Source organism: Eublepharis macularius, chromosome 1, assembly GCF_028583425.1.
Source record: "Eublepharis macularius isolate TG4126 chromosome 1, MPM_Emac_v1.0, whole genome shotgun sequence".
NCBI lineage: Eukaryota > Metazoa > Chordata > Lepidosauria > Squamata > Eublepharidae > Eublepharis > Eublepharis macularius.
Window position 1 is genome coordinate 34614894 of NC_072790.1, and position 144179 is coordinate 34759072.

The 144179-nt window shown below is 42.7% G+C and overlaps 2 protein-coding genes across 9 annotated transcripts in view; one reads left to right on the forward strand and one right to left on the reverse strand.

Annotated features, from left to right (window-relative positions):
* Positions 1–4105: 4105 nt before the first annotated feature.
* On the reverse strand, positions 4106–47888 carry SHLD1 (shieldin complex subunit 1). The gene is made up of 2 exons (XM_054984572.1): positions 47714–47888; positions 4106–6292 (listed from the first exon to the last, which is right to left on the reverse strand). The coding sequence occupies exons 1-2, from the start codon at positions 47883–47885 to the stop codon at positions 5796–5798; spliced, it is 669 nt and encodes a 222-aa protein (XP_054840547.1). The 5' UTR covers positions 47886–47888; the 3' UTR covers positions 4106–5795.
* Positions 47889–94803: 46915 nt separating this feature from the next.
* Positions 94804–144179, forward strand: part of GPCPD1 (glycerophosphocholine phosphodiesterase 1) — a 53597-nt gene continuing 4221 nt past the window's right edge. For 6 of the 8 annotated variants that reach the window (XR_008596807.1, XR_008596802.1, XR_008596808.1 and 3 more), the window contains exons 1-19: positions 94804–95012; positions 101646–101732; positions 104830–104926; positions 105963–106047; positions 115403–115478; positions 117964–118002; positions 118831–118954; positions 119304–119550; positions 120472–120634; positions 122614–122746; positions 125681–125735; positions 127448–127540; positions 128825–128902; positions 132090–132129; positions 132971–133032; positions 134256–134321; positions 136802–136938; positions 137733–137868; positions 138622–138782. Coding sequence is in view for 5 of the 8 variants with exons in the window: in XM_054975843.1 (XP_054831818.1) it covers positions 101684–101732; positions 104830–104926; positions 105963–106047; positions 115403–115478; positions 117964–118002; positions 118831–118954; positions 119304–119550; positions 120472–120634; positions 122614–122746; positions 125681–125735; positions 127448–127540; positions 128825–128902; positions 132090–132129; positions 132971–133032; positions 134256–134321; positions 136802–136938; positions 137733–137868; positions 138622–138782 (1841 nt within the window). In the remaining 3 variants the exon portion in view is untranslated. Of the gene's footprint in view, positions 95013–101645; positions 101733–104829; positions 104927–105962; positions 106048–115402; positions 115479–117963; positions 118003–118830; positions 118955–119303; positions 119551–120471; positions 120635–122613; positions 122747–125680; positions 125736–127447; positions 127541–128824; positions 128903–132089; positions 132130–132970; positions 133033–134255; positions 134322–136801; positions 136939–137732; positions 137869–138621; positions 138783–142375; positions 142723–144179 lie in introns of those variants that run through there. The other 2 variants (XM_054975811.1, XM_054975801.1) reach the window with 2 other exon arrangements.

Sequence of the window (144179 nt, forward strand, 5' to 3'; positions counted from 1 at the left end):
ATGTAGCATCTCCTAAAATGCTCTAAAGATGGTACCCCCTATCACCTACTCAAGGATACACATTCCATATAGTGGTAACTACAGTAGAGAGTGGTAACTTCAGTGCTCTAGTCAACCCCAGGCAGGGAACAGCGAGTAGGTAGAAACCTGAGGATTGCAGCCAGTGGGGACACAGAGGAAGAGCCAGTCTTTTAGACATATGGGTCCTAGGTCATGAAGGTTTAAAAGCAATAGCCAGCATTTTCTATTGAACTCATAAACGAACTGGCAGATAATATAGCTGTTTTGAAATAGGAGAGAGATGTTCTTTCAGTTAGCCTCTGACAAAAATTGAGCTGTTGCATTCTGAACTAGCAGTAGTTTCTGGGATGACTTTATGCTCAGCCCAACATTGCACTAATGGCATATTGACTGCTGACGCTGCAGTCTGGGGGCCACCGATCAAGTTTGTCTCCTTTACCCACCTCTGAGTCAGATGCTTTGGGCACCAAACAAGTCAGCAAGCGTAACTGGTCAGTAGTTCTGCCACTGAAATCAATGCCAAACTGACCCCATTTTATTGGGATGATCTGCATAGTAATAATAAGGCTTTGTTTCAGAAACGAACACTGAAGCATTCTTCCTTTTTATGACAAAGTAGAAAAGGGGCAGAGAACCCAAAGACCACATACAGCATCCATCAATCTCTCACCAGTGGCCTACATGGACTTCCATTGCCACTTACAGGTTGGTTGTTCTAAGCATATACACGTCGTGCTCTGGGCCTTCTACTAGAGCATTCTGTTCCTGTAGCAGAAGAATTTAGAAGATCTTGGCTCTCCTTTGACAACGTTGTTAAGCTAGGGCTGAAATCTGTACTCCAGGAAGATCTACAGGTAATTTAAGAGAATCTACGTAGCTGAAAGATCCGGATCCAATATGCTGGAAATTGCAATGTCTGGTGTACTGCAGCAGCAATGGGAAGATGAGCGTTCTGTGCAGGGGGCAGCAAGGATCACTGTTAAGACAGTGAGAGCAGCATCTCTCTTGTTTCCTGGGGGTCATTTCCTTGTCTTGTCTCCTATTGGGCTAAACAGGGCAATGTCCTGCTTCTTCTCTCTCCTGTTTCATTCACTCTGTCTCTAAGATGTAGTCAGATAGCAAGGACTCTATCCCTCTCTCTTCTTCACTATCAAGTATGTATTTAAAATAAACTTTTTGCCTCTTTAATCAACACAGCGTAACTTCTGCTCTGTTTACACTCAGCTAACACTATAGACCACCTAGATCTCCAAGACCACCTAGATTTCCAAGGTACTAGCTTTGACTCTCAAAAGCTCCTTGAAAAGAGTCCAGTAGCACCTTTAAGACTAACCAACTTTATTGTAGCATAAGCTTTCGAGAACCACAGTTCTCTTCGTCAGATGCAGGATGAAGAGAACTGCATCTGACGAAGAGAACTGTGATTCTCGAAAGCTTATGCTGCAATAAAGTTGGTTAGTCTTAAAGGTACTACTGGACTCTTTTTGATTTTGCTACTACAGACTAACACGGCTAACTCCTCTGCATCTAAAAGCTCCTTGGAAATCTAGTTGGTCTTTAAGGTGCAATTGGACCCAGATCTTAGACTGTAGACCAACACGGCTACCCATTTGAAACTAAGTAGCTGAAAGCAAGACTGAGAATTTGCTTGAGTCTGCGTGTAGAAAACCCCGGTTCAAACCCTTGCTTGAGCTTGGGAAATTTCTCTCTTTGGGCCAAGCTACACATGACGAATGACACTTGAACGGCAAGTGTATTTCTCCCTGTTCACTTGCCCTCCACTCAATCCACTTGCCAGGCAAGTGTCTTTCGTCATGTGTAGCTTGGCCCTTTCTCTCTCTCTCTCTCTCACAAAAAAACCAAAAAAACACCACCTTACCTCACAGAATTGTTGCAAGGAAAAACTCCACTGCTCTTTGGAGAAAAGGCCAGCTAAAACAGTAATAAATAGACACACTTGCTCTATAGCATCCAACAGTACATCACTATGTCAGGAAGACAAACCACCCACAATGAAAGGGCACATTAAGTCAAAAACCTGAAGATCCAATTTTGCCTTCCAAGGGCTGTCAGTCATTGCAAAACCCCTTGGCAATTTATCCAAGCGGCAAGCACCCCCGTATTTCCTACATTATAATTTACTCTTATTGAGACCTGGAGAAGAAACATCGAGTTTCCAATTGCAGAAGTGGCCATTTTAAATAAAAGCAATTCACACGTTCTGTAAAAAGCTGAGAATATTAATCTTTCTGTTGAACAAGCAGAGTCTGGAAGCAAAGCTAGTGTGAATTATGCAGCTGAATTAGATGCGCTGCAGATTTGGCTGCTGGGCTATTTTAAGGGTGGAGTGCTTTTTAAAACCCTTGCTTTCCAGTGGCCAAGCACTCTTACTGCTCTTTCTGCAGCTAAGCATGCACTTTGCCGATTCAATGAGGTCTTCTTGAGCTATTAAAGCACACCCCCACACTTTCATGGCCCGCTTCCTCTGGGGTATTACATACATCTCTGTCAACGTGTTTACATAATTGTAATGCAACTTATGCAAAGAGAGGAAAGGGAATAGCGACATAGCCCCGATTTATCTCCTGCCTGCTGAACCATGCCTATAACAGTAACTGTCTATATAGCATTAGCAACAAGCTTTATAATTTCCCCCAGGGAAGGACTGTGGATTACCCTATGCATAAATGGGAGCCCATTTAATTAAAGTTAACTCATTAAGGGAAGGTGTGCTGCAGGTGAAAAAGGAAGGAGGGTCATCTTTGGCCATCAGATCTCTCTATGCTGAGAATCACAGGACCTGCCCAGGCAGAAATCACAGCGGAAGGGGGCTGTAGTTAGGCCAGGGAATTGCATGAGAGCCGATGAAATAGGATCCAATCTTATGCTTTGCAGTGCTAAACCCAATTTCTGAATTCAGCTTTATACTTCTTAAAGAGCAGCCCTTTTGAGCTCTTTAAAGAAATGCAATTTGGTGCTATTGATAGCTCACTGAGAGCCAAGTCGTTTGAATCCACTTCTATTCTTAGGAGAAAGGCCATTTAAATTAAGTTTAACTAAATGCGGGTAGGAGGAGGCAGCGTCCTTCTACCTGAAGCGGGTAATTGTTTTGGCACTCTCTGGCACCAGTCAAATCTCCTCCCTCACATTTTTATTCCTCCAAGGAACTCCGGACGGCATACATAGGGCGTCTCCCCTCAATTTATCTTCTCAAGAGCCCCGCGAGATAGCGCCAGACTGACAGTGGCCCAGTGAAATGGAATGGCTGAGAAGGGATTTGAACTCTCATCTTTTCCTACAGCCTCTAGCATTCTAGTTACTGTAGTGCACTGGCTGCTCTCGTCCTCAAAGGTGCCCATCCGCCGCCAAACCATGGATAATCCTCTCCCACCTGCTCCCTGGCACACTGAGACTGCTGCTACTTTCCTGGGACACAACCTCCAATAAAAATGGAGGAATGTAAATATGTAACACATCAGTATCCACGTTTATCCTCAGATAGCCCCCCCTCACTGGTCCACCCAGGAGGAATCTGCAGGCAGCTTTGCAAAATAGTTAAACTAGCCTTGGGCATTTGCTTATTTGCACCCAAATCTCCTGTTAGCATGCAAATAAGGTGGGTCTGGAAAAAAGCTGGCTGGTCACTGTACTGGTGATGTCATAATGGCCACAGCTATGAATGACCTGAAAAGGCTGTCCAAACTCTCTCTCTTGAGACTCAAAGCCAGAGCCAGTGTGGCGTAGTTGTTAGAATGTTGGACTAGGATCTTGGAGGCCCAGGTTCGAATCCCTGCTCTGCCTATGGAAGCTTGCTGCGCGATCTTGAGCCAGTCACATATTCTTATCCTATCCTACCTCAAGGAATTGTCTTTGAGAAGACAAAACAGAGGAGAGTGAATGATGTAAGCCATCTTGGGTCTCCATTGGGGAGAAAGACATGGAATGAAGGAAATGAATAAATAAAATCTTTCCAGCAGAAATAATCGATAACCTTCTCTATGTACTTTATGCAGCAACTGCAGTTCACTTTATTCAGGAGTTACTTAGCAAGAAAGCAACGAGGTAGAGGATTTAGATCTTTTTTAAAAAAAATTATTCATTTTATTTATTTAATTATATTTATATTCCACTCTCCCTGAGAGCAGGCTCAGAGCAGAGCACAACAGTATACAAATAAAAACATAATAGCATAAAAATTTAAAATCACCAATAATACAATCAGGGCTTATTTCGAGGGGGAACGCACAGGAACACAGTTCCAGCAGTTCCCCAAAGAGGTCACATGTCAGGTCCCCCCCACCTCACTCTCGGCCATTTGGGGCCTGCTTCGGCCTGGATTGGGGCCGAAATGGCCTGGATTGGGCCTCTGACGGGTGGTGGATCACTCTCCCACTCAGCAGCGGCCCGATCCTGACCATTTTGGGCCCCTCTTCGGCCATTTTCAGCTCCTTTTTGCCATTTTGGGCCCAATTTCAGCCCTGAATGGCCAGGATTGGGTCTAAAACAGTCAGAATAGGTGGTCAGGGGGTGTGGCATATGCAAATCAGTTATGCCAATGACACTTTCGGTGATAGCAAGAGGCGTGGCATATGCTAATGAGTTATGCTAATGAGTTCCTCCAGCTCTTTTTCTACAAAATGACCCCTGAATACAATTCATTTAAAGCAGCTGTCAGTCCATTCACCCTGCCCCCCCCCTTGAGATTCTTCACCCTTTGCCTTGATATTTGCAAGATCTTGAGCTTAGGAGGCCACTGGAGCGTCAATGCCTTAGGCATGTGACCGGCACTCTGGTCCAGGCATCAGGAATGAAGCCTGGCCGCCTCAGATTCTGCCATCCGCCCCCCTTGGCTTAAATGCTTTACGTGCCTAGCCTCTAAGACGGATGGTCTTGGATACTGTTCCCACTTCCTAGTGATGTCAACCTAAAAGTATCCGCATATTATGTCAGATCTGAGTATCAGAAGTACAGTCCAAGAGCAGTTTGGTCTCAGGCTCCATGTTCACTCAAACACACAACTTTTATTTCTGCAGGACATCATAGCGGCACAGTCCCAATGTTTTTGAGTGCAGCAAAATCAAGAAATTTCCCCACACACACTTTGTCTCCTCCAGCGCCATTCAATTTCCCCCCCCAGATTTTGAGCTTCTGGAACAGAAAATCTGCTTTACAGAATGAGACACAGCGTCTCCCACAGCCAGCACTGGGCTCCGAACTCCAAACCCCAGAGCACTGTTTTATGATACAACAAAATGGTTGAAGTAATATGCTACACCTCCCTTTCCCCCCCTCTCCCTTCTGCGAGCTTTGCTGTGGCTTGGTGACAGAGCACCTCTTTTGCACACAGAAGGTTCCTGGTTCAATCCCTGGCAAGTCCAGTTAAAATGATTTCAGTATGGCAGGGAAACAATCTCTGCTTGAGACACTAGAGGGGCTGGTCCGTCCATGCAGACAACATGGACATAATCCAACTCCATCCATCCACAAGAACACGGGTTGCAAGACGCAGCAGTACCTTACTGGAAAACGTACACTTCAATCCCTAACAAGGACAGCACTGAGGATCATGGATGACGATAATTAAAATATTTTTTTTTAAAAAAACAGCAGCTTGTTCTGCAAAATACATTCTTGTGAAGTGATGCCCTGCTGGTACTCTTGTCCTTGTGTGCGCAATCTAAGAGTTCCTTCCCTATTATAAAACATTTGCAGTGGATCTCATGAAAACAAGGGGAAAAATTGTGCTTAGGAAGAGACCAATGTCAAGGCCACGTTCATTTCATTACACTCTGTTTTAAGAGAAATTGAAGGACGTCATCTGAAAGTCCTGGGATTTTCTTTCCTTTCTCTACATTAGCAGTACTTTCAGCAGTAGCGGAAAAGCAGGCACCACTGGAGTGCCGAGGAAAGACCTTATTACCGTCTCGGTTCAAAACACTCTGGGCTACCCAGAGACTCCGCAGGGCATATCGTGTTCCTTCTCTGTTACCCAGTTCTGCGATTTTGGCAGATATGCTTTGTGAAGCTGACTCGAGTGCTGGGCTGCCACCGAATTGCTTCTTTGGGCAGCAGGTACTGTAAAACGTGTCCAAAGACTTTTTAATGGTGGATTCTTCATCTTTTTGCTCAGGCGTCCAAGCTGGGAGATGTTCGTTAGCTTGGAAGGGCTCTGGATTCATCCAGTGACTGGAGTCTGTCTTTTCACAGGATTTAGGCCATACGTTTCTGTCAGGTCCAGTTGTGTGTTCTTCAAAAATCACGCTGTCAGGATCTGCTCGGTATACAAAATTGAAAACCATATTACTAATACGGAAATAGAAAAGAGTCCAGTAGCACCTTTAAGACTAACCAACTTTACTGTAGCATAAGCTTTTGAGAATCACAGTTCTCTTCGTCAGATACGGAAATAAAATTCCAATGCAGTGGATTAGTTAATATTCAAAGAAATTCAAATACAGATGAGGTAGTGATCTCCAACGTGGCAGCCGCTGAGGGATTTCCTGATACCCATTTTCTTCCTCCCCAAAGCAAAGAGCCAGTGTCCTTGCTTTCTTCCCCCTCACTGGAGCATATGCTGCTGGGGAAAAACAACTTTGTGTCTGCATGGAATATCTTTTCAGAAACAGAGTGCCTGGGCTTGGAACATCCCAGCATTTGGGACTGGCTCCCGCTCCAACGGCACCCATTTTGTGGTGGCACCCTCTCCTCCCCACCCTCAAAATTCTAAAAGAGCGCATAGATCTGAAGGAGATGGGGAGTTCCCGATGTAGGGCATCACTACATTTTAGTACCAGAGACCCAAATCTACACGCAACTCAGCGGGATAGCCTTGAATGTCACTGTCTTTGCTTCTGAAGATACGCCAGAGAATAAGTGGAAATCTAATAGTAAGAGCATTTTTATTCCTCCTTTCTTCCAAGGAACTCAGGCAGCGTACATGCTCCTCCTGACCAGTTTATCCTCACAACCTTGTAAGGTAGCTGAAACAGAGACTGGCCCTTGGGTCACCCTGTGAGTTTCTTGGTAGAATGAGGAAAGAAAAGACCGTAAACAACTTCTGGGCTACAAAAAGTACAACAGCAAAAATTAGTAAGAGTAGCAGAGCCAGCATGATAGCTCAGCAGGAACAAGCAATGCAATAGTGTGGTGTAGTGGTTAGAGTGCTGCGCTAGAGTCTGGGAGGCCCAGGTGCCACTCCCCACTCTGCCATGGAAACTCACTGGGTGACGTCAGGCCAAGCCCATACTCTCAGCCTAACCTACCTCACAAGGTTGTTGTGAGGATAAAATGGAAGAAAGGAGAGTGATGTAAGCTGCTTTGGGTTCCCCTTGGGGTGGAAGGAGGGACATAAATGAAGTAAAAAAAAAAACAAATACGCAGAAAGCAAGATGTGGGGACTGGAGTCTTGGCCCAGGGAGAGAGGCTGAAGTGACCTTCCCAGGGCAAAGCTTGCCTTTTTGCAGAGGGGCCACAGCTCAGTGGCAGGGTCTTTTTGTGTATTAGAAGACTGAGACCAGGTTCAATCCCCACTTTTAAAAGGATTTTAGATCAGAGTTCTGGGAAATTTCTGCCTGAGACCCTGTGGTGTTGGACCACAGGACCAATGACCAGTCCAAGATTCATACGCAATTGAATAGGATTCGTGGCACCAGTAATTGACCTGTGTACTCTCACCCTTTCCCATTACGGTCACTCATCGGAGGCTCGAAAACCCACACCATTACCTACAAAACAACTCCAAAATAAAATGTTGACTCAAATCTCCTAGGATTCTTTGTATTGCTTGAAAGCTTTCTGTTAAAAAGATGTCCGCTTTTTGGGATAATGAGATGTTTACTGTGCAATACTAAGCCGAGTTACCCCTTTCTAAATTCATTTACTGCCACGGACTCAGAAGGTTGTTAACATTGCTTAGGACTGAATTGTCTTTTTTTTAAAAAAGCAGCATATAGTTAGCTTAATAAAACCTGATAACAGCAAGGCTTTCCAATTTAGAGATTCCAATTTTCAATTTAAAAAAATGTGCACATTTGCACTACTCTATTGCATACATAATCACCAAGCTTGATGGATGGCATATTTGTTAATCTTTACATAAAAAAACAGTGCGTACATTAGCAAGTATGGTATGCAAGCTACCACCTCACGATGGATTTTCTGCTCCATTGAGGCTTCAGCTTTGACTGGAGTGAAAGACTGGCTTTTGCAGTAAAACACTGGCCTCTGCCAATGCCTGGAGGATCAAAGGCCAATGGGAAACTGCACCCCCTCTCCCCACAAAGAACACCACGCAAAGGCTAGAGAGTGAGCAACCCACAGGAGTGGTTGGAGTGTTACCCCAGAATCTGGGAGAGCCAGGTTTGAACCCTTGCTGGGTTACCTTGGGCCTGTCACTCTCTTACGGCGTAACCTACCTTATAGGGTAGGATGAAATGGAGGTGGGGTTTCCACTGCGGGGGAAAAGTGGGGTATAAATAAAAACGGAATTAAATTAAACAATTAATAGTGGATTGAATTTTAACTAAGGTTGCCTACTTTGGGAGACAGTATTTATCTGAAAAGCAGGAGAAAAAAATTCAATATATGAATAAATTTACATGCATTTCATTTGCCTTTATTTATATATATCCCACTTTTCTCCACAGGTGGAACTCAAAGCAGCTTAGAATATCATTCTTCCTTGCATCGTTTTTCACAACAAACCCTGTGAGGTAGATCAGGCTGAGGGTATGTGACAGGCCCCAAGGTCATCCTGTGAGCTTCCACGGTAAAAGTGGGAATTCGAACCCATGTCTCCCAGGATCCTAGTCCAACACCATATCTACCACTCCGTACTTCCTCGCAATGCTTAGTGGAGTGCAATTTTCTTTTTTAATAAAAAGCAACTGTGGAAGGCTAGAATCTTATGCAGTGTGCTAGCAGGAAAGAACTCTTTCCTCTTGAGTTTTTCCCTGATAACAATGTTGCCTCCAGCAGGAACAAAGGTACCCCGTATTCACTGCCCTTTCCATAAGTGGGAAAGCAGCTTCAGGAAAGAAGGGGGCAATTTCTCAGCAGCCAACTGAGAAGCAGGCCTGTTTCTCAGGCGTCTTCCACTCCCAATTGCAACCTCCAAGTCTGTTCCTTAGCTCCAGGAACCTGGAAGAAATGTGCCTGCAACTGAGTGCCTAAATCTCACCACGATCGTGCCATACTCCATTAGCTGAAACTTAGTTCTCTTAAAGAACAGCACCAAGAGCAATTTGCAATTCCCTGTTACTATATATAGGCATTCTCAAACAGTGATGCTGTCACGAGTCGCCCTGTGTGTTTGCTAGCAACAAAAGCGCATGCAACAAATAAGCTAGTTACTCTCTTTAGGTGCGACAGCACTGAATTTTATTTTAAGACCAAGAATAGCTTGGCCGTGTGTGTGTGTGTGTGTGTGTGTGTGTGTGTCTGTGCTATATGCGTGCATGCAGACTCACAGTGAAGTTTTTTGTCTGAATTACCAAATTAAGGGATCGATGCTGGTTCTGTCTAATCGTTGTGGAACACTATGGTATGGAATGTTAATAGAACCGGAAATATCCCCACTGTTACGAATCTGGCACAGAGTTTAAAGGGGAGGTAGCCTGCCTGCAGCCATTATGATAACCCTGGTTTGTTCAACAATTTGTAAATAACAAATCCCAATTTGTGCATAAACCCTGCCTTGTCTGGTTCTGGCCCCACTCCCATCTCCTAGCAAGGAGGACATACTTTTTATACTCCTGTTAGTTTCTTGATAGCCATGAAGGAAAGTACTGCTCAACAGACTGTGGCTTGTGAATTCAAACATCACAACAAACCACAATTAGTACAACTGATGGCTACAAACCAGGTACAATTCTAATTTGAAATACCAGGGTGCTGCAAACCAGCAAAAAAAAAAACCCCAGTGTATTGGACACGTTTTACTCAGCTGTTAAAATTTATTTGGGTTTGAGCAAACCTGGGTTTATCATGATGTCAGAATGCGGGCAGAGTGAACAAAAAGACTTCACGTGCTTTTGATTTTAAGTTTGAGTAAAGGCAGTCATGAAATATGATTCTAATAAACATAATTTGCTAACAAACATGGGAGGTATTAATAAATAAAGCTAGATTCCAGTCCAGTAGTACCTTAAAGACCAGCAAGGTTTGCAGGGTATAAGCCTTCCAGAGTCAAAGCTCCCCTCCTCAGATACTTTGACTCTCAAAAACTTATACCCTGGGAATCTTGTTGGTCTTTAAGGTGCTACCGGAATTGAATCTTGCTCTTTTATTGCAGACCAACACAATTACCCATCTAAAACTATGCTTATAGCTGTAAATTTTTTACTTTTAAAACAATGACTCATACGTTATGTCTTTGCATGAGTCACTGTTCTGGTTGTGCCTTTAACTTAGAAAGGAGCAAGCCCAAAAACAGAGAGAATGCAGAGATGCAACAGGAAGCCTCTTGTGCATGAAGTACTTCTGTATCAGGAATGAGACTGCTCCAAACACTTCCAATGCACATAAATGGGTATCCTTCTATCACCGGTAGTGGATATGAAGACAGACAGGCCAGAATAAGGAAAGAAAGAAATGCCAAAATTCTCCTGGCTTTCTCCTCCCCTCCCCCTGCACCCAACCTCAGCCAGCCTTGCCTCTCAACTCCACCAATCTTCCAGTGAATGCCCCCTCGCCCTGAGAAAGCTGATTCTTCATAGATGGGGTGGGGGGTCTGGACCACAAAAACAAGCAAGAAGCATTGGATGATGGGGGAGGGGGTTGATCAGCTGGGCTGGGCAGGGCAATGAGAGAGAGAGAGAGAGAGAAGGGAAAAAAGAGTTTTGGCTTGTGGTTCCTGTTGTCAGAGCTCTGGGCCTGCTGTCCATAGTCATGGCTCTGACACAAGTTGAGGAAATATAACCATGGTTCCTCCTCCTCCTGTCATGATTCTTGATGGCACATGACTGTGATGTCATGTGACTTTTTGACAAACGCTTATCCACAGTGATTAAAGGAACCCTCTGGATTCTGGAGCTAGGAGAAAGCATCAGGGGACGGCATTGGTTTTCCCTCGGCTTGCTGGTCCTCCAAGGCCACTGGCTGGCCAGTGTGTGAAACAGGATGCTGGATTAGATGGTCCACTGGTCTGATTCGGGAGGGCAGCTTTTCTATTCTTAAACCCAGTAGCTCCTAGGATGCCATATGGTGTTTCAAAATGGGTCTGGGTCTAGAAGGCTGAAGATAGGGTTCCCAGGTGCCTGGCAGTGGCGGGCAAATTTCCAAGATCTGCTCCCTCACCTGCCAATGATCAGTGGGAGGAAGCAAGCCCCTCAGTGGTCGCCCACCACTGACAGGCACTTCAGGAACATGTGGAGTGTGCATGCTCCTAAGGGTTGTAGCAATGACAATTCTGGAAATGACGTCATTGCGCCAACCATGGGAGTGTTCCCATGCTTCGTTTGGGGCTGATCTGGTCCCCAAAGAGGCTGAATCAGCCCCATGCAGAGCGTGGGAGAGCTCTTGTGGCCGGTGTGGTGACATCACTTCCAGAAGTGACATCATTGCACAAGTGCCAGGACACACATGCCAGGCAAGCGACACGAGGTAACTGCCAGGTCCCCCACCGGGACGGTACCGGGATCCTGGCAACCCTAGTTGAAGACCTTTTCATTAAACTGCAAGAGGGGGCATTTCTTCTTTCCAATGTAAAGTATCCTACAGTGGGGGGGGGCATAATGGACTTGGAGCCTCAGGCACATGTCCTTCATACCCAACTGCACACTCATAATACCTAGGGCTGAAGAGAAATGAGTATAACTGGCCATTTACTTCCCTTCAATCTACCTGCCAGCCTTGACCTGCTGAATGCTTGGCACTTGGGTACTTCATTCCACTGTCATCATTTGAGGCTAGCATGTGACTTATTCAGCAGAAAATTATGTTTAGGGTATACTGAATACCACATCGCCTTTTAAGAAAAGGACTAAGTACAGTGTGTAACTGCTGACACTGTAGCTTACAGGACACGTCTCTTAAGTATATGCTTTAGACATACCCAGTTATTTATTCTTTTGGGGAGGAAGGTATTACTCATATTCATTTGGTATTAGATTGATTATTGAGGATTATTGAGGATGTTCATGTACGTTTAAACTACCTACCTGTAACCTGAAACCTAATCGATAGTCAATGAAAATGGACCCGCCATGCCCTTACTGTAGTTAAAAGTCCTGTATTACAACACTGGAGAGACAAATGCCCATCTCCCATATTTTAATGGATGGAAGACTTTGCAACATTTGGCATATAGACAATAACTGTGGATTGACATATTTGGAAACCTTTTATGGATGCTTATGTGTAGATTTCTCACGATTGTTGTATCTTTATTTCTATTGTGTATGAGGTTTATTTTAATTTTCCCCCTCTTCTTTTCAAATAAAATTAAAAATCATTTGAGGGCTACAATGAGGGCCAGCTTACATACACGCAACTTGGCCCACATTGATTTGGGGAGTTTAGGGAAAGGCCAAGTAAGGGAGGCCCCTTCAAAAAGTCAGTATTTTCCCACAGGCCAAGGGGAAGGAGATTCCTCCTGACTTTACAGGCCCACTCCATACTTCTCCCTTGGCCGGTATCTGTGTCAAATGTGTCTCTAGGTGAGTGACCTGCTGTACTTGTATAGGGAGTGATCTTTGTGCTTTTCACAAGGGGAGGGAGCAGTTTATGTCCTCTTCAGAAAGTTTCAAGATCTCTGACTGCCTATTATGTAAGCCCAGGGCTTTTTTTCAGCAGGAATGCGGTGGAACGGAGTTCCGGAACCTCTTGAAAATGGTCACAGGGCTGGTGGCCCCACCCCCTGATCTCCAGACAGAGGGGAGTTGAGATTGCCCTCCACGCCAACTCCCCTCTGTCTGGAGATCAGGGGACGGGGCCACCAGCCCTGTGACCATTTTCTCCAAGGGCAGCCCACTGAGTTCCACCACCTCTTTTCCCAGAAAAAAGCCCTGTGTAAGCCATATGTTTTCCTTTAAAAAAAAAGAGCTGGGTGTTCTATAATTTACTGCATCATGATGCTTGGAACAGCAATCTGTATAAATATGAAATCCTGTTCAAATGCAACCATGTGGGCCACAAAATACGAACTAAAGACGGATTCCACTTATGATGTGGCTGATAAAAGGGAAATGACGGTGTAAGTACAGCAACACTACCTCCTCTCTTTCACATTGTGTTTATTCTAAGGGGGAGTTCTTTTATCTATCTGCTTTCATCTTCCCTTACAAGTTCTTTTTAACAGCAACTGGGAGCAAAAAATTTTAAAAAGCTTTTTCCTGACCTACAAAATGCCATTTATATTGGAGGCACAAAAGGGAGAGCTGCTTCTTAACAATGAAGAACCAAAGCAAACTAGAGTAAGAGGATTAAACATTACATAGAACACTATAAAGGCCAAGAAGCAAAGGAATGAAAAATCAAACCATTTGAGCTTTAACTTTGCCCTGATACAGGAAGCAGCTTTTTTTAAAAAAACAAACTTTGAACAGAAAACCCAAACGTAATTATGTTTCTGTAGTTTGCTCCATAGATTAACTGGATGTCACATTTAAATTTCAAAAATTAACCAATAATACATCAAGCAGGTTAGGCTTCCAATTTACCTCAACAAAATATGCATGGATTATAATTACATTTAGAATTTTTTTAAACGTTTATATTTCAGATTTTGCCTGCTTCTTTAAAAAAGTATTTTCCAGAGTATTCCTATTTCATTTATCAGTGGGGAGTTTGGTCTTCTGCAGGCAACTGAATGTCAGAATTAAGAATTTTTGCATTTCTTCGTTGTTTGAACTTGTTTGCTATAACATTGTTTGCTATAACCATGTACTGTAACTATGAATTCTAAAGCAGCCTTTCCACCATCAATACATCTTGTGTTTTTGAAGCATCAGATATTAAAGAACCCTGTGTGTAATGGCAAAGAATTGACAGGTCATGAACATTTCTGAAGAAGAGTGATGCTGCACTGGGAGCTCTGCCAATTCCTCTCTCTCCTCCCCTAATTTTCACCCTCAGTCCATCCCATTGTTCAGGGGAAGATCCCTTTACAGGTGCTCTCAGAAGATCTCTTAAATACTTTAATGCACATGTAGATCTTGATGGCAGGCAACACTCACAGCCTCTCCACTCGCCCCATCCAAAATCGAATGACATGTCACTCAGAGCCAAGCTACAAGTGACACCTTACACAGGTTGGACACTTGTCCGCTTCCCTCAAGTTTTGATGGGAAACGTAGGCGTCCTGGTTTTACAGCTTGGCTCTCCATTACAGCTGCAAGACCAGGATGCCTACATTTTCCCATCAAAACTTGAGGGAAGCTGACAAGTGTCCAACCTGTGTCAGGCATCACTTGTAGCTTGGCTCTGAGGGTCAAAGTAGACATAATACTGCAGGTTCTGTGAATGATGCTCCTAGCAGGTGCCCCCTTTAAATATAAAGAGCATTGGGGGGGGGGGTTGATTCAGATTGGGTCCATAGCACAGAGGACGGTTAAGCCTTCACCCCATGCCATTTTCCTGACCTGAAACATTCCTGGGAGCTACTATTTACTCTGTTGGGGAAACACAGATACTGATATGGGTTTGGAAAAAACAATAACAAAGGGAAGGGGGAATATATTTCCGAATGACATTTTACCTGGTGCCAGCCAAGCGCCTCAAGAAATTCAAGCAAAACCAGCTATCAAGTTTCTAACTCTCTAAAAAGCCATCAACTTTTGAGGCTCTCAACATATTAAAATTACCTCACAGAGACCACTTTATGAGGCGGCTGTAACAACAACTCAGATTGGCCCACTAACATGGAGAGTCTCCATGCCAGAGCCAATTATTCCTGATCATGGCATCATCCATTGTAACTCTTCACAAGACGATCAAGGCAGTTGATGTGGTCACACAGAAGAGAGCTGTGCAGAATTGCCAATGTTCTTTGATGGCTCCCTTTTTTGGACTCTGCTACGTGCTGTAACCACTGCTGTTGGAAACCCCAATGCAGATATAATACCAAGTGGTCTAATGCAAACTATCAAGTGACAAAGCTCCTGTCTTCAACAGATGAAAATACTGTACATCCTCTGTAATGTTTTGCCATATAAGTAGTTTGTATTTTGTTCCTACTTCTTAATATGGGGATTCTGAATATTTGTTACTGGGGTTAAAAAGACACGGCCTTCAGTTTACAAGACCTGAGCAAGGCTGACAATGATAAGGCAGTTCAGAGGTTGTTAATTCATAGGGTCACCATAAGTTGGAAGCAACTTGAGGACGCACTAACAATGCTGGATAGGTTAGTGAAGCGTGCTGTGACTGGGCGGTAACTGTACCCTGGGGGCAGAATAAACTGCAGTTTTAGTCAGAGCACTGAGGGAAAGTTTAGTCTGTCTAGTTCTGTGATATCTGTGTGGAAGTCTGTGTGGTGAGAGGAGAAACTCTGTGCGTGGAGAATTTAGGGAAGTAAGTCTGTTTCTCAGAGTGACTGAGTCTTTATTCTTTCTAGCCTAAGTGGCAATTGTGTAGAAAATAAATCTTTGTGACTGGGTCCCTTTTTTTACCTCAAAGCTACCCCCATGTACTGATCATTCTGTCACACTGCTATCTATAGCTAAGATTTCCAGTACAACAAGTCAAACCGAAGGAGAAACAAGGTCTTTGGTGGCAGCGAAAATCAAAGAAACACTAAAGAAATCAGGGAGGCAACAATATGTAGGTCACAAGGGGGGGGGCAAAAAGCCATACTGGAAACGACAATAGAGAGACTGCAGAGCCCTTAGGAGTAGACCTTCCTGTAAGGTACCCAAGTGGGACAAAGTGTGGCCTTCCAACCAGTCATGGCCACCTTAAAAGACCACAACAAAAAAACCTTGCCCCCCACAGCCAGCTGTAATATAGAAGACAGAGCCCAGCAGCACCATCAGGGGGCGATCTCCAGGCATCGCCTTTTCAGCACAGGACAGCAGGGACCAATCAGGCTTTTTCTCTAAAAGCCATAGCTTGCAGAATGACACTACATCCTGGACAATTTGTGCCAAGCTGTGAATAGACAAAATTTAAGCTTGCCCCTCTCTACGTACTGACATCCTGAAAATTGTGACTGGCCAGCTTTGGATCTTAACGGTGACCCTTGGGCTCCTGAACTAAGTTCCAGACTCCTGATTCCCATCTAATCAAGGCTATGGAGGAAGGACCATTGCTACTTCCCAAGGCTCTGTCCTTTCAAGGAGTATGAGAGTCTTGAATACGCCCATGCTAATTTTGTATAATGTACACTGCAAGGTGGCTTGCTGAAGAATCAGTCTCCGGTGTCATTCTTCCAAAATCAAAAGTGAGCACTTTCAAACAATCTCAAAAATACAGTTGGATGCAGAGACAACTATGAAAATATCCTTCATATCCGTTACAGCCAGTACAGTGAAGTGGTTAGAGTGCTTGACTAGGATATGGGAAACCCAGGTTTAGATCCCTACTCTGCAATGGAAGCTCACTGCCTTGGGCCAGAGACACTCTCCCCTTAATCTGTCTCACAGGGTTGTTGTGAGGATAAAATGGAGAAGGGCATGAATGTTGCCCTGACCACCTGCCCATGGTTTGTCGATTTTCACGGACCACGGACATTCAGGACCAGCCTCGTTCACGGACCGGTTCATCAGTCCATGGTCCATCACTTCCTGCAGCCCTGGCTCCACCCCCTTCACATCCAGAGAGCTCAAACTCACAGAGAATCTTCAGTGGCCTCTCCTCCAGCCACTCTTCAAGTTTGGTCAAGATTGCATTTTGGACGTCCGAGTTACAGACCTCAAAGCAGCTGCCCCCAGGAAACTTCTAGTAGACACTGGAGTCGCAAATGCCAACGGACTTGCATTGGCTAGCAGCACCAACAAGTTGCAATGAGGCAAAATCAAACAGAAAAGGGTGGGGGAAGAGCCCCCTCACTCACCACACAGACACCTTCCCAGTTGTGGCCTAGGGAATTAATTCTTCCTCCTTGCTCGCACAGAGCAGAAAGGGCAGCTCTCTGGTTGGCAGGCAGAGCTGCCTATCAAGGTTTTGAGGGCTAAGATTGGTGTTGCTATGGCTGCAGAACATCCACCCCTATGTTGCCTCAGGAATTCATTCTTGCTCCTTGCTCCATAGAGTAGAATGGGAGCTCTCTGGTTGGCAGGCAGAGCTGTCTATCAAGGTTTTGAGGGCTAAGATTGGTGTTGCCATGGCTGCAGAACGTCCTCTCCTCCGCTGCCTAGGAAATTAATTTTTCCTCCTTGCTTGTATAGAGCAGAATGGGAGCCCTCTGGTTGGCAGCAGAGCTGCCTATCTACCTTTTGAGGGCTAAGATTGGCTGCAGAATGTCCACCCCTCCCTTGCAGAATGAGAGCTCTCTAGTTGGCAGGCAGAGCTGCCTATCAGGGTTTTGAGGGCTAAAATTGGCTGCAGAACGTCCACTCCTCCGTTGCCTAGGGAATTCATTCTTGCTCCTTGCTCCATAGAGCAGAATGGGAGCTCTCTGCTCAGCAGGCAGAGCTGCCTAGTAAGTTTTTTAGGGCTGCAAAAGATCTGCAGACATCGTCTCCATTGCCTAGGGAATTGGTAGATTGGCACCAGGATGTCTGGACTCACGGACCACAGACCAACAGACTGGCCCAAACAGACCAAAATTCATGAAAAAGGTGAGTCCCACGAACTGTGTGTTCCTGAACCACGAACTGGGCCAGACCATGCAAAATTTTGGTCCGTTTCCAGATTGTGCTCACTTCTAAACATGTATTTCAGTCACCCAACTGTGCACACAAACTGGGTGTATAACAGCATGCTGGCATGTTTTGCCACTTTGTGATGAATGTCAGTCCATACTCAAAAAGATTCGAATGGGTATTATTGCTGCAGAGACAAAAGGCAAAAATTTCAGGGATCCATTAATCCCTGAAACAAAGTGATTGGTTTTCTGTACCTACCAACACAACCCCACCAACCTCTATGGCTTTTTGTCCATTTGCATCCTCTGACAGTGATAATGTCTTTTTGTAAATTACAGGGGTCTGCTGGGTGAAGGCAGGGAAAGAGCTCCTTCTTCCAGGGGAATGTCCATAGAGTTCATTGCAAGGCTACAAAGAAAGTGTAGCAGTTACAGAACAGGACAACAAATCCTTGATTTCAAAATAGAAAACAGAGAGTAAGAATGTTCTTCACAAGTGACGGCAAGTGAACCCATAAGTATTATAACTGGATTTAAAGTAGTTAAATACCATAGCGAAGCATGGGTATCAAGCTAGTTCATAAATAAAGCTCACTGAGTCAGTCATTCTTTCTCAACCTAACCTACCACACAGAAACTGTGGAATGGGAGGCCTACTGCATGTCCCATACTGTTGGTTGTACTTACTTACTCTGTGTAATCCATCTTTAGTCCAATGAGAAACACAGACTATAAATAATGTATATAAAATAAAATTAATAAATTGAGGAAGACCCACATATGCTGCTCTGAGGAAGATTGAAATAAAAATGTGATAAACAGACAAACAAGAAAGTCAACCGTGAGTTCTCTCATGGACTCGTTTTGGAATTAACTTTAGTAAATGATCCAGAGTCAAGAGTGAGCAGTGATATGGCCAAGTTTGCCGATAACACTACATCATTTAGGATAGTCGCTGACAAATGAACCATGAAGAGCACAAAAAGGAATGTTCTAAACTGGGTCAATGGACAACAGAATGGCAAACTGAGACAAAAAAATGTCAACTATATATCTACGGATGGGGTGTAACTTGACAGTAACCACCTTGCTCTTGGGATCATAATAAAAAGTGCACTGAAAATGTCAAGTCAGTACTCTATGATGATGAAAAAGCTGAATGCCAGGAAATATCAGAAGAGTGAGTGAAAATAAAACTGGAAGTTGTCATTCCACAATATAAAAGTAATATAGCATATTTAGGATATATTGTGAGTTCAGGTTGCTCCATCATAAATACAATATAACTGAGATGAGGAACACATGGAAAAGGGCAGCTAAAATTGTCAGTAGGTTGAAGCATCTCCCTTAATGAAAGAAAGATTTAAAAGGTAGGTTTTATAGCTTTGAAAATGTGATGACCTTAGTTTAGCTTTATTAAGCTTCTTATCACCTAAAAATTCTCAAGGCTGTGTACAAAATTGAAACCGATAACAATTCCTAAAACACGCGTATAAAAACCCCAGACTGACTAAGAACACCATAGAACAGAACTCAGGATGAAGCCATAAAGGACTCAAAATGGGTCCCAAAACAAATGCAAAAACAAGAATTTAAACAATGAGAGAAACAGAAGTATAGACACAGTGTGATACCCCAGCATCCTGAGCTGGTGCTGGGTTCATGAGTTCACCTGGGGCCACAGGCTGCAAGTCACAGGCTAAGAGCCCAAAGCCCTTTGGCTCTTGCCCATCAGTCTTGTGACTAAATACCAGCAAAGAAGAACAGAAGCCCAGCCCAAATCTCATTCGGCTGGCAAAGCAATGCCCTTAATCCTTCAAGGGCAGCCCCACCTTAGAACAACAATAAGGACATTTAAAACAATGATGAGCCGTGTTACAGAAAGCCAATAAGCAAATTTGCTCTCTAAAACATTCATTGAGGCAGTGGGAGATTCATACCAGATTCTGTTTCTCAATACTTCAGTACTATATACGTTCATAGGAACAGTGATGCAGTCGCATTCTAAGCACATCTCCATAATTCTATTGGGCAGTACTTGTTTGCGACAAACAACACGGCAATGAGAAAATGCAGTCCTCTGTGTTTACTCAGATGGTCCCTACGATGCAGGCAGGTACAACAACTTACAGTGGGTAACAGGCATGACCTGCTACTCAACTCCCATTTCTGAAAACTCTCCAATTTGTGCAATGCCGCTAGAAGGATCCACGCAGCAGCACTTGCTGTAGAAAAAGCACCAGCCCTCTGAGCTCCGCGGCTGCTGGTTCACTGTCTGAAACCATTTTAGCAGTCTAATATTTTAAAAGTAAAGAGGTGATGAGGATATGCCCTCTGCCCAAAGCACTTAAAATGTCCACAAAGCAGTTTTTGAATAATTAATCTCACTGTCAATGGAAAAGAACCAATATGTTTAAATTAAGACATACAGATGAAAGCCACTTATTCTTAATACACTGAGCCAATTACACTGAAGAGAACCAAGAGGGGGAAATTATCACAATTTGGTTCCTTTTTTTTTCTGTGAAGCATTTCTATTATACTTCATTAGTTGGTAATACCCAAAGGGCAATATTTCAGTCCTTTTCAAATATCATGCCTACCACAAGCGTACTAACCATGCATAATGGAAGTGTGTGTTACCCACAATCCTCCTGATATGGGTGACTGCCATGTTGTCTGAACAGAGGCAATACACATATGTACCATGCCTGTATAACCTTGGTCAGGGCTCATTTCGAGGGAGAACACGCAGGAACGCAGTTCCGGCAGTTCCCCAAAGAGGTCACATGTCAGGTGGCCCTGCCCACCTGATTCTCGGCCATTTTGGGCCCGATCCTGACCATTTTGGGCCCTCTTTCGGCCATTTTCAGCCCCTTTTTGCCATTTTGGGCCCAATTTCAGCCCTGAATGGCCAGGATTGGGTCCAAAACAGCCAGGATAGGTGATGTCAGGGATGTGGCATATGCAAATCAGTTATGCTAATGAGTTATGCTAATGAGTTCCTCCAGCTTTTTTTTCTACGAAATGACCCCTGAACTTGGTACATGTGAACGGGCACAATGAAAAATCCAGTCGTCAGCCTGCATATACCAGAGCTGTACATGCATAGTAAATACATGCAATGCCCTGTTCACACATCAGGGCAACCGTATGCATGGCAAGATCTATGCACTGTTGGTAGGCTCCCAGTACATGCATATGTAACATCGGTGATGCCAAGAACTATCAACAACATTCTGTTAATTTAGCACACACTATCCTGTTCTAATCTTGGATTTAAAAGATCTGCTCTAACATTAATGTACTCGTTCTCCATCTCCAAGTGCTATGCCACCTAAACTCCCATATTCTCCATTTCTCATTTTGTTCGGACCAACGTGCCCTCCCTTCCACAGATACCACTTACGACTTTAGAGAAAGTTCCTGGAATACAAGAATGAAATATCAGCCAAAATACAAAGTACCCCTGAGCACTCAGTCAAACAGCTGGGTCTTCGTTAACAGCCACACTAGATTTACACAGTTCAGACAAGCCCAGAACCTGAATCTGGCTGTTCTATTAGAAGATTGCCCACTACTACCAAAATTCTGCAGCATATTCACTCAGTTCTACACGCCAAGGGATAAAGTAAGAAGAATAATCTTCTATCCTAAGTACTTTCATTCACAGGCAAGTCTGGCTAAGTTCAACAGGACTGACCCCCTCAATATAGTCAAGCATGGTATAGTGGCTAGGCCCATCCCATACCCAGCAAAAAACAACAGCAGTAGCAAGCAAACAAACAAAGCTATTTCAACAAGGAAACATAGGCCCTACCCTTCCCTAGTGTCCCATTCACAAAAGTAAAATAAAATAGACTCACTTTTCCCCCATTAAAAGGAACAGAAACTGGACCTTAACAGAGCAGAATTGACTGCAGAGAAAACATGATGGGTGGTTGTAGTGTGATGGCTACTGTGTGAGATAGAACATAACAAACTTACACTTATCTTAGGTTTAGAAAAGAAGTAGGAGTTCTTATAGGAACTCCATACTTGGATAGGAAATTGGGGAGATAGATTCCTATCTACCTATCTAGTCTAAAGATGACTACGGATGGCAGAACAAGTCCTGCATCCATGGTACAAGAAGGAGAGAAAAGACAGGTGTGACAAAGGGAGAAAGATGTCACATGAAGGAAATCCTAAAATTAGCAATCTACACATCAAAGGAAAGATTAGGGCAATAAAGGAGTAAATAGTAAACAGATGACCTGACCGACCTGTTTATCTAGCTCTCTAGTTTGTCCCCCTCTGAAACCTGAGGGAAGGGACAGCATCAAGTCCTCCTCTTCTAACACCCCCCAAATTTAAATTTGTGCCAAGCAAGTATATTGGGCCCAATAGAGGAATTGCAGTTTGACTGTTGCTACACTGAAAGTGGGCAGAGCCAGCCTGGGTTTTAAGAACTAAACTACTTTGTGTGGGCCATAGCCACAGGTCTTTTAAGACAGTGTATAAACAGAAAAAATAAAATAAAAAGGATATCACAATTATAATTATATCAAAAGAAAAAGGAAATATTGTAAAGAGTAAAAATTGTAGACGGTAAAAATTATACAGTAATAGCAAACATTTTACTATGTCTTCTTGTAATAAAAGATTATAATTTAATCTCCATCTTCCCCTTCTGTTTTGCTACCAAGTAACTACTAACTGCAAAGGTTTTTGTTTGTATCTTTGCACTCTCTAAATTAATAACTCAGGTTTTTGATATCCAGCATATATCAATCCTTGAATATGTTTGATGTCTCTCAGAAAAGAAAGTATAGTCTCTAGGATTCAGATTTTTGATTCTCCAAGCATCGTCCAATTGTAACATTTCCATATAATTAAAAACATTTTTTGGGGGGTTGCCTTCTTTTTTCCCCCACCTATCTTTTTTTAGATCCATTACCCTACTGATGTATCCAAAGATTATTATCTCTCCTTGAAAATCTAAAATGGATTGCAAAACATTTTCATAAATTTTTTTCTCTTGCATTATTTGGGACATATATTGTTGCTACTGCGTAAATCTTGCCATCCAGGAGCCCGATTTTCAAAATCTATCTTCCTTCAGAGTCTCTTAATTCTTCTGTAACATTTATTTGTAAATTGTTTACATAAACCGCAACTCCTTTTTTACTATAAATTCTTAATAAACAAACAAATACATACTAACAAACAGGAACAAAGCCCCAAAGAATCATCAAAATTCTAATATGATACAACAGGAAAAGTGGGAAGTCCTGTGCTTCAGTTGCCATTGTATAACTGAGTCCCCCATGTGTCCCTAGTTGCCTAGGCTCACCCCCTGGCCAAATCCGGGGGGGGGGGGCGCTAGAGCCCCTCAGCTCCCCCGAAGTTGGCTAGAGGGTCAGATTAGGACCTGGACAATCAAGGCTGCTTCCCTGTTCTGCTGCCATGGAAACTTGTTGGGTGACCTTGGGCCAGTCACACACTCTTAGCCTATGTACCTCATAGAGTTGTTGTGCGGGAGGGGGGGAACGGAAGGCAATGATGTAAGCTGTTTTCGGTGCCCTTTGTGGAGAAAGGTGGGATTTCTATGAAGTAAAATTAATTTAAAATATATACTCAGGACTGCTCCATCAAAGGTTCTGCCTGGACCATCCTGAGTTGCCTGTCTCCAATTGATATAGTTGGGCATGAGACTCCTTTTCAGAAAGGTTATATTCAGACATGACTCATGCGCATGCCCTGCCCCCACTCCTGCTGCCTCCTTTCAGGAGTGGAGACTGGAGATTAATTAAAAAATTTCCTCGCTTGATCAAGTTGAGACATCCATTTGCAGGTGCCTTAGGAGAAATGGACATTGTTTAATCCCCACAAACTGGGATTCTAAACAGATTAAACTGTGGTTTAGGATACTGGTTTGTGGGAAGTATACAAACTTCAATGCATGGAGGTGCCTGCATTTAAATGTCATGGCATATTGGAGCACATACAAACGAGAAAGTTATGAATCAAGCTCCATGTGCAAAGGGAGAGAGGGATGGGAAGAATGAGGGTGGGGGGTGGGAGCAACATCACAGCATGTTATGATGTCTGATTCAAAGCAGTTAGGCATTCTCAGCAGGACGTTCAATTGCCTTGGCAAAACACATGAAATTTAATAATCCAAAAACTGACACACAAAATAAAGTCAACTTAAGAAGAAGCTATTTTAAATCTACAGTTCATGGTCTCTATTCCACTGTATTAGTGAGGCCAAAATTCCTTCTAAAATACTTAAAAACCTGTTTCAAAGTCAGGATTTACACTACTGGAAACAGACTGGAAAACACAAAAACTAGGACTATGAGCAACAGCACATACAAAGCATGGTTTTCATATGCCTCCCAAGATCAAAGAAAAGACAAAGAACAAACTTTTGGTCCCGCCATTCCCAAAACTTACTTTTGGTCCAGTTATTAACTTAATTTCAGTTTCCTGTGATACAAGCAGAGACAATTGTGGAGGCTCCTCTCCCCTGTGTGTTTTGTTTTCTGTACAAAAAAAATAACCTCTTACCCCTCTGTGTTACACTTGAAGAGGTATTGTGAATGAATATACGTGGATTCAGCTGCTTCAGCGGGGAGGGGGGGGGGACTCTACTCAACAAAGTGTTCAAACAACTGCCCGTGATGGCAACCCTAACAAGGCAATTTAATTCCAACAGCAGTGATGTGTTTGACAATCGATAGGTTCGGTGAGCGTAACCTATGGATTGTCCACTGTCCACTGGAGATTCATTGCCTCCCAAAGGTCTGGCTGACCCTCTTTTTTCCTGGTTCTTGTACATCTTAGAAGCGAACAAGAAATCAGGAACAATTCTAGGAGCAACACATGAACAGGTCTACTTCATACTACACACCTTTAATTTAAAGAAGTCCCCTTGTGTATGCCAAGGTTCATGATCTTTCTTCCCCTCACAGAAAGAAGAGAATTGCACAAACTGAGCTGGTCGTGCGACTGGCATTCACCTGGAGTTGCTGCTTCATACTGGAGATTTATTTGTATTGTAGAAATTCAGAGGAGCAACTAAGTTAATCTATTGCAGTAAAGAAAAACAGGAGTCTCCCAGCACCTTAAAGACTAGCAATTTTTTAAAAATTGTGGCATAAACTTTTGCTCCCATTTTGTCAGATACATGTGTACACACACACACACACACACACACACAAGGCAGGGCATTAGATAGATAGATAGATAGATAGATAGATAGATAGATAGATAGATAGATGTGTATGTATACACACACACACGTGTGTGTGTGTGTGTGTGTGTACACATATATGCACACAAACATATATATGTATGTGTATACACACACACACACAAATGCAGGACATACAAGCACTTGCAAGAGGAAATCTATTTTCCCCATTCCCTCTCTCTCGTTTTTCCTCTCTGCCTCCCCTTAGGAGTGTCTGCAGTTGTCCCTTTTTCTTCTCTCCCTCTCACCTACCTATCTTTTTCTGTATTTCCACCTGGTAGCTTCTGCCTTCCCCTTACTCACTCATTAACCCACCATTTTCTGTTCCCCTTTCCTGTCTTCAGATTCCCCTTTTTACCTCCTCTGCCCTCAAGATTTATCTTTCCTTCCTCAAGCCTTTTACCCTTTTATTCTGTCTTTCCCATGTTGATACTGACAGTTAGAATCCACAGCAATGTTGGTTAGGGTTGCTTAGCAACCTTCAAAATGGCCACTGAGCTCTCTCAGCATAGTCTCGTGAGATCTCAGCGACACGATTTTCTTAAAGAAGCAGACATTGCGTCTATGATTTTTGGGGTTTCCTCTCATTTTTTTAAAATATTTATTGGCAAACCTGGGGATTCCTCCACGCATACAGAACAATACCCCTGTCTGCCCTGGCCCCACGGTGTGGGTTTCTTGATCTACACTCAACTGTCCTGTTCAGACTTAGATATAATATACACTCAAACACATCATTCTGAATAACCTTGTGTATATGGACATCAGCCTAGAGAGAACACATTAATGTATCCAAAGATGTGGGCTCTAGTCCACAAGAGCTCATGTTAGAATAAAACTTGCTAGTTTTTAAGATGTCACAAGACTCCTGTTTATTTCTGCGTTCTGGAAGGGAGGGTCGATTTCATGCTTTGTTGGCATAGCTGGATTTGTGAACTACAGAACAACTTTTATTATTAAAACACACAGCATCTTAAAAATACCAAACAAAGTATCATTTTTCTTCCTTGTTTCTCCTATGCAAGAAAAAAGGCTACTTTGTTTTCAAATATAAACAGCCATGGGGTAGGAAAGAAGGTGATTGAGAGAAATTACATTCTAGAGACAAGTAAATTGTATTAGTAAGAGCAAGCTGCCCAGTAAAGAACACTTCAGGCTATGATGAACATCGAGACATATTAAATTATCCTTTAAAAAAATCAGCCTGTGTAATTTTTTTAAAATAATAAAAACAAGTACGGAGCTTTTAACTGATTTTACCATGGATGCAAACCAAAGCTACCCTATCAACATGTTTAAGAAAGGTGATCAGCGACTGGTACATGTACCTGCATATACGACATTATGGCATGGCTTGAAATTTAATCTGCTGTAACTTTAATAAAAACCATCTGCACAGTGGTATTATCGAAAATTTCAGATCCTGAGACAAGCCCTACTCAGGCAAAATGCTACATTTAATTAACTTTCCTATCAGTTGGTGTGGGGGGGGGGGAGATGAGGGTTGCTGCCGCATACCATACAGAGTACACTGCTAGGTTTTAATAACGCTTCTCTATCTGAAAACAGTTTAATTTCCTCTTCCTCATAGTTTGCTTAAAAAATATTAAAGAAAACAGATGAACAGATTGCTGCCCAAAATGAAAGAAATCAAATTAAGTGGGTTTTTGCATGTTTGAGAAGCTCTCCCAGAGTTTGCATAAAATATTCACTACACTTTCTAATTTGGCTGAGAGTAAATTTACATGGCCATGTTTTTCATGTGTTTGGTAACTTGCATGTGACAGATCATCACGTGTGCCTTTCAGGATCAATCAAGTATTGAAGGATAAGAACAGAGGCTTATTTCCAGAACTTGTTTCCAGAATCAAACTAATGGAGGAAGGGTCAGAAAAAGAAAGGGGATGTATAATTGCGATGAGCAACAGGACTTGATGCAACACACAAGAACAATTCCAGAACCACTGGTGTTATACAACAGGTTACCCTTGATCTTCAAGCAAAGACTAAAAATCATTGCCAAGGTTCCCTAACTACAATTCACAAATGGAAGGTAGTTTATTAGGAAGCCAGGATGGGAGTTGAGGAAGAGAAAGTAGACATGGGCAGTGAGAAAGGAAGGGTGAATTTATATGATGAGGTAAATTGACAGAAGGATGTCCAGCACAAAGGTTACATTGCCTCAATAGGACCCATTTTAATGTAAAAATGAGTGTAGGGGAAGCTCTCACAAAAACTAAAACCAGTTGCTACTCCTGTAAAGACTGAACACAGAGAGAGCACGTGCCACTGAGTATGGGTAAGCCACTAGAAACGAGGAGTCCACCGTTGTGATGCAGAAGCTAGACACAACGGCTACTGTGATTGGACAGGAAAGGTCGCAGCCTAATCTGGAACCCTTTATAGCCCTTCCAGGTCAGGAGGAGCTAGGGGCTGGCCTGGGTCACTCCAGAACCTAAGCACATCCACGGCTCACCGAATGGCAGCCCAGGTGGATCACCACATGGGACACCGGCATACAGATCTGCAAGTTTCCAGTCTTCCCCCAGCAACCTAGTTTAGCCTAGTAGCCATTTAGTACTGCCTCATTGGTCAGTCACTCTGCAGAAGGAAGGAAGAGACTGAAAAACTCTTCCCAAATGGCCTATTTTGACTAATTTGTATTTCTTTCTGTCATGAGTTTCTGAAGAAAAAGAAAGGCAGGATATAAGGTAGAAGAAATTGTACCAAGGGAGGAGAGAGGGTGGCATTGTTGTCATAGAGTAGACCCCTGCCATTCGTGGATTCATGGTCCAGTTCAGGGCTTTTTTTCAGCCGGAACGCAGTGGAATGGCATTCCAGTACCTCTCCAAAATGATCACATGCTTTGGGAAACCGGAGGAGAAAAAAGCCGGGGTTTAAATGCCCCTTTCTGTGCCACTCGAAGCGGCACAGAAAGGGGCACTTAAACTCTGCCGGCTCGCCTCAGCTGCCTGGCAGGGAAGTCCCAGCCAAGCAGCTGAAGCTGAGGTTTAAATGCCCTTTTCCGTGCCACTGCACAGCAGCACGGAAAGGGGCATTTAAACCCGTTGACTCGCCTCAGCCTCAGTCCCCGCCAAGTAGCTGAAGCGTGGTGGTTTAAAATATAAAGAGCCCCTTGCCGCAGAGCCCTGCACGATGACATCACTTCCCAGAAGTGACATCATCACACAGTCCTGGGAGAGCGTGCATGTAGTGGCAGGGTAGCCACCTCCTGTGAGGAGTTGCCCCAGGTGCTGGCAACCGCTACCTTGAGTTCCACCACCTGTTTCCCCAGAAAAAAAGCCCTGATCTAGTCACAACTTATGATGTGGTCTCCAGCCTGATTTTACTCTCACCACCTCATCTTAATCATTGCAAAATTAAATTTTGTGGAAAATGTGGTTGTATTGCTACTGGGAGGCAGGGCATTCCAGCTTGAAGCTCAGCCATTATTCCATGACCTTTCCCTAATGGATGCTTTTGCAGTTGCCTTCTGATTTTAGTCAAATTTCCAAGCCAAACACAGTTCCATTTTTTTAAATGCAAACCTGATGTCCTCTCCGAAAGAGCACACAATAATACCATTTTCTTCTCGCCCACCATTTCTTCATTCTAAGGGCCAAGCTACATGATCCACCCAGCATGTGGTGAGTCAAGGGTATGCAACCAAATTGGCCTTCAGATGGACACTGAGGGAACTCAACTTAAAAAGCACTTGTCCGTTCGGCACTGCAAGGCGGAAGAAGGAGCTTCTGGTTTCCCTCCCATCCCACTTTTGCCAGTGGAAAAATTGTGGGGGACTTTTTGCCCCTCTTCTCTGGCTCCATGTGGAGTCAGAGAAAAGGGGCACACATCACCCCACTCTTTCCACTAGTGAAAATGGGAGTGGGAGGGAAACCAGAAGCTCCTTCTCCCCTCCTGTAGCACTGAGAGAATGAGCGCCTTTTAAGATGAGTTCCCCTGATGTACGTCTGACTGTGAATCTGGTCATGCACCCTTAACCCAGCAGGCGTTGGGCGTATCATGTAGATATGCCCTATGTCCTTCTTTCTCAAAATGGCTCTTTCTGTTTTTTTAAAAATTGGGATTCCGTTATGCCCTTATGTGGCGGTGGTGGAGAGTGCTATCAAGTCATAGCTGACTTATGGCGACCCTTGATGGGGTTTTCACAGCAAGAGACTAACAGAGGTGGTTTGCCATTGCCTGCCTCTGCAACCCTGGTCTTCAATGGAGGTCTCCCATCCAATTACGAACCAAGGCTGACCCTGCTTAGGTTCTGAGATCTGACAAGATCAGGCTCACCTGGGCTATCCAGGTCAGGATATGCCCTTATGTACATAATGTATTATAAGGCTATCGATGCTGGATCTCGCTTCTCGAGAAACACAATCTACCAGTAATTTTGAATTACATGAAAAGGCACGTTACAACAATTCCGTCCATCTTATTACCATCTGAATGGGATATGGGCTGAATTACTATGGCTTTTCCATAGCCACTCTTGTCTCGTAGAAAAAAAAGTCTTCTGGTCTACCAGAAAAGGTGAGGAAGACATCTATTTTAGCTTTTTCAGGAAACACAATAAGATTTACAGTGAAATCCTAAGCAGAGTTACTCCAGTCTAAGTCTGTTGATTTCATTGAGTTTAGACTGGAATAACTCTGCTTAGGATTTCAGTGTAAACTATTTAAAGTAGCATTTGAGAGCTTATGAATATATTTTAGTACTGGATCTTGTCTAGCTAACTAGTGGTTGTCTATGTTGGTTACTCATGGTGATAAGTTTTGTTTACCATTTTAATATTTGTAATACTGTTTTTAACATTTCGAAATTTGTAAGCCATTTTAGCATTTCGAAATTTGTAAGCCACTTTCTTCCTGTGTAAAGGAGAAAGGTAGAATGGAAATAGTTTAAATACATAATTTAAAAAATGGATGTCAGGGTTTTGTTATCCATCTACCTCTAACACATAATAAAACTACAATTTAGCCTTTATAAAACTGATTCGCTTTAACTCTGTATGTTGTCTGACAAACGAATTGCCTTTTAATTAAGGCTATACCAGGAGATTTGTTATTAATCCTAGGGATAACCCAGTTTGGCATGCTAAAAAAAAATCAACCATAGTTATTTCACCAGGAAGGTAGCTATGAGAATTTTATAATTGGGTCTTGCTCTAATTTAATAATTCAGCATAAAGCAGCCTTCTCATTTCATGAAAATGACTACCAAATTGGGGTGGGGGGACCTTTCCACTGGAATTGCAAGTAACATAAAACAGATTGGAGTACCTCTGCTTAGGATTTTACTGAAAGGTGCTCACTGGCTGACACCTCAAAGGTATCAACTGAGGAACCTTGAGCAATACTCTACCTCTGTTTCATAGGATAAAGCAAACAGAGTTAAGTTTTCCATGCATATGCATGTATATAGAATCATGGAAGGACTGTACAAGTGCTCACTTAGGGACAAGTGAATATGAGAAGGCAGATTATGGGGGACTGGACCCGCTGACCCCCCCACTTCCATCTATTTCAGAATAGTGTTTGCACTAAGCCTGCTTTCAAACATTCAACATGTATAAGCTCAGAAAACGGAGGCTTCTGGATTGTACACATAGGGGACTGAGCATTCTTGGATGCTTGCATTATGTGCAAACAATACCCCTAATATATGGTCATCGGGGTGAAACTACAATTCGCACCCACTATGACTAAGATATTCACTTGTACCCAAATGAACACCCGGCACACTCTAGTCACATCTAAGAAAGAATGTTGGCACATAAGCAGACAAGGTCTCTTGTGTGACAGATTATCTGCTAAGCAGGGCTTTTTTTTCTAGGAAAAGAGGTGGTGGAACTCAGTGGGTTGCCAGCACAGGGGGCAACTCTTGGTGGGAGGTGGTGCCCCTGGTACCACATATGCACTTGCAAAGTGCATGCATGCTCCCAGGACCAATGACATCACTTTGGGTCAGCTAGAATAAGAGGGGAGTTTTTAAAAGTTTAAATCGCCCTCAGCAAAAATGGTCACATGGCTGGTGGCCCCACTCCCTGATCTCCAGACAGAGGGGAGTTTAGATTGCCCTCCGTGCCGTTCCAGTGGCGCAGAGGGCAATCTAAACTCACCTCTGTCTGGAGACCAGAGAGCGGGGCCACCAGCCATGTGACCATTTTCAAGAGGTTCTGGAATGCCGTTCCACCACATTCCAGCTGAGAAAAAGCCCTGCTGCTAAGTCCATCAAAGTAGCATGGCCCTCTTTCTAGTCCAACAAATGGCTGCCATCACCCAACACAAAGGAAAACAAAAATCTGACTGATAACTGAGTCAGAGGTAGAATTATTGTAGAAAATATTTAAATATCCAATGCATTTTGAGCTCTTTCTCAAGGGAAATGTTAAGACCTCTCTCTCTCTCTCTCTCTCTCTCTGTGTGCAAGCTGTAGTCTATATTGTTAATATCTGAACTCTGAACACGAGCTAAAATGTGGCTAAAAAGATTCAGCTGTATGTTCTTCCAAGTTCCTGCCACAAAAGCAACCGGTAACGTCTATCAGCTCCGGTCACAAACTAACCCCCAGGGTATGATATACTTTAAAAACAGAAGGGGGAAAGAATGCACTTAAGTACCAGGTATAAAGCAACACAAGTCATGGACACACAAACACCAGGGATCCAAAGAGACAGCAGTCCACACACTACTGAGTGGGAGAAGAACGCTAGCTGCCTGTCAAGTTTCCGACAGCAACAGAGCAATAATTAGAAGGGGGGAAAGATGAAGAGTTTGTAGATGCAGTTCCTTTGCAGGTATCAAATCTAGGAGTCATTTAAAATGTCCCCTTTTGAGGAAGGGAGAGCAGGATGTCAGACTCAGTGGCCATCCATTATGTGTGACAAGATAACCACAACGGACTAGATCGGGGCTGGATCAATAAAAGGAAGGCAGAGTCTGTGCTGCACCCTGAGATCCCAAAGGAACAGAAACAGGCATTGTTATGTATTTAAAAGGAATTCAGAGGGCAAGAAGAGCAATCATGTAACTTATGATTGCCTGTCTTAGCCTTGTCTAGCAGCGTAGCAGAAGCCGTCCATTGAATGCTGGTTTGCTTCTTGTCCTTAACGGACCTCTTTTGTTGCAGGAAAAGGTTGCCCATTCCATAGCAGAATGGACCGGCCTGAGGGGGAAATGGTACCATTCTAAAGTCTGGTCTGCTTCACAAGGAAAGAAGCTACAGACCAGAGGTGGAAACATAATTACTGCATGCGATCAAGAAATACAGTTGCCAAGGGCAACCCCATCATATTTTATTCTAAATATTTACGATCATAATAGTAACTTGTAAGTCTAAGACTGCATATAGAGACCTCTTCCTACAGGACTAGGTGTGTTTTCTCTCTGTGGGAGCAACACATGTTTCTCCTCATGTGCACTTCTCTACTGCCACACACACCCAACTCTGAGTTCAGAGAGGACACTCGAGATTTTGGTGTAGTGGTTAAGAGCAGCAGGACTCTTAATTTGGAGACCCGGGTTTGATTCCCCACTCCTGCACTTGAAGCCAGTTGGGTGACCTTGGGTTAGTCACGGCTTTTTGCAGCTCTCTCGGCCCCACCCACCTCACAGGGTGATTGTCGTGAGGATAACAACAACATACTTTGTAAACCACTCTGAGGGGGTGTTAAGTTGTCCCGAAGGGCGGTATATAAATCGAATGCTGTTGTTGTTATTGCTGCTCTACGGTTTCAGCAGGGTTTTGACTTTTTGTTTCAGGCAATGGGCATATTTATCCGCTGACATCTTTATTAAGCCAGGCAGTCTGCACAGCCAGGTGGAGAGGTGGGAAGGAAGGAGGTCAGCTAATTAGTACTTGACACAGCCACCTTCTCCTAGACACAGAAACAACCAGTTTCTTTGGAGCTCCATTAGCTTTGGAAAATTTGTACCTCCATCTTAAAAGATTGTGACTGTGGATTCACAGAATGCTGGATATGTGTGTGTAACCTAACTGCTCAGATGCCAGTATGCTACTCCAGTTTATATGCATATTTGTGTAGGTGCTACATTCAGACAAAAGAGGGTCTTAAGGATATGGTGAGGGTTGACACAGCCCTCACTCTCTCGCTTCACTAATGTTTTCACAGTACATTGATTAAAGATTACCTAAGCCGCTTATGCATTTCTGAATGACCAAGGTACTAATTCAACTGCGACATCCACCTTAAAATACCATCTTAAAGCTACAGCTCAAGACCTTCCCTATTTGGTTCTCAACAAGCTGAAAAAAAATTATCATGTGTATGTCTAATTCATTTTTCTCTTCAAACTCTACAAGACAATCCATCTGTGTAAGACCGCAATGCACAGCCGCAGGGGGCAGCACTGTTATTCAGAAAATAAATTTGACATCTTTGCAGAGGCTGACAACTGAATTCAATACTAATTGAGCAACATCAGCGAAGCGGCAAAGCCTCGTGAATAACAACACCCTGGTGTATGCCCAAGAGTGTAAAGTAGAATTTCAGTCGTGGTTTGAAAATATTTTAAAGTCCTACTTACGGGAAACCAATATTTGCTGCTTTTTGTGACAGGACACCCCAGTTTAACCTTTTTAGTGCAAACTATGCCAAAACAGAATAATCACCAAATCACCCACTACAATAGCCACATAATAGTATAGACAAAATGAACAATTACTATTATAAATTGATGTGTTTAGATACTTATACCCAGTTTTTCTCCCCAGTGGAGACTCAAAACAGTTTACAATACCATTCGCCACTCCTCCATTTGTTCTCAAAACAATAACCCTGTGAGGTAGGTGAGGCTGGGTGGGTTTAGCTGGCCCAAGGTCACCCAGCCAACTGCTATGGCAGAATATGGATCCAAACTCAGGTCTCCCAGATCCTATTCAAACACTCCAACCTAGGGCTGCCAGTTTCCCAGTGGGAGTGAGGGATACCCCACTCCCAGATTCTGCCCCCTGCTGCCACTCACCTGGCCAGAGGGAGGAAAAGACCCCAGAGAACAGGCCCCATAGGCAAGAAAACTCCCGGGCTAGCAGGCACATTCCCCAAGGGTGCATGATGTCACTTCTGGGAGTGACATCATCGAGCCAGGTTGCAGGCATGCTCCTGTCTTTCACAGGGGCTGAAAGTGATGTCATCGTGCTGTGCTGGGAGCGTGTGTACGCAAAGAGTCTAAAAAGGTAAGTGTCAGGTCTCCCGCCCTTCAACTGAGAAGGTAAGGGGACCTGGCAACTCTACTCCAACCACTACACTACACTGGCTACTAAGAAAGAATGAAAATATATGGGTGCCATTTGGAGTTCACAAGGCACCACGGTCATCAGAATGAAGTGTTTCTCTTATCCAAAACATTCCTTCAACCACACTGATACAGTAAGCCCATGTCTGGGCTGTTCCACTGCAGACAAGAGATGTCAAGTTTTTGAATTCTTTTCCACATTAAGAAAGTCCTCCCTCACAGAAAAGTAGTATGGCAAAAAGAAACATTCTAGCCTATCCTTTCCTGAAAATCTCATTTTGTTCATAAGGGAATACTCAATCATAGGAACCCAATTGCAATATAAAAGTGGTACAGCCCTGGCAGCGGGAACTAGACTTCCTCTAGATTAGGCTAACAAATTTCAAACTGGGAAGTTGTCCCAGAATCACAGCTGACCTCCAAGACTATGGAAATCAGTTCCCCTGGAGGAAATACCAGATTCGGAGGACATCCTCTACGACGTCATATCCCTGCTGGGCAACCTTCTCTTCCCAAAGTCTACCCTCCCTGGGCACCATCCCAATATATCCAGGAATTTCTCAAGCTGATGTTGGAAACACACTACTCTAAATCCGTAAGATCTCACATCAGCTGCTTCCACACACGTTGGATAATCCACTTCCAATCCTCTTTAGTGAACATTTGGAACTGATTTTCCATGTGTGGAACAAAAGATCCACTTCCAAAGGATTGCTAAAGTGCATTGAAAGTGCATTATTCAACATGTGTGGAAATGGCCAATAGCCAAGCCACTCTTTAAAACGCACAAATAGTACTTAGAAAGAGCAAGACCTCCTCCCAGCTCAGTTTTGAGAGTCAGGGTAGTACAGTAGTTCGAGTGTTGGACTAGGATTGGATTCAAATCCCCACTCAGGGAAGTATTAACATGGAATCCTTGTTTCAGATCCTAAAACAGACGTCATCCAGATCTAAACAGGCCAAAACTACACTGTACGTCATCAGGTCACCTAAAATATTTGCTCTGTGGATTCTGTACTGAAGACCGGAGGAAGCTTAGAAACTGGTATTAAAGGATGACCCTTCAGTGGTGGAAGCTTCATGAACAACCATCCCTTAAGCACAGATATATGCTTAATTTTGTAAGGCTGCATTTCCTACAGAAATTTTGTAATGGTGTATTCATTTTTCTAATGCTGCATTTCCTTCAGAAGAAAAAAAATACTTTTTGAGAATGGTCTGTTCTCTCGGCCTCTCTTCCGCCCCAAACTTTACTCACCCAACTTGCTGATATTGATCTAAAAGGAGCTTGGGAAGTGACCCAGTATGCGGGCTCGTAAAACAAGAATTAAAAATCTTATTAAATCCTATCAATCATTATAAGCACACAGATAAAAGAAGGAAGTGGGGGAGGGGGCAAGGAAGAAAGATAGTTCTTAACTATCTTGACAGTTTCAATTGATGTCACTAATAATTCATGGCAGCTGAAGGAACAAAGAAGCAAAGAGACTGTGTTCCTGGTTCAAATCTTAACTTGGCCATGAACTCATCATAACCTTTAGCAAGTCCTACCCTTTAAGCGTTTCAAGCCCCAAATGCCACCCACTCAGGTGGCCTGCATAACATTATAATATTTCAGCTTCAAGATCAGTCTGAGCGACTCATCTCACAAGGACAAGATCCAGCCAGACCAAGACCTTACTTTCCACACATCCTGTCTCTAGAACAGGGCTCCCCAACCTGGGAAAGCATGTACAGTATGGAAATGCGGACATCATCACAAAATGGTTTCCAGAAGAGTGGAGCAACCCATAAAATGGCTGCCATGAAGGCAAGCGCCAATCACAAAATACTGGGTTACCAGCCAAGGTTCCTCATATAAACAAGAACAACAACAATATGATGATAATGATGCAGCTTTTTTTGAATGGGTGCTCCCTGCAGACACAAACTTTAAGCCTGTCAGAATCTTCTGAAGCACCTCCTGCTCTAAGAAGATGGAGGAAAGCCAGGACTATTTGCTCTGGAGAAAAAAGAAGGGGACGCCAGGAAAAACATCATCATAGGGACCATGAATTCCATGTCTCAGATCACTGCTCTAGAATAAGTCATAAAAGGGAAAGCTATGCTAGTATACTACATGCATCTGATGAAGTGAGACCTTCCACATAAAAATGTATGCTATATTAAATCTTTTAGCCTTTTCAAGTTGCCACAGGACTCCGTCGTATTTTAGAATTGGGCCCTCCAGTACCCAAGGGTCTCTAGAGGTTGACTGACTGTTTTATCTCATCACATTTTTATCCCACCTCTCCTCCAAATAGTCCAAGGTATTATAAACAGTCCCCTCTATTTTATCCTCACAACAACCTTGAAAGGAAGGTTAAATCGAGAGAGAGAGTGACTATTAGCTTCATGGCTGAGCAGGGATCGTTCTCCTCCTGGATTTTCTTATCCATACAGGAAAATCTAGAGGGTTAATGATTACAAATAGGATATCCAACAGTGTGTAATATCTGTGTGTGTGTGTGTGCACGCACGCGTGCGCACACGCACACCACCAAGTTAAAGCTGATGGGCAACCCTTGACTTCCTTGATGGTGTTCCATCCAAATACTAGCCAGCACAAACTTTTTTTAACTTCAAGATCTGATGAGATTGGGTTAGTCAGAGCATAATCCTGCTACCCAATTAGGGTATGTTATTGGGGTGTACCTCTTGCAAAGAGTTGCATCATTTGATATAGGAAAGCTAATTAGATGCGTAGGGCTTCTTAAGTGTACACCTATACCTGAATCAGGTCTGACCAGATGCATCCAGAACAATACTCTCAACTTAACCTACCTCGCAGGGTTGTTATAAGGATAAAATGGAGGCAAGGAGGATAATGTAACCAGCTTTCTCCCCACGGAGAAGAAAGGCAGGGTATAAATGAAGTAAAATAAATTAAAATAATGGAAAAGAAGAAATCTTTTATTTCTTTCAGGAAAGCCTCAACATAACTCATCTAACCCGAAAAGAAAGGTCCCAATGGTTTCGAGTTTTCACATATCCCCTGAAATCTGTATTACCTACAACACTCTGAACTTATTTTGCTTTAGAAACATTACAATAAACCATAAGGCTTTTTTGTATTTATGCAGTATGACACTTGACACAGTTGAGCTTCATGGATTAGAATTTAATTTCCTGTTTTGCTTCTGTTCTCAATGTATTTCCACTCTCGCCTCCAGCAATATATAAAGTTCAGTCCTGAAGGAAAGATATCAGTCTTAGGAAAGGAATACACACAGCAATCAATAAGATTTCTTCGAAGAGTCTCCTGCAAGGGCATCCTGTGTTTCAGATTCTAATCTTATAAACTAAACTAACAAGGGATCTCAAGTTCTAACCCAGACAGGTACGTGGAGGGCCAAATTATGCTAGATTTGTCTACAAACTCAGTATGACTGGTGTTTCCAGCAAATCCACAATAATTTTAATGGAAAATGCAGAGGACTGAGGGCCAAACTACAAGTGACGAATGACACAGGTTGGACACTTGTCAGCTTCCCTCAAGTTTTGATGGGAAATGTAGGCAGCTTGGCGGAATGTTGGACAAGTGACAGTTGAAAAGTCCATTGGGCAGCAGTCAGAGAGCCAAGGTGCAAGACTAGGATGCCTACATTTCCCATCAAAACTTGAGGGAAGCTGACAAGTGTCCAACCTGTGTCATTCGTCACTTGTAGCTTGGCCCTCAGGGCCAAGCTACACATGACGAAAGACACTTGCCTGGCAAGTGGATTGAGTGGAGGGCAAGTGAACAGGGAGAAATACACTTGCCATTCAAGTGTCATTCGTCATGTGTAGCTTGGCCCTCAGTCTAGAACCTTCTACATGCAGATCAGGTATTCTACCACGGAGCTGTGGCCTATGATGCCAGCATGGCCGAGTGGTTAAAGTGTCAGACCAGGACCTGGGGGACCCAGGTATGAATCCCCCCTACTCCTCACGGGGTGGCACTGGGCCACTCAATCTTTCTATGCCGAAACTCCCTCACAAGGTTGTTGCTGTGAGGATAAAATGGAAGAGAGGAGAACAATGTTATGAACATTGTTATAAATAACCATGATATACCCTCAAAGGGAAGGTACACAAAAATCCACACTTCTCTGTCTTTTGCAAGCAGGAAACATGGAAGCACGGTGGGGAGGACACTGGCATCTCTCCCCCTGCCTTTTATCAGGGCTGGATCGAGGGAGGGCAGGGGGGGTATTCTTCCCCCAGCACTGCCAAAGAGGGAGTGCCAGGCACAGCTGCCAGCCGCCAGGAACACATGGGCAGCCTCCCAGCCCCCCCCGTGCTGCCTTTCTCAGGCCCCACAAGACAGGGGGCAGCCAGCTTGCTGCACACCCCCTGTCCTGCGGGGTAAGCAAAAGGCAGCATGGGAGGCTGGGAGGCCGTCCGCACCATTCGCCTGCCCTGCAAGACAGGAGGCAGCTGGCCGCCCCATCCTGCAGGGCAGGAGAATGGCACGGACGGCTTCCCAGCCCCCCCCCCCCCGTGCTGCCTCCGCCAACTCTGCAGCGCGCCAGGGCACCTGGCTTGGCACGCAGGCAGCATACTCTGCCCTGCGTGATGACACGCGCGAGGGGCCAGACTTGGGTTGCCCTGGGCGCCGGCAACCCTAGATCCGGCCCTGCCTTTTATTGACAGAAACCAAGCCTTGTTTGGTTGCCTACAACAGCTACATACCCTCATGTGTTTCTAAAAGCTACAGGCACTGCTTCTATCATTTGGGATGGAGTTAATCCCAGTTTTTTTCCTCAGGTTTTTCTGCAAACCTAGGACATTTTTCTGGTTTGTAGAAAGATCTGTCTTATCTACTCATGGTCATGGCTCCAGACTCCAGATTTTAAGTATCCAAAGATCTGGCCATGTTGAGAATTAAATATATTGATAGTATTTATGGAATATAGTATTTTGATTAATGTTATTTTATGTATGTATTTACATTTACTGGGAGGTTTTACTGTCTTATATATACATACAGTATCGTAGCATATGATGTTATTTATTTTTATTTTATTAGATTTATACCCCACTCTCTCAATTAATGGGCTCAGGGTGGCTAACAACAAGAAAATACATCATACATTAAAACCATATACAAATATCTTAAAACAACACAAAAATTTAAAAGCTAAATATATATACATGTATGTATGTATGTATGTATGTGTGTGTGTGTGTGTGTGTGTGTATGATATATGTATATATATAATTATAATTATATATAATTATATAATTATAATTATATATATGTATATATATAATTTTTTAAAAACTAAAACGAACAGGTTCTGCAGCTGAGCTGTCACAGGCCGGAAGCCAGATGTTCACATTTCTTTTGCAAGTTGGCCATTGGACTTTTTGGGAACTCAAATTTGTGATAAACCAGTGACACACTCAAAAAGCCTTTATCTTTAACACTGAAGGAGGGGGGAATGGCTAAATAAGTTTTCAAACAAGAGATGTATGTATGTTTTTCCCCCATCTAAAGAGTGTGATATATCTCTTGTATCAGGACTACAGGAATCATGTGCTCATTTATACCAGACGATTAAAATCCAAAATGCCAAGACATTCCCTTTGTAGACAGGCATCTAATAAATTCCAAGTGATAATGCCCTGCTTTGCTTTCCAGAATCATATACACTTTCGAGATGGTGGTTGAAATTAAATCGAGAGAATAAAATCAAATCCTATGAAGCTGAACCACAATGGAAACATCTTACTGCATAAATAAATAAAAGCATACTTGTTACTGTCAGTAATTTCTTCCCTTATCATCTGCAAGTACAGCTCATAACATCCTTCTGAATAGGCAATATTTGAACACCCCTGGCCTTTAAACAGCATTCCTCAGCATTGTGTGTTTGGCTCTAGGAGAAACTCTGGAGACGCCATTTAGAGACTACCAAACGACTCCTTTAATAAAGTTTTAATAGTACAGTTGGCTCACAATAAGACAATGTCCTGCTTTGACATGGTAAATTTATAATCCTCACTATTAGGCTATGACATTATGGCTTATTTGAAATTTGAGATAATAATTGTGTCAGGGCTTATCACAGGCGCTGCTGGGCGGGGCGCCAGCCTGCCTGCCTCTGACCTCACAGGGGTGTCAGGGATGCTGCAGGACCGTGCTCTGTGGAAGGAGGGGCGGTATACCTCACCCAGACTCCCTCTCAGTCCACTCGCTGGCCTGCTCAACCTGCTCTCGTCGCCCACCTCCATCTCCTCCATCCATTCTCCTCCTCGCCTCCTCACACTCGCTCACTCTTCTCCACTCCACCTCCACTCCATCACTCCTACATAACCCACCACAAACACTTTCCTGAGCCAGCCTTTATAGGGCTTCCTTTCCCGGCCCATGCCCTTCCTTCCAGGCTCCTTCCCTCTCCTGATGCTGCCCAGCTATGGCTGCCCTCAGGTGTTTCTCTCCCTTCACTCATCCCTCCTGGCCTCCCTTGCCTCTCCCGCAGGGTGGGGTCAAACGCAAACGTATCCCAGCTGAGGCTTCTCGCAAGGGTGTCTCCTGTCCTTTTCCTTCCCTCCTCCCTCGGTCGTCCTTGCAGGTCGGGGCTGGCAGGGCCCTTCCAGGCGGGGCGCCTTGGCCATCCCTGCCGCTGCTCGTGAGGAGCTACCTCAGCCGGCATCCGAGCTGCCTGTCCATCGGAGCTGGGTGAGGCTGCGCTTCCCCAGCCTTGCTCACAGGGTGCTGCCCTGACCAGCGACAGAGCTGCCTGTCCCTCAGAGTTGGGCATGGCAGTGCTTCTCTGGCCTTGCTCGCGAGGTGCTGCACCGGCCAGTGTCTGAGGTGTCTGTCCCCTGGGGCAGAGGATGTCTGCCCTCTCTTGGCTGGCCTCCCCCTTCCACACTCGCAGCTGGCTGTGCTCCACTTTCTGGAGCCTCTGGGCACCCTGAATCCCTGGTCAGGGTGCTGGGGCTGCCCCACCCCGCCCCACTGCCTGTTGCCGCAGCTGGCCAGTTGCCTCCCAGGGGTCTCCTGTCCTCTTCTCCAGGTAAGTCCGGGGGCTGGGATGTGTACCCCGGACAAATTGCTTAAATTCTCTAAAACCGATTATGCAGACAGAGGTACACAAAAGCACCTAACCACTTGTGAGAGGAGACTGTAAACCCTAGAACTGGATTTGTATTAATGGCTGATTCCGCACACGTTGAATAATGCACTTTCAATGCACTTTATCAATCGTCTGAGGTGGATTTTTTGTTCCGCACACAAAAAAATCCGTTCCAAATGTTCTGTAAAGAGGATTGGAAGCGCATTTTCCAACGTGTGTGGAATCACTCAATATTTATACTCCACTTTTCTCCCCAATGGAGAGCCAAGCAGCTTTCAATATTGTTCTCCCCTCTTCCAATTTATCCTCACAACCACCACCATGTGACATAGGTTAGGCTGAGAGGGCATAAATCATCTCATAAGCTTCCAGAGCACAGTAGGGATTCAAACTTTGGTTTTCTCAGATGCTAGTCTGAAATTCATGCTGGAAAACGGGCAAAGGAATTGCACTGAATAGAGCTCCAGAACCGGCTCTGGACTGTCAATGCAAATAACTAAATACAACCCAAAGACCTCCCCCTCCCCTCTACATACCTTTCCAGTCTCCGACCCACAGAAACAGGAATGTGAAATTCTACACAAACTAAAGCAATACTTCTGCTATAGTAAACAACACACGGCCTTCACCCTTTGTTCCCATAACGTTTGCTTACCTTGGAGCCAAGACCATGACATTCATCTGCACTGGGAAAAAAAAATACACAAATATGCAATAATGGATGTCTGCCAAAAATACGTCCACTACAATGACTAAACCTGAGACAGAGGGAAGATACTTTCATTCAAAAATATCTTAAACATAGAAATCAAAGTAGTATTGCAGCGAGAAAGTGGCAGCTTAGGAATCAAATCAGATTCCAGCATGCAGCTAAAATGTTGCAAGAGAGGTACAACTGGAACTTCCCTCACAAGAACCGGAGAAATGCGTAAACGTTTCTTCGACGGCCCTCTAGTGGAAGCAGCCTTGATAATACGTTCATTTTTAAAGGTAGCTAGTTGAACCAGATTCCTGCGTGAAAGAAGCCACTTTGATCAGATGAAACTAACAGCTGAGTTTTCAATACTTTACTTCCTTAATTTATAGTTCACCTTTCTCGTGAAAGCCCGAGACAGATTACGCAATTAAAACCAATGAAATCAGAGCAGAATATATACAATCAACAATGAAATAAAATGAGATTACAAATTTAGTGTGGTGCAATAAATAGTATAGTGTGGCAGAGAGTGCCCTCAAGTCAGATTTGTCTTATGGCGACCCCTGGTGGGTTTTTATGGCAAGAGCTGGAGGTCTCCCATCCAATTACCAACCAAGGCCAACTCTGCTCAGCTTCTGAGATCTGATGAGATCAGGCTCACCTGGGCTGTCCAGGTCAGGGCAAATAGTTTAGTACCTATAATAAAACAGAATAATAGATAGAAGAAGCAATGAAACAAAAGTAATTACAAAATTAGAGAGTGGAAGGAACCCACAGTCAAACCCTGGGCTGTATACCTGGACATGAACTTTAGGGCTTACTCCCAACTAAGTGTAGACAGGAATGCGGCCTTAGTTTATTTAAAAATATACAATTTTTAGGCAGGTACTAGTTTCTTTAAAAACGTATAATTTTTAGGCATAACCAAAAAAATCTGAATACATAGCTAACATCATGCTAAAAAACCAACAGTCAAACATTTTTATAACATAGCGATAAGGTGATGGTAAGATTATTAGCAGTAACAAGTAAATAACTAACAGTGCAATCCTAAACACAGTTGCATCCCACTATGTCCATTGAAGTCAATGGGCTTCGAAGGGTGTAACTTTGCCAAGGACTGCGCTGTAAAACTTACTCAGAATAAGATTAAAAAATACTGCAGCCTCATCGAAGCAAAAACAACTAAGAATAAAATCATGGATGGACTATTGAACAAATTAGTTATGAGGCCAGAAAGAGAGGCAGCTCCTAACTGCAAGAAAAAATTTACACTGCAATGAAGAAATTTACACTGGAATGAACATTCCAAGAATACACAGTCATATTTTATGGGTATGGAGTTGGATCCAATGGAAAATTATTGCACGCTCAACAGTCCCTACAAAACAAAACGAATGAATATAAGAAAGAAGGGGAAAGTATACAGTAACATACAGAATATGGGTCAAATTGATTGACTTATGCCTAAAGTATATATTTAAAGTACAGTTAAAGTGATTGATTATTTCTGACAGAGTTGCATAATGGAGAAACTAGACAATTAAAATAGTATGAAGATAAGATATATGAAGCAAAGAGTAATATATGGAGTATGGGTTAAATTGATTGACCTATATTGAAGGTATGCAATGTTTATAATGTACTTAAAGTTATGTATAATGAGGAACAAATTGTTTGTTTGATATAGAGGAGATCAGAACGAGTAAGATAGAGCACAGGTTACCAAAATGATTATTGAAGAATATATGCCAGAAATGTATTATTTAGTTGTTAAGTTAAATGGAAAGGGAAATGAGACAGCACTGTGACATAATAGATAAGCTTAGAAGAGAGTGAAAGTATATGTTTAATAGGTAAAATAAGTTTGAAATGAGTAGGGGAAAATAGATAAGGGGTTGGAAAACAGTTGGAAGTCAACAAAAGGGGGGGGGAGGGAGGGGGTTAGAATTGGAATATTTAAAGGAAATTGATTGTAATGGACATTAAAATATTTCTAATCCAATAAAAAATTTCTTAAAAAAACAAAACAAAACAAAGCAAGCGCCATCTGCTTGCTCCGAGTAAAAGTAGTTGTATCACCACAATCTTTTCCGTATGTGCAATAACATAGCACGGTATTTTATTAGGTTTAAAATTATACTAAAGCACTACATGTTGCAGCAGCCATTGTGCTACTGCTTGTGTAAACAGAACTAAGCTAAGTGCTCTCCGCTCACACTTCACTGGATCCAACCTATGAACTGCGTGATGGGTTTTATTTCCAGATAGGCATGAAGAAGACTGGACTGTGAATAACGTATTTTTTTAAAAAATCAATTGCACCCTTCTTCCAAAGAGTGGTGTGCATCGTTCTCCCCTTTCATTTTATTTTCACAACGACCCTGTGAGATAAGCTATGCTGAGAGAAAACAACTGGTCCTTGATGGGATGAACTTCAATACATCTCAATTGTTTAATGCCCACCTACTGGAAAACTACCAGCAATTTCCGCTTCACGCTGCACGCTGATACCTCCGTTTACACATGTGCAGGATTAGTGCATAACAAAACCTATGTGCACGTAGGAAGTTTCATATGGGGGGGAGGTGGGGGGGAGGGGATCTCTACTTCACACATTAACCATCTATAACCAGGGGAAATGCTAAAAGATTTTTCTTTTGACAGGCAAGGCCAGCTTGTCTAGCCTATGATAACAGATAGAATACACTGAGCCTCAGTTATGGCAGCCAGGGCGGGTAATCGTGGTCTGTTATCAGTCCTATGTCAACATGCTTCTAAGGGGAAAGACAAACCCTTAGATGACCCAGGTCATCTTTATGATCTCAGACGTCATGCCGTTTGACAGTACACCCCTCCTCGATGTCATGCAATTTTACAATCCACCCCTCCCAAAATTCTGCAGAATAAGAACGCTGGATTTGACCACCATTTTTGGAGAAAATGGTATCTTGCTGAATAACAGCCAGGTAACCAGTACAAGAATGGGGGAGAGGGGAATCAATTAGATCTGTTCTTCCTGGTTAGCTATTCCACCCCCCACCCCCCGGAAGTTTAACGAGGGAAAAATAATAATTGCAGAGAGTTTTTACATGGGGGAACAGCTGCAGCTTACTTGCTAGTCCAGGGTTTCCCAATATGGCACCTATAGGTACTTCCCCATATGCCCACCATGTGCTTCAGGAAAGTAGGTGTGGCTACAGTGAAGGCGGGATCAGTGACTGGCTGCCATCATGCCACTAAAGGGGCTCTTCACATAGATTCTCCCCACTGCTCACTGGAGGAGGAGCCAGGATCACGTAAACAAGTGAGGAGGTGGGGGCCAGGGAGCAGCAGGGGCAGCAGGGAGAGGAGCACTGGGGAGCAGTGGCAGAGGTAGGGTCAGATATCCAGAAGGGTGTGGAAGGGGGAACACAGGGCAGTGGCTCCAGCTCCCAGATCACCTGTCCGGCAAGCAAGGAGAGGAAGGAGCAGGGGGTGGCAGCAGAGCCAGAATCAGCTGTCCGGTGAAGTAGGGGTTAGGAGGGAGCACATATCAGCAACCGCAGCACCCTGATCAGCTAGCTAGTGAAATGGGGGAAGAGAAGCACTTCTCCTCAACGCTGGGGCAGGGGGTTAAGCAGAGAAGAGCTTGACCTCCTGCTGCTCCCAGGCGGCTGCTGGGTGGGAGGGGGAGATGTTGTACTCCCTGCCTCAGCATCTCTCTCTCTCCTCCTGGGCGTGTGTGTGTCACAGGCAGCCCATCAGGGGCAGCAAAAGCAAGTCAAACACTGCCCCATTTTAGTCCTTGCCCTGTCTTTGTGGAGGAGCTGGACTTCCTCATGCTTCCCCTAGGCAGCTGCAGAAACAGAAAGACACTGAGATTTAATACTCTTTCCCCAAACTCCTTGGGGTGGCTTGTGGGTGTGTTTTATACCCTCCCTGGTTTTCTTTTCTGTATGTTTCATCCCCAGTCTTCTCTCTGTCTTATCTGTCCTTGGTTGTCTTCTCTGTGTCGTCCTCCCTTTCCCCCCTTGGTGTTCTTCTGTGTGTGTTTTATCTTCCCTCTCCTTTCCTTGATCATCTTATACTGTGAGTGTATGCTGGGCCCTGACTTTTATGGCAGCCATATTGGGCTTAGCTTCATATCCTGTGGCAGCCATTTTGTAGAAGCACCCAACAGCCTGCTTCAAGCTTCCCAAGGTTGCGGGCCCCTGAGTGAGTCCCTCCCTCTTCCTCTGAGCAGTAGCAGTGATGGGAATGGTCACCACAAAGAGACGGGCCTCTTTCCCTCACACTATGTATTGCCTCATCCTCTCCCTGCTAGATAGCAGGGCTAGGCCGCAACGCTTGCTTGCTCACCTTCCCAAGCAAACCGTATTGGTTGCTATGAACAGCTGCTGCTGCCCACGAGGAAAGGAAAGGAGGTGAGCAAGTAGCATCAGCTGCTCCTAACAGCACATCCCTTGCAATGCTCTGGTGGTGGCAAAAACTGCCACTGCTTGCCTCTAATGCAGAGGAGAGGAGGAAGGAACCATCAGCGGAGGCAGAATCAGACTTGCATGACAGGAAAGGCTCCCACCTGATAACTTCATTCCCAGGGTACCCCAAAATGTGGAGTCAGCTCTGGTTGGCAGCCAAGTCTGAGGCCTTCTGCCTTGCGTATCAGGCTGGAGAGTATTTTGGTTCATGGGTCATAACCTGACTCAGGATACACCAAAATATCGACAGGTACAACCAGGCAACGAAAAAAGAGGCACCTCCACCCAAAATGCACAAAACTATGAACAGAGTAGACTGTAGGGGGAGGAAAAAGATTAAGTCAATATGAAGCAATCAGCTATGTCAAAATCCAATACTATTGTCTATTTCCACAGTGAAACCATATAAAGTATACAAGTAATCATATATTGTCAAGCAAACATCTACATAAGGCAAGCCGCTCCTAGGTTGCGATGTAAGATCAGTAAACAGTCCAACAGGTAAAGTTCAATGATGAAGACAATAAGGATACTTTGTATGAGGCTTCTTCTGCGGGTGTAGATAGTGTTGGAAGAAACGGGACGCCCAGAAGACAGTAGTACTGGATTTTGACACGATCGATTGCTTCAGGTACAACAAGACAGCAGAAGTTCCACGGTGTTATGGTGTATATTTCCATTCATGCTTAAAATCTTAGTTTTAAATTTCATACAGGTTGTAATGACTGTATCTGTTGTTTTAATGTTTGCTTTATAAAAATTGTGCTTACATAGCTGTTACCCACCTCGCGTCCGGATATGCTCAAGAGAGGCAGACACAAATAATTTAAATAAATATAATTAGGCAGAGTATACAGGATGGGGGCAGTCTGTGTCTTGAAAAATATGACAATTTGAATTAGGTGAAAAAAATATAGGAAAGAACCACGGCTGTCCCTGAAGCAGTGAATGAATGGCTCCGTATTCGCTCAGAGGAGCAGAAAACCTGACTCAAGACAGCATAGCAACCAGCGCTTGAGCCAGAAGGCAAAGAAGTCACACATGTTCATGTACAGGTGAATACATCAAACTCCTGCCCAGTCTTAAAAATCTTTTCTAGAATTGAAGAAAGACATATGCCATTTCTCCCGCTTGCCTTGTCTGAATGAAAACAAGAGTAAAAGCAACAGTGGTACTTCACCTGTGTCCAACGTGGTGGATGATGGTGAAACAAACGCATTCACCGAACTTGAAGTACTGCTTCTCCCAGGACTGAGATTCACCAGAAAACTTTTTTCAGTTATGGCACATGGTATGTCCAGCAAGCTGCTCTCTTCAGATTGGTAGCTCGATGCAATTTCACTTCGTTCCATAATGCCACTCTGTTGCAAACAGAAAAAGTCAATGAATTACCAATGTTTTTCAATGATGCTGATATCTACCGGGAAACCAACATGGCAGGGCATAACACAACATAGACCAATTCTGTTCGGTCAGGGGGTTGATGCCCTGACCCACATGGCCCAGGCTAGTCTGATCTCATCTGATATCAAAAGCTAAACAGGGTCAGTCTTGGTGAGTATTTGGATGGGAGGCCTCTGAGAAAGTCCAGGGTTGCTACACAACGGCAGGCAACAAACCACCTCTATTTATCTCTTGCCTTGAAAAACCCGTAAGTCAGCAGCAACTTGACGGCGCCTTACATGCACAGAAGGGTTATAAAACCTTGCCAATCTCTGGTATGTTAATGGAATGATTAAAAACAGAACTGTGAGTTGGGCCAACGGGCCCTTGCCGGAGCAGAAAGGGCGATTCCATTTCAGCTGCAACCTGCAGCATTGCATCCTACCGGTCCCCCAACCTTCAAGAAGATGTAGTCAAACACCTGCCAGTTTGGCTCACGTCTTGTTCGCCAGTTGCAAACAGGGAGCCAGTTTTTCAGTGGATGGTTTGGTCTATTGGTAGATCAGTTTGTGATCCTAACAGTACAGTACAGGGCCATCAGCTTTTCATAAACATGCATTCCCATTTCCCCATAGAACAATGACATTTTACTCCCCCTGCCATTTTTGCTGAAAACATACAGTTGAGAAAAAGCCCTTAATCCCATTGTTCCTTTGCAAATCGATGTACACAGAACCAAGCCCTTACCTTTTTAAGCGCTAAGTTTTTAAAAATTCAATGAATAGAAGATTGTTGGGAGTGGAATAGATCTGCACAGGAAGCTAAGCGTGAGGAGTCTTTATTTAGAAAAGAATTCGTCTTTATGCAGAAAACCATGATTAAATCTAGTCTTGCTGACTAGTGATTTAAATCGATCTGATTTAAATCAAATCCACCCTGCTGCATCCCAAAGCACTTTATGTTCAATCTGTAATTCACTCAGTTCTAACTACCTCTCTTCATATTCAAATGGAAAGAACTCCTTCCAATGCAATCTCCACAAAGGGCTATTCCATTCCAAAAGAGGCTCCAGGCAATTAAGGACCATTAAAGCCCCTCTCATTGTCCCAGATCATGCATCAAGACTGACAGGCAAAGCGCCCCCCCCCCCCACTATGGACCCATTCATATTACTCATGACAGACAAGCACAGAACACAAGCAGTCATTCCAGGAGATGCTCATAGTAATCACTTTTCATAGATCATCTCTTTGCATAAATACACATACAGGGAACACCCTGTTCCCAAGAATAAGTTATTGATCAACATCTCATGGAGATGTTTTTCTACAGGGAGAACAAGGAGGGGTGGGGCTTGTGAAGTTTCCAGCATGCAGTGCCAGCACGGTGCAGTAGTTATGGTGTCGAACTAGGATCTGAGAAAGCCAGGTTCAAATCCTCACTCTGCTATGGAAGTCTGCTGGGTGACCTTGGGCTAGTCACACACTCTCAGCCTAACCTACCTCACAGGCTCGTTGTGAAGATAAAATGGAAGAGAGTAATGTAAGCTGCTTTGGGTCCCCATGGAGCAGAAAGGCAAGAGTATAAATAAAGTAGCCAAAGCCATAATAGTATTTATTGTACAGGGCCAAAGGTCATTACAACTAGGACATAAAAGGAACTTTAGCAAACTACAACAAAACAACATTAAAGTGTTAAACCCACATAAAAACACATTAAAAACACAAAAGCACTTTGTCTATAGAAAGGGTGTTTCAACCTTTAGACACAGCACCAGTCTGAAGTAATTAAAGTATAATGTGTTGTATAAGCATTTTCTTTAGGGCAAGGATCAGGCGATCAATACACATACATACTTACTAACTTAACAGAGCCTATGAGGGGGCGTGGCTCTGTGGAAGAGCCTCGGCTTGGCATGCAAAAGGTCTCAGGTTCTATCCCCCGGCATCTCCAGTTAAAAGAATCAGGTAGGAGGCAATGTGAACGATCTCTACTTGAAACCTTGGATAGCTGCTGCTTGATAGACCAACGGCCTGATTCAGGCAGCTCCATGTGGTTCATGTGAGTAATGGAAATCATAAAAGTCACTTGCCGGGCTACAACAGCCTGGTATTGGGAACAGTCAATAAAGGATGAGAGAACTCCAGTGGCACTTTAAATACTAACTACATTTATCCCCTCATAAGCTTTCATGAGTCAGAGCTCACTTCATCAGATGCATGAAGTGTTTATCCATCAGGCAGAAGTATTTATATTTAAAGCTGCAAACAACAGAAAAGTAGTGGGGAGACGGAGAGGAAATGCATCCAAGGAAATGAGCTCTGGCTCATGAATGCATCGGCTGGAACAAATGTTAGTCTTTAAGGTGCCCCTGGACTTCTGTTTACTTTTTCTGCAGATTTGCACAGCTACTCTTCTTAAAGAGGGCACTATCACAGGTTAAAATACGGGAATAAGAGATGGATACAAAACACTACCCAATTTTTTGTTATTCCAGTTTTTCATATTTGTACAAGACCCCCAAAGTCTGAGGATAGAGAACTGTGATGCAGCAGTTGACAGGCAGCATAGTCAGAAAGGAGACAACTAGCCACAAAAGTCCCTTTCGGCATATCACTATTAGCAGGTGAGAATGGAGTAGGATCCTACCCCTATCCTCCCCCTCCACCAAGCAAAATTTGAAGTCTTCCTCCAGCATAAGTGGCTCTTCTTTTGGAAGAAGAACCAGTTAAGTTAGGGGGAAAGCTTCTTAGGCTACAGGCCCCTTGGAGAATGGTCGGATCTATCCCATTAACTCATTTAGAGCAGGGCTAGCCAGACTTATGAGTTACGAAAAATATCCTGAGCTCTTCTCTGTGCTGCTTAGCTGATTTCTTCATTTTGGTGCCCTTTCTAATCAGCTAAGCTGCACAGAGAAAAATCCTATGAAATAAAAGCTTTTCTTTAAATTAAAAAAAAAGGAAGCCTAGTGTAGAATTTCTCACAGTCCTTTCCAGGATCTTCTGAGGGTTGCATGAGTTACTCTGCAGCAGCCTGTGAGCAGCCGGCCGATCTCATGCTGCCTGCTTGAGATCTCTGCTTTAGAGAGAAGACATTACATTTGCCTGTGTTTTCTGATACAAAAGTGGTCTGTAGCGGTGCACTACTGTGAAAACCGTCCCAAACCTGCCTGTAAGACGATAGGCAGCATTTGTTTTCCAAAATATTGGTCTTCCATTACGTTTTGTTCCACGAGACTGGTGCCTCTTAAGAACAACTGCTTACGGAATGCTGACCTTGACCTATCTAGCTATTTTATTTGCTAGACAGTCCATATCAGTTTTCCCATCAAAGGCAAGGCCAATTTACCTGACCTAAAGACTAGAGGCAAGTTAAAACTCAAAGGAACATAAGGACAATAAAGCAGGTTGTTTTCTGCTAAGCAGGGGTTTCTGCATGACTGGTGAGAGACCACAGTGGAAGAGCACATGGTTGCACACAGGTTCAAAACCTGGCATCGCCAGTTCAAAGATCTCATTTTTGCAGGAAGACTTGCAAAAAAAAAATACTGTAATGCCACAGTCAGACAATACTTGGATGAACAAATAGTCTGATTCAGTATAAGGCTGCATTCACGTATCTTACTTAATCACGGTTAAACAAAAATGTGTACTAACCTGGATTAATAAGAGCTGAACATGTGAAGCTGAGTAATAGTGAGTCAGGCCACGGGTCCATCATTGTCAGTATTTTCTACTCTGATTGACAGTGGCTCTCTAGAGTCTCAGCTGGAGATTTTTCACATCACCTCCTGCCTGATTCTTTTAATTAGAGACACCAGGGATTGAACTTGGGACCTTCGGCATGCAAAGCAGAAGCTCTGCCACTGAGATATGGCCCTCCTACCCTCAGGCCCTTCTCACATGGAGAATCATAGTCAAAAACTAATTAGTTACCCATGACATGAAGTCTCTCTACATGAGACGCCTCAGTGCATATTTGTCAAGTGTAGGGAGACGCAATGTTAGCCGGGAAGCGTAGTTTTAAAAGACAGAGTTGGCAGAGATCACTCCTCAGAGGCTTTGTCAATTTCATCTTCACCTCCCCAAAGGCTCTGTCAATTTCACCTCTCCAGTCTAAAACTGTGTGGGATCGCAATCAGAGGGCAGCAAGGAATGGAAATGGGCTGGAGCTGCCTTCCAGAGCCGGGTTAGGACCTGGAGAGGTTATAACGGGCTGAAGTTTCCCTTCTAGCATTTAACAGCCCCTTCACACGGCTCTAGTGTATAGCAAAGCCTTTGCCCTGCCACTGGCTCTGGCTTTTTAAACTACCCTTCCCTGCTAACAGTGCATCTCCCGACACGTGTGCTTCATGTGTCAGATGTCTCATGTAGAGAGACTCACATTAATGCAGGTGCTTGGGGTAACCAGCGGGGCCGTGGCTCAGTGGTAAAGCATCTGCTTGGCATGCAGAATTTACTTGATTATATATTTATTGAGAATATTTCTATGCTGCCTCTTCAAAGCCCTGTTTGAGGTAGCCTATAATTAAAAAACACAGTATTTTAAAAACCCAAGCCTTTAAAAAGCAAGCTGCCGGACATAAGCAGTGTAAAAGCCACCCATAAACCAGAAGCAGACCATTTAAAAGCTGATAAAACTTTTAATTAAAAGCCTGGGTAAAAAGATGTATTCTAGCCTGGCTTCTAAAGGAAAGGAAATTAGCAGCCAGACAAGCCTCAAGGAGAAGGGTGTTCCAAAGGCGAGGTGCCACCACAAAAAATACCCTGTCTCTAGCTGCCACCCATCTCATCTCTCAAGTGGGACACAGAAAGCAGGCCTTGAGAGGCTTAATCGCCAGCATCTCCATTTAAAACTATCAGACAGCAGGTGATGTGAAAGATCTACATTTGGGACCCCGGAGAGCTGCTGCCAGTCTAAGCAGGCAATTGATGGAACAAAGGTCTGATTAAGTATAAGGCAGCTTCATGCCTGGGCCTGGAAGGAGATTACTTTTGAGACAGGTGCTATTTAATATGTACAGAAGCGAATTGGAATCAGGGGTAAGTAGCGAAGTAGCCGAGTTCATAATTGATACCAAATTGTTCAGGATGCTGAGAACCAAAGTGGAGTATTAGAAGCTCCCAAGAACATCTCTCTAAACTGTGTGAGCAGACATGATTCCGCACACGTCGGATAATGCACTTCCAATCCTCTTTATAGATCATTTGGAACAGATTTTTTCGTGTGCGGAACAAAAAATCCACCTCAAACGATTGATAAAGTGCATTGGAAGTGCATTATCCAACGTGTGCGGAATCACTCAATGAAGCAAATGAAATCCAGTGTAAATTAAGCGTTAAAAGTGGTGTATGCTGGAACAAAATGACCCTAGCATTATAGCCAGTGATGTGGGTCTGAACTGCAGCGACGAACTAGGAAAGAGATCTTGTAACATGCACCGCAGTGGGAAGGGCAACTTCTATAACAGGAAAAGGAATGAAAGCAAACCAGCTGGTAGATTTATGGTACAGGTGTACTTGGAATAAAGTGTGTTGTTCTGGTCGCTAGATCTCAGAAAAGATACTAAAGCATTGAAAAAAAACAGGAGGGCAATTAAGATGATTCAGGGGTTAGACACTTTTTCCATAAGCAGCCTGGAGCATTGCAATTTAAAGAAAAGCCAACTTGGCTGGCGGTGGGTGGGGAGAATACTACAGAGACACATAATAATAATAGTATAATAATAATATTCGACTTATATACTGCACTGCCACAAACCCTTCCTAGATTATTCAAGACACACAACAACAACATTTGATTTATATACCACCTTTTAGGACAACTTAATGCCACACTCAGAGCAGTTTACAAAGTATGTTATTATTATCCCCACATCAAACACCCTGTGAGGTGGGTGGGGCTGAGAGAGCTCTGAGAGAGCTGTGATTGACCCAAGGTCACCCAGCTAGCTTCAAGCACAGGAGAGGGGAATCAAACCCGGTTCTCCAGATTAGAGTCCCGCGCTCTTAACCACTACACCAAACTGGCTTAACCACTTCACCAAGTTATGCATGGGGTAAAGAAAGCAGATAGAATTTTTTCTTCCTCATCTCAAATCTCAGAACTTAGGGGCATCAAGTTGATGAGTAATAGATTCAGGAGGAAAAAAGAACAAATGTTCTTCCAATGAGTAATTAACTTGCAGATCTTAGTGTCACAAGATGTGAAGGATAGTCCACCAACAGCCTGACCCGGATAGTCCAGAGAAGGCCAATCTCATCAGATAGATAAGCAAGGTTGGTGCTGGTTAATAATTGGATGAGAGACCTCCAAAAAAGAGCTGGGTCGCTGAGCAGGGAACTACAAACTACTTCTGTTCGTCTCTTGCCTTGGAAACTACAGCTGGGGTCGCTACAACTTAATGGCACTTTCTACCATGTACCTCTGAATGCCAGTTGCTTGGTGGAAGGCTTGAGACTAGGGGAATATGCTTGCAGGTCTTCTGAGGTTGTCTGGCTGGCCACTGGAAAACAGGTCACTGAACTAAATGGACCATTGTTCTGATCCAGCACCGCTGCTTTTATGTTACTATGGTGTTTCATCTCTGATTTTATTTTTTATAGGTTTTAACTGGCCATAATCTCTATTGTTTTATTGTGTTATACTGCTGGTGGGTTTTGATATATTTTTAGAGCTTTCTGTAAGCTGTCTTCACTGTCATCTTAAAGGGAGAAAGGCAGATCACAAGTCTCCACAATAAACAACTAATCCACCACCCAGAAGAAATCCGTTTTTCATACCTTAAATTCGAATCCTGATTCACCCCTTAAAGCTTTCTAGAAGCCATATTCTGGAGTCAAATTCAGTTAAACGTCTTTATTTTTTTAAAGCATGCTGCATGTGTAAATTCAGTGAACAAAGCACTGAAGGTATTTCTAGCCAATACAATAAAAGGCCTATGAATCAGCGAAGCAAGACTGGACAGAAAGGGATTAAAAACTGAGCCATGATTAGCAAAGCAGCTGATTTGTCGGAAATCTACTACTGTTTTGAAAGGGCTCATTTCAGCCAGAGAGAACTTGCAAAGATTACTGACACTACAGCCATGTTTTTCTGGGAAGCTGTCAAACACAAACTTGCTCGAACAGCACCTGTCATGCAACTACCCCTTCTAAGAAATCCAGTTAAGCTCTTTGGAATGAAATAAACAGACTGGGTCGATCTTGTCCGTTGTGACGCCAGCAACAGTGTGACCTTTCCAAAGTGTTATGGGCTTCAGGTCAACTACAACTCATTTCGTTTATCAAGCTAAAAGACAGTCGTCTTCTGGAATATACTAGAGTTACAGTACTGCAAGGCATTGTTGAGTCTTTCACAATTCTGATCTGCAGCTAGAGCCAAGATGACACACAGCAGTCAAATGCTGGAAAAGCTAAGCCACCTGTTTATACTCTTGACACAGGGACATTTTGACATGGAAAGGCAATGCATCTGACAAATAACCCCACAAAACAGATAACACAGATAAATGTAGATACAGTGGGGCAGGCCTAGCTTTCACAAAGTACTGCACTGCCACAAACCCTTCCTAGATTATTCAAGACACACAACAACAACAACAACAACAACATTTGATTTATATACCACCCTTCAGGACAACTTAATGCTGCACTCAGAGCAGTTTACAAAGTATTATTATTATCCTCACAACAATCACCCTGTGAGGTGGGTGGGGCTGAGAAAGCTCTGGAAGAGACTGACCCAAGGTCACCCAGCTGGCTTCAAGCGGAGGAGTGGGGAATCAAACCTGGTTCTCCAGATTAGAGTCCTGCTGCTCTTAACCACGACAAAGAAAGGACATAAATAGAGCACATCAAATCTAAAGGTTGCACCAAAACCTATTCACGTCTCAAAACCCCCATCTTTCTTTGCAACATAATTCTCCTTTATGCTCCCATTTGGATCAAGTAAAGCCTAGAAGATGTCAAGCAAGGGCCCAAAATACCTGGCTTTCAGCTGTTTTTCCAAAAAAGGGAATTAAAAATACACAGGCCAAAAGGGTGCGTTTCTAGCCACTCAGTAATGTGATTTACTACGATTTTTGATTCATCTGTGGTCCAGTCCTACGCAACAGGCTTAAACTGGGGTACCTCTGTATAAAGCCCAGCACTAAGGGTCAAACACATCTACTTCAAAAGGTGATTCAAGGTGTAACATATCTACGAACCAGAGCAGTGATTAAAGAATCAAGCTTGAAAGGGAGGACCAAATTCCACCCCCTCTTCCCTCCTCTACAAAAAGAATTCTGTGCGTGACCCTGAGTCATTCTTGCATTCTCAGTCTAGTCCACATCACAGGGTTGCTGCAAAGATAAAACGGGAGCCCCGGAGACCGTACACGCCACGCTGAGCTCTTTGGTGGAATAAAAATCTAATATATATTAATAATAATAATTCCTTTCTGCTAGAAGCAAAGAAATAAAGTCTACATACTTATTAGAGAAAGAAACTTAAGGCCAGAGGAGAAAGTTTATGGTCATGATGCTTTACTTTTTGCAAAGCACTGTAGCCTGTGGCTTTCTGAAATTTCCTCTACTGACAACTGTAACAGATACAGCTGTTCTGCTTTGACTCACTGCAACTCTGCGCCAAGCTTTTCCTCCTGCATCCTCAGAGAACATTTTGTGTACATATGTATGCAACCCATAGCTCAAATCACCTCCCTACACTGCTCTATGACACCTATATCTGTTCTTTTTTATCCTCAACCAGCTGCTAATACTTTAGTAAATAGGAATAGTCAGTCTTCCAGCTGCCTAAAATAACTCATCACACACACCCCTCCAATCCCCACCCACGGAGGAATAATTCTTCGTTTCAAAATATGCAATCCTCAAATGTTTTTCACCAGACAAGAAATGGGGGGGAAGGCACTTAATTTTGACCACATCCTCACATCACTAGGTACTGGTTTATTTATTGATTGTTTATACTGCCCTACAAGAATAATGTGGGCCTTGTTTTTTTCCACGAGGACAAGTTAATCTACTTGCAAATGATATTTATATCGTGCTGTTGCAAAACTGTGCATGTTGATTTTGCTACGGGGACATTTGCAAACGATATTTATAAATGATTGCAAATGATCTGTATATTGTGCAATCGCACTAATGTGCAATTTGATTTTTCTGTGCAGGCATGATAATCCATGCGTAAATAACTGCTCTAGTATAGTGTAACGCCCCCACTCACCCGCTCCACAACATCCTACTATGCACAGATAGTCTTTCTAAAAATAATGATGGAAGCTGCAGCAGTCAGATTTCCCTCCTTCCATCAGAGGGCAGGCAGGTTATACTTTCCACATTTTTATCCTCTCGCTTCACACATACACAATCCAAATGCACATACGTGTTCCAGACCACATGCTGAGATTTCAGGCAGGCTGATCTCACTCAAGGAGAAATTCTAAAGGTTTGCCAATTAAAATGATTAAATGAAGATCTTGGCCATTTTGCTTTGGCTGGAAACGCAGCAGCGCCGCTCCCTCCTTACAAACCCAAAAATTTTTTTCGTGCCTGTTTGTGATTTCGGAAATCCTGAGCAATTCCAAGCTAAGATTCCAGAAAATCTAAGAGCCCCCACAGCATTCTCTTCTACTTACACTCCAGCCTCGACTTTACTTAAACGATTCCACTTTCGTTCTGCGCCTCCGCCGGCCCGGAAGCATTAAGCAAGAGCCGCTGAAGGCTCAGGGGTGTCTTTTGCATGCAAACCGGATTTCCTGGCGATTGTTGAAGCTTTGACATAGAGGGGAGGAAAGTGACCGCTGCTCGCAAGAAACAATGTAAAGTCGTCGCAACGATCTGCCAGTCCGATGCCTGCCCCACCCCCCCTCCTCAGAGGAGAAAAAAAGTCATAAATTGCTGGGTTTCTTTTCCAAGTCTGGGTGATTTTGGATGTGCGCGCAGGGAAAACGGGGACTCTTTGTCAGGGGTCATTTCGTAGAAAAAGAGCTGGAGGAACTAATTAGCATAACTCATTAGCATATACCACACCCTTTGCCATTACTGGAAGTGGTTCGTTAGCATAACTGATTTGTGTGTGCCACACCCCCTGACATCACCTATCCTGGCTGTTTTGGACCCAATCCTTGCCATTCAGGGCTGAAATTGAGCCCAAAATGTCAAAAAGGGGCTGGAAAAGGGGCCCCAAATGGTCAGGATCGGGCTGCTGCTGAGTGGAAGAGTGATCCACCACCCATCAGAGGCCAGATCTGGGCCGTTTCAACCCCAATCCAGGCTGAAATGAGCCCAAAATGGCTGAGAGTCAGGTGAGCGGGGACTAGGGTTGCCAGCTTCAAGTTGGGAAATTCCTGGAGATCTGTGGGGGTGAAACCTGGAGAAAGTGGGGTTTGGAGAGGGAAAGGACCTTGGCATGACATAATTCCATAGAGTCCACCGCCCAAAGTAGCCATTTTCTCCAGGTGAACTGATCTCTGTGGCCTGGAGACCAGTTGTAATTCCAGGAGATCTCCAGCTACTACCTGGAGGCTGGCCACCCTAGCAGGGACACCTGACGTGACCTCTTTGGGGAACTGCTGGAACTGCTCAAAATGAGCCCTGCTCTTTGCATTTAAAACAATTCTTACAAATGCCTCCATATTGTTGCCCTTTTGACCCCTCCCCCCACCTCCCGTGGATTCAATTTTTGACTATCTCAGAAGAAGCACAGGACATTATCACAGCCATTTTGGTTAAGGGCAAAAAAGAGCAGGTGGAGTGAGGCAGGAGAAATCAGGTTGTCAACTGCTTGGAGAAAAAAAAATGTTGTGTCCCTTTGAAACAATGTGATTTACTGGGTGATGTTACCTACCTCCATGCCAGAAAAACCTTCATCTGCCCGTTTCCACTCATTGGGTCTCTATTAAAGGCATAGAATATTTTTCTCCAGGCCTGCTGGCAACCTAAGAACCAAGACGAGGGAGGTTTGTTTCATCATATGTATAAAAGGGTTTTAGCTAAACCTGGGACTCGGCACCAACTTTTGAGTGCTCACTAGCTTAGCATAGCTTGTAACTAGTCGCTCACTGCATTTTTCTTGATTTGAATTTTACATCATTGTATTAAAGATCCTTAAAGATAAAGATGTCTCTCTGGGAACCAACATCAAGATAATCCAAACTATGGTATTCTCCATTACTATGTATGGATGTGCAAGCGGGATGGTGAAGAAAACTGACAGGAAGAAAACTGATTCATGTGAAATGTGGTGCTAAAATGACAAAACTGAGACTATCGTACTTAGTCATCATGAGAAGACATGATTATCAGGAAAAGTCAATAATGTTTGGAAAAGTGGAAGGCAGTAGGAAAAGAGGAAGACCCCCAATGAGATGGCTTGGCTTGATAAAAGAAGCCACATGCTCCAGTTTGCAGGATCTGAGCAAGTCTGTTAATGATAGGACATTCTGGAGATCTTTCATTCATAGGGTTGCCATAGGTCGGAGGCAACTTGACGGCACATAACACACACATTCTCTACTGTGCATTTCATCTCGCTTTTTTTCATTCTCTTACATAAGACTGTTTTAATTGAAAGCCTAAAAAGATTTGTTTTGGCCTAGTGCCTAAAAGAAAGTAAAGTAGGTGCCAGGTGAGCCTCAAAAGAGGGCATTCCAAAGGTGAGGTGCCACCACAGAAAATGCCCTGTCTCTAGTCACCACCTCTCAAGGTGGGTGAAAGAGAGCAATGCTTGAAAGAAAGATATTAAATGGCAGGCTGGATAGTACAGGAGAAGACAGTCCTTCAGGTCCCAAGGATGACGGCTTCCTAACATATAATCTAACATATTCCTAACACATTAACTGCCTCTTTAAATCTTTACTAGGATTTCATCGGGTTACTTGGAGTCTCCCCTCAACCAATGCATAAATTCATACCTGCTAGGGTCACCAATTATAGGCTGGGAAATTCCTGGAGAGACTTCAGATCCCCAGTGAAGCACCCATGAGCTCCATGATGTCTCATACACCTTTCCTGGCATCAACCAAGTGTTTTTAGAAAGTGGGTGGGGCCAAACGGAGCTCTTGACCCCATGTCAGAATTCCAAAGGTGTCCACGGACTCAAAAAGTTTGGGGACCCTCAATCTAGCTTGTTTTACGCAGGAATCTTATTTGAACACAACTCGAATTATAAGCCTTCCTCAGGAAGCAGCCGTGTATACAGTTAATACTTGAGCTGATAAAAACCAGCCCAGTAAGCTTTTCCAAACAATTTGAGCCAGAAAGATCTGTGCCCGGAAGTGTTAATACCTAAGATTACTGAAGATTTTTTAAGAAAACGTTGGCACTGTGCCCCAAATGCCTCTGAATATGTGCAGAGTTCTTGATCGGTGGGCAGATTACTTTTCATTTATGAACGCCCATAAAGCTGTCTTACACTGAATTGGCCTTACACCATTGGTCCATCGGGGTCATCTACTCAGATTGGCAGTGGATCTCCAGGGTTTCAGGTGGCGGACTTTCACATTACCTACTACCTGACCCACTGGAGATACTGGGGATTGAACGGAGGATCTTCTTCATGCCCAACATTTTCTCTGCCCCTGAGCCACAGCCCCTCCCGATGTAGGGATGCTCTTTGTCTATTCCAGTGTGCTCTGAAATCTAGTACAATGGATCTGGCCTTCAGGCAACCTTGCACAGGGCGACATAAGCCCCATGCATTGCCAAGGGAGAGAGGCATTGGCTGTGTTGGAAGGCGGGGGGTTCATTTGCTTAGTTTGTGGGCTAGGATTCCAAAATACTCCTCTCATCATATGTACCTGGAAAAATGGTACAGGTCACCTTTAACTCACCAGGTGATACTTTAGGACCTCAGCAGGTGCAGCATTATTCACATACACCTTTACAGGTATTGGTAATTATCCCACCCTTCTGGTTAGATGCATTGTTGCTCCAGGATAGAAACTTTTTTATTATTATTAATTACCTTGGTGGGGAGACATTTTTTCATCATTTCTTCTGGCCTCGCAGTGAGCTTTTCAAAGTTTCCCCACTTCCTTCTTTCCAAGCAACCAAATTGCACTTCCTTTTTTTCCCCCATCAAGGCAGAAGTTTTGTTGTTGTTGTAAAAAAAAATCAGTTCCCCTCTATACTAGAGGAACAATGACCTCTGAGCAGAGTTGGTACCCTGAGAGTTTAATCAGACTGACGGGACACTTCCAGGTACCATGTTATTGTATATAATGTTACATATGGAGAAATCCTTAGTGTTAGGACCAGGGCTTTTTTTCAGTGGGAACACGGTGGAACGGAGTTCCGGCACCTCTTGAAAATGGTCACATGGCTGGTTGCCCCGCCCCCTGATCTCCGGACAGAGGGGAGTTTAGATTGCCATCCGCACCAAGCGGCACGGAGGGCAATCTACACTCCCCTCTGTCCGGAGATCAGGGGGCGGGGCCACCAGCCATGTGACCATTTTCTCCGAGGGCAACCCACTGAGTTCCACCACCTCTTTTCCCAGAAAAAAAGCCCTGGTTAGGAGTGCACCATAACAGCTCACAGCTAAGTACTAACAGCAAAAACAGCTTTGCTGATTTTTAAAAAAATCTTTGTGTCCCACAGGACTAACTACCAGAAAGTAATATCCTGGCTTGTAAGTCTGCTAGTATCAAATTGGAAACAAATATGCATTAAATCCTCTGTTACAATACAGGTAACAAGTGCCAGGCTATGCGTACACTGCGTTGGCTTTGGACTGACTTACACATCTGCAGTACTTTGCATGTTTGAAAACTGATATGCAGATTCGCCCTGTACATGATTCCTGCGCTATTGGCATGCAGGACCATTTTCTCTACACTGGAGGCAGAGCAAGGGATGGAGGGCTGTATTCTGCATGAAGCAGGATTCCTTGAGAGTGTTGGGGGTGGAGAACAGATTCCATCAGCAGGGAGCCAATCTGCAGCTTGGCAGAAGAAGAGGGGGAAAGTAAAAGGAGGGCCCTTCCCAACAGGCTCTCATAGAGTTGCCATCCTCCAGGTGGGGGGCTGAAGCTCACCCAGAGTTTTAACTTAACTCCAAACTACAGAGATTAGTTCTCCCGAAGAAAATAGTAAAGAGTCCAGTAACACCTTTAAGAATGACCAACTTTGTTGTAGCATAAGCTTTTGAGAACCACAGCTCTCTTCGTCAGACTCTTTACTATTTTGCAGCTTCAGATTAACACAGCTAATTCCTCTGGATCTATAACCTGGAAAAAATGGCGGCTTCAGAGGGTGGACCGTGTGGCATTGCATCCCTGCTGAGCTCTGTGCCCTCTCCAAACTCCACCCTCCCCTGGCTCCACCCTCTCAAATCTCCAGGAACTTCTCAGTTTAGAGTTGGCAACCTCAGGGCTTTTCTTATGGGAAAAGAGGTGGTGGAACCCAGGACCACACAATGATGTCACTTTGGGTCAGCTGGAACAAGGGAGGAGTTTTTAAAAGTTTAAATTGCCCTTGGTAAAAATGGTCACATGGCTGGTGGCCCCGCCCCCTGATCTCCAGACAGAGGGGAGTGTAGATTGCACTCCGTGCTGTGGCCATGTGACCAATTTCAAGAGTTGCCAGAACACCGTTCCACCGCGTTCCAGCTGAAAAAAAGCCCTGGGCAACCCTACACCTCGTCAAGTACTACCTCTCCTCTCTCAGATTCCACCAACTGCCATCCAAAGATATGCAAGCTCATAAGGAGCCCTGTGGTGCAGAGTGGTAAGCTGCAGTAGTGCAGCCCAAGCTCTGCTCACATGACCTGAGTTCGATCCTGATGGAAGCCTGGTTCAGGTAGCCGGCTCAAGGATGACTCAGCCTTCCATCCTTCCAAGGTCGGTAAAATGAATACCCAGGTTCCTGGGGGTAAAGATGGCTGGAGAAGGAAATGGCAAACCACCCCGTAAAAAGTCTGCCAAGAAAACATCGTGAGCTGACATCCCCCCATGGGTCAGTAATGACTCAGTGCTTGCACAGGGTGTTGAAATGTGATAACATACCAGAATTCCACGTTTCAACACCTTTACCTTGATCCAAAGATATGCAAGCTCATATTGTTATGTATAATTATGGGGTAAAACTGTTGGCCAGGGGCGATGATATGCTGCTGAATGATAACTGTTGAATGGGCCTTGGATAAGTTGATACTCTGGGGACATCACAAAAGCATTACATATTAAATACATGCATTAGCCACTTTTCAGTTTTAAAGGTCTCAAAATGACTTACGAAGTGGAGGTACTAATATTAACTAGCGTTACACCCTGAACACTTACTCACATGAAGGATAGATAAAGCATGTAGTCAATAATTTTTGTAATTACTGAACACCGTCAGCGTTTATATTGTAGATTTCATTGTTATGACCTTTAATCGGAACAAATTGGAATCAGGTGCATTTGGAAGAACGAAGTCTCTGCAAGAGCAAACACGGTGATTGTTCTGATCCAAACCAAATAGCAAAGCGAACAATCATCTTATCTGGACTTTCAACCCGTGTCCCACAGTGACTGATATGACGAAGGAAAAGCTGTCAGCCTAACGGAACCTCTTGACAATCAGTTTTGTCCTTAAATTCATGTTCGGCTATACTTGAAGGTTTGCATAATTCATTATCTAGGAAACTGACATGCCTATTCTGTAGAATTCCATTTGTATATTAAATAACAGAAATGATTTGCAGGGCAGTCCCAAACAGTGTTACACCATGCTAAGTGCATGGATTTCAATGGACTTAGAAGAGTGTAACTCTGTTTAGGACTGCACGGTGAACATTTCTCACCAACCATTTAAACTGGGTGGGGCAATGATTCAGTGAGTCAGAAACTCATTGAACGCTCTCCAGTCAACAGTCAGTACAAAGATCCTCCTGTCTATTTGAGCAAGTACTTGAGGAGAACTCAATATTGTTGAGCCTAACAAGCAATGTATTTAAATGCACCGAGTTACAAACATGCATTGCAAACTGGGTCACAACACATACAAATTGAAACTATAACAACAACAATAATAACAACAACAACATTCGATTTGTATACTGCCCTTCAGGATGACTTAACACCCACTCAAAGCGGTTTACAAAGTATGTTATTATTATTCCCACAACAAAACACCCTGTGAGGTGGGTGGGGCTGAGAGAGCTCCTATAAGCTGTGACTGACCCAAGGTCACCCAGTTGGCTTCAAGTGGAGAAGTGAGGAATCAAACCCAGTTCTCTAGATTAGAGTCCTGCGCTCTTAACCATGACACCAAACATTTACTTACTTACTTACTTACTTACTTACTTTTACTTACTTACTTACTTAATTTTATTTATACCCCACCTTTCTCCCTAGAGGGGACCCAAAGCGGCTTACATCATTCTCCTCCCTTTCATTTTTTCCTCACAATTAATCCCATGAGGTAGATTAGGCTGAGAATGTGAGACTGGCTCAAGTGAGCTTTCATAGCCAAGTGGGGAATCGAACCTGGACTGCCCAAATCCTAGTCTATCATTCTAGCCACTACACCACACTGGCTTTCTAGTGCTGCAAGACTAAGAGCCAATCTACAAGTGGCGCCTGACACAGGTTGGACACTTGTCAGTTTACCTCAGGTTTTGATGAGAAATGTAGGTGTCCTGGTCTTACAGCTTGGCTCTCCATTTAATTGAAGTTTATAGAACCCCCCCACACACACACACACAGTGGAGGGGAAGGGGGGTACCCGGCAAGAGCCCGACGCCTGCACTCCCCTCCCGACCGCATGCTTTCCCTCCCATAGACTGCCGCTCTGTAAACTTAAATGGAGAGCCAGGATGCCTACATTTCCCATCAAAACTTGAGGGAAGCTGACAAGTGTCCAACCTGTGTCAGGCATCACTTGTAGATTGGCTCTGAGTTTCCTGAGAGCAGAATGTGCACTGCCTGGTGATTATTGAAAGTGGCAGGCTTAGAGGCTGCTATTATTACTGAAATCAGGCCTGCAAATCTTTACTGATGAGAATAAATAAAAACCAGGCTAGCAAATCTTAACCAATGAGAAGGAGGAGATATATTTTTCTCTCTATTTACTGTCCAGTTCAACATTCACTGCCTCATGCTTCCTGGCACTGGCTTTGGAGGCCGCTTCTGCTGTTTCCTCTGCTCAAGCCACATTCAGCTGCAGCAGAGGAGCTAGGGCAGGCGACTGCAGCCTGTGGCTCTAGACCAGAGCTAAATGAAGCTCAACACAGAACCAAATATGCCTCATAAAGAAAATGAACGCTTGAGGTTAAGATATTTCGGAAGGGGGCTGTAATTGAGATGCTAGAGAAATGAACACATGAAGGTAAGGCAAAGATTTGGATGGGACTAAAAGGCTTGCTCAAGATGCTTTACAGAAAGGGAAATGAGAGCGGTGTACCAATGTCAGTTATCCAGTGCACTCTAAAACAATCCCTCAGGGTGCTCTTTTGCATATATATTGCTAACTGTGAGACCTTGTGTGTGCTGCCTACTAAGGGACTCACGTCAACCAGTGTTTGGACTGCAGAAACTTTATGGATTATTAATCCACATGTCAATTATCCATACCTTTAAAACGCTGTATTTTCAATTATGTTAACGGGCTCTCCCTTGTACTGCGTCCTCAGTGATCTCTTGCTGTAAATGTTGATGCCATCTGGCTCTTTAATTATAAAAGGTTGCAGTTGCAGACACCTGAGCTAGGCGGTCAAACGGCACATTCATTTCCATAGTTCCCAACAGGGCTCATTTTGAGGGGGAATGCGCAGAAGCGCTGTTCCGGCAGTTCCCCAAAGAGGTCACATGTCAGGTGGCCCCGCCCACCTGACTCTCGGCCATTTTGGGACTGTTTCAGCCTGGATTGGGGCTGAGATGGCCCTGATTGGGCCTCTGACGGGTAGTGGATCACTCTCGCACTCAGCAGTGGCCCAATCCTGACCACTTTGGGCCCCTTTTTGGACATTTTCAGCCCCTTTTTGCCATTTTGGGCCCAATTTCGGCCCTGAATGACCAGGATTGGGTCCAAAACAGCCAGGATAGGTGCTGTCAGGGGGTGTAGCATATGCTAATGAGTTATGCTAATGAGTTATGCTAATGATTTCCTCCAGCTTTTTTTCTACGAAATGACCCCTGGTTCCCAACATTTTTCAAATGTAAGTATTGATTGTGGGGGGATACCTTTTGTGAGCATGAAAGTGCTTTCTGCTCACACAAGGGCACCCAACCCTGGGGGTTTTCAGTGGAAATTTAGGGTCAAATAGAGCAGGAAGAATAATTGCATATTAGCCTATTGGAGGACGCCAGCTAAAGGGCATCAGCAGGTCTAGAAGTTGGTAGAATGATACCCTGAGATTTTTAACTACGGGAAGCCTGAATTAATGCAAGGCACAAATTAGATAATAAAGGACCCCTACCAGCTGTACATTTCTCATCGTAAAGGTACTAGACATGCTTTAGCTTTTAACATGGTATAGTGGTTACAGCAGGGGTCCCTAACCACTTTTGAGCCTGCAGGCACCTCCAGAATTCTGACAGAAGGCGATGGGCACAACCACAAAATGGCAGCCACAAGAGGGGAGCCAACCACAAAATGTCAAGGAGTGAAGTCATGCGAAGTAGTCACTCTTCAACATTTCAGGCAGAAGGTCTGTTAACAGGATGCCTTTTAAAATGAATATATTGCTTAATTTTTTTTTTGCATACACCTTCAGTCACGCACGGTGAAGATCCTTGTGCTGTGGTGGCACTTGCTGCTGAAGCCATTTTTTAAAAATCTGCACAGCCAATCAGATCTCCAATAGCCAATCAGAAGTCCTGCTGGGCAAAAGTCCCACTTGGACCCATCCGCTATCATCATCCTCAGCCACCGCATTGAGGACCCGTAGGTTCAAATGTCAAAACCAAGATGTGGGAGACCAGGGGTCATTTCGTAGAAAAAGTGCTGGAGGAATGCATTAGCATAACTCATTAGCATATGCCACACCCCTTGCCATCGCCAGAAGTGTGTCATTAGCATAACTGATTTACATATGCCACACCCCCTGACATCACCCATCCTGGCTGTTTTGGACCCAATCCTGGCCATTCAGGGCCGAAATTGGACCCAAAATGGCAAAGGGGGGCTGAAAATGGCTGAAAAGGGGCCCAAAATGGTCAGGATAGGGCTGCTACTGAGTGGGAGAGTGATCCAACACCTGTCAGAGGCCTGATCCGGGCCGTTTTGGCCTCAATCCAGGCTGAAACGAGCCCAAAATGGCCAAGTCAGGTGGACGAAGCCACCTGATATGTGACCTCTTTGGGGAACTGCTGGAACTGTGTTCCTGTGCGTTCCCCCTCGAAATGAGCCCTGTGGGAGACCCAGGTTCAAATCCCAGCTCTGTAATGAAAGCTCACCAGGTGACCTAGGTAACCCACCTAAAAAGGTGATTGTTATGAGCATAAAATGTAGGATGGAAGATGTTGTAAACTGCTTTGGGTCCACGGGAGGAGAAGAATACTTATATAAAAAAAAATTAGACCATTACTAGATCATCCCATTGGTGTACAATTCATAATTCAGAGCAGAATCACTTTTATTTCATCAAATAAGTGGAAAGGATGCATATCAGAGCTCAAACTGTGTATTCATTAACATCTTCAGATTAAAATGACGGCTAAAATGGATTCTCTAAGCAGCTGCAGCCCACATGCTGGGAAATTATTTTTCCTGCCAAGGAACACCAGATGGGAAAGTGAACATGTTGAACTTGCCAGCGTTGGTTTACAAATTAGCTCCCACCGTGGCATCTTTATCCTTGGAAAAGAAGTTCTGTGTGAAATTCTGTGTACAACATTTTTTTTTAATTCAAGGCTTATTCTGGGCTGGGGTAAACAGGGGGAGCTGTCCAGGATCCAGGGTTGTGTATTGTGCAGAACAGGAAATGCAGTTGAAGAAACTTGATACAGAATTTGGCTTCCTGAGAAAGAGATCTCTGTCATGCCTTTCGTTCCTAATAATTTTAGCCCTCGTGACAGCAAAAAGCTTTGAAAGCCTGTAAACAGTATCGACTAAAAACACTGGAGCTGGAGAGAATTGGAGAAGAGTCTTCCTTGATTTGGAATTTCAGGGTTTTTGTTAAGGGGCTGCGATCCTGCCCATCTTTCCCTGCTTCTTCCTCTTGCTGTTGATCTTGTAGCAACAACAACAAAAAAACCAGGCTCTGTCAAATATCACAACCAGTTTAAATATATATGTATGAGCAGGGCTTTTTTTCTGGGAAAAGAGGTGGTGGAACTCAGTGGGTTGCCCTCGGAGATAATGGTCACATGGCTGGTGGCCCCGTGCCCTGATCTCCAGACAGAGGGGAGTTTAGATTGTCCTCCGTGCCGCTTAGCGGCATGGAGGGCAATCTAAACTACCCTCTGTCTGGAGATCAGGGGGCGGGGCCACCAGCTATGTGACCATTTTCAAGAGGTTCCGGAACTCTGTTCCATCGCGTTCCAGCTGAAAAAAAGCCCTGTGTATGAAATTCAAAAAGGTTAACAAAGGATGCAGTTTACTTCCTCCTAGACTCCATGAGGAAACTCCCATTCATTAAGTAATTTGGAAAGTCTTTATTTCAAGTTCAAATATCTAACCATGTCTTACTTAGCCAAATTCAGCCAGGATATATAATCCTATTTTTTAAAAATTAAAACAAAAAACGTCTGGTTCTTGTCATATCTCCACATATCTGATTTACAACATGGTGTGTGCTTAACGTATTTTGGCGTTGTGCATCTGAAAGAGACATTTGTTCCAATATTACAATAAATCACTGAATATTTAAAGGGCTATAAATACCTACATTATGTTATTTGTACAAGTTGGGGCCCCTGAAGGATTTGTGAGGTGGGCCATAATGAGCAATATCTCCAAATTGGATTCTTTTGCTAGAGAGGTAGCAGACCCTGAAAGGATCTTTTTAGGGGTGCAACTCTGAGAATCCATGCCATTCCAGTTTCCCCTCCCCTCACACTGTTTGGTTGAAAGTAAAAGGAGAAGGGTTTTGGGGGAGGGAGGCTCATTTGTGAGAACCAAATTTAACTGCACAGGAATTAAAATAGGTTAAAAAGTTGGTTAAACTGAAACAGCTTAGGTGAAAATATGGTAGTGGAAAGTGCCATCAAGTCGTAGATGACTTATGGCAACCCCTGCTGGGGTTTTCAAGGCAAGAGACAAACAGAGGTGGATTGGTATGGCCTGCCTCTCCAAAGCGATCTTCGACTTCCTTGATGGTTTCCCATTCAATTACTAACCAAGGCCAACCCTGCTTAGCTTCTGAGATCTGACGAGACTGGGCTTGCCTGGCTATCCAGGTCAGGGTGATGTGAAAATAGCCACATTTTTTAAAAAAAATTAGATCTTCACTACCTTCCATCTAAACTTCTCTTTTGTGCATAGAAATAGCAGAATAGGGCAACTTCTTATCTTTTCCAGTTACAGACCCAACTATTTCCTAATAGTGTGTGTGTGGGGGGGGGGTGTCACTCCTACATTGCCCTCCTCCTTATTTACGGTCCTGTGATATCTTCACCTGAACCTTCTGCTGGACAGACAGACAAAATGGGAAGCGTCTGATTCTGGAAGTCTCCATCTGTTCTGGAATATTATTGTTGTTGTTGTTGTTGTTGTTGTTAGTCATTTATAGTCCACCTTTCTCACTGAGGCTCAAGGCGGATTACACAGTATGAGATTAGTACAATCAGTATCAAGTACATTTCAATACAGTATCAAGGGCATTTCATAAACAATACCATAGGGTAAATAGATACAAGTTTAAAAGACGTAGCATTTGCAAGAATCCAATATAGAGTAGAAAAAAATATTGAAGCAGAATATAATCAATTCTAGGACTAACATTAGACAACATGGAGCACAAGTGGTACATAGGAGGACATATTTAATGCAGCAAATATGTAAGGCAATATAGTGATGAGGTCTATGGTCCCTAACTCATTAGCGAAGCATCTTCCCTACAATACAGCCCTCCCATTTGAGTAAAAAGCCTTTTTGAATAGTTCGGTTTTGCATCATTTACGAAAAGCCAGGAGAGTGGGGGCCAGGAGAGTCGGCGCTCTTCTGACTTCCTCAGGCAATCCTCAGAAAACTTTTATGGGAGTAAGCTCCATTGAACAGACCCAAGCAGGATTCTGAGTAGACCTGCTTAAGATTGAACTGCAATCGAGTATCCCTTTCTACATAGATACATTCTACTCTGTGTACCACCCTTTGATCTGCACCTAGCTGGAAACAATACTGAATCAGGCTGGGCAATGCTGTCTGCCAGCCACACCTCCACAGCTAGCTATAGCCGTTGGACTGGGCGGGGTGGGGGGACAAACAGTGTGTTTTGTTCACAAAGCTTGGCAAACTGATCAATAACCTGATCGTTAACTCCGGGCTTCCCTCAACATCTCTTTGCTAGCTCTCTCTTATCTCCTAACATAATTTCTCCCAGTCAGAGAGAGAACTCACCAAGTTGGATCTAGAATTGCCAAACTCCAGCTGATCTCCAGTCTACAGAGATCAGTTCCCCTGGAGAAAATGGCTGCTTTGAAGGGTGGTCTGCATGGCCTGCTGAGATCCCTCCCTCCCACAAACCCTGCCCTCCCCAGGCTCCACCCCTAAGTCTCCAGGAATTTCCCAACCCAGAGGGGCAACCCTAGTTGAATCCTATGAATCTAGTCCGTTAGATTCTGGAAGGCCTTCTTCCAGAGCAAGGAGCTTCCTTCAGCCAGAAGGCAGAGCCTTGCACTGGAAACGTCTCCACTTAGAACTGATGCATTGGATCCAACCCTCTGTTAAGTGAGCCAGTTTGGTGTAGTGGTTAAGAGCGCGGGACTTTAATCTGGAGAGCTGGGTTTGATTCCCCCCTCCTCCGCTTGAAGCCAGCTGGGTGACCTTGGGCTAGTCAGGGCTCTCTGGAGCTCTCTCAGCCCCACCCACCTCATAGGGTGTTTTGTTGTGGGGATAATAATGACATACTTTGTAAACCACTCTGAGTGGGCATTAAGTTGTCCTGAAGGGCGGTGTATAAATCAAATGTTGTTGTTATGACAATACAGTGCCTAGATCAAAGCAGACGGCCACATTTCAAACTGAAGCCCAATCTTATTTAAAAGCGCAAGGCCAAGCCAACACATTCGTGCATCAGGGTGTCACAGATCTTACTTCTTGAAAAACCAACAGCTGTAGCTGTTCGAAATCTCTTGTCTTTTATGTCTTTGAACACAATATTTTCTTGCAAAGAAAGCTTTCCATAAACAATGCAAACTCGAATTATTCAGAAAGGCTTTTGTATCGTAGGAATGCTCTGCTAATGAGTTAAGGACCATAGACTTCACCTATAGACTTTACCACTATGTTGCCTTATGTACTATTATGTTACTTTAGATATGCGCTCCTATGTCAGCCCTAGAATTGCTTATGTTCTGTTTCAGCATTTCTTCAACTCTGTATTGTATTCTTGCTAACGTTATGTCTTTGTAAACTTGTGTTTATTTACCCTATGGCATTCTTTATGAAATTGTTCTTGATACTAACTGTACTAATCTCAGAGGAGTTAGCCGTGTTAGTCTGTAGTAGCAAAATCAAAAAGAGTCCAGTAGCACCTTTAAGACTAACCAATTTTATTGTAGCATAAGCTTTCGAGAATCAAGTTCTCTTCGTCAGATGCATGATCCGAACTGGTCAAATACTTGTCAAAGCTTATGCTACAATAAAATTGGTTAGTCTTAAAGGTGCTACTGGACTCTTTTTGATTGTACTAATCTCACATTGTGTAATCTGCCTTGAGTCTCAGTAAGAAAGGCAGACCATAAATGACATAAGTAAATAAGTATAATATTCATAGCCATTCACTCACATGGGCTAGCATGTTGCCACAGGAGAGAGTCAAAACTGCCAGTGCTACAATACCGCAGATCATTAGAACTACGTCATCATGAATACCCGGTTAAGCATATAGTAAGAAAAACCCAGCAGTTATCCGGAACGAGGGATGGAGTTTTTTACTTGCTTATACGTCACATCCCCTCAGACTCAATGCTTTTCAGAGCAGCCTTTCACACATCCAACAGAAACTGTCAAATATAAGATGGAGAGAATGATATGGGAAGAAGCCTTAAGTAGAATGAGGGGTAAAATATGTGTAAACGTTTTTTTTTTTTAACTATAATGATATTGCCATGTTAGGAGGTTGTCAACTCCAGCTTAAGAAATTCCTGGAGACTTGGGGAGGTGCCTGAGAAGATAACTCAGCAGGGATGTAATGCCATAGGCTGTCAACCCTCCAAGGCTACCTTTTCCCCCAGGGGAAACGATCTCTGTAGTCTCTGTTTTAATTCTGGGAGAACTCCAGGCCTCACATGGAGGCAGGTAGCCCCTAAATATCAGATCTGCGGAATCTAGGTAGGAAGAGGATCTCAAGGAACAAAGTGTGCACCCACAAATGAAGATAAACTGCAGGGCCGATTCCAGACGGCCCCCCGCCTCGCGAAACATCGCGCGTCGTCGAGCAGTTTTGCGCGACGTCACGCAACGACGCACGACATTTCACGAGGTGGGGGGCCGTCTGGAATCGGCCCAGGTGTTTTAAAAAGTTGACTTTAAAAAAAACACTTTAGGCAAATAGTTGTGCTTTCCTCAAACAAGATCTCTCTTGTATTGTCGAAGGCTTTCACGGCCGGAGAACGATGGTTGTTGTGGATTTTCTGGGCTGTATCGCCATGGTCTTGGCATTGTAGTTCCAGACGTTTCGCCAGCAGCTGTGACTGGCATCTTCAGAGGTGTAGCACCAAAAGACAGAGATCTCTCAGTGTCACTCTGTCACTCTCAGTGACACTGAGAGATCTCTGTCTTTTGGTGCTACACCTCTGAAGATGCCAGTCACAGCTGTTGGCGAAACGTCAGGAACTACAATGCCAAGACCACGGCGATACAGCCCAGAAAATCCACAACAACCAAGATCTCTCTTCCACCACGACCTCGTCTTCCCCTTCCACCATTTAACCTATCCAAATAGGACAAGCGAAGAAACTCCTTACGCCAAACTGGAACTGATTGAAAATAGGAATCCTACAAGACTTTATATAACGAAGGATGGGCATCATTGAAAAGGAAACCTTAATCCCTGGTGGTGACAAATGCGGACATTGTTGTTTTTTCTCTGAACCAGTTCAGGAAGAGATCATATTTGAGCAACAGGAACTTCCCAGGTTGTTGTTATGCAACCCTCTCTCAGCAAGAAGTAGAAAAACAATCAATGTTCCCTTTAGTGCAGCGACTGCTGAGAAGGAAGGATCATGCTGTCAATTTCCCCTTTGTATTAGGAGGGTTTGGGCTAGAAGAATAGTTAACTGTGCTCGGCACACACAAACCCATCCTTTAAACTGATTGTGTGTGTGTATGAAACAGTCAGTAAACAATTCATACCCTTCGCTCTATTTCTGTGCATCCTCTAGCATTATAATAGCCTAGTGCAAAGCAGAGAGATATGTTGCTACAGAAATAGCCTCCCCATCTGGGCCAGTTCTGATGTCATATTTTGCATCCTCTTGCTGATGCTCTGGAAGTCTTCCAGTGACCACAGACACACACAGGAAAAGTTATATCATAGTATGTTAATGCTGCAGCCTGTCCAGGAAGTAGGACAAGATCCCTGAGGACAGGACAGGATCCCAGAGTAGTCAAGTCAAGTCAAGTTTATTATTACAGTCTGCGACCAGTACATATAAAACCATTTGCAAATCAGTTTAAAAACAGTTGAGACTGGATACAGGGGAAGAAGAATGAATAAATATAAGAGTAAAAAAATAAGATCATCATAAATTAGTTGTTTAAAAGGTTAAAATACATTCAGTCTGCCTTATGAGATTTATGTTGCTTGTAGACCTGGGCACAGAATCTTGCTACTTGACGCGTTGTCTGGTGATTTTGACCAGACAAAAGATACTCAAGTTTGATTTTGTTTGAACTTCCAGGGAATCTTTCTACTAACGGACTGATGGTTTCCGCTCTAATTTTACTGTGACTTGGGCAGTTAAAGAAGATGTGCTCCATTGAGTCAGTTTCTCTTAGGGGACAGGAACAAAGCCTAAGAGAGTAAGGGACAGCTTTAAACTTTCCTTCCAGAACGGCAGAGGGTAGAGTCGAACTTCTAGCTAAAGTAAATGCCCTTCTGGAGTTACTGGATTCAAGAAAGTAAAAATAGGCTGCAGGAGCAGCAATATATTTAGTAGTATCTGAAGAAATAAAACCTGGTGCTCTAAGTAAATCTGTTTGTCAATCCCAGAGTAGGATCTAAGGGGAATCTGAAAACTTCTTCATAAGGATCAGTGATAAGGTGATGTGAGTCATCTTTTCAATGCTAATTTCCCACCAGTATGTGATCACAGCCAATAATCTAGACTAGTTATATCTTGTCAGAACTTTGGAGCTAAACAGAGCTGGCCATAGTTAACACCTAGATGGGAGACCACCAAGGAAGATTGGAGGAAGGCAATGGCAACCCATCTCTGTTCATCTCTTGCCTTGAAATTCCCATGGTCTTGGAACTGCCATGAGTTAGCTCCAGCTTGGTGGCACAGAATTACTAATTATTATATATGATCAAAGGATGCAGGGCTGGCCCAAGGGTTTTTTTGGCACCCCTTAAAATCTAGCATGGGCCCCAAGGCACAGAGTGGTAAGCTGCAGTATTGCAACCCAAGCTCTGCTCACGACCTGAGTTCGATCCTGCCGGAATCCGGGTTCAAATAGCCGGCTCAAGGTTGACTCAGCCTTCCATGTTTCCAAGGATGGTAAAATGAGTACCCAGTTTCCTGGGGGTAAAGTGTAGATGACTGGGGAAGGCAATGGCAAACCACCCCATAACAAAAGCCTGCCAAGTAAACATTGGTCAAATCCACATTCACCCATTACCCGCATGTTTATCGGATATCTTCCGTTTGCCTCCAATCCGTGATTTTTTCCTCTTCGTTCACATTCCTGCTTCCAATCCGTCTTTCTCGTGCGTCCCTCCAGTCACACGGCCGCTCGAAAACCGCTTTTTTGGGCGGGACCTTTTTTCCCGCTCATTTTTTTAAAAAATTTTTGAGCACACTTTTCCGTTATTTCAATCTTACCTTATAAAGAAACATCATTGAAGATAATGATGCCTCTCTTTCCCCCACTGACAGCACTGATGGCTCTCTCCCGTTTCTTTTTTGGAAATTTGGAAGCATGTGGGAAGCTTTCATGGGCATTTCCTATGCAGGACAGTTCAGTGCCTGAATTTTACTGAAGTTTCACTTCCTTGGAGTGTCATTATTTTGATATTTCATAATTTTGATATTACAGTAATATAAAATTAAAAAAATAAAAAACAGTTAAAAAGGAGTCTGTTCACGAGTCCGTTCGCGAGTCTGTTCTGAGGATGGATTCACGCCAAAATGATTTTTCAAACTACCAGATTTGATTCAGAAACAGCATAATCAATAAATCCAATGCTATGAAGTCAAAAACAGTCTTTTGCAGACTACGGAGCACTTGCAAGTTGAATCAGCCAATAGGAACTCTCGGAACAGCTGGAGAGACAGGAAGGGGGGTGGTTTTTTAAAAAACCGCGTAAATTGTGCATTGGCCCATTCACGGCCACCGTGAAACTCCTGTTGAAAACCTGTGACCACATATTCGGGAGAAATGTGAATGAAATGCATCTGTTTAATGAGATAATGTGACCGGCACTCGGGATTGCGTGGGAAATGCGGGGAACATTCGACTTAGAATGAGTAATGTGGATTTGCCTATTGTGATACGATGTCCCCCCATGGGTCAGTAATGACTCGGTGCTTGCACAGGGGACTTGACTACCTTTATCCAAAATTTGGATCCTAGATAATCTCTTTTTAAAAGGCTCAGGTAATGGGTGGTGTGAAAGACTTCCTCCTGAGATCCTAGAAATCCACTGCCATTCAGAATGTACAAGACGACTTTGCTAGACCAATGGTCTGATTCAGAAGAGAGAGAAAGCAGCTCCATGTGTTCAAACAGTATTCCCACAGTGAAAATAACTTTCACAGTCTGAGCAGAGCTGGTGGTGTTGGAGAATGCCCTCAAGTCATAGCTGACTTGTGGCAACCCGTGGCAGGGTTTTTCATGGCAAGAAACTAACAGAGGTGGTTTGCCATTGCCTGCCTCTGCAACCCTGGTTTTTTTGGAGGTCTCCCATCCAATTACTAACCAAGGCTGACTTTGCTTAGCTTCTGTGATCTGATGAGATCAGGTTCACCTGGGCTAACTGCAAATGGGGAAACTGAGATTTCATTGTTGGAAAATGCAGCACTGATATTTGTGCTTTTCCTACAATAGAACTACTAATGGGTGGAATGAACTCCAGCATCCTTACAGGTATTTCAGAGAGGATATGACTTTCTGGATGTAAACCCAAAGTCATCCCCCAAGACCTGCGTTTTCTCAGCAATGAGAGATATTGAAGTTTGAAAGATAAGTGTTCCTGGGATATTCACATTTTTCCCATCTTGGGAGTCAGATGTGTAGACTTTGATAGTTACATTTCTTATTCATTATCCACTCACCCCCAAAAATTCACTTTTACCATTTGGCTACTTGTCAAGTCTAATTTTGAGAGCCACTGTAACCCAGAACTTTAAAAACACACACAACTGTGAGACAGCCCGTGTGATGTAGTGTTTAGAGTGTCAGACCAGGACCTGGGAGACCCAGGTTTGAATTCCCACTCTGCAGTGAAAGCTCTGCCTGCCTCACAAGAGTGTTGGTTGTAAGGATAAAATGAAAGAGCGGCTGGATCAGCCCCTCACTGGGAAGAACAGCAGGGAATATAAATACAAATAGAACACTGAACGACATTATCATATGCTGCAGGCTCAGCTTTTTTGGAAAGTGTTTTTATAAGACACTCACTACCCTGACCTTACTATGTCACTCTGTTCTTCAGTGGAATTCAGAGCGAAGCAATCGCAGCCGGAACAAACAGAGCTATAACTCATCATACCAGGAAGCTGCTCCGATGAATATTTGAACACTTAGACAATGCTGAATTATTCATCTAGTTTGATTTCACTTTCAAATCTTCAGTTATAAAATTTAAACTCCTTGTCTTTTCACATGTGGGCCAAGCTAGATGTGCAGGTTTTTAAAGAATAGGGTCTCTCCAGTTTCCTGCAGCTACACAGCAGCTTTGGGGAATAGCTGTTAAAAATAAAAGAGACCCTAAATGGCCCCAGGATGCCTCTGCAGGGGAAGGAGGGGCTCAAGTCATTTCCCCCTATCAAAATATCAGGGGAGGGGATTTTTCTCCCTGTTTTTTCCTGCTCCGCATGGAATATTCTGTATATCTGCATGCAATTGTAGCAGTGCCAAAGCTAGCAAAGGGAAAGAGACCCCTGCAAAGAATCTGCCTGCAGTTTGGGTCAGATTGCTTCGCTGTAGGCTAGCTAAGGTCATTTGTCTCCTCTTGGCTGGAGTGAAGCAGTCCATAATATGCAAGCACTGCAAATAATGCTATGCAGGCAGATTGATGTGCAGAAAGGGAGCCAAAACATCGTCTACATTTGTATCACATCAGATTAGCTCAAGGGAAGCTCCCTGGCCAGCAATGGCTCAATAAACGCAAGCCAACAACTTTGGACTCTTTGATGTTCCAACTCATTCTGGTTTATTTATTTACATAATTCGTAGTTTGCTTTTTGCACAGAGATCACACAGTGGTGGATCACACAACGCTAGGCAATTTACGTCACCAGGAATGGGGCATCCGATAAACAGTACCATGAGGGTTTGGATTGCAGAAATTCCAGGATCACTAAATGTCTATGGGCTGGTGCAAAGTCATTAAGTTATGCCCATGCAGAAACCAGAAAATGCCCAGTGCCTTAGTGGCATCATTCTACTGTGCAGCTATGCCAATCCAGCACATGGGATGCAAAGGCTCAGGTCTTCTAAGGACACTTGCCAACAGGGATTCCTTTGGGGCTTGGCCAATATCCCATGCTGCCGCCTTAGTCACACACCCCTCCCTATCCTGCTCTTGTCTGCTCCACGGCAGAACTGGGATCCCTCAAATGTTGCCTTTAGACTCCAGTTTCTTAGGGAGGGGGTCACAGGACCAGGCCTGCCACCACTGCCTCCCTTCCCTTGCACAGGTGGAGCCAGCTGCTGCCGCCGCCTCCTTCCTTGCCTTGCACAGGCCACCCCAGGTACTGCCTCCACCATTGCCTCATGCAGGCCTCAAACAGGGCTTGGGCACCACCTCCCCTGCCTCTAAGGTTGCCAGATCCCTATGCCCTCCTGGTGGGGGGCGGCTGGCACTTCCTTTGCACTTCCCTGAGTCTTTTATTTGCACGTGTGCGCTCAAAGTGCGCATGTGTTCCTGGTACTTACGTGATGATGTCACTCCCAAGAATGATGTCATTACGCAGGCCCTGGGAGTACTCCCGGGCTTTGTACCAGGTAGGGTTGTCAGTTCCCTCAAGTCTCCCAGCAAGAGACTGGGATGCTGGCTCCTACTTGGTCGCCACTCTCGATGTCATGGCCGCATGCGTGCTTTGCGCGCACGTGTTCCCAGCATGCATGATGATGTCACTTTCGGGAGTGACGTCATCATGCAGGTTCAAAGGGCGCCCTGCGTGCCGATGTCATGTGCACCAGGGAGGGACAGAGAGAGCAGGCAGCTCTCTCTCTCTCACTGCCACCATGCCCCTTGTCCCTGCCAGTGCGGGTTGCACAGGGGCAGCGGTGGCCGCAGCGAGAGAGTAAGCTGCGGTGGCCATGTCCTGCTGTCTCGCCACGGCCGCAGCCGCCCCTGTGCAGCTGGCACTGGCAGGGACAAGGGGCATGGCGGCGGTGGCGAGAGAGCAGGCCACGGCTACCACAACTCGCTGTCTCGCCGCCACCGCCGCCGCGCCCCTTGTCCCTGCCGGCACCAGCTGTACAGGGGCGGTGACTGGCACAGAGAGAGAATGGGACACGGCAGCAGCAGCGGTAAGAGCGGCCTGCTCTCTCTCTGCTGCCGTCGCCGCCCACTCTTGCGGTGTGGGAGCACATCCCACACCCAGGGAGGGGGCACTCCAGGGAGCACGCCCCCCTGCCGGCCAGGTAAGTGGGTGCAGGGGGGAGGGTGGGATCAGGGGATTCCCCACCCCGGGCAGGGGGATGGCAACCCTAGCACCAGGCCAATTTGGGCCCCTAAACTAGCCAAATTGGCTAACATGAAGCCATGGAGCATTCCCGGGGCCTGCACAATGATGTTACTTCTGGGAGTGATATTGTCACGTTGTGCCAGGAGCATGCCCCAGGAAAGTGGGAGCAGGGGAACCCTGACCCCCCCCCCACTGGGTGAACAGCAATCCTGTCTGGCTTGCATAGGGCTTGAGTAGGGCAGGCTCAGCTATTCTGTCATAGGGCTGGCCCAGGTGGTGGGGAGGCCAATGGGGGGAAGGCCAATCCACCACTGACTGTGTGGAAAATTAGGCTGAGAATGAACTGGCATAAGGTCGCCCAGTGAGTTTCCATGGCAGAATGGGGATTTGAGATCCTAGTTTGAAAATCTAACCACTTCACAACACTGGCCTTATTAGGGTGGTTGCTGTTGAACAGTAGCAAGCAGCCAGGCCTGGGTGAGTCATGCAGATTACATGGTGGCAAGTTGCCTGGTGGTTGCTGCTGAGCCTAGCCCAAGTGAGTCGTCCTTCAAAAGCCCAAACAGCCCCCTAAACGGCTTTGTCCCCATCTCCACCTTTTACTGACAGAAACCAAGGCTTGAAGGCTGGCAATATTGTTGTGGTTGCCTAACAACGGGCACTAATGACATTTGTTTCTTAAAGCTACAGGTGCTCCTTTTATAATTTGGGTTTCTACCCATCCCCTGAACTCATCTGGATAGCCCAGGCAAGCCTGATCTCATCAGATCTTAAAAGCTAAGCAAGGTCAGCCTTCGCTAGTAAAGGGATGGACATGGGAAGCATATAACAAAGACCAGAGTTGCAGAGGCGGGCCATGGTAAACAACCTCTTTTAGTCTCTTGCTATGAAAACCCCACCAGCCGTCACTATAAACCAGCTATAATTTGATGGCACACTCCAACCCCGCCCCCACCCCCCAGTTTTTAAAAAAATGTTTAGATTTTCCTGAAGACCAGGGGCATATTGTAGTTTGTAGGTAGGTAGATAGGTAATATGTTTATTGTATACAGCCATAGGCCTTTTCAAATTAAAACATATTTACAACCCTAAAATTTTAAAAATTCAAGTATTTCAAGTATTATAACCATCTCTAAAATTTCTCATTCAGACTTATTCAGATTCGGTGGCTAAAGCAAAAAGTGCCATCCTGTAGGAGACATAAGAATCCATATCTGACAACATAAACACTAATTTGTCAGAATCAGAAAAAGAAGTTAAAGCCCTGCTGTTCCTCGAAGCTAATCCCCTGGTTGCCTTGCCTCCCCAGAAGATTAAGCTTCATCTCAACCACCACAGTCGGTAGGGTGGTGGGAAGAGGATTGAGGTGGAGGACTGCTTTATTTATATCTCTGCTTTTCTGCCCTGTGACGATCCGAAGAAGCTCTCCATATTATTCTCCATTCCTCTATTTTATCCTCACAACAACCCTGAGACAAAGGTTAGGTTGGGAGCCAATTTGGTGTAGTGGTTAAGAGTGTTGGGACTCTGATCTGGAGAACTGGGTTTGATTCCCCACTCTTCCTCTTGAAGCCGGCTGGGTGACCTTGGGTCAGTCACAGCTCTCTGGAGCTCTCTCAGCCCCACCCACTTCTCAGAGTGATTGTTGTGGGGATAATAGTAACATACTTTGTAAACTGCTCGGAGTGGGTGTTAAGTTGTCCTGAAGGGTGGTATATAAATCAAATGTTATTGTTATTAAAAGTGACAGCTTAAATGGCAGAGAGAGCATTTGAACATGGCTCTCCCAGAACCTACTTGGAAATTCCAGCCATTATACCATCAGATCCTCACTTTCTTTAATTGCTGCTAAGCAACAGCCTCTATATCTTTGGGGCATGGAATTGGCCTACTTGGCCTTTTGCTTCCTTCCAGTTCTGTGAAGCAGGAATACAAATACGTCACGCTAGGAAAAGCATCAAGAAATGGTTGCAAGATTTGGGTTTCAACCACTGAACTACTTTGACACAAGTATTCATTTCTGCCTCAGACTGCCTTTTTCTTCAAGCACTGTGGATGAAGAAGCTGAACTCGGGGTTAACTTCAAGGTGGCATCTTATTCTTGTTTCTCAAGGAATGGTGCCAACAGCCTCATTCCAGATTAAATATTCCCTTTAAAGGAGGGTAACCTTTAATTAATTTTCCACAGTACTCATAATTACATCTTGCCACTCATTGGATGTTTGATTAAAATCACTGCTGGAATGACCTGCATGTTAGATTCCAGGGCCTGACAACAACTTCTAAAATAGATTTGGAGGGAAGAACGAACACACAACAGAGAAAACCTAAATACAGCTAGTTTAGATTTATATAATTATGTTTCCACAGGTATTTGTTTATTATTTATGGCCAAGGACCATTAAGAACCATCAGCAACAGTTACAATTCCAATATATAAAATATGAGATATAAAAATACATCATAGAATTTAAAATGCATATTTAAAAGCATTAATATCCCTCTAAAAGGGAGGGTGCAATAGGTCTCTATGTATGACCTTGTTGCTTGCTGCGAGCATTTATCATATAAGCACAAAACTTGGTTATAAGCCTGGAGATAGTTGGATTTTCATCTATTAAAAGTCTTATCTGCATAAACTGTTGGTCTATCAAGAAGGGGAGAAATAATCTTGTCTCAAAGTTCCTTGTAAAAAGGACAATGAAAAAAACAATGTTCCAGCGATTCCACTCTGCACATAGTGCAAAGGCAAAATCTTTCTGCATATGGAATCTTTTTATATCTCCCTTCTAATACCATTGATGGCATAGCTGCTAGCCAAGGTGAACACCATCCTATAAGGAGGAATATCATCTAACTGGGAAAGATATTGGTCATAATATATCTAAACTTCACGGTTTCCACAATTTAAGACAAAAGACTGGTGGTTCCCCACCACCACCTAAGTAAAAGCCAAACATTCAAGAAGGAGCTTGGAGGATTTCAGAGCTTTCCTGAACACCAATGACTCTGTCTAGATGAATCAGAAGCAATTAAGAAGCATCCAAACAAATGCTTTGATATCTGCAGAGTTGTATATGTTATATGCTGTCAAGTCACTTCTGACTTATGATGACCCTATGAATTAAAGACCTCCAAAATGTCCTGTCATTAACAGCCTTGCTCCAGTCTTGCAAACTCAAGGCCATGGCTTCCTTTATTGAGTTTTTAGGTCTTTCTCTTCTGAGTCATTTTAGGTCTTTCTCTTTTCCAACTGCCTTCCACTTTTCCTGGCGTTACTGTTGTTTTTAGTGAGCCTTCTCCTGATGTGGCCAAAGTACAATAGCCTCAGTTTAGACATTTTAACTTCTAGGGAGAATTCAGGCTTAGAACCCATTTATTTGTCTTTTTTGCAGTCCATGGTATCCATAAAACTGTCCAACACCGCATTTCAAGCAAGTCAGTTTTCATCCTGACAGCTTTCTTCACTGTCCAACTTTCACATTCATACATAGTAAAGGGGAATACCATAGTATGAATTATCTTGATCTAGGTCCCTAAGATTTAGTATGAATTATCTTAATCTTGGTGCTTTTCTTTGATCCTTTCTAGTTCCTTCATGGCTTGGCTACCCTTCCAAGTCTCATTCTCTTTCTGTTTTCTTCATTGCAGTTTGGTTGATGATTGAACCTAGGAATAGAAAACTGCATAATTCCTCAGTTGTCATTATATTTGTCTTCTTGTTTCCTATTATGTGTGTCACACAGCTTTGGACTTTCCTTTTGCATCTATTCACATCAGCAACTGAACATTCATTTGGCTTTAATCCAGTCCCATCATTAAGAATAGTGCTATTCATACTTGTCTTCGGCTCTTCCCTAGTTCCAACTAAGTCTCTTCTTTTTTTTAAATAGATTTTTATTGGATGGGTCAATATATAATCAATTTCAAATACAAATACATTCCATTTCAATTCCCCTGTATATATTTCCCCACCCCCTCCCCTCCCCCCTTTTCAATAATGACTTCCAACAGCACTCCAACCCCCCGTTATTAATAATACCTTATTTCTATACTAAAATTGTTCTTTTCTTATTATTAGTAAAGATCTTAATTATATCTTATCTTACTTAATTTCTTTAAAACCCCTCGAAAGACCATAATTGTCCCTTAACATCCCATTTCTTTTCCATGTATTTTTCAGCTTTTTCCAATCTTCCAAAAATGCTTCTGGATCTTGCTTCTTCAAATTTCTTGTTAGTTTGTCCATTTCAGCCATGTACAACAATTTCCTTGTCCATTCTTCAATTTCAGGTATTTCTTCTCTCTTCCAATACTGAGCATATATTATTCTAGCTGCTGATATTGTAATATAACAATATTATAATATAACAATCTTATCATTTCTATTAACATCTTCCAAATGCAATGATAACAACATTTCTGGATTTTTTGCAACATTATAACAAAGTATCAAAGACATCTCAGTACATATTTTGGTCCAAAAGTCTCTAGCCTTACAACAAGTCCACCACATATGAAATAGAGAACCTTCATGCTCCTTACATTTCCAACACTTATTAGATAACTGTTTGTTGGCTATGGCTAATTTTTTAGGTGTTAAGTACCATCTATATAACATTTTATAGCCATTCTCTCTAATACTGGTACATGTTGATATTTTTAAAGTATTTTTCCATAATTGTTCCCATGCTTCCAACGTTATTTCATTATTACAATTTATAGCCCACTTTACCATTCGCACCTTGACTGTTTCATCTTCTGTAAACCACTTCAATAACAATTTGTACATTTTAGAAATTATTTTACTATTATCTCCCAACAGTAATTCTTCTAGCTCTGAAGTCTCGGTTCTAAGGCCTGTTTTCCTTTGGTCTGAATCAAATAAGCCAACTAAGTCTCTTCTGACCCGGGGGGGGGGGCTATATATTCCAGTTCTTTCATTTTGGGTTGTCTCATCCCAGGGTTTTCAAGGTTAGAGGTGATCAGAAGTGGTTTACCATTACCATTGCTCAGTACTTACCATGGTTAGCAGAAATGGCTAACTAGAAAATGGCTGCTTTAGAAGGTGGACTTTATTGCAATATTCCTTCTTGAGGTCCCACTCCACCAATTTCACAACTTGGAGTTGATAAGCACTTTCATCGTTCAATACATTTTTGTGCTTTATCTTGTCCTTACAATGGCTCTGTAAGGTAGGCAAGTATCATTATCCCCACACTAGAGCTGGGGAAAGAGGCTGAGAGAGAAAAGTTTGCACCATGTTATCCAGTGAGTTTGTAGCACAGGCAAGATTGGAAGGAGGATCTCCCAGAACTCCACTAATTCTCTTAAGCACTGTCCTATCACTGCTCCCTGTATGATAGGTGACTAATTGCCTAAAACATTTTTAAAATATGGGTGTCAAGCTATCGCATCTTATATGCCTACAGAAATGGAAGCAATACTGAGTAATCCATGGAAGACCCCTTGTCAGGGTTGCCAGGTCCACTGGAAGCCAAACCGGGACAAGGGGGGCAAGCTGTGGGTACATACCCTAGGTGTTCCCGTGTTGCTGGAAAATGACATTATTTCTACAATGGGGGTTGATTCTCTAAAAATTGGCACAAAACTTAGTGTTTGGGATCAATTTTTAGAGAATCAGCCCCTGTTAAAACCTGTCGTTTCTGCCTCATGTAGGAAATGATGTGATTTTCTGGAATGACAGGTGGGTGCATGCCTCAGGCCTTTCCAGGTGAGTGGGGGGTGGGGGGGTGGACAGAGGCTGGCAGAGGCTGGAGGTGGGGTTCCTTTGCTATAGGGGGATCTGGAGGCCTGGCAACTTACCTCTGTAGTCTGGAGACCAGTTGTAATTCTGAGAGATGTCTAGGCCCCGTGTGGACGTTGCCAAACCTAATTATACTTGTATACCAAAAAGTGGCCCACTAAGCAAACCCATTTACTCCACTTGTGACTAAATTTGGGCAGTTAAAAACTTTCAGAACCAGAAAGTGAAATAGAAATAGAGTTGTGCAGAAGTGCTTGCTAGGAAACATGCTGGTAAAATCCTGTTATTTCTACTGGCAAAAGGCTGATAAAAAGCCTGTTATGTTTACTGATTGTAACAAAATTAAGTTATATATTGAAGTTTAAAAGTTATTTGTTCAGAATGTGGAGAGATCTGCTCTCATGAAAGCAGCTACCAAAAGTGAAACTTCAGCAGTCTGATATTTTCTGCTTATAAGAATTCAGGAAGAGGGCTTGACATGTCAGCCAGCCAAGTGGGAAGAAAGGAGTTTATTTTTTTATATCATTTATAGTTCACCTTTCTCACTGAGACTCAAGGTGGATTACACAATGTGAGATTAGTACAGTCGATATCAAGGACATTTCCATAAACAATGCCATAGTGTAAATAAATACAAGTTTACAAAACATAGCATTAGCAAGAAGCCAATAGAGAGCTGAAGAAATGCTGAAACAGAACAGAATTCTAGGACTGACATTAGACAACATGAAGCACAGGTAGCACATAGGAGCTAGGCTTGCCAGCCTCCAGGCGGTAGTGAGAGATCTCCCAGAATTACAACTGATCTCCAGGCAACAGACATCAGTTTCCCTGGAGAAAATGGCTGCTCTGAAGGGTGAACTCTATGGCATTATACCCCACTGAGGTCCCTCCCCTCTTCAAACCCCACCCTCTCCAGGCTCCACCCCCCAAAAATCTCCAGGAATTTCCCAACCTGGATCTGGCAACCATAATAGGAGAGCATATTTTAAGCAACAGATAGTACATAAGGCAACACAGTGGTGAAGTCTATAGTCCCCAACTCATTAGCAAAGCATCTGAGTTGAAAGGGTCATGTTTTTTGCTGTTCTCTGACTAATTCTAACAATGGCCAAAAGAACTTATAAGCTGAATCAAATGTCTGCCTCTTTAAAATATATCAATATGCCTTGGTGATAAAAGGATTTAGCATGAATACGAGATTTCTGGAGCATGAGGAAAAACCAATCTCTGGACAGAAGCAGCACGGCTGTTATCTTCCTTCATCCTACCCCTTCAGCTGTATTATGGCCGTCGTCACACGGGCATCTCTTCCGTTAAATTTACAGCATATAGCGTCCTACCTGTTATCGGCACAGTAACGTTTCTTTGGGTCACCTAACAGCTCTTCGCGCCACCAGCTGTCCACACCGAAGCACTCTGTTCTGTTCTCTCTAACCGCGCAGAAGCAGCTCCTCCCCCCCTTTTTTTTTATTATTCTGGCGTTTAATTCCGCTATAACGGAATAACAGCATATAAACATTCCGTTAGAGCAAAACATTATGACCCTTTTGTTTTTCCAACTTTGAAATTATATAAATAGCCCTTTGCCCACAGAAAACTCCCTGTCTGACATGATCCCCATCGCTGAAGACTCTGCCATGGCGATTGAGTCATTTTTACTTCAGCAGAAAGTTTGCATTGTGTTATGTCGTTATGGTGTTATAAGGACATAATAAAATAAAAAAAAGGGGAGTCGCAGGAAGAAATGGATTCTGGGATTGAAGGGAGGTCATAGGACGTTGTGAGGCGAAATACATCGATGTGAGCCATTCACACTGAGGCACAAAATAGCGCGACTATCAAGCACAAAGCAGAAGAGAGAAAATCGCTACAGTGTTGGAATAAGGTGGGTGTTTGCCGGGAAATAGCACCATTTTAGCACTAAATAAAAGCCCGTGTGACGACGGCCTATGAGTGACACCATTTATGCTCACTGTAGTAGCTATGCTATGACTCGTGGAAGTCATACTCACAGATAATTATTGGATTTTACTAAAAGAGTGGATGCAAAATACTTTTGAACACTTGAAACAGGCTACATAAATGCTAATTATATTACTACTAATGAACATGGTCAAGGAAGAGAGCAACGGGTTATAAAGTTGTGCTAGTACCAGTGAATGACATCTCAGGAATCCAATTCCCCCCCCCCATTCAACTGTCAAACACATGTTTGCATATAAGGCACAGACTGACAGGTTAAACAAAAACATCTTTGGCACACCAATGTCAGCAAGATTGTTAGACTGTAATCTATACTTCTGATCCTTTAGGTGTGGTTTATTAGTGGCTTAATCATCTTAGCTCAATGGGGAAATTTTACACGGGGGCTGGGTCTCTTGGTTAAGGAAGCCAATGGTCTGACTCTAGAGCAGGTTGCACTGGATGCTGATGTAGAAAGCTTGGGAGGGGGGGGACCACGAAACAGTTGATCAAGCAAGTCACACCCATGAACCTTCTTTCTAGCATAGTTTCTGAGTCCAGGTTCATGGTTCCTGAGCTATTCAGGGCTGGATTCTGCTAGAACCATTTTGTACAGGCCATTGTGATCTATAGTACTATAACCCAAACCAGAAACAACATCATAGTACTACACACTGGTTAGGATTCTCAAATGAACACAACCATGTCCATATGTATGTGCATACGCTTGTTCATAAGTAGGGTTGCCCACCTCAGGTGCGAAAATTCCTGGAGTTCAGCAGGATGTTATAACACCATAGACTCTGCCCTCCAAAGCCGCCATTTCTTCTGTAATGTGGATATAAGTTGAAATTCCAGGAGAACTCCAGGCCCCGCATGGAGGCTGGCAACCTTGCAACTGGGATAAATGTGGGGTTTAAATCACATGTTGAGCCGTATACACATTGAAGGTAACATGATAATTGTCCGGGGTCTGAGGCTCAGCCCCTGGACTTACTGGGAGGAGGGGATGGGAGGCAGCTGGGGAACAGACACCCAGGGCCCAAATGTGCCAACAACAGAGGGGGGGAAAGAAGCACCCAAGCCACAGAGGGTTAGATGGGGCAAGTGGAAGCCATCTAGCCCCACCCTCCGGTGGGAGCCCAGGGGACCAGGCAGGGAGAGTGAGGACCACCAGGAGGGAACCAAACCAGAGGTAGAAGGCACAGGAAGCAGAGACAGTCAGCCAGCAGCAAGCCAGCAACCTTACCGGCAGGGGAGGAAAGGCAGCACAGGGCCACGCCCCAATCTGCAGGCAGGCTAGAAGGGATTAGCAAGGACTAGGTGAGGCTGGGAGCAAAGCAAGCACAGGTGGGGCTGCCTGAGGCAATCAGCAAAGAAAGCCTGGCAGCCAGCAAAGAAGGCACAGGTGTGGCTGCCCAAAGCAGCCAGCACCTGTGCCTTCTTTGCTGGCTTCTCTTTGTCAGATGCATCTGGCGGGGAGGATTGTGGTTATCGAAGGCTTGTGCTGCAGTGGAATTGGATAGTCTAGGGCTGCTGCTGAACTCTTTTTGATTTTGCTACTACAGACTAACACGGCAAACTCCTTTGAACCTTTACACAAGCAAACTGATCCCCACACCAAAAGGAGCTGTCTGCATCTCCATATCAAAGGAGTTGTTTACATCCCCCTCTCCTCCTCCCCCCTCCCTTCCCCTCTCCTCCTCTATATTTGACCAGTTTCCTTCTGCCCTCCATGCATCTGACGAAGAGAACGTGATTCTCGAAAGCTTATGCTACAATAAAATTGGTTAGTCTTAAAGGTGCTACTGGACTCTTTTTTATTTTGCTACTACAGACTAACACGGCTAACTCCTCTGGATCAGAGAACAATATCTGAAATACATTTCTACAATAATGAAAGTGGGAAACAGCATTCAGTCTCTGAACAAAGGTTGTCCAGACTCGACTAGTACATTCCTAAGCAGCCACTAACTGACACTGGAACCATCATTCTGCCTCCTCCCTTACCACAACAGACAAAACCACAGGGAAAAACTTTGCTTATTTATAGCACAAAGCAAATGAAAGCATAGTAATTAGTTTAGGTCACAATTTGCTTTCCACCTTCTGCTTTGCATCCTCATATTGAATTAAACTAAAAAAGGCAGTGCCCTGTTCTTTTGAAACATTATTTTAAGAGGATTGCAGTAACCCCTAAGATGAGACAGAAATAAAAAATAATAAACTAAGATCAAAATCACATATGAATTGTGCAGCACAGAAACTGAAATGCAACTATAAAACAACCTTTAAGTACTTAGTTCTGACACCAAGTACAAGTATTTTTAAAAGTACCTGTTTACGTGTTAGAAATCTGATTCTTGCATTTTTTTCACCTTAGAAACTCAACACATGTATATTTCAAAACACAGGTATATTTTCCATGGATACACACCAAGAGTAGGTAAAGGGTTGAAAAACACTTTAAACAGATCATGCAAGTTGGCTCAACAGTGAGATATGTTCATACCACTAAGAGCCAAACTACACGAGATGAATTACATGCGTATGACACGTGAATGCACTTACACGTGTTTCCCCGTTGCTTTCCTGTTCACTCGGCAGTGCATACTCAGTGGCTTGGAATTGACCTGTGGCTCTGCTCCCCAGCATGGAGAGCTCCCAGGAAAGTGAGCAAGGCCATTGCCCTTTAAGACTTATGATTGGGAGGTGATTCCCACCTCACAACAGCCATTGCTGTAATAACTAGAAGACAAGAAAATGGCGAGCCTCATGCCTGGGATGGAAGTAAAAGAGCCTATCCTCTCCAACACCCCTCACCCTTCTCCAGACTTTTTCTCCCAGCTGATCCCCCACACACACATACACACACAAATAGAGGTGACTGTGTATTTTTCCCTGCAGGACAAGTTACAATTCAGAGAGCGGGTTGCTTTGGGAATTCACTGTAATTTTTGTACAAGACAGCATTTTATGACTAATAGCTCCTCCCAAGACTTCTGAAAAAAATATGAAGCCTCTCTTAGAAAGAAAGCCAAAGAGTGAAACAGTTCAGACACAGCAGCAAAATCCAAATCAGGCTAAAGATCAGACAAGCCAAGGATCAAAAGAAGATGACAAGTCCAGAGGATATAGCAGAAACAGGCCAGAAGTCAGGATCCACAGAAGACAAGCCAGAAAGGCACGGTTAAAATCAAGTGAGTAGCCAAAACCAGTAAAGGAGCCTATGAAGCTAACAAAAAAAGAGGTAAACCACACAACAGACAGGCTCTACTACGTTCACAATACTGCTGAGTTGCTTAAATTGAAAGATAGAACTTGAATGCAGCCACTTTATACCTCCAGGATAGGACTCATTGGAGAAAATGGCTGCTTTGGAGGATGGATTGTATTGGCATCACATCCCTGCTGAGCTTCCTTCCCTCCTCAAACCTCATCCTCCTCAAGCTCCACTCCCAATACTCCAGGTATTTCTTGACCCAGAGTTGGCAACCCTAGAAACAGCAGCACATGGCTTTTTTATGTGTTTCATCTGCTGCTGCCAAGTGTCTCTTAATTGGGAAGATATGCTGAGTCTTGGAGATATGCCAGCTCATGTGCCCTGGCAGTCACTGCAACATACCAACCCTTGACACTAGACCTGGATAGAGAAATTTTTCTTCATCTCCTATGATACTAGAACTTAGAGTAATCCAGGGGTCATTTTGTAGAAAAAGAGCTGGAGGAACTCATTAACATAACTCATTAGCATAACTCATTAGCATATGGCATGCCCCTTGACATCACCGGAAGTGTGTCATTAGCATAACTGATTTGCATATGCCTCACCCCCTGACATCACCGGAAGTGTGTCATTAGCATAACTGATTTGCATATGCCTCACCCCCTGACATCACCTATTCTGGCTGTTGGACCCAATCCTGGCCATTCAGGGCTGAAATTGGGCCCAAAATGCAAAAAGGGGCTGAAAATGGCCGAAAAGGGGCCCAAAATGGTCAGGATCAAGCTGCTGCTGAGTTGGAGAGTGATCCACCACCCATCAGAGGCCTGATCTGGCCCATTTCAGCCCCAATCCAAGCCGAAACAGGCCCAAAATGGCCAAGAGTCAGGTGGGCAGGGCCACCTGACATGTGACCTCTATGGGGAACTACTGCAACCGGTGCGTTCCCCCTCAAAATGAGCCCTGGAGTAATCCAAAGAAACTGGTAAGCCACAGATTCAGGAAAGAGAAAAAACAGTATTTGATTATACAATGTATAATGCAGTTAGGGAACCTACATGATGCTATTTTCAGGGGGTGGTTTTTGAAAAATTTCAGTGGCTTATTGTAATTTTAATGTGTTGCAAGCTGCCTCAGCTGCTATTTTGTGAGATAGCAATGTGACCACAGGGGATTAGACAACTGAAAGTATAATATTTATGAAGAACTATTAGATGGGAAGGCTCTGGACAGCAATTCTTAAAGGAGACTACATGGCTTCCACGAGAGGTAGGAGGTGACCTACAAATATTTTGGGGCAATCAAAACTTTTGAGGGTACATGGGGAGCACTAGGGATTTTAAAGATTTCAGACAGCCCCTATTTCCCATTTGCACAATAATGATTCTTGATAAATAGTGGAGAAGAGTTCACTCAGTTTGAACATAAAACCCCAGATTTCTGTCCTAGTTCCTTACAAATATGGTTCACAGCAAATAGGAATGAATAGTTAATGGTCCGTGTATGAAGAAAATTCAAATATCAAAAGGAACGCGACAGGGGAGCCCAATATCACCACTACTGTTTATTATTACTTTGGAAATTTTGGTGGTGAGAATCAAGAAAGACAGTAGAGTCTATGGAATAAAGGAGGGGAAAGAGATATATAAAATGAAAAGCTATGCGGATAATGTGGTTATATCAGTGACAAATCTGAACAATTCTCTGATCTATGTAATGGAATAAATATCAAAATATGGACAGCATTCTGGATATAAATAAAAAAAAGATAATGCTACTATCAGCAATGACAGAACAAGAAGAGATTGGAAAAATAATGGACTGTGCTATTACTACAAGGCCTGTAAAATACTTTGGAATGAATGTATCAGCACAAAATGAGAAGTTATACAAAGATAATTATCAAAAAATGTGGACAAGAATTACTGAAGATTTGCAAAGATGAGAAAAACTGAATATTTCATGGTTGGGAAGAATCTCTGCTGTTAAAATGAACATATTACCAACTATATGAACTATATTACATATGTACAATATATGAACTATATGTACAACTATATGAACTATATTACATATATTACATATATAGTTCATATAGACCAAAAGATTTTAAATAAGTGGTAGAAAGTAATAAATGATATCATATGGAAAGGGAAGAAACCAAGAATAAGATTTAAAGTATTACAGGATGAAAAAAAATTAGGAGGATTTACAGTACCAAATATTAAACTGTACCGCCAGGCAGCGGCATTGGTTTGGATAACTCATTGGATTATAAATCCGAGTAGAAGACACATTAAATTGGAGATAACTGATGCTAAAGAGGGTATTCATAACTATTTATGGCTTAAGAAATCACTAAAATCCATTCAAAAGCAAGACGGTGTTCATGTAGACGGTGTTCAATGTAGAGATGGACTACTTAAAATATGGTTTCAACGTAGAAACAGATTGAGCCCACCAATCTTGCCATTGATATCGCCAATAAATGCTCACTGTGATACCACCAACAGAAATAGAATTGACCAGTTTAGTTACAAATTTATGATAGATACGCAAGGTAATGTGAAAACTTGGCAAGAAATTCAAGCTCAGGGGGAAAATATTCCATGGTTGTTGTATCATCAAATTGTATCTTGGCTCAAAGAATAAATCCGCAAAAAATGTGGCAGATTAAGAGGGGGGAAAAAAACAGATTTTGAATCACTAATAAGCAGCGACCAGAAGCATTTACTAGGAAAAAAATCTATAAAATTCTACTACACCACCACACAGAAATGGAACAAGTTTAAAACTGTATGGTAAAATGGATGAAAAAAATTGGTGAATCCGTCTCCATGAATCAATGGGAAAATCTATGGACCAAAGGTATTAAATTTACAGATTGCCAAAATAAAATGTTCTTTAGATGGTACATTATGACCAAAGATATTGCAAGAATTCGTAAAATTGTTACGACCCTTTCTTTCTCTTGCGTAGATTTGGTCTTTAAGCCTTTCATTCTTGCCCCTCTTGGTAGATGGCTGCTACCAGAAATAAATTCCAGAATAACTTAAATTTCTCCTTTTAGTAACGTGCCCAAGGATCAGGGTTTTTTGAGGTACTATGTGGCCCTGAGGATAGGAATGGGATATGGGAATGACAGATAATCTGGGATATAAAAAGAGAGGAAGAGAACTATTATATAATCTAGTTGCGCTGCTACAGATTTTGAATATATTTTCTGCTGTAGCAGAGTGATAAGCTGTAGTACTGCAGTCCAAGCTCTGATCATGACCTGAGTTTGATCCTGCTGGAAGCCATGTTCATGTAGCCGGCTCCAGGCTGACTCAGCCTTCCATCTTTCTGAGGTTGGTAAAATGAGTACCCAATTTCCTTGGGGTAAAATGTAGATCTGGGGAAGGCAATGGCAAACCATGCCATAACAAAAGTCTGCCAAGAAAATGTGATGCGAGATCCACCCATGGTAGGTAATGACTCAGTGCTTGCACAGAGGACTACCTTAACCTTTAGCTTAAATGTAACTCAAATGTAGTGCTTTGTATTTTATATAAGTTTTTATGCACTTTCTACTGTTATTTCTATCTTTTCTTTTTAAATAAAACCTTTACTTAAAAAAAAAATCAAGAACTAGCGGCTGAGCAGAACCTATATGTTCAAAGGCGGTTTCTGTGGAACGCCAGCAGGGGAGAGAGCCAGCGTGGTGTAGCAGCTAGACTAATGCGTAGGAGCTAGACTAATATAACAGTAGGATATAATATAATAGTAGGATCAGAAAGACCCAGGTTTGAATCCCCACTCTGCCATGGAAGCTTTCTGGGTGGCCTTGAGCCAGTCACACACTCTCAGCCGAACCTACCTCACAGGGCTGTTGTGAGGATAAAATAGATGAGAATGGTTTAAACCACTTTGGGTCCCCACTGGGTAGAACATAAATGAAGTAAAATAAATAAATAAAATAAAGGGTAGGTGCTGTGTGTGTCTCTCATATGCTCCCCAAGTGAATGTAGTCCCTTTGCCTCCAAAGCAAAACCCTGCTGTATGATCCTACTGGGTAGATCCTATGTTGTATAATATGTTAATCTTAGAAGCACTTATCCTGTTTTGGCAATTCTTTAACTCTGTACTGGATTTCTGCTCGTTTAAATCTTTGCAAATTTTCATGTATATATTCTATTACATGTGTATTAAAATGTCTTGGAAATGGACTGTACTAACCCACATTGTGTAATCCCTCTTAAATCTCAGTGAGAAAGGCAGACTATAAATAACGTAAAAAAATAAACAACAAAAAGCCAAGCAATAATTTTTATTAAGACCAAACCAAACTAACACAACATCTTGTTTATTTTTTTTTTAGTTCTCCATCACTTTTCATCCTGACTGGATGATCACAACAAAACAAAAAGGTGAGGAGGAGGAGATTCCCCCTTCTCCTTCTTTAAACATTCGGTCTCATAAAAAGTTCTCAAAAAGCTTTCACGGTATTTTAAAATATTGCCTAAAAATCACGTGGGGGGCTTTCCCCCTTCCCCTCACCAAGGACAGCAAGCCCCGCCTCCTTCTGCTCGAGCCCCGCCCCTTCAGCCAACCGCCAAACGGCCGCTTTCGAGGAAACCCGCCGCGCTCTTTCGCCGGCCGCTTGGCCGGCGGCTTCGTCCCCCCTCCTCCCTCCCTCCCCTCCCCAAGGTCGCTCTCTCATTGGCCGCGCCGGTCACGCGGGCTTGGGTACCCAACTGAGTTTCTTTCTCTCCGCCCGGCGGCGGCGGTCGCCGCCTCAGCTCGGGCGGCTGTAACCGGTTTAGGGCAGGAAGCGGCTCAGTCATCGCAGGCTCCGGCTCGGGCTGCGTGAGGGAGGAAGCTGAGCTGGCCTGAGGAGAGCGCTGCCTGTCGCCGCCGCCCGTCTGCACCCCCTATCACCCCCTCCGCCCCAAGCCCGCTCGCGGCCCTTCTCCGCCTTCAGGTTCGTCACAAAAACCTCCGGCCGGGATGCGGAGGCGGCGGGGGAAGCAAATGGAGGGGCGGGGGAGGCGCTCTTGCGCGCGGCGCTTCGGCAGCTGCGGGGCGAGGGATGCTCCGGGGAGCCTCTTTCTCCCTCCCCACCCCCTCTAGTCCTTGCTAGTCTGATTCGCGGTCATTTCGCTCTTTCCCTCCCGTGGCTGGGCACATGCGGTAAGATTCGAGTCTTTTGTTTGGCAGCCCCCTCAAATTAAACAACCAGCTGGCCGGCTTAAAAATAAAACACCATCGGGGCTGGGAGGAGCGAATCCATGTTAAAAAGTGGTCCTTTGTGTGCTTTCTGCCTCTCAGTGCACTGTGGTCGTGTTTTTCCTTACAAATACTATTCGTATTAAAATTATTATTGGTCAGATCGTTATTATTCGTGTTCAGTGCTGCCTCGGGAGTTCTGGCTATTTAAAAGCAATGCTGTCTGCTTTCTTGAGGTGTATCGCACAGGGTGTTTGGGACCCTACCGGCTGCCTGCCTGTTTTTGTTGTTTAATCCTGATTGGCATCCCAGGAGCTCTGCTGGATGCATAAAGTTGCTTCAGCCCCTTTTCCCTCCTTTGTCTGCACAACAGTCCTGTGAGGTAGGTTAGGGTGAGAAATAATTAGGGGCACAGGGAAGAGGTTTGCGGCTGAAGTGTGGGTCTCCGTCTGGTCAAACTTTCTAATTTATTTGCAAGTTTCAGGTAAGTAGCCATGTTGGTTTGCAGTAGAATAGCAAGATCTGAGTCCAGTGAAACCTTAAAAGACCAACAGGATTTTCCAGAGCATATGCTTTTGAGAAGCAAAAGTCCCTTTTTCTTATTTGTTTGCAAGCCTGCCTTTTTGGTCTCTGTTCCTGTGTTTAACCCTAACTGAGGTATGACTTAGTTTAAGTTATTTCTTGCAGTCGTTTTTCTTCCTTACCTCCTTGATGCAGATGAGGGCAGTAGGGCTCCTGCAGTTTTTTAGCAGCTGTGTAGAAAAGGGAAGTTCTGCAGGTGCAACTTGCAGGTGCATGTGGAGGACGTCTGCTGTCGCTGACGTCATGCCGTGAAGTGCACTTGTTCTGGAGGGGTAGCCATTTTAGTCACTTGCAAGGAACTAATGTATAGGAGTCTAGTAGCGCCATAAAGACTAACCCAGTTGTTTCCCATAATAAGCATTCTGGGACTAGAGTTGCTTCTTGAGGCACTGTGAGTGGATTCTCTCTATGCTGTCAGTTTATGTAGGAGGTTGAGGGGGCAAATTGAGACACAGGATCTGAGTCTTTTCATCCAGTAATGTTTCCTTTTGCTTTTGAAAATGCTGGACTGATATAAAGAATAGTGGTGGCGATTCTGGTATGGTCCATCTAGCATCATGCTTAAGATTTCTCATTTTTCAGTGGGCAGCTGGTGCACTACATCACACTTGTTCTCTGTTTATGAGAATGCGGTTTTAACTCTCAAATCAAAATTGAAGGAGTGAAGTATGTTTTGCATTAGGAGTGACCCTTTTCTCCTCGCACCTTCATATATTTACATAAAACGGGATTCCCTTTGTGTTATATTGATAAACCTGGTATGATCACATCCTGCTTTAGCTCTTATGTGAGGGGATTGCTAACTTGTGTGTCTGGACCACACTGCTTCAAACTTCAGGGTCGGGTGGGGGTAGGGTTTTCATATCTGAATGTTCTTTTAAAGAAAAATACATTCCTTGCTTTCAGAGACAAGGCCAGGATTTAGAGCCCTTTGCCCAACCATCTTGTGCTTTGATTTATAGAGGAGTATTCAGCATTGTGCAGCTCTCCTCTGCAGTCTGAATTGGTGCAGCACCGTCTCATACCACCTCCCCCCCTCCCCCCGCCCCTCTCATAGGCCAATAGGATAGGCATTGCATTGAATAATTGTATTCCTGGTTGCTCAGCATGATAATGTTTATAGAGGCAGGAGGGCAAATTATGGAAGAGTATTCATATCAGTGCCGTATCCCTGTTTGCCCCTGTGTGTTGCAAAGTATCTAGTGAAGTATGCCAGATCCTCTCAAAAGCTGTCATAGAACTGGGGAGAAGCCAGCCAGAGAGAGGAGAGCTCTAGTGAAGGGGATTTAATTACTTGTGCTTGCTACACACAGACATAAGTGTGGAAGAAATGTGTTAAAGGTCTTTCCACATTATGTAATGTATGTTATGATAAAAAGAGTCCTGTATTGCTGTACTCAGCTGATAGTGCGACAGCTGTTTAGCTAGGGTAGAATATGACTGCTTTAAAAACCCATGAAGTTGGAGTTTGTACATTAGAGATCTCCTCTTGAGAGCTGTATCTTGTGCTTGTGTCTCTGTCGTATATTGTGTTTTAATATGGACAGATGAATACTTCTGAAGTCCAGAATTAGAATAATATTCTGTATCATATACATAGACACACTATTGTACATGTTTTCTCTGCACTGTAGAAAAATTATATTACCTTATGTACCCAGATTAATTTTTGAATACTGTAATGTTGAAGCACGCAAACTAGATGTATTGATTCATTGAATTGTCCTGTGAGTCCATACTACAGCAAACTTGACTTATTAGTTGTTTTAAATTAAAAATTAGTGGCATTCGTTGGCTTGTGTTCCTAATTATTCCATTTATTTTACGTGGAGTTGGGTTTCATTGGCTCATGACTGGAATTAGTATGTAAGTAGGAACTTCTGAATAGTTGGTGTATTTACTATATTAATTTTTTTCTGTATTAACTGTATTAAGTTTTTTCCTCTTTTGCTTAATGGAAATATAAGCTGTAAACCAATAACTAAGCCTTTTTGCTGGCACAGAGAGCTTACTGTCCATTCGGTAATGCCTTTGAGGGAATAGTGTACTGGCTTTTCCTAGTAGCTCTTCCAACTCCTTTAATCCTTGAAGCATTTGAAACAGATTTCTTGTTGTTTACCTTATACTTAAAAGTACCAGATGGATCTGAACTAGCTAGCGTAGAGACGCTTAAAACATGAGATTCATGTCTGTTAACCTCATTCTGGAAAAACTCAACCAAGATTCTTATTAATAGTTTGATATGACTTAAGTTCTTGGCCAGTTTGCTCATCTCTTTGCTGAAGAAAATTAAATGCTTGGTGTGCAATAGTGTTTCAAATAAATAAACATATTAAACAATAGCAGTACTGAAGTGAGATTTGTAATCCTAATTAAAATCAGCTACTGATTTCAGTGGCAACTAGGATTAGCCATTTGGAGGCTGGGTGTAGGTGGAATTGGGACTTCTGGAGGCTTTCCAGTTGGCCCCCAACATCGTTCCTGATCTTAAAGGCTTTTTCAATATGCATCTCTGCCACTTTCTTCCCAATTGAGGCACAGAGAAAGGTCATTCTAGTCCTCACTTCATTTCTGTGTACAGGCGAGAGTTTTCCTGAGCCCTTCCTCATTAGGCACCTCTGTTGCTCACTCATGTGAACAAGCTGAGTCACAAAGAGGTGTTGAGGTGCCTAAAGGAAAGCCTCTGCCACTGTTCACACCATGCAGGAAAGAGTTCAAGCCCTTTGCCTGTGTCTTTGCTGAGAGACAGACAGACAGACAGACAGACAGGCCTGCCTGGAGCCAGTGTTGCTAGCCTCTTGAAAATTGCTGATCTGGATAGTTAAATAATCACATGAGAGCTAATCCTTGTCTGTTCCCTCTCAAGTAAGGAGCTGAAGATCACATACTAGTATCTTGTAGTAAGCATTCCTTAATTGGTCTTTTTAAAAAAAACTTTACCCTGTACAATCCAGGACCACTAATCAATAAGGATTTTAGGGGGAAGAAATAGAAAATATTAACTTGCTTTCAGTTTCAGTAGCATTACTAATGTGCATGAGGTGACATGTTGCAGTGGACTGCAGAATACCCCATGGTGATTTTTCTGTGAAAGTAACTTCTCTACTGTCATTTTTCCTGGCTGCCTTTTGAGAGAGAGAAAAGGCTTAGAGATGATATCACAAATCCTGTAGTATGGATTGTTTGATATTGCCTGACTTCTTTTGTAAGAGGAATAGCTCCTGGAAATTGTTATTCCACGAACATATGCCATTTGCAGTTTATACACTGTTTTATGGCAGTGTCAAAACAGTTTATCATATTTTAGTACAGTTCGTTCCCTCTATCATATACAATCCAGCCTCAGATCTTCAGTATTACTTTTTTTGAAATAAATTTTGCTGACTTTTTGTCTTAAGAGGCCTTCGCTACATCACAACTAGTGGCACTGAACCACAGCAATATGGTACAATAAAACCAGCATTAAAATGGCAATAATAAAAGCTAAGTTAATATGTGTACAGTGTGAAAAAGCCCTCTAGTTACCAGAGACTAAGGTAAACAGAACAGTGTTGTGCCCTTCCTGTGTGATGGACAGGAAATTGGTAACTACAGAAGAACTGAGCATAATTAAAGTAATTATAGATGTGTTCCTTCTTTCTCCTTACCTATTATGAGATACTTTACCTGGTTATGTACCTTCTTGTACTTCTTAGAGTTATGTTAGCAGTATATTTTCCATTTTGTCCGTCTTTTGATTCGTGTAAGAGTTGCTTAAACTGTTCAAGATACTTAAAAATCTCCATAGATCTGCTCTGCCTTGGCCTAATCAGATCCAGCAACTGCCACTTCTCACTCATTACTAACTGGCTCAGAGACCCCTGCCACTATTTTCTTCCCCCTCTCCCTTTGTAACTCCCTTCTCCTTCAGGAGAACTGTTGTGCTTCCCTTCCTTCTCTCCAACTTTAATCCTTGGTGACCTTTGCATGTGCAAATCTGGTGCATGCTTGCCTTAACTCTTTATTTGTTCATCTGTTTGACTGGTGAGAAACTGTTTGTAGTTCATGAGCCAAAATCTGCTCTGTCCTTTTTTATTTCTTAAAGCTAATCTGTTCCCTATTATGCAGCGTTGTTCTCACAGGGGGGCTTGTCTGTGCCTTGAAGGAAATTTGAAGCTGCAAGATCTCAGCTAAGAATACAGGGTAACTCTCCTGTTCTCCTCCTAGCCCTGGGACTTGGGAGAAGTATGGGAGCTTGTTTGTGACCAACATGGTTTTTTAAAAAAAAATTGAGTTTTGAGTTTGTAGTAACCATTTGATTTTGAGTTTCTAGTAACCATTATACGCTTTGATTCCTTTTCAAAATTTAAGACTGAAGTTTAGCCAAGTCTTGGCTTGGTGTGAGGAAATCTGATAGCACTGGGAATTTGTTGGTACAGTTGTAAGCACAAGTCGTACATTGAGCTTGGTTTTAAGAAGTTCATTCCATAGAGGCCACTGATAATGCTCTTGGTATGTGTTCAGAATCAACTATAAGGGTTTAAAAAGCTGTTTTTGGTAAGAATTGTGTTACTTAAACCACGAATTGGAGGATAAAAAAGGGATCAGATCTTGCTTAATTACCGTAGCAATTACCAAAAAGATACTATACTTTCTGCTGCTCTTAAAGCCAATGAATATAATGGCTAAAAATATTTTTATTTGGGTGAAAAAATAAGGTGTATAGTCAAGGTATTGTTGACTTTCAGTGGAGGGTAGTAGTGTTCTTAACTTTTCCATTGAAATCAATGTCTTAAGTAACTGGGTTCTTCCCATTAGTAGGAATATTCAAAGCATTCCTGTTTGGTTTCTTGTGTCATGAAAGTTAGCACGCATCTGTAGTGCGTAGTGCCAGTGGCCATACTGGCCAGGAATGTTTTGAGGTGGGGAGGGTGACTGAAGCAATACAGTTTTATTGTTGGAGAAGGCATCTCCCATTAAAATTGATCATTTACCAGGCTTTTTTTCTTATAAAAAGTGCTTGGTGGCCAGTAAGTATGTTTTGCTTTTGAGCAGATCTCAGTCATACTTGCTTTCTGCTATATATACAGAGTTAGCATAAGTAAAAGTTGTGATATCCCCTGAAAAGTAAGAATTCTAATATTTTGGTTTTTGAAGCGCCATACTGGCTAATAGCAATACAGTAAGGGCTTGCCATAATGAATAAGGGTTGTTTTGTACTGCATCTTGCCACTTGATCATATACAAATGAGTTTGATAAAACTGATGCTCCTCAACAGCAAAGTCATGCTAGAGGTGTTGGCGCTAAGAATATTTTGTCAGTACCACTGAGTTAGATGTTGCTATGCAGATGTGTGTATTTTTAGGAGATGTATTTTGCTATAACGATGTTTTGAGGGCAAAATACACATATGGGCTTTTAACAGTTTGGGTCCAGTTTTCCCATAAGCACATAACAGCTGCAGGGAATGGCTTTTTTTTTTAATAAAGGAGGGCCCAAATGGGCAGAGAACACTGCTGCAGTGGGAGGAAGGACTCCTGCCTCCCCCTGGACTGTTTTCATGTTTGGTAACAGAGTTGGGGGGGGGGGAGGAGAGGAGTTACTTTCCCGTTTTTGCTGCTCCGTGAGGAGAACCAGGACCCAACTAATTAAAACTCCAATGAGTTGTTTGGTTCTGAGTCTGCCACTGTTGCTCAGAACTTGAGAAGGCAATGTTACTCTTTCAGTCAATTTGCATAACTAGTTGAAATTCCTGCATTAACTACTGTTAAGAGGTGTACAGAAGAAAGGTTGTGTTACTGAAATGTAATGCTTTTTTTTTCTTAGTAGGCTAGATACAGCAAACATTGACATTGTTTACAAGTATGGCTCCTTGTCGGGTTACCTTTGAAGTAAGAGGAGAAGCACCACCAGGTAAAAAAAACCCCACTTCTGTATTGCTGTCTTGTAACAAAACTGGATGGAAATCTTCTATGGGATTACAACCATGCTTGTGCAAACCGTTGGAGAGGGGATGTATAGAAAAACTAGAGTCATGCTGTTTTTCATGGAACCGCTTTTACGTAGAGAAAGCTTTCACAGATGTGATCGGAACAGGTTATGATTGCTGAAGAGGTTGCGAGGATTTATTTTGAGTGAGCAAGACAGGTCCCCCAAGTTCAATTCTCAAATATTTAAGACAGACCTGCTGGTTTGATCAGGTATGATATGAAATTCACATCGGTGTCTTGTGGTGCTTGTTTCTTACAGCACAATCTCAAAGCATTCCATTCATTCACCTTTGCCTGAGTTGGTCCTTGCTTTCAAGTAGTGCAACTTAATCTTTCCTTTGGATCAGGGTTGAGTCTGTTTCTGCCCAAGTTGAAATTTTACTTCTCTCACAGAAAATATCATTTGTCATCATTTGCTTTTGACTTCCCTCTCCCCCTCTGCATAGTTACAGGGTTCATGAAATAATATTCCATGACAATCACTGCAGCATAGCCAATGGATAAACCTTCCAAGATGACAAGTCACAGTTTTAGTCTCTTATTTTTATTCTCTTAGAACTAAAATTTTAGTATGATGAAGCTGCTTGACTTAGTTTTGATAGCGGTTGTATATTTTATATAAGTTCTTAGTTGCCTTAAACACAGCTCAAGGTGATGGACAGCGTTACAGACAGAATACAAAACAGCAAAGGTGGTATCGAAGGACTGAGATAGTGGCCCTGTTGGGAGAAGCTTCCTAGTGTTCACTCAGGGCCTTCACAGTCCTCCCAGCTATAGATCTCTTTATTTTTGTTACTGAATTGCAGCCACACAACAGGAGTATTTATTTTATTTTCGACTTTTATTCCACCCTCCCTGCAAGCTTGCCTTCCATATGAGTAAATGGGAAGAAATTGTTCGTAGTCAAAAGACTAAATTCAATGACCTCATGGTCCATGGTGTAATTGATAATCCAGTCATTTGACAACTTTTCTTACCGTCAAGTGCCCAATTATTTCCCCTTTGGATTTAGACAAATGCAACTGCATGTCACTTTAATTGCGTTTGATCACATTTAGCAGCATAGTTTTGAAATACCCCCTTTCTTTCCTAGAGAGTACTGGAGATCAAACAGTATGCCCCACTTCAAGATGTGTTTTGTTAGTGTTAGTCTGAGTGTCTAGCACTTGGCTTTTAATGCCAGGTTCTTGGCTTCTCATGAAATAAGCAACTGTGTTTTGCAATTAACTTTTCTGACTAAACCTCTAAGAAGCTACGTGTTTCTGGCCACAGTTTAAAAATTCTAGTTCTAACCAAGTTCTGCATTGGCATTATTCCTAAAAAGTGATTTCTTTTACAATACCTGGTAGAATTTGCAAGCTTTGTGGAAAGCTCATTTTCTGCTCACCTGTCTTTATCAAATGGTGTCAGTAAGCGGAAATACTGACATCAGACAAGGGCTAAATATAAGAAATTATACTTTATAAAAAAATAAGACAAGCTTGTGGCTTGTGCATCTGCACAGTAGGCAGGCAAAACCCATGTAACCCTCAATTTCTGAATAGCATTTTCTTTCCATTTGGCATATGTTGGAAACTTTAGTATCCGTCTCTGAAGCTGTTGTGGTAGTCTTAGCAGTTTCACTTAGTGATGGTCTTCATTCTTTTTACAGTATATTGTTTCAATGTAACTGCTTTTCCTGTGAGAAATAAAGCATTTTAATAATGCCAGGAGGGCCTTAAAAGATCTAAGACAGGGTTCCCCGCACCTGCCATTGAAACCCTAGCCTCATGTGGATTGGGCAAAACCTGCATAATTGCTCAGTTTCATATCCTGACTAAGAGGCAGAAGCATTAATTTAAAAAATGATCCTGATTACCTTCTTTGTATTGTGACTGAAGTGAGTGAGGTTAAGGAACAGGCCTTGCTCTGTGGTAGTACCTATAGCTCTTGGCCTCTCAGTCTCCTAACATTCTTGCCTCTGTCCTGCTCCCTCCCCGCCCCTGACTAAAACTTTCCTCATTCCTAGATTCTGTGTGAGGGTTTTCTGCTGGCTAAACTGATCTCACATAGTAAAGTTGTAATGAGTGTAGTAGAGCATTTTGCCAAAGATCTTCCCCCTCAGACACCGGCATCTTCTGTTATGTTACATAACGAAGTCAGCAGTAGGCAGGGTAGTAGTGCCTCAGATAACAGGCACTTGGCTCTTCTTAGCCTAGTGCCGGCAAACCGTATCAGTGCACGCAAGACTGCCGATGTAGCAATATGTTGCATATATGTGTCTTGGAGACAGGCCAGGATCTTAAGTACTGCTTTGGAATATCAGCGATGTATCTCTTGCTCCCCCCTCTGGACTTGTGCTGTACAGTATGCACCTTAGCAAATTACTACGTTTGCAACCAGCCTTTCTTCCCTAATGGGACTCAGGGGTGCTTATAAGAGGTTCTTCAGACATCTCCTGTACGGACAGAGACCAGATGTAGACTTGCTTAGCTTCAGCAAAGTGGCTATACAGCTTGCCTTCCAACCAGATTGTGAGATATTTCACTGAATAAATTAAATGCTCTTGATGCTGTTTTCCAGATTCTGAACACAGGCAATCAACGTCTGTTGAATAGCATGTGGGGGATTCAAAAAAATATTATAAGATTCACCATTCACTTCATTGACGTGGGAGAAATTTGCTAACAGGTTACATATGCTGCATCTGTTCATGGGTGCAGGTTCCCCTTATAGGTCAGAGAGGGGGAGAGCGACAGAGAATGCTGATATCTGTGCATACTAGGAAGCAAGACTGGGAAATTTCTCTTGAGTTTGCCTTACCATAAGATGTGTATGAATGGGCAGGGCACATACACCTCCTTGTTCCACCTTCTGCTACATAGGACTAAAAAAAATTTCCCACTACTTTTGAACATTTTAGTAGCAAAGCAATTTTGTACTTAGCATTAACTTGGACTTGGTATGTTACGTTCAGCAAAATGCTGATAAGGTTTGAAAACTTTACTGAGTCTTTTAACACATATGTTACTCTTCCCTAGGAGTAGTTTTTGCCATATGTGGAAACTGCAAATTTCTGGGACGCTGGGATCCACAGTGTGCAGTAATCCTTAAACCTGAAGATGAGGCTGGTGATGTGTAAGTTTCTTTCAGTAGTAAATAGAAGTGGTTTCTCCTGGTTTTCAAGGATTATTACAACTACTACTAGTTCTTTGCTTGACTCTTCTGGCTGATTATTTCTTGCTGTTTGGTTTTTGTCTTACAGTGAAATCCTAAACTGAGTTACTCCAGTCTGAGCTCATTGAAATCAGTGGGCTTAAACTGAAGCAACTTAGTTTAGGATTTCATTCTTAGTGTGCCTTTGATAATGTACCTCAGAGGAAAAAATCAGCCCACCTAACTGTTATTTCGCTCTTTCACTATATTAGACTGTCATTTCTGATTTCACCCTCCCTCTTTAAATTTTTTGGTTGTTTTGCACTGATCCTAAAAGAAATACGTCCTCCCTAGTCTAGTAGGGTAATTCTTTGCAAGGAAACAGTCTCTACACCCAGACTATCTCCACTGTATGTGAAAAAGTGTGTGTGGAGGGAGTGAGATTAATGTAGAAATGCACATGCCACCCAGCAACTCATATTTTTATGGAGCTCTGACCTCGATTGAGTTACATGGGTGAAGCCGTTGGACCTCTGCTGCTGCATACTCTTTCTTTCCCTGCCACCTTGGTTTTTTGTTTTCTTGGGATGAAGTAGGAGACATGGTAGAAATTCATGAGCACTGCTGTTCTCTCAGATCTTCTGACAGAGCCAGTAACCATGTCAAATAATTAGCAAAGCTGGCACTTCTGAGTAGAGAGTAATCAGCAGAAGCTACTTTGAGCTATATCTTTGAACTTGATAGGGTAGGGACATGATCTGTAAAACTGTGCAGTAACCTCAGTGATTGATCTTCCTTATGTTTCCATGCAGAGGCACTTTCATGATAGCTTTAAAAAATGTAGCTTCCTACTGTTCACTAGTAATGGCCTTTTGAAACATCATATGGAGGGGAAAGTCCTACTGTCTTGGCTTCTGTGCATCTAAACAATTTGAAACTGCAACGTGGTCTTAAATGCTCTTATTTGACTGTAATAGAGTCTTTTACTAAAACCTTTTCTGAAATTTTTGTTCTGCAGTCTGCTCTGGAAAGCTACAGTTAACCTCCCTAAAGGAGATGATATTGTCTATCGGTACTTTCAGGGGACCTTTTTACAACCCCAGGTATGTTTCCATAAGCACTATTATTAAATAACTCTAGGATGAGTTCTTGATGGTACACAACTTGGAAATAGTTTATACTATAAGTACCCATTTAATATTTATTCAGTTTTCCCGATTGCTTCAGTAGCAAATACTTGCATAAGAGGGTTTGTGAAACCATGTAGAAACCATGGTTGTTGTGGATTTTCCGGGCTGTATAGCTGTGGTCTTGGCATTGTAGTTCCTGACGTTTCGCCAGCAGCTGTGACTGGCATCTTCAGAGGTGTAGCACCAAAAGACACAGATCTCTCAATGTCACAGTGTGGAAAAGATGTTGGCAGGTCATTTATATGACCTTTTCCACACTGTGACACTGAGAGATCTGTGTCTTTTGGTGCTACGCCTCTGAAGATGCCAACCACAGCTGCTGGTGAAACGTCAGGAACTACAGCGCCAAGACCACGGCTATACAGCCCGGAAAATCCACAACAACCATTGTTCTCCGGCCGTGAAAGCCTTCGACAATACACGTAGAAACCATGTTCCAGATTAATGTAGATACGTGTGCGTAATAGGAAGCTGCAATTGGTCACTGTTTCCCAGCATATGCATATAGATCAGAAGTCATGTATGTGGTGATCTACACACCTTTTTCCTATGAAAGTGCTTTCTGTGTCAGTGTGTGTGTGTCTGCGGGGGAGGGGGAGAGACACCTCTTGAAGCGCCTTTTAATATCCAGCCTAAACAGGGTCAGTTTGAAAATGAAGTCACCTGAAGTAGTTGCCTCAAATGGCAGATTTTGTTAGGTGGCTGTCTCCCACCAGCTGACTTCTGCCTGCCAACCTGTTGTCCTGGGAACTGGAGGAGATGATCCCCCATAACCTCTTTCTGCAGCCCTCCTTAAAAGCAACAGCACAGAAAGGTGCACCAAACCTGTTCCCTAACTGTCTTAAAAAATTTTCTTATGGAAGTTCTGCCACTATTTCTTGATGCCATGAAAACTAAAATGGTAACTGAGCTCTCATGAGAAGAGGCAGTCTTGCAAGAGTTCAGGAAGCCTTAAAGGGCACAGACAGGCTGCTATACTTGTTTCTTTTTTTTTAAGAGAAGGGGAAGTGGAGAAGTAAGAAGGGTTACCATCTCTGGCTTCTAAGTGGCAGCAGTGAGGCAGGAATGCCAGGATGTGGGTCGTTAGTTACCGCTGCTTCCTCAGGTGGCAAAATACACTGAACCACCACATTCTGTTCTTCTGTTGCTGTTAATTGTAAAATGGAGTGCAGGCATTTAGTGGACTGGTGGAGTAAATCTTCAGTAGCAGAAAATAGCCAGATGTGTAGGCGTTACCTTGTATGAATATTTTAAATAGTTCATGGAACAGTTCAGATACAGAGAAGGGTATCTGGATTTGAAAGGCAAGAAGCCTCTTGAGGTGGGATGGGACTCCCAAATTTAGTCTGGGTTGTTTTTTTTAGTGTGCATCCTTTTAATTTTGCTAAAGACCTGAAGTATGTGTGAGAACACTCGAGAGAGAGGGTTAAGCGTAAATCAATCTGCTATAGTATGACAAGTTCCTTAATACATGCAGACTTCACAGTATGTATTGGTGAGTGTGTTTCTTTGAGTAGGTGCTCTGTATCGTGCACACTGTAAGTACCGTGTGATGCAGAGACTTCTGTGGTAAGTATGAATTTTATGGACTAGCCAAGTAATTACATGTAAAAAACCTGTGTGAGTCTCTCTGCTTGGAGAGGTTTAAGTTTGACTGGGGAAAGGACTGTACTTCACTGAAGAATGCATGTGTCTTAGTTTAGACATAACCCAGTGAAGCTGAAACTGTAAGTGGTGGATCATAGTGAGTCTGGTTACATTGTAAGAAAGTGTAAATGTGTTAATAGTTGGAGGTCAGGACTCTCAGTAAACTGTTCGTACCTTGTTTTGGTGTTTCTGCATCACACTTACAGGTTTTATATCTGCACAGAACAAAAAAATTCAGAATTTGGGTGTGAAAATGTCCTACTCTTGGAAGGCTTGAATTGGGCATGATCAGAGGGGTGGAATTGCTCCTTTACTGCCTAGTTCCTTTTTGTCTGCTGTAGCAAGAGACAATGTTAGTGAACTTCTCCAAGAAGGAAAAAACAAACATTGGTCCAAAAGTCTAGCCCCTCTGGTAACCATGACTTCATCTGTTGAGGTGGCCCAGGTCCCCATGCTAGCCTTAGTCCTGGTATCTAGATGATCCATGATACTGCCTCTGATTGTATTACTGCTGGACCTTGCTTTTCACTGCCCATCACTACCCCCCCCCAGGCATTTATCATCAGTACTGAACACCCAGACAGTGATGCCTTCTACAGCTAACCTTCATTCTCCCAAAGAATGTCCCACTCCTAGACACCCTGTTATGCCTTCTGCATTGCCTGCACAGGCCCAGATGCCTCCATTGCTTGCTGCACCACCTACTCACCCACCACCAATCTTGATCTCATTCCTCATCTACTGCCTCGTGCACATAGTGAGACTTGGCAACCGATTCTTCTCTGCCAGAGCAACTGACTGAACTCCACTACTCCTCTCTCTTGGAGGATGGCTCTCTGTATGCAGAACAAAAGGTGAGGATGGCAGCAGCGCTTGGCCTACAGCTGTCAAGGCAACTTCTTGCTAAGCCTGGTCCTATTCTGGGAGTACTGGATTTTGGGGCTCATGCTCCCATTGCTTTGCTGCTGGTCCTTGATATCCTGGATCTTGCCATAAAATCTTGGATAAAACTGGCATCTATCCCACCAACTTCCAAGAAAACTGAGGGTCTCTGTCATTTTCAGTTAGAAGGCTGCTCCTCTTCTCCCATCTACCATACAACTCTGGTTGTCATGGAAGCTGTCTTAGGGAAAGGCAGGCAGGTTGCCCACACAGCTCTGACCATGGAGGAAGAAAGCTGGCTGCTTTGAGACAAAAGAGCTGTATGACTGCCTGCATGGATCCCTACCCACTTAGTTTGCCTGCATGAACCACTACCAGCTTTTCCTCAGGAAGAAAAAATTCTCCAGTGTTAGAATGCCTCCAGATCGTTGCGAGTCCCTGGCTTTAACATTCAGGGATGAGGCCCCAAGAATAGTGAAGCCAACTAATGTGCACTGCAAAGCGTGAAGCTGAATGGCTCCGAGCAAATGGCCTCTACAGCGGCCCTCTTTCCCTTCAGAACATGATCTTTTTACTCTTTCTTCAAGATCCAGATGTCCTCTCTGCAAAAAATCATCATCTGGTACCAAGCAATGAGTTTGAATGTCTGCAGGAGTTCTCTCCAGTGATCTCCTGTCATCTCTGTCAATGTTTCGCAGCCTGGGAAAAGATCAAACCATTGGGTCCTATAAGGCTGGGATATACAATCAAGTTCACTTCTCCCCCCCCCCCTTTTCAGTGTTTCTATCTGCCCAGTCTTTCTTCTATCAGGAGGTGGATACCTTCTTGCAGGAAGAGGAAGAGGCAGTAGAACCTGTGCCTCACTCCTAGAGGGGCCTGAATTTTTTACTGTCAGTACTTTGCCATCACAAAAAGCATGGATTTATTTATTTTTATTTATTTATATTTCAATGTATATACCACCCATCCTCAGGGGCTCTGGGCGGTGAACAAGTTAAAATCAATAAAAACAAGAAAACAACAATACTAAAATCAACATACAAAACAATAATGAAATAAATTAACCAAGTGCAATGGTGGGGAGAACCCCCACCCCAAAGATGGGAGGCCAACATGGCACCAAGAGGGATGCCTCTTCCCCATCCTCAGTCTTGGGGATGTCAGCATATTCATTCAGTCCAAGAAGTTCCGGTTAGTCTCTAATTTCCATCTTGTCCTTCTGAACCCTGGAATATGGTTTGCTTCGATTGACCTTGGATACATACTTCAGTATCTCTAGGCAACCACAACTTCACTTTCTGTGATTTGCTGTGAGTAGCAATAACTACAAAGTGCTGCCCTTCAGATTCTTTACTGCTATGAAGGTCTTCACCAAGTGAATGGCAGTGGTTGCAGAGTACTTGTGTCAAGGGACCACACGCTTTCGCATACAACAACTAGCTATTGACAGCATTTTCTCCATCTGTCCTTCATCATGCATGAAAAGCTCTGCACATTCTTGCATCCTTAGGCCTTTGTGTCATTGCAGGGAAGTTGTGCATTGAATCTGCATACTGTTTATCAGGGCACTTCAGGTTTTCACTACAGCAAAAATTTTACCGGCCCTTAGGCAGACAGTAAATACTTACTCATACAACCATGAGCTTCTTTGATGCCCATTCTAGAAGACAGTTGCCATGCCAAGTATTTTGGGCCTATTGGTAGCCACAGTCCCTGTAGTGTGCATTGCCCATCATTTGTTCCTAGTTCCTCTAGTGCTTCAAAGTAGTGGTGGATTGCCAAAAATAAAATACTATTCCTTCCTCTCAAGATCCTAACTTTCCCTCGGTGGTGGAAATGTCCACATCATTTAGACCAGGGAATGCCATTCTCCCTTCCCACTGAGTCTCACCTTGATGACAGATGCCTCCTCCTGGGGCTGGAGCACTCACTGCAGTGTAGTGATAATAATTAAAATTAAATTAAAATTAGTGATAATTAATAAAACCCTGGTCCATGAAAAAGTGGAACCTCTCCATAAATCACCTGGAGCTCTTAGTGGTTTAAAATTTTCTTCGTGCCTTTCTCTGCAGGCCTCAAAGCAGAGTAGCATGGGTGCCCACAGACAACACAACTATCATGTACTGAATAAACAAGTAAGCTGGAACATCATCACTCAGTCTCGGCTTGCTTGCCACAAGAGTTGCACGGAGTCTGAAAAAAACAAGGCTAACCATGTTGTGAGGGAACTCAACATCCATGTGGATGCTCTAAGTTGCCAGAACACTTTAGATCTTGAATGGTCTGTTGGGGGACAAGTATCTGCAATACCATCAGTAGAATACAGGTTGTATGACTGCAGACCTCTGTGCAGCTGCCGCTGTTCCAGAGCTGTCACTGTCTACAGGACCATTGAAAACACCTTCCTACAGATGTGAATAGAGTCTCTATATTATGCCTTCTCTCTTATTCCTGTAGTGATCAAGGTCTTGAGGAAGATAGAGGTGAGTTCCTCAAACTGCATCCTCATTGCCTCACACTGGCCACACCAGTTGTGGTTCTTGAAGGTATTGCATCTCTCCTGTTGTCCTGCCCCCATTCTTTCCATCACCATCATCAAAAGCTGAGAGATCTCTCTACCCTCTGGGTGTGAAGAAGGCACTTTCTGTATTGATCAAATCTGCTCCTTTAAAAAACATTAAACTTCCTGTCTCTCATTCTGGCCACAAAAGAGAACAACCTGTTTCATAGCAGCTGTCAGCCATTGGATGCCTCAGACTATTGAACTATGTTATCAACTAGCGTGTAAACCTTTACCTTCTAGTATTAAGGCATACTATACTAGGGCGATAGCTCCCTCTGTGGATCCCTGTGCCTGAGCTCTGCTGTGCTGTTACCTCAGCTCAGCCATCTGTTTTATCAGGCTCTGTGCCCTTGGTATCAGGGCACAGATGATGCATCCTTCGGCCCACTCATCTTTCCGTCTCTCTTCTTGTGAGGAACCTGCCTCCAGGTAGATCAGCTAGTCTTCACTTATCAGTGTGATGCACAGACACCATGCACAGTGTGGTGCACGGACCACGAAGCAGTAAAAACAGGTTTTAACTTGTTCTTCACGTGATCATTTGTGCATTCATGTGACCTGCCTGCCTTCCCCACAGCAGGTGCACTAGGTTACTGTGGCATATTTTTGTTAAGTTGCAGGTAACTGGTAAAGGCACGACTCCCTCCTCTACATTTGCACAAATTGAGTCTGTGCTTCTTGGGAAGGAGGGTTTTTTTTCCATGCCTATATTGTGGTTCCAGAAGTTTCTGAATTAATTGCTCTGCACGGGCGCAAACCCCATCAGCATGAATGCACAATGGCCACTTGAAGAATGACAGTCTTAGATCAGCAACCCATTTTTTCCATTGCATATTTTTAGCAATTTTGCCTTGCTTGTTTGCTTATACTGCTGGGAATGTTTGTGGATCTGAAACATGGTTCATAGTACAATAGCCTGCTAAGGGCCTAAGTTATTATTAAAGACAAATAATGACTTTGAAGCAGAAGGTAAATAGCAGGGTTTGGGTGTCCATAAATAATTTTTGAAATTTGTAAATGTATTGTCTCCTACATGCCCCCTTTAAACCTGAACCAAATGACGAAGCAACTAATTTTTGTAACTTCACTTGCGGCTTGATTCCATACAGTCTTATGTGGAAGTAAGTTCCACTCTGTTAATGCAGTAATGTTTAAAGCATATCACCAGATTCACTTTTTTGAGACTTCAAATCAGGAGGAACATAAGAAGTTGCTTATGTTTCCCGTGATTCTTTTTAATGTATCCTCACATGGTAAAAAATGTTGCTTGCAAATTTTTGCTGTTGAAGGAAGCTCATTTAGAAGCCCGCTACAAAAATGCCACAGGTTTCCTAAGTTTGTGATTAGAAATACCTGTAGAACTGTAATGTGTAATTCTAATGTTAGCCCTGATTCATAATTCACTTGAATGGTGTGGATGCCATTTCTTAGCTTCAGTCTCAAGTTTTGGTGGGAACTGACATGATCCACCCTTGAATATCATAGGTAAACTCTCGGAACAGAGACTGATTTGTCTTGTGCGCATGCTGCTGATGTGTCCTGGCCAAATCTGAACTGTGCAGAGTGACACAAAGTGGTGATGTGTGTTACTATGAATGACTGTTAATTTCAGGAGTTCTATCTAGAATAAGCAAAAATAATTCATATTGCTTAGTTCTGGTAGAAGCTTGTTAAGAGAGATGATGTCCTTAGGATGAACCTACAAAAGCTTGGCAAAAAGATGTAGCAGTTTAACATCAACCTTGTTGTGCTAAATGTAGAACAGCACTAAGAGGACACACAAGTGCAATACAAATAGCTAGTGGAATACAGACTTTCGGAAAACTTTGTTTTATTGTTAAAGGCGGCCCCCGATTTCTTGTCTTTTTAGAAATATGAAGCCATTATTCTCTCTCCAAAAGTAGTACTAATTTAAAGCATCTCAAGCTCCCTGTGAGTTGGGGAGTTTTCTGTACTTGTATTTCCTTAAAAAGAAAATTGCTTGTCCGTTATTGTCCGGATAACTTAAAAGCAGAAATAATAAACCAACTTCTATCATCTCTTTCAAGAAATGACTTACTTAACAAGGCCCCTTCTGAAAAACTGGAGGGATATACTTCCCTGTTAGTTGCCAAGGTGTGTGTTAGGAAATACATTAGGTTAACGCAAAGATTCCTTTCTGCTAAGTGAGCAGCTATCCTTTAACACAGAGAAGCCTTTCTCTGATGGGAGGAAGGAAATCCTTAGTCCTGACTCACTTACTTCATGTGCATCCTTTCTATTGGAATTGCGTGTGAGTCATTTATCCATCTGTTACTGTTTTTGTTGCAAAACAGCACTGTATTAACAAGATTAAAATAAAAATAATTTATTTGACATAAACAATGTGATCATGGATGCATTTTATATAAGCATTTAATGTTGTGCGCGGAGAGCTTTCAAGGATGCATAGTAATCTTCATATCTTGAGCTAAAACATTTACACAATACAAAATCTGTCAGCTATTCTGGATGACTGAAATTAGTTACAAATGCTCATAGGTCTTCAGGATTTCTCTAGAGTATTTTTTAAATAAAAAGCTTGTACATAGATCCTTATATTAAAAATGAGGGGAGGGGGGTTAACTTTGCAGTTAACTAAGGCAATAACGACAGAACAAGTTCCAAAGCAATATTTTTCAAACGCATGTAAATTTTTGGAGACCTTTTGGCTTCTGTGAGTATGGACAGAAGAAGGAAGTGAACTATTCTAAAATCTGGTCATCTGCACAGATTGCTTGCCCACCCTTCTTTTCAATTTCATCCTCTATTTTTGGCACTTCCTTTTTCTAGGACAGTTTTTTGTATGCATATGCAGACATAGAAACCTTTTCAGTTACTATCTTTAAAAAAAAGAGAGAAGGAGAGAAGATCCATTCTTGGGTTGGCTCTTCTGGAAATGAACATGATGTTATTAGATTCTGATGCCATTCCATCCTTGAGCTTTAAGAGGTCTCTGAGAATACAGAGGGACTTAAGGTAGAATGATCTATTTGGGAAACAATGTTAAATTTGTCACTTACATTTGAAAATCCTAACCATGAGTGATTGTTGGAAATCATGGCGAAGGGGGTCCTCTTGAATTGATAGGAAAGGGAGAATATTCAAAATGACAAATATCTGTATTTCCATCAACTAAGAGCCCACCTTTGCATAGAAGCTTTAGCAGAAAACCGGGTTGTGGTCACTGTTTCGTTAAATTTTGCCTGGCCAGCTCCTTCGTTTTCTTCCTCCTTTTTCAGAGTTTTCCCAGAATGTTGTTTCCTTTTTGGCTTTGCACACAAAAAAATTAAAGTTAAAAAAAATTCCCCAAGAGTTTAATCCCTTTAACCGAGAACTGAACATAAAAAGCATTTAATTGCATTTCTTATTAGTGTTACTTTGAATTTTCCTTCAGCCTTTTGCTTTCTGCGGTGCTTATACAGTGGTGAACTACAACCAAAGCGTCGCAGGTGGATAGAAAATAGCAACCAGAATAATTTTACTGACGCTGGCATAGGAATCCACTCAGTGTTATGGATAGGATCTGCAATGGTTCTCATTTTCTGAGTTATAGTCGCTGCTGTGCAAGCAGAACCTTATCTTTGGATTTAGTTTCTTTTCTTGCACAGTGATCTAGTGTAAAAAAAGTTGTTCCTTGAGGATCCAAAGCTATTATTCCAGTATTTCGTTAAATTGTTTTGTGTATGAAAGTGCAGGAGGTCCAGATCTGTGCCTTGCACACTTTGACTTCTAAGTCATACTTGAAATTATGTAACTGGTGACTCCATAAGTTGGTAGTAGAAATTAATCAGTTAGAACCAAAGATCTTTTTTGCAGGATTTTTTATGACTTTTTACAATATCTCCTGTTCTAAGACTAAGCCTGCAGATATATATGACTAAAATTGGTGCGAAAAAGTATGGTGATCAGTGCTTGTAAGCATTATAGATCTGGTGACTTTAGTTTTGGAGCAGTTTCTCACAAGTTAGTTTTAGAAGGAGCAAATGCACTTAGGGGCATCAGCTGTTGCAGTTCAGACGGTATGAATTCAGCCCAATCTATCGACTTCCAAGGGTATATAAGGAAAAGTAAATCCACAAAGCATTGAAATGGCATCACAAGTTTTAAAAAATCTGAAAGTAAAATTATTGCAGACATTTAACTTTTAAATTACAGACTCCCGGTGGTCCTTGTCAAGTCATAATTCACAAGTGGGAGACTCATCTACATCCACGATCAATAACCCCTTTAGGTATGGGCACAAACTGCTTCTGTTTGAGGCATATGCATAAGATTACTAATATGTAACACAGCGGTTTAGTGGGGGTTGACAATATTTTGTAGAAATAAAGTGAGTGTAACTGGGCTACAAATGTACCTTTCTTTTAGCATAACATGGGCTTACACTCAAAATTGTCAAGACCTTTTAATTAAAATATTGAAAACTTCATAAAACAATATTTGCTTCTGTGGCTTTGTCATACTCATCTTTAACAAGGTCTTCAGATTATAATTAGCCAACAGCAGATGTGTGATGTTTGCACGGTTTAGTAGCGATCATTGCCCTTTTGAGACTGAATCAACGATTAATTTTGCAAGCCGTTCTTCTGTACTGGGAACTATAACTCCACATAAGCAATGGCCAGTTTAAAATACCATGTTTTTTTCAAACGGGAAAATACTTTACCTTGAAAACTAGCTACTTTATTTCCCCTGAAACAATATACTAAACTTGTAAATATTAAAGATTTAGGAGTAGTCTAGATTGATATTTGTGTTGAGTGCAAGTTGAAAAATTTGAAAGTATAAATTAATGTTCTTCCTCCCTCCATTGTAGAGTGATTTGAAATTACTTGCTGTTTATTTGCTGTGAAATATCAGAAGTATAAAAAGATAGTTGTTTGTGGTTTTATCACTTTCATACTACAGCTAAATGCCCTTTTAAAATACGCATTCTTTATTACTGCCTGAGCATGGTATTTGCAAATTAATTTCACGCACTTATAATGGGCTTCAAATGAACATGTTTAAGGTGGCAGCCTAAATCTTGCTAATTTTTAGAAAAAAATATGCAAGTCTTACTAATTTATCCTTAAGTTGGGGTATTCTGTCCTGCAGTACGGGTGTGCGCTTCGGGTTTCTGATTCGGGTGAAATACCCAAATCAGACCCGATCTGTACAGATTCGAATCCCGAATCAAAGCTTCCCCAAAAGCATTAGGGTTGCTTCGGGAAGGTTTGGGGGCCGAGTTTAAAAGGCCCTTTCCCTGCCTCTTGCAAGCGGCAGGTCCCTTTAAACTTCAGCTGGCAGGTGGGGGGGGGATGACAGCTGAAGTTTAAAGGGCACTTTAAACGTCCCAACCTACCCAGCCCCCCCTGCCCCCTCACCCCCCACTTACCTTGGCCCAGCCGCTGCGGTGGTGGAGGTGGCAGCAGCGGCTCCAGCCTTCCCTCTGGAGTGAGGGTGGGGGGTTTGCTCCCCCTCACTTCAGTATGCTCCGAAACTTTATGGAGCATACCGAAGCAAGCTAAATTCCAGAATCCCAAAGCAGCTTGCCCCTTCGGGATTCTGGTAATTCCGGATTTTTTTCCCCGCTTCGAGTAAACCCGAAGCAGGAAACCCAAATTTTTGGGGGGTGCACACCTGTATCCTACAGTAATCAGGCTTTTAAAAGCATATGCTCTTTGTTTAGGTTCTGTACTTTTTAAATGTATCTGATACTACTGCACTTTAACTCAGGTAGACCTTCACTTTGTGAAGTAATATATTAAATTATTTTTGGTTGCCTTTAAAAAGATGAAACCTTGTAATATGTCACAGCCAGTAATGTCTCTGGTGCCCCTTGCTTTAGGGACCACTAACCTTCAAGGGGGCACGAGCCCTGTCTTGTCTAATCAAATTAATAAGCTACTTAAATTGAAACATGCATTGCTTTAAACATTTTTCTTAGTCATTGTTCTCCAAACATTTTGCTTTGTTTGTTTTTAAACTACCTTTATATTCTGCCTCATTTCAGGACTCCCTCTGATCTAGGAAAGATTAATTATACCAGTGCTTGCAGGATTGAGGTCCTCAAGATTATTCCCAACTGAAGTTTTACACAATTCTAGAAAGAAATTTGTCCTTCTGCCACATGTTGAGGGTCAGACCTAATAATGGAAAATAATTCTTGAAATTAACAAACAAAACTAACCTTTTAGTATTAGATCTTAAAACCTTTTGTGTCAGAAATGCATTGTTCTGTTTTGAGTTTATTTCATGTTTAAAGCTTACAATTTTTGACATTTTTGTAGCATGGGATATTAAGTTTCTTTCCAAGAAAGAGAGAAAGAGAATAAGTATTCTTAATTGTAAATAACACCAACTTCTTGTCTAAATGGGAAGTGTGTATCAAAACAGATTTCTTGGTTAGTAGGCAAACTAAAATACATTGGTAACCTAGCATTATCTTTGTAGTGCAACATCTGGACATAATAGGCTGTTGGAATGATGTCATATCTTTTTCCAGTTTAGGTAGCGCAGTGTGAAGAAGCACATTACATTTTGCTAAGCATTTGTGGGAATGATGCTTGTAGCAAGAAAACAAAGCTTAGCTCCATATGTTGTTACATACATGCTTATTCTTTGTCTTCCTCATTTAAATATTTAGCTATTAGTGGAGAGGTACAGCCATTAAGCCAGTATTTGTGTAATATGTTACTGTGAACTACTCTCACAGTTTGTCCATTCAATTTTAGAGGATATTTCCGTGGATGATGGATACTTTGGAATCTATGGTAAGTAGCATGTGCCTTTATATTTGTGTTAAGATACTGTGCTTTAATGCAAGAAATTTGAAATACTTAGAATTCAGGTATAGGATTATATTTAAGCTACTCAAAACTAAGACTGGCTGAGTAAAGGCAACATCTCATGTCATTATATTATGGCCTGGTCAAAATGCTTGGAACTAGATTTTATCCTGTGCCCAAACAAAAACATGTACTGTACTCAGCCAGTGTAGGAGTTGAATGGATACCAACCTCCCATAGAAATGAGAAGCTCTGGAGGGTGGCATGAAACATGCCACTAGCTGCTAAGAAAACTATTAACCTTTTATTAAGTATATTTGTGCACTAATGTTGGCTCCCCTTTCAGTGCAACTAGGGGTAAAATGACCCCAGCACTATTGGGGTATATGTTGCAGTTTACTAAAAACAACAAATAACTAGTGGATGGAATGCATAAAACATCACAGGGCAATTGCCCTCATTAATATTGAGGATTATATAAAGCATGGGGTTGTAGAAGATGGTAAATGTTTTTTTTTAACTTCTGTGGGTCACTTTTACCTCCTTCCACCTAGCACCACCACTAGGATTACAACGTGTAAGAAACCATTTGTTTGTAATCATAGCTTGCGAGCCAAGCACTTACTGTAGTTTGCTACAACTCCGGGCTTGCCACAGAAGCAAAGCTAAATTGCATTGTATTGCCGAAGGCAGGGGAAGGATAACGTGTTTGTGTAGCAGCAAGACATAGTTTGATGTTGCATGGGATGCCAGCTGCTGTTGTGTGTATCAGTGTAAATGCTATAATGATTGTGTTTCTTTTTTTGTTGTCAGACCAAGTGGAAAGCGTTGATTCTGGGTGGCTGACATGTCAGACAGAAATAAGGCTGCGTCTGCATTTTTCCGAGAAACCACCTGTATCTATAACTAAGAAAAAATTTAAAAAATCTAGATTTAGGTATGATCTTCTTGAGTCCATGTTTCAGCATTGTGTCAGTATATGGATGTGATAGTCTTCACTGAAACTGATTTTTTGTGTGGAAATATTTGGTGTTTGATGCAAGGTTCTTGGGAGATTTGGGCTACCTCGATAAGTGTTGTTTTAAATAGGGGTTGGCAAAATAAAGGGTAATATGCTTCATCTACAGATCTGGTAGAAGGACACCACATTTGTTAGTGTGTTTATCATCAGAAGCCTGATATGCCAGTTGGAAAATCTGATGTTGTAGTTCTGTTACTATTGTTCTGTTCTGTAGCCATTGTTGCTGACATTGAAGTTCCAAAATTTGCTTTTTTGTGCTGTATAGGGTGAAACTTACGCTGGAAGGTTTGGAGGAAGAGGGGGAAGATGACGATGATGATGACAGACCCTCTCCTACAATTCAGCAGAAAATGGCAAACACACTAGAGATCTCTGTAATCAGTGACACTCAGTTCCAGTCTCGGCATTCTCAGCCAGAATGTGGCTATGCTTTGCAGCCTGACCGATGGACTGAATACAGCATCCTTACCATGGAGCCAGACAATCTGGAATTAATCTTTGACTTTTTTGAGGTGAGGGCTTGTCTGCAAGGAAGTATGGTTGAACGTGGGTCTTCTTCCAATATGACATTCTTTGCGACCTTAATCAGTCGTATGTCAGAGTCCTAACTGTGCTAAAAACTGCTGTAGATAAGAAAGTCAAAGTGGGAGAAGAAAGGGGAGAGCAGCAAATGTTACAGAAAATGAGTTTTACGTTCTGGGGTTAAACTGCTCAGAGATGTAAATTTTAACTGAAGACATTGACCTGTTCAGAGGTCTCCCTCCCTTTCCACCCAAGTGAGGGAGAGAGTAGAAGGTGACCAATCCTGGGAAATCTGTTTCTTTGAGGCATCTCTGCAGTCCTGGTTATTTTCTAGTGAATTCAGTATCCTGGGTTCTGGAAGCCATATCCAGATCATACCTTGTTTCTATTGTCATTTGACAAAGTATTCTTTTATTCCTATAAAAAGTATTCTTATTGTTATTTGACAAATTATTCTTTTAAACCTATAAAAGTCAAGAGTCAGGGTTCAAATGGGTAAAGTGCCTGAACCAAGAAACTCGCTCCCGTAATACTATACCCGGTCTCTAGTCTCCTTCTCATTTTCTTTGTACGCTTCTCTACATGGTGGGGAAAAGGGAGAGATTTGTTCTGATTTTGCATTTCATATCTTTCAGTACTGCCAAATATAATAGGGAATCTGTTGCATAAACCTAATGTAAATTACTGGTTGTGAGTTCCCATGTTCAACATGCTCATATTCACAGTAGTGGCAAGGTGAGTTTGGAGTAAAGGATAAAAAATGTGAATCTTAAATAGACCTAGTTTTTTAAATTCCCTGTAGATTTGGTGTTTGTCTGCAAATGAGGGGCCTGGCGAAGGATCAGAGAGGTGCTAGATTCACTTGTTATGATTCCAGCAATCATCTGAATATCTCAACGCTGCCTTTTCAGGAAGATCTTAGTGAAGCAGTGATACAAGGAGATGCCCTTCCAGGCCATGTGGGCTCTGCGTGTTTGCTGTCCTCCACAATTGCAGAATTGGAAAAGAGCTGTGGTAATCTCACACTTCCTATCATGAGCCGAAGTTCACGAAAAACCATTGGAAAAGTTAGAGGTATGCTTAATGCAAAAATAGTGTTCATGTAAGCAGGAGCCAAAAGTGCTAAACAAGGAATTTCATGGGGAAATGATGTATGCAGTTAGAATTAATGTTTTAAGAAAAAATACCTGTGGTACTGTGCTACGCATGTTTACTTGGAAGCTCCATTTAATTCAGTGGCTTGCCCCCAGGTAAGTATGCATAGCATTGCAGCCTTAGTGGTTACAAATGGCATATTTTCAAATATGCCTATTGTGTATTTGCTTCTTCTGTAGCATTTCAGTAAATGATGTTGCTCTGAACCAAATAAAGTACTAGACAGTCTTAATATTCTGGTATCATTTTCCTTCATTACACCTGTAAGAGCACACCTGATCACTGTGCCCCAGCACCGTTTTCAGGCTCTGAGTTCAGGTTTGTTTTTAACATGCAATCAAGAGAGAGAGGAAGGCAAGCCTATGGAAGTTCATGGGGTTTCTTGGACAGGAAGGGAAACCATTGCCTAGCTATCAGCCTGGAATGAGGAGAAGCTTCAGGGTGTTCCTCATCAGCTGTGTTCCTGTCCTGTTCAACATGCCTGCTGCAGAAACTTATGAAAGGGACATCTGCCAGCAATAGATCAGCATAGTAACTGATCTGTTCAGGGCTTTTTTTGTGGTGGTACTCACCGGTACTGAGTTATCAGTACCTTTGGGGGGCTCTTCCAAGACCAGATGCAAGTGGAAATCAGTGCCACCATGTAGATGACTAACGACATCTTTTTTTAAACACAGAAAAAGCATTGAGTCTGTTCAGAAGTTCATGATTAATGATTCATGAACCTAAATGCAGCCACAAAAGCAGTTCTTGGCATTTTGAATGATTTACTGGTGGTAGGCGATTTTGAAGCAGAATTTGCCTCGGTATTAACTCCATGCGTTCACACACTTTCTGTGAATGAAATCTGTGCACAGCAATAATGAATTCAGTCTTGATACAGGAGTATAAATTCAGCACAATTCTTTATTGATAAACAGAATGGGACAAAAAACAGTGTAAAGGTACCATCAATAATAACCTTCCAAAGCAACATCCCCTTAGCCGTGCAATCTCCATGGTCATAGCTATGCAGTAGTCTTTAGCTACTATCTGTAATTCAAAATTGGATGGAAGGACAGCACAGCCAATCTAAAGAACCAGTCCAACATGGGAAGGCAGCCAACCAGCCAAAGGCGTGACATGTATGCAGAGTGTGATTTGGGGGCAGTAACTGATTAAGTGACACACCTGTCAGGTCTTGCCAGGTACTTCTCAAACACTTCACTGCATCACTCAGATGTATGAGTTAAAGATGTTTTTATTAAAGAAAGATACTATAACAGAGGAATTGGCTGGAATGCCTAAAGGTAGTGAAGCAAGGTTAATTAAAGCAAGGTTGGTGTCTCCACCCCCAGCGGGAAGAAAAGTCTGTGAGGAGTTTTGGCGCGCAGTGTCTGGGAAGAGGGGAGGGGGGAAGAGAGGAGCTTAGTTAAGTCTATGTTGAACGCAAGGTCAGGTTCTCCGGCTTTGGCCGGAACTCACAATCAAAACACCTTGCCTGCAAGATAAGCAGTTAGCAACATTGCAACAGACATCAGGATTTACTCTGCATATACTCAGAAGCATATTACTCTAGCAAGAAACATTTAATACATGGCAGATATGCTAGAGGCCTATCTGACAACACCATGCAAGTGCAAATAGAGTGTTTTGGATAGATCGCATCATCGCAAGCACAAAAAAAACTAGGGAAAATGCCACAAACAGAACAGTCTGTAAAGGAAGGTAAGACACACACAAGGAAGTTCCACGTAAAAACTTGCAATGTGGAGCAATTACCTTGAACATGCTATGATTGGAGGTGCCCCAGAAGTGAAGGGAAAAAAGTTGAAGGTTGCAGTCTGGAAAACACCTATATTTTATTGAATAAAGCCGAAAGAATTCGATAATGTTGTCATATTTGTTTTTCTTTATAGTTAACTATATAATTATTAAGCCAATTCAAGGATACTCATGTGACGCGCGAACTTCGTTTTGCAAATACTGGAAACCGAGAGGAGGGCTGGACGTGGGACATCGAGGTGCAGGAAACTCTACAACTACCACGAAGTACGTCTTAATGCGTGGTCATTATTTAAACAACCAAGTTTTTGAATTTTTTAGTAGATACCTTGTCTGTACAACATCAGCTGAAGAGTGACAATTTTATACACAGCCAAAAATGTTTGGGTGTTACAGCAGGGAGTGAAGTCTGAACACACGCATGGATGAGCTTGTCTGCACACGTATATGTACACAATGGCTGCCATGTACTGAGCTGGATCATTGGCCCATATTTTGTATGTCAGCTTGCGGAAACTCTTCAGAGGCTCATGCAGAGGTCTTTCCCAACACTTGACCCTAAAGCCTTTTAACTGGCAATGCCAGTTTTAGAACTGTGAATGTCTGGACATGTAAAACATAGGCTTGATTACTAAGCTATGATCTCTTGCCTTCTGAACATTGGGAGTTCTGTGTAAGACTTCAAAGAGCACTGGCTTTCACAAGCACATCCTTGTCTATTTTCCACCTGCATGTATGTATCTGCCTTGGATTGTGGCAGTTGCTTCTCCTTAATGCCTAGAACACATGGATGGGTTTTAGTGGTTACCTCCACCAAGCCAGAGAGAATGAATATTGGCGAGAATGAATATTGTTCAGCATTTCTTCTCACCTTTCTAAAGTAAAATTTTGATCAGGTCATTTTTTTCTTGAACTCCCTGGCCTTAATGGTGAAGGCAGCCTCTGAACTAGCCATCAACATGGCAGAATCAGACTTTTGACAAGCGTGACTTGGCATCTGTTGAACATAGATTAGGGGTTCCTGACCTTTTTAAGCTTCTGGGTGCTTTTGGAATTCTGATACAGGGTGGTGAGCACAACCATCAAATGGCTACTGAAGGAGGCAGGGCCAACCACACAGGAAGCCTCAGTGCAAGGGAGAAGAGGGATAATTTTAAAAATATACTGGGAAAGAGCTGTGAGAGAATAAAACCAATACTGTGGCTGTAGCTGCTGCTGTGAAACAATGTTTTAATCTGCACAATCGGATCTCCCAAAGCCAATAAGAAGACCTGCTGAGTAAGAACCCTGCCCACTTTCTAAAAAACACACGGTGGGTGCTAGGAACACGGTGGGTGCTTTTGACAAAGTTCCTCATCAAAGGCTCCTAAGTAAGCTCAGTAGCTATGGGATAAAGGGCCAAGTCCTCTTGTGGATCGAAAACTGGCTAATTAATAGGAAACAGAGAGTGAGTATAAACGGGCACTTCTCACAGTGGAGGGTGGTGAGCAGTGGGGTGCCACAGGGGTCGGTATTGGGTCCAGTGCTTTTTAACTTGTTTATTAATGATTTGGAATTGGGATTAAGCAGTGAAGTGGCTAAATTTGCAGATGACACGAAATTGTTCAGGGTGGTGAAAGCCAGAGAGGATTGTGAGGCACTCCAAAGGGATCTGTTGAGGCTAGAAGAGTGGGCATCCATGTGGCAAATGAGGTTCAATGTAGCCAAGTGCAAAGTAATGCACATTGGAACCAAAAATCCAAAATATAAATACAAGTTGATGAGGTCTGAACTGGTGGAGACTGACCAAGAGAGAGATCTTGGAGTCATGATAGATAACTCACTAAAAACGTCAGCACAGTGTGCGACTGCCATAAAAAAAGCTAATGCTATGCTAGGGGTTATTAGGAAAGGGATTGAAAACAAATCAGCCGGTATCATAATGCCTCTGTATAAATCGATGGTGAGGCCTCATTTGGAGTACTGTGTACAGTTCTGGTCGCCACACCTTAAAAAAGATATCATAGCACTGGAAAAAGTACAGAGAAGGGCAACTAAAATGATTAAAGGGTTGGAACACTTTCCCTATGAGGAAAGATTGAGGCGCTTGGGGCTCTTTAGCCTGGAGAAAAGACGACTGAGGGGAGACATGATAGAGGTTTACAAGATAATGCACGGGTTAGAGAAGGTAGAGAAAGATGTGTTTTTCTCCCTTTCTCACAATACAAGAACTCGTGGGCACTCTATGAAATTATTGAGCAGTCGGGTTAGAACAGATAGAAGAAAATACTACTTTACACAAAGGGTGATAAACACATGGAATTCGTTGCCACAGGAGGTGGTGGCAGCTACAAGCATTGCCAGCTTCAAGAGGGGACTGGACAAATATATGGAGCAGAGGTCCATTAGTGGCTATTAGCCACAGGAGATAGATGGTATTCTCTTTGTGGGGAGGTGGTGCTCTGTTGTCTTGGTGCTGGAAGGAAGGCAGTGGGAGGGCTTCTGGTGTCCTGGCCTCACTGACAGTCCTTTAGATGGCACTGGATTTCTAGCCACTGTGTGTGACAGAATGTTGGACTGGATGGGCCACTGGCCTGATCCAACATGGCTTTGCTTATGTTCTTATGTTCTTATGTCATCGTGTGCCATGGTGCCCATGGCTACCATATTCGGGACTCCTGGGCACCACCTTGGAAACCTCTGACCTAGATCCTTTTTGAGTTTAGTTACATAAATGACCAACTCCCAAGCAACAAGATATTATTAGTAGGATTAAAAATGTAAAATAGCACTTGACGATTTTGGAAATTGTGGCTATGGAATTATTCAAGGGGGGGAAAGATCTGTGTTCAATTGATGTTGAGTTTGATCTCCCAGGGACAGGTATCTTTCCTGTTAATGATAAACGGCAGTGGTTGATCCATTAAAATTACTGGAAATAAGCAATCTGGGGTCTGAAGATTCTGCTGCATTTTAATTAAAATGCATTTTAATTAAAATGCAGTTATGAATACGGTCTACTAAAGGCTTGAAGCTCCCTTGGCTGTAAGAGTTGTCCTGCACTCTGCATATAAACTTTTGATACTGGTTTATATAGATGAGAGATTGTTACCATTTAGTGGCAAAAAGTGTTTGTCTGGTTATCCTGATTCCTAACTTTTTCTGTTAAAAATGAACTTGTGTTTTTATGACTTTTAAAAAATCCCTTTCTTTTGTTCCCAGGCTTGCTAAACTTCAAGAGAATACAGTTGCATCTTTAAAGAATGCTGCTAAACACGTATGTGTGTAATATTTGCCTTGATTTGATTTTTCAGTGAGCATCTTACGGAGAGAAACCTGTAGAAAAGGCATCTTCCATTCATATGATGGAGCTGATTATATTTATCATTAAAAAGGATTAATGCTAATTTTACATTTCTTATGCTTGCCTTTTAATTGCTATATCCTGCTGCTTGATCCTAACTGGAAAAATATATGAAAAATGATGTTAAAGTAGTACTTGCATATGAAGATCTAAACAGAAATTCTAAGACATTTATTTAAAACACAAGTCTTCCTTTTCTCAGAATAATGTGACCTAAAAACATAATTCTGAAAACAAAGTTAAAACAATCTTCAGGAAAAAGCTTTAAAATTCAAGGCACCCATCACAAAACAGCCATCTTAAGTAGCCCAAAAGTTCCGTTTTACAAGATTCTGTAAGAGAGGTGAAGATTTTCAAACTTTCTCCAGAAGGCTATTCTATTGGAACAGCCACAGAAAAACCACAAATGGGCAGCAGCAGAACATAACTTTGCCAGGACTAAAATGATACTTGGTCCTCCTGTGCTATGGTGCAGTCAGGATCAGGCCCTCATTTTTAAATGGTCAAATTCTTCTATAAAAAAGCATTAGTGGACATGAGTTGGTCCTGTGTCTGCCGTAATGTCTAGTTTGGTTGTTCGTTTATACCTCATGCAAAAATGTGATTTGTCTAGACATGGGCCGCTCTGCTAGCTGTGCTTAGGATCAATCGGGTTAGGATTTGAAACCATGGTTTGAAGTTGGTTTATTAACCATGAGTAGTCTGTTGCTTTTTTATTTATGCCCAAGTGCAAGCAACCTGGCTTGTTCCCTGGCACTGCCCTGCAGGTCTACAGAGCAAAGTCAATGACATAAGGTTTTTTTCAAGGCAAGCCAGCATTTCAGTGATCATTGGCATGCTGAATCCTGCTTTTATGAACTAATCATGGTTAAAATAAACCATCAAGGTAGTTTCAGGTAGGTAGCTGTGTTGGTCTGCAGAAAAACAGCAGGATTTGAGTTACTGACACCTTAGAGACCAACAAGAATTTTAGTATATACGTTTTTGTGAGTCAAAGGTCCCTTTTTCAGATTCAGAATAAACCATTGTTCTGTCTTAAGTTGAAACCAGGTCATTGAGGGATAGTTAACATCTTCTTACTCTTGAAAAAACCTGTTTTATTTAGATGGCCAAAGAGTCACTTGGAGTATTTTTGGTTTGGTGTATAGGGTTAAGACTGGGGACCCTATTTGGGTGGAAAGGCAGCATATGTTTTACATTAATTAAAAAAAAGCTACAGGGATGATTGACTATTTTTATTAACGTTGGAAATAGATGGTGTATATATAATCATGTGGGTCTGAGAACAAAATATTCAAGAAATCCTTTGTTCGTGTATATAATTATTAAAGACAGAATGATAATTTCAGGAAATACTGCTATAGGTTTAGCTGGGGGTGAGAGAGAAGTTAATTGCAAGTTTTGGAATTCGCCATTATGTGCAGATTAGCTTGGGAAAGCTTTCTTCTGAAAAATCTTTACATTTGGCATTGACTGCTTAAACTTAATTTATTTCAAGAAGTTTTGAAAAGTTTTGTGCAGGGTATAAATAACAAATTGAGTACCATAAACTAGGCACTATAGTACCATCAACATTTTCATGTAATTAAAAAAAATATCTCTGTGTATTCTTCAAATCTTCTTAGGGAGCAGCCTTTGTGGAGTTCGATGTACATCTTTCTAAAGATCATGTTCCGATAATATATCATGATCTTACCTGCTGTATTGCCATGAAAAAGGTATGCAATTTTAGCTTCTCTGTGGAGATACCTGAGCAGTTTACTTTGCTGAAGCTTTTTTGGATGGCCCGTAAAATCATTTGGTAACTCAAATTGACATTGATGATTTTTAGTAATGAAAATAATTGCAGTTACATCCGTTATGTTAAAGTCACCAATGCAGAGAGCTGAAAAAAAATTCTCGTTTTAGTTTTCTTAGAATAGCTTCTTAAAGACATGATGCAAAACATCTTCTTTCCATGTGCTGACCTGCCAACTTCTGTGTTTTACTATAGTCTAGCAATCCTCTAGCATACAAACACTGGATTTTGATAGAGTAGCACTGTAGAATTTCATTTGGGACAGGTTTTCTTCTATTGGTACCACAAGAGAGGACCAAATTTTCTTGATTTTTTTAAAAGAGCAGTGACTTTCAAACATTATAAAATCAAAGAGTTAGAGCTGAAGTAGGCAACCTGTTTTTCCTAAGTACCCTCACATCATCTTACCTGTTAAGATATTGGTGAGCTGGCAAACTAAAGGGGGTGGTGGTGGTGGTGGAGGGAGAGGAAGGTTGTGTTTGACCCAAAACACCAGGAGCAAGCTGAGCCCCAGTGCATTAGGAGGCTCACCTTAATCCCTTAGGTAGAGAATTGGACTGGCTTCCCAAGCTAAACAGCCAGAGGCTGTTTCTGATAAATTATCATTAATCTGTGAGGGATTTGAAACCTAAATTTTTAACTATTGGGGCAAATAAAATTTTGAAATGAGAAGCCAGGAAAAAACTGACTTACCACTTAGAAGATAACAATTTCTTTTGTGTGTATGCATAAGGCACGCATACTGGCATTGCTACAAAGTCTTGCTAATCTTAAATGGATGCTTCCTTTCAGATGGGTGGGTTGTATCACTGCTGTTTATTGCTGTTATAAGACTGAAGAAATGCAAATACACCCAGTGATTGCTTGCCTAGTACTGTGGTCAGAGCAACTGGGCAAAAACCTTTCACATGCAATGGAACAGGAGAGTGAGTCAGCTTTGCCCTGCCCATTATCTATACACTGGTATTATCAGAGGCTTTGGTTACACAACTCCTCAGCAACCATTGGTTGAGCTCATGGAAAATTAAGAGATACTGCAAGCTCCTGGGTAAAGAGGGTGGCTGCAGAATATTGGTGGCCTCTTGTATACCCCAGATTCATGCACAGAGCCCTGTTTCGGGGAACAGAATAGATGGACTTGAATTTACTTAGAGAATTTCCAGATGCTTCTAACCTAATCTTTTTTTGTCCGTTTGCTTAAAAGAAAGATGAAACTGAGCCATTGGAACTGTTTGAGATTCCAGTGAAAGAGCTGACATTTGCCCAACTGCAGTTATTAAAGGTAGTGTACTAGACTGATCTGAGATGTATTTCAAAAAAGTTCACTTAGATCTATTTGTGTTTAAAATTTCTCTCCTGCCCTTCAGCCCCACATTGGCTCTCAAGGCAGCTGGTAATAAAAGCATAACATGTAAATGTTAAACTTCCTAAAACTGGATCCATGGTGGCAGTTAATAGCATCATATAAACAGAAGCAGTTTTCTGCTGACTGGATCTGCCCACCCCAAATCAAAAGAAGAAGGAAGTCTAACCTTCTAAAAACCTGAAATGGCTGGGCCTTTGGTGTCTCTTTCTGAAAGGAATTGTTAGAAGGCTGATGTTGGTGTGGAGAAGTCCTTTCTTCCTTGTGGCAAGCAGTTCTGCCTTGGCAGTTAAAAAAAATACTGAGTAGGATCTCCTTACATTATGATAGAGTATAGGGGGCAGTCACGTAAGAGGAAGCGTTCTCCTTAAGTATCAGGTTCAGGTCATATGGGGCAGCAGAGGCAAGAGCCAACCTCTTGAACTGAGCCCAGACCACCACGAGTAATCAACGCTGCTTCTTCATTATAGGTATAATATGTTCTGTGGACAACTTCCAGTCAGTTGCTGAAGTGCAGTATTTTAACGCAGCAGGAATTTTCCAGCTATGCCCATGTAAAGCATATTACAGGCTGGGAAGTTACTGTGACATGTACGCAGGCTCGCTTCCCTTGGTTATTCAGGAGAAGTTGCAGCTGGTAGAATGCTCAGAGAACTCTCTTTGACGTCTTCTATAGAGTCCCATTCTTGGTCCAGGTGATCCACGTTACCTTGCTTGCTTCATTTGTACCCCATCTTTCTTCTCAATGAGGACCTAAAGTAGCTTACATTATTCTCCTCTGTTCCGTTTTATCCTCACAACACCAAACCAGTTAGGCTGGCCCAGCTTGCTAGGTGACTGGCCCAAGGTCACCTAGCAGGCTTCCATGGCAGAGCAGAGATTTGAACCTGGGTCTCCCAGATTCTTAGTCCAGCACTGTAACCAACTACGCTAAGCTGGTGCTCAAGGTCTTGGGAACTTGCCCTTTCCGACCTTGTTCCTTTAGATCCCTTTAAGTGGAGATACTAGGCACTGAATCTGGGACCTCCTACATGCAAAGCAAATGCTTTACTACTAATTTAGGAAATACTGCTTTGGGGGAAATTGTAAGCATATTTTAATTCTCCTCATTTCATCTACTTCCTGTGATTATTTTGAGAGAACATTTCTTGAGAGATGGAAGCATTACTGCTTCCATCCCTGCTCGACCCCATGCTTGATGTAAGTGCTGTCTGCAGTCTCTTTGTTCTAGAGGAATTATTATCCAGCCATTGTGATGCATGCCCTGGTACAGGTAGATTACTGCAGTGACATGGAGCTGCCCTTGAAAATTGTTCAGAAACTTCAGTTGATGCAGACCACTGCAGCCAGAGTGCTATCTGGAGTGGGTCATAGGGACCATATCATTCGATTCTTGGCCTAACTACACTGGCTCCCAGTCTGTGTTCAGGTACAATGCAAAGTGCTGACCTTTAAAGCCCTGTATGATTTGGGACTGACATGCTTGAAGGACTGCCTACTTCTTTATGAACCTGCCTGACCACTACAGTCATCTTTGGAGTCCCTGCTCCAGGTGCCTATGCCTTCTGATATTAGGCAGGTGGCAGTCGGATACAGGACCTTCTTGGTAGTGGCACCCGAACTCTGAAACCGTCTCTCCAGGGAGACACGCTGTTCTGTTGTCATTTTCTGCCAGTGGGTGGAGATTTTTTGTTTCATTCGGTGTTCCCTCAGTGATGCCTCTTTCCTGGTCAATGTTTTTTTTGTGTGTACACATTTTAGCTCTACTTTTAAATTGTTTTAATGATTTTGATGCTTTTTAAGATGTGATTTTTATTATGCATGTTTTGTTAGCTACCTTTTTGGCCCTTACAAGGGTAGAAAGGTGGGACATAAATTCCATAAAATAAAAATTGTTACTGATATTTCCTTCTTTTAGTTCCTTTTTGAATGGATTATCTGTATTACCAGTCACCAAACTGGAACTGACAGTATTTGCCATTCAAAGTTTGGGGATGAGAAGAGAGGCTTGCCATTTGATAGATAAAAGCTGCTCCAGAAGAGTAGGAGGATAGCATAAAGCCATAGCAACAGGGTGCTATTTGTGCTCAGATGGTATCCCTTGCATTTCTCTCTCCATATCTGAAATATGGGCCACCATGAAGTTCCTCCGGCATGGAATAGGCAGCAGTCTGCTGTAGTATGGTACTTCCACCTGCATTATTAATAATGAAATGTAGACTTCCTAACCCAACCTGTTCCGTTTCATTGTGTACAAGGTAAAATGTGAAAGTACTATGAAGTTAAAAGAGGGGGGAGAGATTTGTTAAGAAATCGTACAGAATTGGTTGGCAGTTCTTGATGAATTATAGTCAAATTGGGAAAGTCCTTTGGGAAAGACAAGAGTACTGATACTGACCTGTGCTGTAGTGGTGCAGTGAAAACTCTTGAATAAATATATCCCAACAACTGCAGCATCAAAAGAGAGGGAACATACATGAAGCAATAAAAAATAGCTCATGGGCTGCTTCTTCCACAGTGGTAATAAGCAGCATCAGTTCTGGCACAGCTACATTTTGCTTAACTGTCCCCTTCCCTGCCAGCTATGAAACAGAACTAGAACCTTGTTTGCTGCAGTGGAGGTGAGGTTGGCAAGATCCCAGCTTCCCTACTCACAGGGTACCGCTTCTGCTTTCAAGGAAAGATACAATGCAGCTCCCAGCAAAAACTCAGTACTTTGCTGCATAAACATGTATTTTTGGCTGCTGGACTAGATTTCCCTGGAGGTTAGAGGCAAAAGAGATGGTTTGAATAGTCGCCTTTAGAGAGCTAGCAGCTTAGCTGTTGTATGTTCGTTTGAGCTCTGGATTACTGTTTGTATTCTGAGTTCTTGGGACAATACAACTTATCAGAGTAGTAATTAGCCTTCAGCAGCATCAGTTGTTAGTTATTCTGCGGACAAAGTCAAGGAACTAGGGGCAAGCTTTCTTTCAATGTCAGCAAAAGCACTGCATGGCTTCAAGAGTCCTCTGTGTGACTTGTTCAGACAGCGCTGGGCCATGCTTGAAAGAACCTACCACTTGCTGGCAAGCACACTTTTTAAAGCTGATCTGCCTTTTATTTGTAGCTGGCGCATGTGACTGCCTTGAAATCTAAAGACAGCCAAGGTATGTAGAAGTCAGGAAAATTCTTTCTAGACATTGTGTAAGTTGGTTCTGAGCAACCTAATGAAGCTGCTAGTTAATGTTTCAAGAGGGGACGGGTGGCGTGTTTATCTGCTACAACAGATATCCCTCTTAATTTGGAAGAAAAACACTGATTTAGATTAGGACACAATTGTATATTTTGTATTGTGTCCTAATCTATGTATATCCTGTTGTGCTAGTATATATTCTGTGGAGCTAACGCTTGTCGATCTTCGTAAGCAGACACCGCAGTACAATTTCCACATGATCAAGATCTCTGGTAACAAGATGGTAATTAAACTGCCAGAGGAGTTGAGTTGCCGTCTGTGTACAATTTTTATTGTACACTTCCTGGGTCAGCAAATTCCAGGTTACTTGGAATGAGGCCAGGGAGGGGAGCTGGGCCCATGCAACCTGGGGCTTGCTGGCAAAACTACCTGCTGCAGTTAAAAATGGTTCATGAGCCTCTAGGAGAATGGAAACATATCAATAAGAAGTGGGCAAAGTGAATGTACCTCTTGCTTGCCGCGGTTGGACTTGCCAGTAGACAATGGAACATTTTAGTGCCAGGGCACAGGCATTCTTTGGGGAGCAGCAGAGTCAGAGTTCTGTTTAAGATGCAGAGGAGTTAGCTGTGTTACTCTGTAGTAGCAAAATCTGACGAAGAGAGCTGTGATTCTCGAAAGCTTATGCTACAATAAAGTTGGTTAGTCTTAAAGGTGCTACCAGAGTTCTGTTTAAAACTCCCATAACCTTGACTACAGCATATGATTTTTTTAATTTAAGAATTTTACTTCATAGCAACTTCTAAATTTCTTTCTAGAATCATTTAAAGAAGACGAAAATGTTCCTTCTGACATGCAGCCATTCCCCTCTCTCCAAACTGTAAGTAACTTCTGCAGCATTAGGTATAATGTAACCTGTGAAAAAGCATAGGAGTAATAATAAAGCAGGACAACGCAGGAACTATTTTAGGATATTTAGAGTTCAGTCGCTTTCAGTGGGTGGCTTAGATTGGAGTTACTCTGCATATGATTGCACTGTCAAACTAGCAGGTGCATGATCCTGCCCTAACACAAAGATTAAAAAGATATATCGTCTATGTATTCAGCACAGTGATTTTTCCCCTCAGACCCACAGAGGTTAATAATGCTTGCTTGATATATGAAGGCCTAGGAGAAAAAAAAGAGCGAGATTGGTGGGAAAAAACATTTTTTTCCTAACGCCTTTCCCCCTTTTTTCCTGATGGAAAAAACTGGAAATTTTAGTACTGGGGAAAAAACAACTCCTATGAAATATTTTTTTTAGAATGAGTGAAATACTTTTAAAGGCAAGATGATCGTGCTGTATACATATATAAGTTAAATCCAAACTGAATTTCTGCATCCAGAAGGCGTGAAAGAGTAGAGAATCTTGTTTCAATTTGTGCGTAGTTCCAGGTTTTCCAAAGAGCTCCATGAGGATAAAAATGAGGACTCGGAATCAGAAATTTCAGAAAGCGATTCTGATTAGAGACTTGAAGTGCTGCTACTTTTTTTAAAAAATGGGAATTTTGTACATAATTAAAATGCTATAATATGTATGCTGATAATACACTTCTGAATGGTTCCATGTTTTAATATTATGAAGTTTAACTGCATTTCAAAATATGATTAGTTTTATTGTGATGTGTGACCCTTTTTCTGACCAAATATATTTTGTTATTTACTACAAAGCTTGGTTTCTGTTTAATTCCTTTTTTTTCAACTTTTCAGATAGTAAAAAGTTATGATACATGTGCTGAGGTAGCATAGGGTGTATCAGCTTGCCATTCTCTCTCAATATTTGCAGTTTTGCTTGTAGAAAACGAAGACATTTATAACTTTTAAATTCCATGAATATGTCAAATATTGCAATGTTATATGCTAAGTTATAAAGAATGCATTTTATGTTGAAGCAGTAAAATTAGTTTGGGTTTCATAGGACAGTAAGTATTTCATGCATTTCAATTTTTCTCAACATTTCTGTTTTTGTGTGTGGGGGGGGGGAGTTTTTCTGTGGTTTCAAAATTTCTGGAAATGTTACATCTTTAAAAATACTGGTGACTTTACTGATGGTTTCCCATCCAGGTATTAGAAGCTATTCCTGAAAATGTTGGGTTTAATATAGAAATAAAATGGATCTGTCAGCAAAGAGTAAGTAACATTCTTAATATACTACTTAGCTCAGTGATTGCATCTACTTCCTTTATTTCCAGCATTTAAATTATAAATCATAACTAGAGCAGCTACTATGCTTCTGTCGCTTTCTTTTGTATTCTCTTATTATCAGTACAAGTAAACCAAATCTAACAGTTTTCCCAGTTAGTTTTCTTAGTTTACATTATGTAGTTTGTGTATCTAATGGTAACTAAAAAAAATAAGGGTTCAGTTATGGTTTCCTAAAACAGAGTTCAGAGGAACTGGAAGCCATCCAGTCCTGCCTGTAAACAAAAGATTTATTTATCGCCACATTTCTAAAACCCACCTTTCTTCTGATCAAATGGGACCTTATGACCACCATGACAATAAGACCATAAAACTGCAGTTACACACCTTGAAAAGAACACTACAGCAGCTTTTCAGCCTTTCTAGTTTCTTTTCCTTTAAAGAGTTCTGTTTTGCAAAGCTTTCTGCAAATGATGGGCAAGGGGGGGCATTGCTGGCACTCCCGGAAGAGGCTCCATAGCATAGAACTGGGGCAGTAAAAAGCTCAAAAGCAGGGTTCAGTCGTTTTCAACGGCTGGCATGGTGAAATAAACAGGGGAGACTGGCAGGAGGTTCCTGTCAAGAGAGGAGGCTGCCCGTCCACCCCTTCACAGATTGCTGTAGTCAAATCAGGCCATAATGCTTTGCCAGCAGAGAGAGGTGAATTACAGACAAATGCCTGCAGATCAAATGGATCTGGATGACTCTAGCAAAAGAGCTAAGCCACTTGCTGCAGGAGAGGGAAATTAAAAAGAAAAATCCCACAATCTTCAGACAGGTTGACTTGGGGGAAGACTACTGTCTTCATCACAAATATGAGAGCACAAGATTATTTCACTTTAAACTGGTATTGGATGTTTTAGACACCATACCATCTAACATCATTGTACTGCAGAGTAAGAAGGAAAAATCCTTCAAACATTCACCTCTGGTGAACAGAGTGCCTGATAAGTTATAAGTGATAAATAATAATGCTGAGAAATAGTATTATTATGGCCATCAAGATTCTGGTTGTGATGAATTTGTTGGGTTATAGGACTTGGGATTATACTGGAATCAGGGACCATAGAGATCTCTCTCATATGTTTTTTTGCTTGTAAAAAAATTATTTCTGTTATTTGTAGTTGGCCTTTCTCATTGACACTCAAGATGGATGACACAATGTAATTCAATACTATCAATAGCTAGGACATTCAAAAAGAGTCCAGTAGCACCTTTAAGACTAACCAATTTTATTGTAGCATAAGCTTTTGAGAATCAAGTTCTCTTCATCAGATGCATGATACAAACTGGGCAAATACAGAAGAGGAGGGAGAGGGGAGAGAAGAGGACATATATCAGAAGGGGACAAGATGCAATTAGCGGGGAGGCAACCAAACCATTCCTTTGCTAGTATATGTAAACATCTCCTTTTGGTGTGGAGTCAGTTTGCCGTGTTAGTTTGTAGCAGTATAAGCATCCAATTTCTATGTAGTATAAGCCTTCGTTAACCACAGCTCTCCCTGCCAGATGCATCTGACAAAGAGAGCTGTGGTCCCCAAAAGCCCATACCAGGCGCCACTGGGCTCCCCCAGACCACGCCGCTGTAAAGGAAATCTGTTACCTGTGATAATGTGATAACCATTCATAGTCTCTGTTCAGTCCCAGCTTGACAGAGTCAAATTTGCATATGAATTCCAATTCAACAGCCTCCCGTTGGATTTTGTTTTTGAAAGGTTTCTGTTGAACCACAGCGACCTTTAAGTCTTTGATGGAATGTCCTGGTAGATTGAAGTGTTCTCCCACTGGTTTTTGGACGTTTCCATTTCTAATGTCAGATTTGTGTCCATTTATTCTTTTGCGTAGAGGTTGGCTGGTTTGTCCAATGTACAGAGCAGAAGGACATTGTTGGCACAGTAAACAACATAATAGGATATGGATTGCAGAAATTTGAAAACAAGCATAATTCTGAATACAGAGATGAAACATGGTTGGAATAAAACAAATCATTTGACATGACATTTTAAATGATGTGGAAACTATCCAGTAGGAGGCTATCTACATCAACAGACAGTACCCAGTAATATAGTCTGTAGTCCCAGTCCCTTTACCAGAGCATCTCTCTGAGCTATTTCTTACAGTATTCAAAGCACTATTGCCTGAATGAAAAATCCCACCTGAATAGTTCAGTTCTACATAGTTTGTTGACAACCAAGAGAATGGGTGCAACTCCTGGCCTCATCAGGCATGCTATTCCACAAGGTGTGGGGGTCACCACAGAGAATGCATCTGTACGGGCAGCTGCCAATTTTGCTCAATTGCAAGGTGATATCTGCAGAAGTCCTTGTTCAGATGAGCGTAGCTGCCATGGCGGAGTACAGCTGAATCTTGAAACATCCTTGATCATCCGCTTATTTATGCTAAATAACTAAAATTATGTTGTTTTTCAGGATGGGATATGGGATGGTAATCTTTCAACCTACTTCGACATGAATGTCTTTCTAGATATAATTTTGAAAACTGTTCTGCTAAAGGCTGGAAGGAGGAGAATTATATTTTCTTCTTTTGATGCAGACATATGTACAATGTGAGTTTAAATACTTCCTAAATGTGCCACAGATTTTTGACACGGAGCATTATGTTTGGTATTTTGAATAATCTGATTCCGTACCCAATGAAAAGATGAATAGGTTCTTTCATTCTGCACCTTCTCCTTGTTGAGATATAGTTCAGTAGTGGTGGTTGGTTCTTGAAATTCTATGGGATATGATAGTGGTGGGAACTTCACCTGTTCGTGATAGTGTGATCCTCTGTTCCAATGACATATCAATAAATGGCACGCACAATCACAATTAAATAAAGCAGTATACTGGGAAGAACCTTGCAGTTTGGGCTTAATTGTTGCTACTTCCTCAGATGCTGTCACTTTTGAAGAAGCAAGCAGCTTTTCCAATTAAGATGCTGCCTGCCTTTCTACCTGCATCCATTGCATTAGGCAATGTGTCATCAAAAGACAGTGCAAGTAAAAGAATAGTTACACCTCATTGAGTACACATTCTATGAAGGAGGAAAAGGTGAAGATTGAGTTCATAATTTTTTTTCTGTGTTGAAGGCAGTAGGAAAAGAGGAAGACCTAAAACAAGTTGGCTTGTCTCAGAAAAAGAAGCCACGTCTTCCAGTTTGCAAGATCTGAGCAAGTCTGTTAATGATAGGACGTTTTGGAGGTCTTTCATTCATGGGATCGCCATAGGTCAGAGGTGACTTGATGGCACAACACAGAATAATTGCAATTTAGGAATGATGTATGTTTGTCCATGTTAAGAATTATATTTTAGAAACTTTGCGATCTGAGGTTGTAACTTTGTTCAAATGTTCTTACAGGGTCAGGCAGAAACAAAATAAATATCCCATATTGTTTCTAACTCAAGGAAAATGTGAGAGTTACCCAGAACTGATGGATCTCAGATGTCGTACAACATCTATTGCTATGAGCTTTGCAAAATTTGAAAATCTCCTGGTAAGTCAGAAAACATTTTGACCAGTAAATTGTTTCTAAAATAAGATGGAAATTCAGCTAATTTGTTGTTTTCTGTGTTATAAAGCTAGAAATTTCTTAGTCGTCTTAACCAAGATAAATGCATTTTTAACAATCATGTAGTGTTAAACTCATTTAACAACCAAAAAGATTAATCCTTGCTTTGTGAACTTTCCAAGTAGAGATGGGCAGAAACCGCAAGATGAACTAAAGTTCGTCACAAACTGGACCAGTTTGTGCTTTGCGAACCAGCGGTTCATGGAAGCCCGTTTTCCACGAACTTCCACGAACTGATCTGCCGGTTCAATAGGTTCGTGTTAAACCCCAGTACCCCTTTCTGTGCTGCTGCTAAGCGGCATGGAAAGGGGCATTTCAACTCCCATGGAAAGGGGCATTTCAACTCCCTGGGGAGATCCCCCAGGGGTTGGGGATCTCCCCGACCCCTGGATCAGCTGCTTGTCAGGGAGATCCCCGACAAGCAGCTGATCCACGTCTGTGGGGGTGAAATGCCCCTTTCCCTGCCACTTCGCAGGGCATGTGGGCAAGTGGGGGAAGGCAGCGGCACAGAAAGGGGCACTTAAACTCCATGAACCTATTCACAAAGTGGGGAACGTTAGTGAAAGTTCGTGGTTCATGAACAGAACGAACCACGAACTGCACGCTTCGTTTTTTCCCTCTGTTTGTGCCCACCTCTGTTCCCAAGTATATTTTAACAGTTTTATGTTTTGTTTTCAGGGAATCAATGCAAATACAGAAGAGTTGCTACAGAATCCATCATTTATTGATGAGGCAACTTCTAAAGGCTTGGTTGTCTTCTGCTGGGGTGATGAGGCAAATGACCCAGAGAACCGGAAGAAGCTGAGAGAACATGGTGTTCATGGTCTGGTATATGACAGGTATTGCAATATTGTTACTACCATAGTCTGTCTTTAGTTGACATTAACTGTGTATTCAGACAGCAGTTAAGGTCTAGGGTAGGGCTGTGCGCTTCTGGTTTTGCTTCGGGTAAAGTTACCTGAAGTAACCCGATTCAGAATGCTTCGGTATTCCCCGAAGCAAAGCTTTCTGAAGCATTTGGAAATGCTTTGGAAAGCTTCGGGGCTTGTTTAAAGGGCCCCATTTCTGCTTGCAAGCAGCGACAGGGCTCTTTAAACATTAACCCCCCACCTCCCCTGCCACCTACTTTGCGGTGGCTCCAGGCCAGCTCTTCTGCTGCTGTCGCGCTGCTGCCCAAGCCTGCAAGGTGTTGGGGAAGGCTAGAGCCGCCTCCTTCGGCCCTTCCTGCCCCTCAAATGGCTGTGGCGTGCCAGTGCTGCGGCGGCCATTTGAGGGGCAGGAAGGGCCGGAGAAGGTGGAGAAAGCCCTTCCTGCCCCTCAAATGGCCGCCGCAGTGCCAGCACATCGCGGCCATTTGAAGGGCAGGAAGGGCTGGAGGAGGCGGCTCTGGCCTTCCCCACCACCCTGCAGGCTCAGGCGGCGGCGTGGTGGCAGAGGAGCCGGCTGGCTCCAGCCCACGCAGCCTTGTGCTGCCACCGCTGCCCAGCTAATAACCCAGGTAAGTGGGTGGGGGTTGGAGGGATCTCCCCAGGGTTGGGTGGGGGGTGGAGGGGTTGCCCCAGGGAGGGTGGGTGGTGGTGGTGGTGAGTTCCCCCCCTCACTTCAGTATGTTCCGAATCTTCACGGAGCATACCGAAGCAATTTCCAAACCCGCTTCGGATTTGGGGGTATTCCGAATCGGTTTCCCGCTTTGGGTAAACCCGAAGCAGGAATACTGAATCTACCCACCCATGCACAGCCCTAGTCCAGGGTGATTTGAAATAAGAAGTTGACAGTTCTGAAACCGGGTCTTTGTTGGGCCACCTGTGGCTTTTTGTGTTTGGTTTTTCTGCCCTATGCCAAAAGCTTAACTTTTTCTGCCTATTCAGTATGTAATGATCCCTTTCTAAATGAATTAACCAGTGTAGAGTTGCAGTTATGTACTTTGTTATTTCTGATGGTGATTTCAAAGGGTTGAATCTTACATACATTTTCCACTGTTGGAAATGCACTTCTGCAGGTCTTTTTTTTAAACCACTAGTGCTCCCTTTCTTGTTTCCATTGCAGATTTGCTATTCCTGTAATTCCCTGAACCTATGGCAGTGTTTCAGGGACTGCAGTGGGCAAGTGGGGGAAGGCAGGAATGTTCCATTATTTGTGAGTACATCCACTCACAATACTTTAGAGGCAGCCAATAGACTTGACTTCGCTTTAAGAATTTCTATGAATAGTACATTCTTAGATGAAGGTACCTCTGTGGGGAGGGTACCAATTATTGTGACTCAAAAAACTTGCTTCAGATTTTTCTCTTAGCCGTTTAATTTGCTGATCTAAATTAATGTGTTTCAGTATTTATTTAAGATTATGTCCCCAGTGACTTTACTCTTTGTGAGTCAAACTCTCCCTTTTCATGTCGGTGTTCTGCAGCATAGAACTTCATGTTTATAGACAAATGCTCCCAAGTGAAATCCTATTAGGATATGATTGCAATTAAAATGTAGTCTCGTTTGTTTGGCAAGTGCTGCTGATTGCTAATCATGGTTAAGTGATGGGGAGTCTTACACATGAGCTCCTCCTCTTGGAGTTTTTAAAACTAACTACCTTGAGCATCACACTGGAGCCAGTCTAATTCCAAACAGTAGATGAATTGTAGTTTGGTGCTAGTGATGTTTAGTGCTCCCATTGCTGCAAACTTAATACGAATCATGGTTTCAAAAATGCAGGGCAGGGGATACCTGGAGGAGACCACAGACTTGGAGTGAGTTATCACCAAGCCATTAGGTGCATATATGGTTGTCTCTACATAAGGTCAGTGTCCTTGAAATGAACAGTGTAGACAAGCCCTTGTGATGTCAGAGCATTGACCTGTAGCTTCATCACTGATCCTCTTGTGGTGAGAAATCTCAGTCTAGGCCTTGGTATTTTGTGACTTTCTGTCGTGATGCAGGAGGTGCTATGGACCAAAGTAGTTTGCTTGCTAGCAGATTGTTCTTTTTAAGGCCAGGATGCCTGGCTGTTGTAATCTACAGTTTTTGATGGGTGTCTGTGTATGTGTGGGGGGGTCATATTAGTTATATCAAATGCTTGATTGAATAATTGACTGATCTATTGCTTCCAGAAGGCGCTTGGAATTTGTCACGTTTGCTCATTCAGTAGCCACTTAAACACTTTATCATATGCTCTTATTTAAACATGTGCATGGAGGATACAGAGATAAAATTTCTGGAGACAGTAACAGTCAAAATAGGACTAGCAGCATTCTTGAATATTGAGTTAAACCATATAACACTGAATTGTATACTGTCATACACATTTCTAGCCTTAATTGCATGAATCATGGGACAAAATTAGTCGCATTTAAATTGGTACCTTTGAAAATATGCTATATGTGTTTAAAGTATACACAGGAATACTCATTATCTAAAGTTGCCGACTTTACATGAAAATATGCATACTACACAGGCAAGATCTTTGTTATCCGGGATGAATGATGTGGTATTTTGGGATCAATGCTAGTTTTACTTCCTGTACCAGTAGAATGTCTGTTCTGACTAGGAGGATGTAGGTCAGGAAAGGAACTAGCTGTGGAATTACCCTTCCCTCCCTGCTAGGTGCACAATTAAAACTCTGCTGTAAACAGATTGCAGTGTTCTCTCAAATACAGATTGGATAGGTGGAAGCCTATTCAAGTGACCACAGTTGGTTTTTCTAGGTAGAGGCAGGCCATGCATACATAAATATAACCCCCCCCCCCCCCGAACAGTTTCCCTAGATATCTACAGAGCAGAAATTAATGTTGGTGGAGAGATCACCAAAGATCTGAATAGGGGTTGACTCCATGAACATAGTTTGGCAGATTTCCCTAATCTGAGCACTTGGAAGGCTGTAATGTGACCCTGACAAGCATCTTCACAGCTTCCTTGCTGACAGGTACAGCTCTGCAAAGTATTAGATCCGTTGAACCCAAATTCTAGTCCAGAAGTATATGTGATTATTTTATGAGCTGAGCTTTGTGCATATTGTGGTTTCCCACAACAGTAAATCTGAACATTCTGTTCCAAAATTGTGAGAGGTTCTTGAACAGCAGCAGTTACCCACGTCGATGCTGACTTTCCTTTTTGGCTTTCACAGGTAGCCTGTTAATGTAACAGGGTGGGAGAGGTTAAGATAAGGCAACAAGAGCATTTATGTCCAATTCAGTGATGCCATTTTGAAGATGTGCATCATTGAACTGCTTGGCAGAGGGATTGTGAAACCATAAAGCTTGTGCAATATTGAAGGCTTTGGTTTGTCAGAGTTTTTGTGTTCAAAATATGTTAGGAACAGAAAGGGAATTGGGTATGAATTTTTTTTAAACCTCCCCCTCAGTAGACAAAGCTACCCTGTAGGTCACCTGCTAGCTTTCTATTCAAGTTAGTAGATTAATATTTCCTATCTTTTCTTGTTCCTTTAGGGTTCAGGAAGTCCAGGTACTTGCAGTTAGTTTGCTGGCATCTAATGGTCCCATGGATGGATCGCTTCCAATTGCATCCTTTGAAATCTTCATGGCTTCCAATTTACCCTTTTTGTTTTGTGCTCTGAAAAGTTCCCAGAAGGGCATAGCTTGTAGTAAATCAGGGACAGATCTGAGACTTGAACCAATAAAATTATTCTCCTTTCAAAGACTTTTTGTCTCCAGATTTGCCTAATTTAAGTCCCTCGAAAATCTTCACTTAATATTGTTAATTGGCTGCGATAATAATTGAATAACAGTGGACGGGACTGAAATTCCTTCCTAGCTATTGTGGGGAGGGCCAACATAGTGTGAAAATAGAGGTCTGGGGGACTGTCCCTGAAGTAGGGACCCCCATCCATTTGGGTGGCTGTGATAGCTTCATGGAACGTCTTAAGACTTCTGTTTGAATGGGATGAGACTGGCTGGCATTCCATGCCATATTTCAATATTTTTTTAAAACCTTAAATTGATCAGTGTTGTATTACTGTTAAATATAATTTGGCTTCAGTAACTTAGTTCATTAAATCTGGTCTTTTATACTGGGAAATGGAATAAACTTTCTCAGGAAATTCTACTATGTACAGTAATGTATTTCTTAGAAATTCTGATAAAATCTAAGCAGGAAGGTCTGTGTGGGAAGCCTGCTTTTATTAATGAGAGGACTAGGCGGCATTTATTTGGCAGTTCACATTGTTTATCTTGTTTGTAATTCATACAACGAGTCTCCGAAGTAGGTTAGTATTCCTCATGTTGCAGATGCGCTGGTGGTGCCCTATAACTTAGAGAATTTGCCTAAGGCTATAAGAATCTGTGGCATGCCGGCCTTCCTGATTTGTAGCTTAGTCTCTTAGCAGCGTTGCTACGTGACTCATACACATTTCCTTTTGTGTGAGAGCGAAGGAGGAGTGTTTTTAAAAACGCCTGCTTCAGAATTGTGCAAGTCATTGCTGCAGAGAGAGTCTGGTTAATTTTCAAGCACTACTCACTTTGAGAATGAAAAGCAACTGCAGCTTTATTCTTTTCACAGTCTTGATATAACTGGTGACCTCTCTGCTCGGTCACTTAATAACCACACAAGGCATCTTTGTCTGCGGTCCCCCCTTATTGCCAATAAGCTTATTTAATTCACGTCATAACTGGCTGTCTAGGGCATTCTCTAGAAAAGTAAATCCTACAATCAAAATGGTTGATTCTTAAAGTGCCGCTTTGATTTGGTTGGCTTTCCCCTCCTCGTGTGTGACGCAGAAAGTAATCCTGATTCTCAGTTAGAATACTTTTGTCATGTGACAAAGTTGGAGTCCCTCTTTTGCAACCAGTCTTTTTGACAAAGTTTTTTGAAACACTAGTTTCATATGGAATGCTGTTTGTAAATCTTTTTATACTACTGTTTTGCTTAAAATACTCAATGTGGTATAGGTCAAAATAACATATGGTTAAAAGAATGTGCAGTTGCAAGATTTGAGCAATTTATTCATATTGAATGGAACGTATTAAAGGAAAGCCTTACAACAGTGGACACATTAGAAGTTTAAAAGGTTGTGTACGTGCTACAATGAACTGGAAACATCTTTTTAGCATATTCCTTCTGTTGAGTCTCTTTATTCTTGGCAGTCTCTGCTAAAAATATTTTTTAAAATGAAAGTGCCCTTTCTGTTAAGAAAAAGATCCCTGTGTTCTAGGAAGAAACAAGTCTGTCCTGTTTTGAGTTTTCAGTTGAGCCACCAAGATTACTTGTCAGTTGTCCAATGACAGCCTGAATCAG

What these genes read in the sequence shown, in the direction of transcription:
- SHLD1 (XM_054984572.1), bottom strand. Translation starts at nt 47,885, where the DNA reads ATGGAACGAAGTGAAATTGCATCGAGCTACCAATCTGAAGAGAGCAGC. An exon ending in ATCCACCACGTTGGACACAG is followed by an intron (nt 6,293 to 47,713) that starts GTGAAGTACCAC and finishes TATACCGAGCAG; the next exon opens with ATCCTGACAGCGTGATTTTT.